Source organism: Aulonocara stuartgranti (genome assembly GCF_965226115.1).
Source record: "Aulonocara stuartgranti genome assembly, chromosome: 3".
Taxonomy (NCBI): Eukaryota; Metazoa; Chordata; class Actinopteri; order Cichliformes; family Cichlidae; genus Aulonocara; species Aulonocara stuartgranti.
Genome location: NC_138941.1, coordinates 20,397,389 through 20,541,567, shown reverse-complemented (window position 1 = coordinate 20,541,567; position 144,179 = coordinate 20,397,389). Strand labels below are relative to the sequence as shown.

At 42.1% G+C, this 144,179-nt stretch overlaps 2 protein-coding genes, 4 long non-coding RNA genes and 1 pseudogene across 8 annotated transcripts; 4 read left to right on the top strand and 3 right to left on the bottom strand.

Moving 5' to 3' along the window:
- The first annotated feature begins 2,275 nt into the window (after positions 1–2,275).
- On the top strand, positions 2,276–5,560 carry LOC309701487. Of its 2 annotated transcripts, XR_014275008.1 has the most exons (4): positions 2,276–2,894; positions 2,974–3,112; positions 3,909–3,981; positions 4,468–5,560. It is a non-coding gene; the product is annotated as an uncharacterized lncRNA (long non-coding RNA). The 2 variants fall into 2 exon arrangements; XR_014275009.1 differs by lacking the exon at positions 3,909–3,981 and having other exon boundaries at positions 2,278–2,894.
- An 18,846-nt stretch (positions 5,561–24,406) lies between these two features.
- Positions 24,407–114,415, top strand: LOC309700530 (NACHT, LRR and PYD domains-containing protein 12-like). The gene is made up of 15 exons (XM_082524117.1): positions 24,407–24,428; positions 25,551–25,686; positions 27,499–27,575; positions 27,692–29,519; positions 31,030–31,206; positions 32,954–33,127; positions 41,422–41,598; positions 44,788–44,964; positions 48,155–48,331; positions 51,523–51,699; positions 56,240–56,416; positions 96,026–96,202; positions 98,358–98,534; positions 113,076–113,249; positions 113,925–114,415. Exons 2-15 carry the CDS (start codon positions 25,577–25,579, stop codon positions 113,932–113,934), a joined length of 3,789 nt encoding a protein of 1,262 aa, XP_082380243.1. The 5' UTR covers positions 24,407–24,428; positions 25,551–25,576; the 3' UTR covers positions 113,935–114,415.
- Positions 73,052–74,645, top strand: LOC309701629. The gene is made up of 3 exons (XR_014275189.1): positions 73,052–73,261; positions 73,860–74,022; positions 74,353–74,645. It is a non-coding gene; the product is annotated as an uncharacterized lncRNA (long non-coding RNA).
- On the bottom strand, positions 78,100–82,006 carry LOC309698098 (uncharacterized protein; the record flags this gene model as incomplete). Its single annotated transcript, XM_082520387.1, has 12 exons — positions 81,572–82,006; positions 81,348–81,447; positions 80,893–81,124; positions 80,617–80,795; positions 80,427–80,520; positions 80,000–80,117; positions 79,834–79,925; positions 79,640–79,733; positions 79,209–79,279; positions 78,814–78,979; positions 78,533–78,688; positions 78,100–78,215 (listed from the first exon to the last, which is right to left on the bottom strand). Exons 3-12 carry the CDS (start codon positions 80,947–80,949, stop codon positions 78,100–78,102), a joined length of 1,143 nt encoding a protein of 380 aa, XP_082376513.1. The 5' UTR covers positions 80,950–81,124; positions 81,348–81,447; positions 81,572–82,006.
- LOC309701524 lies at positions 83,633–85,879 on the bottom strand. The gene is made up of 2 exons (XR_014275031.1): positions 85,089–85,879; positions 83,633–84,198 (listed from the first exon to the last, which is right to left on the bottom strand). It is a non-coding gene; the product is annotated as an uncharacterized lncRNA (long non-coding RNA).
- A 102-nt stretch (positions 114,416–114,517) lies between the features above and the next one.
- On the bottom strand, positions 114,518–116,407 carry LOC309701441. Its single transcript, XR_014274989.1, has 3 exons — positions 116,320–116,407; positions 115,922–115,963; positions 114,518–115,608 (listed from the first exon to the last, which is right to left on the bottom strand). It is a non-coding gene; the product is annotated as an uncharacterized lncRNA (long non-coding RNA).
- A 16,473-nt stretch (positions 116,408–132,880) lies between these two features.
- LOC309703024 (carboxy-terminal kinesin 2-like) lies at positions 132,881–136,368 on the top strand (annotated as a pseudogene). The gene is made up of 6 exons: positions 132,881–133,063; positions 133,195–133,333; positions 133,572–133,711; positions 133,803–133,877; positions 134,029–134,104; positions 135,794–136,368. The product of its transcript is annotated as a carboxy-terminal kinesin 2-like (transcript).
- The last annotated feature ends 7,811 nt before the right edge of the window (positions 136,369–144,179 follow it).

Below are 144,179 nucleotides of genomic sequence, written 5' to 3'. Positions count from 1 at the left end.
AGGACTACTGAGGACTTAACCAAGACAGAACCAGAATCAGAACTAGATGATAGTAGCACTAAAAATCATCATAGACCTGCACTACACTTATTTTTTTAAATCTACCAAAGTACAATATTTAGATTGAGAAAGGTTTATATAATTATTTAGCCTTGTTGTGCAAACAAGCTGCATAACTTAATAAATATAGAATTTGAAAAATAACAAACCTAAAAAGAAACACTAGGTACGAGATACATGAGTACCTATGATACGGTGATACTTTTGGCAAACGACCATTTGACTAACATGTGTGTCTCACCTGCTCTTGTTCATCTCTGTTCTGTCCTCATTCTCCATCTCAATCTCTGTTCCTCTCTCTCCCTCTTTGTGCTGACAATCATCAAATATACAGTTGAAACCAGATATTTACAAACTCTTCAGATCAAAACAAACACTTTTTTAATTGTAACATCAAATCAGACTAAATGTTTATTTTTTTAGATTGATAAATATAAAAAACGTATTTGTTAACTTTAAGAGTAAAGAGAGAAACTGTCTGTGTTTTTTAATTGCAAATGGCACCAAATTGTATTCAAACTGAGCCACACTTATGGAGCTCCACAGTTCTTTTCCTGGTGTTTTGGTTGATATCTCTTGATTTTCCCATGTCAAAGAAACAGGCTCTGTGTTTTGCCTTATATGCATCCACAGCTGTGCCACCAGTTTACTCACATGGACTCTACTAACCTATCAGAAGCTTCTTCAGCTCAGAATGGAATCGTCTGGAGTTTTCTTATTATTTAACAATAAACTTAGTGTACATGTACTCCTAAATTTGATGAAAGTGATAATAAATAGACAGATCTCTCTCTCTTTATTCTGACATTTAACTAATTCAAAAGATATTTCAATATTTATCTAAAACAAAAGTTTATCTAAATTGATGTTGTACAGTAAAAATGTTTTATGTTTTCTCCCTAAAGTGTATGTAAATATCTGGTTACAAATGTGAATATCCTGCTGTGTACTGAAATCCCTCTTGTTTTGCATAGAAATATACTGAACAACATACAAAGCACAATATATAAAATAACATTTACCTGAGTTTTTTCTTTGAAAGAAGCCTCTAATGTCCATTCTTATATTTCAGTACATAACTGAAACCGATTTAGTCGGGGAGGGTAAGAACTGAAAATATGAAATAAACACACGTAAGCTAAGACTCTAAAAAATAGCATTTGTTCGGCTTTTCATTTCGCCATTTGTTGATTCACTTGAAGAGCAAGTAACGTAATATTGGTCAAGTGATCAGTTTGATATCAATCTTTCGTGATGCACCGTCATATTTACATTATTTGTACGGTACGAATGATTTGCTTTGGTACCTGGTCAAACTTAAGCTCTCCTTAGTATAGCTGGCTCCGTCTCTCCAACAGCGCACTAACAGGTAGCAGCTGCCCCGCCCCCTCGCTCAGTCGCTTAGTGCCTGAGCTCGGATCATACCAATATCAGGGGGGGATTCACGCACAGTCGTAAATTCCCACAGTGTGCACTATGTGCTTCGAATATTGTGTGTACTTTTTGTTTTATACAGTTGTCAGCCAGGCATCTAACTATGAAAAAATTACACTCCAAAATACCCCGGGCTTCTGACAAAACAACCCGGGCTTAAGCCCCGTAAGCCACCCCCACGCTCCGCCCCTGATCTGCCCGCCACTTTCGTGCGCCTTTTTCCCTCGCGGTGCAGGTGTGTATTTCCGAATGAGGCTCATAGTTATGGGTGTCTTTGTGCTGTTTTTTCTATTGGACGTGATGGTTATCAAAACCAAACGTGATAAATTTGGCAAGCGCAGGAGACACGACACGGAGCAGATTTGGCAATCAGGCTGCAGAATGCAATGCTGTACGGTGCAAAAAAAAATCAGCGAAAAAGCGAAGCAGTGACGGATGAACAGCGGGACCACTGTGTGCTGTTTATTAATAAAAAATAAAATATATTCCTAAATGACAACATGCATGAAAGCAGAACGGTATTTGTACGTCAGTGGGAAAATAGCGGTGGCTTGCTAGCTTTTGTGAGGCTTCCCCGGGTCAGTAAAGACTTTCAAAAGAGAAATGAATGAACTTACCAGGTTGCCCGATCTCTTCACATATCTTCCTCCTTTTTATTCCTGTCTCGGTACAGAAAGCAGCTGGTGTCGTACAGCTCCGGGTTGTTTGCTACCGCATTGATTAGCCTTCCCCTCCATCGAAGTATGAAGGGCTTTGGCTGGATCTGCCCCTTTGACCTAGGTCCTGATTGGTTGTCGCGGCGCGATTTGACGCTTGAGTTCAGATTTTTCCAACTCAAGCGGTAGACGCGAAACGCGCGTATGCACAAAATGCAACACAAAAACTCACGCGCGTGGTTTTATTCGCGAGTCAAATGCCTGAAACGCGCTACACTGACGCGCGTTTCAGGCGTTTTCGCGACGCAAATCTGCTTCCGAATTTTCGCGGGAGCCGCAATCGCGGGTCATCGCGCCTTTCCATTGACTTTACATGTAAACCTGACGCTCTGCCCGCCTCTATCGTGTTCGGTGTGAACACACCGTTACGGGCGCGAGTGAGCGTCCGGGTGATGTAGACGTCGTAGGAAACTCTCGCTCGCACCCGAGCATTTTGTGGCATGTTTTGACCTATTTCGGGCCATTTTCGTGTTGCTGGGGGGTGAACTCTGAATGACCTATTAAATAAAAGTGTAATATCTTTGACACCTAGCCATACAAACGATGATTTTACCAGCACAAACCGACACAAACGGAGCACTAACCACCCAGTATTTTTTCTGTTTTTCTTTTTCTCTCAGGTTGCTGGTTGTGGAATTTGGAGCTGCAGAGATTTGAGCTGTGCTCCAAAAGTGCATGTTGAAGGTACCTAATGCTTGCATATTATTTACTTTTTCCTTAATACGCAATTTTACATTTTCAATTCTCTTATTTGGTCTTTTAGGTTATCACCACAGTTCCACTGCTGTCCACATTCATGAGCAGTCTTGACCAGTACTCTGACCAGTTGATGAAGATTCTACGAAAAAACAGGAGGGGAAACAGCGCGGCGGATCACAGCAGCATTGTCTACAATTTCACAGGTATTCTGTCTTGTTATAATGTTCTGTAACTAATAGATTAGTTGCAGGTTGATCTCAGGTCTGGTTATTAACCTGTATTTTTAACTTTCTTGGGTCATTTTATGCTTGTTCTGTCCTGCGTTATACTTCTCATCTCGCTTTTGGCTTATATTCTGGACTTGGTCCTGACACAAAGCAGAACTAAGTAACTCATGCCCCTAGAGGCCATAAGTGCCGCTGTTGGCATTGTAGCTTTTTTCTTTTCTTTTTTTTGTTACTCATTAATTGTCCAAAGGAATAATTAGCTACACTGAGAAAAGACAAAGGCAGACAACATTTCACATTTCGCCACAACTCAGTAACACAATAGATTATTATTTTTCACTCAAACTTGGTATAAATACTGCAAATGTGGTGGTAGCCCGCATACCTCATATTAACGTGACAGTGTGTAGTTTTTGTCATTAATTTTTGGAAATCTCTATCAAAATGTTTTTGATTCCTTTGAACAGCACTCCTATGCAACAACACTTTTCTTCCTTCTTTCGGGTGGTACACCACGCTAAAGCTGCATTTTCCACGACCCAATGTATTGCAATCAATGTAATTGGACTCATAACTTATAATCTTTATGGGAGTGAATTGGTAAGCTTCTCATTCTCTAACACAAAATACTACTTGCTTGCAAAAAGCATGTTTAAAATTACTTAGAAACAATTATGAATTGGTTAAACAACAATAAAAATTGACTTAAGTTCTGTGGGGGTCTCTAAAAACTTCAAAAAAGTAATTGCGCTGCATGTGTTGTTTTGTTTAGAGTTCCAGAATCGAAGTGAAGCGTGAATATATACCTGAATGAGAACCCTGAAAATCTCATCAAAGAGTACATGGTAAGTTTATTTTTAAAGGGATATTCCACCCCTCAGTAAAATTTTGACTGTCATAATTCCCAGAGTTTTGTAAGTTGAAAAATGTATTTTCTAAACAAGCCCAGGCATTCTCCTGTTCTGGCAGCAATCAGTTTTCTTTAAATTAGCTTACAACAATAAAGTGCATGGGAAATACTAGGATTTTGTTTCCATTCACTTACATTGTTTTATGCGAAACTAAAGAAAATAACCCTGGTCAGCAGAATATTGATAATATTATTAATGCATACTCCTTCTGCCCTCTGTCCATGTTTCATGTATCTTCTTCTTGGTCTTTATTTGGTGATAGTCTTAAATCCACATTTTTCTTTGGTCTGTTCTCCTCAGTCTCATTCAGGGATATGTGTAATTAGGATAGTGTGGACCATTTTAACTAAAATGGAGTGAATAGATAGATGATGCGATGACCAAAATACAACGGATTTAAAATATTTCTGTCCTTTTCAGGATTTCAACGTGATGGAAGCTGAAGAGCTTGAGAGGATGGATTTGGCGTGTTTATAAAATAATCCATGAAGGAGCACAGCCTGATGACTCCCTTGAAGATGTTGGCATCATTATCGAGAGATGCACCGTCTTGCAGGATCTTCACGATGTGGCGAGCGGGTGTGCACTTTTGTTTGGGCTAATTTACTGCCTCAATCTGAGTTACCCAAAGCCACTTCGCTACACATTTGAGCTCTTCCAGAAGGTGCTCATGGGACTGGAAGACAAAAAACTGTCTAACAAAATACAAGTGCTGAAGAACAAACTCTGCCAAAAGGAGACGCAATGACTCTTTTTTTTTTTTTTGTATTTACACTTCATATTAGTTCTCGTGTACCAGGTTTCCATTGTAGGTCAAGGATCTTGAGTGTTATAAATGTTAAAGTGTATGTGCAAACAAATGTGAAAAGGTTCTAAGGTTGTCACCTGTACTCAAGTTAAGTACTGGATTTTTGGTCTTAGCATTTAATTAAGAATATTTTGAGATTTTTGATGCATTTTTTTTATTGTAAAATGTATTATATAATAGAAAACTTATAATTCTGAATCAGATTTTTGTAACTGGGGACTAAATCGTTTTTACCTTTTTGTGTCACTTAAGTATTTTCTGTAATTGCATTATACAGTGATTTTTAAGTAGCTGTGGTAAATCTGCAGATCTGACTATAATCACAAGTTGTATTGAATTTGACATCTTACGGCACACTACAATGTCACTTTGTTGAAACTCGGAAAGTTGTTTCCAATGTTTAAATTTTGGTCATGCACTTTAAGCATTTAATGTTGCCTTATGCAGTGTTGTTCCCTGTTGAAGCTTTGCCTTGTCAAGGCTCACCGTAAATAAAGTTGTTGATGCAGCACCCTTTTTTTGCATTTACACTTTATGTAAGCTTTGGTGTAAGAGTTTTCTATTGAAGTGCAAGGATCTTGAATGTTATAAATGGTAACGTGTGAGCAAGTGTAAAAAGGTTTTTGAGTTGTCACCTGTACTCTGTAGTTAAGTGTTAGACCTTTGCTGAAGACCTCTGAAAGGTCCAAACACCTAATTACAATGTATAGATGACAACTCAGGAACCTTTCTAGACTTGTTTTGTTGATGCCTAAACATTTAGCATATAGATGAAACTATTAATTAAATCATAATTAATCAAATTAATTAGGTCCAAAACACAATCTAAATGGTGCCATTAAATTCAAATTAATATTGTCAATTGAACCTAAAGCAATACAGTTAATAAAATGAACAAAGTGTTTAAATTCTAATTAATGGTGTTAAATAGTAACAGTGAAAGGAAAGCTGTTGCTTTTATAGAACAATTTTGTCACGACGGGGTGCGCCGATGTGTGCGGAAACAGGACCCAAAAGCAGATGATGACGAGGAATAGTAATGATTAACAGAAAAGTGAACCTTTATTGCGATGACGGCAGGAAATGAACCAAGAGACCAAAGCAAACAGGCAAAACACTAAGAAACAAAACACTGAACTGACAAAACACTAAGAAACAAAACACTAAAGGTACTAAGACCAAAAACTATAACTATGACCGAGGTGGAAAATAAACAGGCTATGACCATGACTCTGGTGAGAATAAACAGACGAACTGACAATGGCATGAAGAAAACAAAAGGCTTAAATACAGACATGAGGTGATCAGGGGAAGTGGCGACACATGGGGGAAAACAGCTGACAGACATAAACCTAATGACAGGACCAGGAGAGGAAAGCTAAATACAATGAACAAAGAACACATGACATTGTCAGAATAAAACAGGAAATGACAACACAACTTAACAGACCTAATACGTGATGAAATAAATAGAAAACCCCAAAACATAGAAAACCCAGGAACAATAACTGCCTAAACTAAAGGCAAATAGGAAATAACACAAACTAATAACATATCAAAAAATACAAAGAAAACTCAGAGTGCTGGGTCGGAGACCCAGCCTGTGACAGAGCCCCCCCCTTAAGGGCGGATTCCAGACGCCCTAAAACCTCGAAAAACAAAACCAAAAACAACCCACCAAGGGCGGGCGGTGGGGGTCCAGGACGGAGGGCCAGAAACAAGGCCAAAAAAACCCAAAAACAAAACGTCCATCAAAATCACAGGAGCACAGGGAACAGTTCATGACTCCTCAGGGGGCCGACCCGGAGGGTGACGGTCCAGAAAATCATAGTTCATGTGATCAGGAGGCCGGCCCGGAGGCCGACGGCACAGAAGTCCATGGTCGAACAGTTCCAGGGGCCGTCCGTGCGGACGGCAATGGCGGCGCCCAAGTGTCAGGCGTACCGGCCGAGGCTTGGAGGGCACAGGACCAGGTGACGCTGAAGCACAGGCAGAGGCCGGACCAGGCGTAGCAGAAGCACAGGCAGAGGCCGGACCAGGCGAGGCTGAAGACTCTGACGAAGCCGGACCAGGCGAGGACGAAGACTCTGAGGCTGAAGCCGAGGCCGGACCAGGCGAGGACGAAGACTGAGGCTGAAGCCGGAGCCGGACCAGGTGGAGCAGGAGCAGCTGATGCAGAAGCCGGACAGGCGAGGACGAAGGCTCTGAGGCTGCGGCTGACGAAGCACAGGCTGGAGCTGCGGCTGTCGAAGCACAGGCTGGAGCTGCGGCTGTCGAAGCACAGGCTGGAGCTGCGGCTGACGAAGCACAGGCTGGAGCTGCGGCTGACGAAGCACAGGCTGGAGCTGCGGCTGACGAAGCACAGGCTGGAGCTGCGGCTGACGAAGCACAGGCTGGAGCTGCGGCTGACGAAGCACAGGCTGGAGCTGGTCCTGGCGTAGCAGAGGCAGAACCAGGTGACAGTGAGGCAGCCACAGGTGGTGAAGCAGAAGGTGGCCATACGGGCTCCTCGGGCCCGCCAGCAGACGTGGCGTGAGGCTGGACGGGCTCCTCGGGCCCGCCAGCTGACGTGGCGTGGTGCTGGACGGGCTCCTCGGGCCCCCCAGCAGACGTGGCTTGAGGCCGGACATGGCGAGGCTGATGTGGTTCTCCTGAACCTCCAGCAGACGAGACATGAAGCTGGCTGGGTTCTCCCGAACCTCCAGCAGACGAGACATGAAGCTGGCTGGGTTCTCCCGAACCTCCAGCAGACGAGACATGAGGCTGGCTGGGTTCTCCTGAACCTCCAGCAGATGAAGCATGAAGCTGGCTGGGTTCTCCTGAACCTCCAGCAGACGAAGCATGAAGCTGGCTGGGTTCTCCTGAACCTCCAGCAGACGAAACATGAGGCCGGACCGGCTCCCCGGGCCCTCCGGCTGACACTGAAATTGGCTGCACCAGCTGTACCTCCGTCTCCGGCTCCAAACCGGCCTGGATAGCAGTCCCACAGCAGCTTAGCTGAGCCTGATGGCTAGCTTTTCCAGGGCAAACAGTCTCTGTATAGCCGGGTTGCGTTTGTGATACGGAGCGTCGGTGGCGCGCACGCCGCTTTTTCTTAGGAGTGGAAGACGGCGGAGCGATGGGTGGAAGTCCCTGGTAACTCCGAGGTCCCCCGAGAGCCAGTCGAGTTCCCCGGAAAGAGTGCTCGTGCTCCGGAATGAGCCACGGCTTCCACCGGAGCTCCTCCTCCAAGAGAGCGCAGAATATAGACTGGCGCTCGTCGTCGTCCAAGTCTATGGTGTGCGGCGCTTCCTCGCGCTGAACTGTGACAGGAATATGGCGAGACTGTGATGAGGGCGTGGAAACTGGTGAGCTGAGAGGTGGTGACGCTGCGGCGAATCTCAGCGAACCGACACGAACACACTCAGGTTCCGGAGGCAGCAATGGAGATGACTGATTGTGGGGTTGTTGTGACTGGTGGGTGCTGGAAGCCATTTCCTGACTCGACAGTCCCTGGGCCTGCAGCATCTCCTTTATCCTCGTAAAGGCATCAACTATGGCAGGTGAGTCCGGGAGCTGGAGAAGGCGGGGATCCCTCTCCATAATAGCTTCAGCAGCGTTAATCATTACCAGCTTGCTCTTCAAATCGGGCGCTGTGAGGACGCGGTTGAGGATCGCTTGGATCTGAGCCATCTCCTCCAGACACTCGGTGAGAGCAGAGTCTGCTGGGTCCATGACTGGTCAGTTCGTTCTGTCACGACGGGGTGCGCCGATGTGTGCGGAAACAGGACCCAAAAGCAGATGATGACGAGGAATAGTAATGATTAACAGAAAAGTGAACCTTTATTGCGATGACGGCAGGAAATGAACCAAGAGACCAAAGCAAACAGGCAAAACACTAAGAAACAAAACACTGAACTGACAAAACACTAAGAAACAAAACACTAAAGGTACTAAGACCAAAAACTATAACTATGACCGAGGTGGAAAATAAACAGGCTATGACCATGACTCTGGTGAGAATAAACAGACGAACTGACAATGGCATGAAGAAAACAAAAGGCTTAAATACAGACATGAGGTGATCAGGGGAAGTGGCGACACATGGGGGAAAACAGCTGACAGACATAAACCTAATGACAGGACCAGGGCCCTGTTTCAGGAAGCCGGTTTAGTGGAAAAACTGAGTAAGTATACCCTGAGTTAACGAAAACTCTGGGTTTTCGGTTTCACAAAGCGAGTTCAGCTGCAGCCTGAGTGAGTCACTATGACGACACACTCCGTGAAGCTAACCTGCCCCCTAGCAGGTTTACTACAACTAACCCTGACTGTCTCCGCCCCTTTGTCGGAAACCTGACAGTAGGAAGTGTCGGACATGGCGTGCCACTTCCTTGAAGAGCCAGTAGATTGTGAAGCCCAAATTCTCCGCAGAGCTCTCCGCCGGGAGAGAGTGATCAGAGCGCGTTTGGACATTTTATCATTTCCTGATGATTTTCTGTGCGAACGTTACCGTTTCTCAGCACAATCTATAATTTATTTGGATAACATCCTCAGGCCATATATTACGCATGTGACACATCGCGGACATGCTCTCAGTTCATTGCATATTATTTGTATTGCACTTTGGTTTCTTGCAAACGGGAGCTTTCTGTATAATATTGGTGACGCTGAGCACGTTTCCAAGGCTACCGTCTGTCGGGCAGTCAGGAATGTTACAGTAGCACTGAAACGTCTCCTGTACTCGTCTGTGGTGTTCCCCGGTCATAGACCCACAAGATTTATCAAAGAGGGATGCCACAAAATTGCAGGTATCAGGATGACCAAAACTTAATGTATGATGTGGTGATACTTGGACTACTACTTAAATTTTACATTTATTTTCAGGGTTCCCAGGCGTGATTGGCTGTACAGATGGCACTCACATTCCAATCATTGTTCCTTCACTAAATGAAGGAGACTATGTGAACAGGAAGTCTTTCCACAGCATTAATGTACAGGTACATAGTTCCCTGTAGCATGTCAAACTAACAAATTATTTCATTATAGTAATGGATGCTAATTTGTGTTCTCTGCACTGTGAAGATCATATGTGATGCTGCCAACATTATCACAAATGTGGAAGCCAAGTGGCCAGGCTCTGTCCATGACTCACAAATATTCCGTGAATGTACACTGAGCACAAAATTTGGACATGGTGAGTTGAGAATACTGTAAAATATATAAAGACCAATTGCTTCAGGGACATTTGAACTGAAGTGTATCCTTCTGTCTTAGGAGAGTTCACTGGCTACTTGCTTGGTGATAGGGGGTATCCATGTTTACCCTATTTGCTTACCCCTTACCCTGACCCTGAACCGGGCCCACAGCAGCGATATAATCTGGCTAATTGCAGGACAAGAGCCAGAATTGAAATGACTATCGGAATGCTTAAGGCCCGGTTCCAGTGCCTGCAAAGACTCAGGGTCACCCCAGAAAGGGCATGTGACATTATTGTGGCATGTGTGATTCTTCACAACATTGCCACAATTAGAGGAGAACACTGTCCTTCTGAACCAAACATCAGCAGTGATCCAAACCATGAACATCCTGACCCTCCCACGGACATACAAGATGGAAGCGCAGTCAGAGACACCATATGTCACAATCATTTCCTTTGACCCATCACCTCAACATGTTGAAAGAAGAATAAACAGATTTTTTGTTCAACTGGCTTTATTGGTCGCCTGTATTTCCTGTACACAAAGTATTAAAAGATGTAAACCTCATAAAGTGTCTCTGTTGCTTCCTCCTCTGTAACAGCTGTCAATGTTTCTTCATTATTTTCCTGTAGTAAAGAAATAGACAACATTGCTGTTCTACTGTAAACTCATATAATCTGTGGAGTATTACTCACAACTGCATGTTGGTCTGGCTCAACAGGAGGCTGCACCAGATGCAGTACACCATCACCATCAACTGATAGAATATGAGGTTTATACAGGTCACTTATAACTTACAAGGGACCAAATGGCAATTAACAAACATACCAAGCACCTTACACTTCATTGTCATTATGCTCTCAAAGACAACCAAGACTGAGGGAAGGCAAAATCAGTAGGAAAATAACTTCACTACAAAATAACAACACCACAGCACTGGCCAAGAAATCACAGCAGCGTCTCTTCTTTCTCCGCAAACTAAGAAGAGCAGGAGCACCAGCCCCCATCATGTACACTTTCTACAGAGGCACCATCGAGAGCATCCTGTCGAGCTGCATCACTGTGTGGTTTGGAGCCTGCAATGCGTCCTGTCATAGAACCCTCCAACGCATAGTGAGAGCTGCAGAGAGGATCATTGGTGTCTCTCTCCCCTCCCTCCAGGACATTTACAGCACCCGTCTCACTAAAAAAGCCCTTTGCATAGCGGCTGATCCCACACACCCAATGCAAAGCTTCTTCAAGCTGCTGCCGTCGGGGAGGAGACTGCGGAGTCTCCAGGCCAGGACCAGCAGGCTGAAAGACAGCTTCATCCATCAGGCTGTCAGGAAGCTTAACTCCCTCCCGATTCTGCCCCCTCTCCCCTCTCTCCTCCACGGTCTCACTGAACTCTGTCACACACACACAAACACACACACTCTCTGACTCACTCACTGGCCTGCACCAGTTACCAGTCACTTTGTGGAGCATTGGACTGCCATTACCTCATAAGACTTTGTTGTTACACTTTCTCTTACCATACATTACCAAATCTCCATTTGCACTATTTGCCATTTGCACTACTCTGCCTGGTTTACACTCAATGTCACTTACCCATTATATTGTATATTATATAGCTTTCTTGTTATATGTAAAATTGTATTTATTTAAATTTTTACTTTTTAATTATTTTACTTGCATTTTTTAATCACTTTTATATTTAAATATATTTAAATGTTCATTTGCTATTTATCTAGGGAGTGAAGAGTAACGCAATTTCTATTCTCCGTATGTCCTGTACATGTGGCAGAATCGACAAATAAAGTTGACTTTGACTTTGACTTTGATAATCCATTATGGTAAAGAGTTTATCAAATGAATGAGTCGCACTGCAAAGGTGACTGTGAAGAAAGGATGTATGGACATCATGTATTATTTTGAATTTACCCCCTATGTAGGCACTTGTGTCTTGCGGGGTTATTGACTCAGAGGATGTCCCCGCAGAGATGCCTTCGGCCACAGGGCGCCCACTGTTTTGGCTGAGGGCCAACTGCTCAGCCTCTGTGAGTGGTGGTGGTGGAGGACCCCCACCTGTTTTTCGGGCCTCCGCTTTTTTTCTGTTGGCTATAACGGGCCACATTTGAGCATACAGAGTAAGCAAATATGTACTTGTAATGTGCTCAGATAATTTCAATAAGTGCTTACAGAAAGAAAATTAATGTAGCCTCTAACTGAAATTGATTTACATGGGACAAACAGACCAAGCACTATGGCTCATAATACAATTACACCTTACCTGTTTGGACTATATTTTTATATTTCATTTTTACTTGCTGCCAGGCACGTTTGGGGCCTGTTGGGTTGCACCTGCGCTCACATCACATCACAAAATAAAATGTATAAAATAACAAATAAAATAACATATGATAAAATAACGTGTTAAATGGGTGGAAATCCCTCGATCAATGTTTAAATTAACACTCACGCATTGACTCTGTCGGCTATGTTTTGCCATGCATGCTCCCTTTCTTTTGCAGCTGTGGCTGTGTTACTTTTTTCCGCGGAATTTGCATGTTATCGGCATATGCTGCCATCAGAATTTCGGCCTCAAGCGCTGTGAAATACATTGACCGCGCCTTCTTTCCCTCCGTCTCCATGGTGACTCGCTTAATCTGTGCTCCGCTTATCAGGGCTTTATGTATCCTCGTCCGCGCGCTTCACTTGGGGTTAAAGCAACTCCGCGTTGACTGAACTAATTGTTATCAGCCTTTCTGAAACCGAATATTCCGAGTTGGACAGTTCGGGGTTACTCAACCGTGAGTGTCGTTTTTCACTCTGAGTTTTCCAAACCGGCTTCCTGAAACAGGGCCCAGGAGAGGAAAGCTAAATACAATGAACAAAGAACACATGACATTGTCAGAATAAAACAGGAAATGACAACACAACTTAACAGACCTAATACGTGATGAAATAAATAGAAAACCCCAAAACATAGAAAACCCAGGAACAATAACTGCCTAAACTAAAGGCAAATAGGAAATAACACAAACTAATAACATATCAAAAAATACAAAGAAAACTCAGAGTGCTGGGTCGGAGACCCAGCCTGTGACAAATTTCACTTCTGATATACATCACCATTGAAATTGCAGATAACAACCATATTGATTTATGTTTAATTGACCAGGTTTTGTGGAAAAGATTGCCTTAACTTTGTCAATTAAATCCAACGTTTTATTTCTTAGAGTGTTGGTTTAAATGGACTCACTGTATTGGTGCATGGGTGTGGGGCGTGTCTCATGGGTGTGGTATAAGATAAATGTGGTTGCACTCACTTGTTCACAGCACCTGATGTGATGAGCAGAAGCTAGGGTGAGCACGAGGCAAAACTTTCTGTTGACCGCAACATGATCGTAATATTATCGCAATATGAATGCAAATTTAACACAATGTGATTGCAATTGATAGCAGCAGCTTGAATGATTGTGATATATTTGGACTGTAACTTGATGGTATTTGTATATTTGTGCACCAATTGATGCCATAGATCAGTTTGTAATTTTGACATAGTAGCTATTGCAGTTATTCGTAAGTTGCAGTTATTTGTTTGTGCAGTCTGTGCGTTTGTTTGATAGTTAATCCCATATGCTGATTTGTGGTTTGGACAGTGGCATGCGGAAATAAAGAAGCAAATGATACAGAAGTGTATTTTGTGCGTTAATTGTTGCGCGTCATCGGTGTCCTCATGTTTAGCCTGCCGCGGCCATTGGCTGGAAGAGCCGCAACAAATTGTCAACAGAAAGGTTTTAGGTTTTATTGGATTATTTATAAATAGATGAGTTTTATTGATGATAGTTTTGTAGTTTGCTGTTGCCTTTTACAACCCGCTTTTTGATTAAGCCTTTGGCTACACAAAATAGATTTCGTTCAGGAGTCTTATTCCTCTGTTAGGTTTTAGCAGTACAGCTGCATTAGGCGTTGTACTGATTTGCTTTCTAGTTATTGTGCATCAGGCGGCTGAAGCCATTGGCTTGGGAGTACCGCCGCAGTTTGTGTTTAAGACAGTTTGTCTTTCTCACAGCTGACGGTATGGAGGTACATAAATACCCACCGCTAGTATGTACGGAAGACTAGGTTAAGTTAGTTAGGTTTAATAGGCAGTTAGTGGGGGATATTGCTCCTGTCAATTGTGTGTGTCCAGGGTTTATGAAGTGAATGTCATCAAGTTGATGCGTTGGAATGAAGCTGTGTGGCATAGGTGCAGTTCAGCGTTTGGATTTTTGTAATATTTTGAAGAAAAATGGAGACACACCAATTAATACAATGTGGTGATGTGGATGGAAAGAAAAGACAGCCGAAACAGACTGCTAAGGCTTTGGAGAATCAGATTGAAAGGCTTCAGACAGAACGTCACACTAAGATTAATAACATTAAAAAGGTCATAAAGATTATTAAAGAGTTAAAGCAATCTGAGGATAATGTTTCAACTGTTCAGGCTCAGTTAGAGAATTTGTCTGTGTTGCTTAATGAGGCGACTCAACTGCAGGAAACCTTGCTTCCTTTGTTTCCTCAAGAAGAGCAAGAAAAACAGACTGCTTGATTTATAAGTGTGCGAGCACATAATACTGAGTTTATGGAAGCGGTAAAGAAATGGCTTCATGTTGCAAAGGGAAACCCTCAGAGCAAAAATCAGGTGTCTGAGCTTGATTTGCCACATTTAAATCCACCTGGTGTTGATTCCTTTGATGTATTACCTGCTGGAAATGGTTCTGCTGTTTCTATGTACACCGGGAATGTTAGTAAAGGTGCTGCGATAGATGATGTTAATCCAAGTGATAGCGTCTCTAATGTTGGAAACAAAAGTTGTAGGAAAAGTAAATCATCACTCAGTGGCTCAATGGTTTCATCTGCCTTGTCAGCACGGATAACGGCAGAGGCTGACATGGCTGCCCTTCTTGTTCGACAGAGGTTGTTGAAAGAAAAGCATGCTCTGGAAGAACAAGAAATACAGCTTAAGAAAAGAAAGGAGCTGCTTGACTTGGAAACTGAAATAGCAGCCTCAGCAGCAAAGGTGAATGTTTTAAAAACTTCTGAAATGTCCCGAGTCTCAAGTGCTGTTAAGGTTAAATCAGATGGAATGAATTCGTATTTAGAACGAGAGCGGGGGCGTTTAGGTGTTTTAAATCTTAATGCTCCAATGTTCAAACCTGTGTTACCAGAGCAACCATATCAGGGTGTTGATGCAGGTGATCATCAAGCGCAGGTATTGGATGTTAGGCCCAAGGTTAAAAATACTTTTCAGCCTAAGGTCGTTTCATTGGAAAGGTCAGAGACGAAGTTACATCAAGTACTTCCAGGTGCAGTTTCAACTACTCAGATGATGTCGCAGTCTCACACACAATCAAAACCTCTTACACATACAGTGCAAGGTGGTGAGGGTCATGATCATTTAGTCACAGTTTTGAAGAAACAAAATGAAATTACAACTTTATTGGCTGAGCAGCAGTCTGTTTTTGTTACCAAGACGTGACATTCAGTTATTTGATGGCGATCCTTTGCAATATCAAACATTTATGAGAGCTTTTGAGCACATGGTGGAGAGTCAAGCTCACAGTGCTAAGGATTGTTTATATTTTCTCGAGCAATACACTAGAGGCCATCCCAGAGAAATGGTCCGAAGCTGTCAGTATATGCCTGTTGAGTATGGATATGTGTCGCGGCCTTTTACTTTCCAAACACCAAAAAAGTCCAAGAAAAGGCCATGGGTGGCAACGGGAGGTTTGTTTTAGAACGCACTTCTGATTCCATTGTTTAAAAATCATATGCCGTTTATTTCGTGAAAAATTACAAACAGAAATCAGCCAAATAACTTCTTAAAACTTAAAATTAAACGAAAGTTAACTTAATTTGCTTTAACAACTTCAAAAGTGGTCAAAAAATCATTTTCTAACCCTCCCGTCTTCCCATCTGACATTTGGCAAACAAAAAACCTCTCTACCACACCCATCCAGGGTGCTCTTAATCTCTTGATTAATGGGAGGGTCCATAAGCTAATAAACCAATCACTTTCCAAAAGCTTCTCCAATAAAATTAATTACAAATTTACATAACAAAACCAGGTCAGTATATTCTTACACCTTTAAAGAAAAAACAAAAAAGAATACAAATTGCATTTTATAAACATTCAACAAAAATGGCCACAACATTCCGGCCCCTAATTCCTGTGTAACATGAATTATATCTGTCTAAGTGGCCATCACCAAAAGCAATGCCAATAATTTTCTTCAGTAGTCCGTCCGTATAGGTCTTCTTAAAAACCAAACAAAAGGAAAGGTCAATGTTCTATGATTTCAAGTCTCTGATGTTCATGTGTTTGCTTTGTGTGTATTCAGAAAAGGTGTATGTTGCATAATGGAGTGTAGAGCAAAGTGAGTGTCAGTGTAAATGTAGAGCCAGAGGTTCCAGAACTTGGCTCAGTTGGAGGCCAACATTCATTGTTTCCTCTAGATGACCTCCACCAGGAGACATATTTTGTTGATTGGCCTCTCCAGCTCATTTGTTCGTGTCTTAACTCTAACACGGCGAACTACTCCGTGTGCATCGGCCATGGTTTCAGTGATGCGGCCAATTTCTTGGTGCAGCTCCATCAACAACAAGCACAACATCACCAATGCAAAAGTTCCTACGAATCTTGTTCCATTTCTGTCGTTCCTGCAACATAGGAAGGTATTCTTTCACCCACCTTTTCCAGAATAGATCCACAATATACTGGGCTTGTTTCCATCGTCTTCGCAGATACAGATCCTTTTTTTAAATAAACCTGGTGGCAGCACAGGTTTGCCTTTTAACTGTCCATCCATCTTCATCCGCTTTATCCGGGGCTGGGTCGCGGGGGCAGCAGCCTAAGCAAAGAGGCCCAGACCTCCCTCTCCCCAGCCACCTCCTCCAGCTTATCCGGGGGAACACCAAGGCGTTCCCAGGCCAGCCGAGAGATATAATCTCTCCAGCGTGTCCTGGGTCTGCCCCGGGGCCTCCTCCCGGTGGGACACGCCTGGAACACCTCACCCAGGAGGCGCCCAGGGGGCATCCTTGTCAGATGCCCGAACCACCTCAGCTGGCTCCTTTCGATGTGGAGCAGCAGCTGCTCTACTCTGAGCCCCTCCCGGATGGCCGAACTTCTCACCCTATCTCTAAGGGAGAGGCCAGCCACCCTTCGGAGGAAGCTCATTTCTGCCGCTTGTATCCGCGATCTCGTTCTTTCGGTCACTACCCACAGCTCGTGGCCATAGGTGAGGGTAGGGACGTAGATCGACCGGTAAATTGAGAGCTTCGCTTTTACACTCAGCTCCCTCTTCACCACGACGGACCGGTGCAGCGTCCGCATTACTGCAGCTGCAGCCCCAATCCGTCTGTCGATCTCCGGCTCCCTTCTCCCATCACTCGCGAACAAGACCCCGAGATACTTGAACTCCTCCACTTGGGGCAGGAACTCATCCCCGACCCGGAGTGGGCACTCCACCCTTTTCCGGCTGAGAACCATGGCCTCAGATTTGGAGGTGCTGATCCTCATTCCCGCTGCTTCACACTCGGCTGCGAACAGTTCCAGTGCGAGCTGGAGGCCCTCACCCGATGAAGCCAACAGAACCACATCATCCGCAAAAATCAGAGATGAGATTCTGAGGCCACCAAAGCGAAAGCCCTCCGCCACTTGGCTGCGCCTAGAAATCCTGTCCATAAAAATTATGAACAGAACCGGAGACAAAGGGCAGCCCTGGCGGAGCCCATCACCCACCGGGAACAAGTCCGACTTATTGCCGGCAATGCGAACCAAGCTCTTGCAACGGTTGTATAGGGATCGAATGGCCCATAGCAATGGGCCAGACACTCTAAATACATGTACTGAAATACACAAATAAAATTGCCATAACTTGACCTCATGTTGCTTGCTTCTTTTCTTGTGTGTCTGTGGATGTAAAACAGTAACACACTTTCTGCTCTGTGTGTCTTTAACTGTAAATAAATGCAATATGTTTTCATTTTAAAATGCAGTGCAAAAAACTTCTGCTCTAAATCTTTTTTTTAGCAAAAAGCTTCTTTTTTTTTTTTGCCTGTTGTGGAAGTTTTCCATTTAAATAAAGCCTGCAGACGAGCGGTGAGCGGTAGCTAACATTCTTTAATCAAAACACACGAAGAACAGACAAGCAAGCTTGATGAAGTCCCTGCATGACCGCGGGACAGACGGTCAGCAGAGTCTCCCTGAGCCTAGCATGGCTCTCAGTTAATACTTGACAAAAGAAATCTGCCACCACAATTGTTAATGTTTACCTAACTGGGCTAAGACAAGTAAGACAATGACAGATAATTGCCATTACTGATCCCTTTATCTGTTTGCTTTAAACACAATTCATTTCTTTTACTGAATAGACATGTATATGAGATTCCTTTTGTCAGGTAATCCTATCTTTGTTGTAGATGACTCAGTCTGCATTATTTTAATTAAACAGAAAATTTCAAAGAAAAACTACTAGCAACAGCCAGTAGTGTCCCTCAGCCTCCCAGCAGATGTACCTATGTAATGAATTTCTATATCCTAACTTCTCAAGTTATCAACTTACAAGATTTTCATAAAGATTTGACCTCAAGGTCAAGGTTACTGATTTTAAACCAATTATAGATACACCTGTGGTATCAGTTTGAAACTCCTACGTCCCTTCGTTTTCATGTTATTGCATTCACAACTTGGGTGGACAAGTTGCTGTTTATGTTTAAGGGTTATTGATATAAATTCTGTGTTTCTGTGAGAAATCTGATGTTAAATATTTATATTTCCATTTTTTAAAAGAGTGTATGATAACTAGTTTTTAGTTAACTATCTGTTACACTCAAATGTAAAGGGTAATTAATCAAATTAAAAAAATAAAAAAAAAGTTGTGAATCTACTTCATGTTTCATGCTGCTGACTTCTTAGTGACAAAAAATACAGAGAAATTCAGGAAAACAAATTAAGGGAAACTACACCTCCTGCTGTCCAAATTTCTTTGTCAGCATCAAATATCTGCCTCCAGAATACACAGAGTTTAGGGCAGAGCCACAATATATGAGTATGGTTGGCAGAGTGTGTCCCACAGTTACTCCAGCATGAACTCAGATGTGTTGGACCCATCTTAGCAGTTATTTCTGGTGTTCTGTAGAATCTGGTACATTAATTCCCCCTTTATTTTGGGCAACTTCAGGGTTTTGAGTCTATTTCTAGGCCGCTGTTTAGTCTACATGAAGTTAGAAATTCATCAATACAGCAATACAGATGTGTTGGACCCATCTTAGCAGTTATTTCTGGTGTTCTGTAGAATCTGGTGATATTGTTCCATTTAAACTCTCCATGTGTTTGAACTTGTGCTTCAGTACATATCCGATTGTTCAGTCTAACGTCACTAGCTGTGTCTGGGCCTAAACTCCGCTGCAGGTCCATATATCAAACGATCACTATGGCATTACTGAGAGTTGAAAAACTGTCTAAAGTCTTTCATCTTTAATAAAATGATCAGCGTTCTGCTCTACCAGGTGTAACAATTGAGTTTAACATCCAGGCAGAAATGGACGCGTTACTGTAATCCGATTACTTTTTTCGAGTAACGAGTAAAGTAAGGGATTACTATTGCAAAAACGGTAATTAGATTACCGTTACTTTCCCGTAGGAACGCTGCGTTACTGCGTTACTAAAACCGTGATTTTTTTTTTTTTTTTTTTTTTTTTTTTTTGCGAGAATGTCTCATGACAGTGAGGTAAGCAAGGGCGACGTTTGTGACAACAGCTGTGTGCAGATCAACAGTGGATCATATATCGAGTACTGGAGAGAGTATGAGCGTGCAGCGTTTAAAGCGTGGAAGTACTGACCTTTGAGTTTGATTCCATAAAAAGTGACAAAAACATTAGTGTCCGTTGTGCGTGGGAGGAAAACTTCTTTTTACAGCGAAAAAAACCCCTAAACTTCCAAGCAAGCACCGAGTGCACAACGATGTAATGGGAAATTCACAGAGCTGCCATATCCTTCCACTGACCGCTGCGGCACACCTGCACCAGGGTAAACCTCCGCCTACCCTGCTCCTGCTTTACAGGTGAAAATAGAGCAAAAGGACCGCTAGTCTTTGACTTTATTTATTTTCTGCTGTGTTTTACTTGCATCTATTTGAAAGACTGAGTGTAAACACACAAAAAAAAAAAATTTATGTGCTGGAAAAATAGGTTTAAATATTAAACAAATTTCTTCCAGTCAGTGAATGTTGCATATAATTAAATTTTTGCTTGATGCATAAAGTTAAAAGATTAAAACTAATAAAACAAGTTTTAAAAAGGGACTTTTCCATTTGATTACATTTTGTATGATGGATTATGCAGAAAAAGTAGAATTGGGCTGAGAGATCTATCGCTTTATCACCTATTCAGGTTGTAAATCGTGTTTTTAAAAAGTAACTAAGTAACTAAGTAATTACTTTTGAAAAATAAGTAATCAGTAAAGTAACGGGATTACTTTTTGGGGAAGTAATCAGTAATTAGTTACTGATTACTTTTTTCAAGTAACTTGACCAACACTGAATCCAGGCATCCATGAAAACGGAATTTATGACATTTAACGGAGTTAGAAGTTAGCAGGGAGTTAGCTCGCTAGCTTCTATCTAAATACAATATAGCATGTCCTGACTGCGGGGTTTTGGAAACAAATTAAAACGTACAGCTCTGTTATGACTTCCAACATAAATGAAGACAGAAAACTAAACAGCAGTGACATTTGTAGGGTTACTGAAGTTTGGCTAGCTGGTATATAATGATGTGCTACGTGACCGCTAGCGACACAGCTATGTTAGCATAATATAAACAAGCTAACCTTTTTTCCACTCGATAAAAGTTAGCGTGAGTGTTCTCGGTGGTCAGGAACAAATGTAATCGCATGGCAGGATGCTGTAAAAGGACCAAACTTCAGCCAGGAGAACAACTGAGATAATCCATCCACAATACGAGGTTAGTCATTCATATACTGCTGCATGGGCTGGGCTGTAGTTACATCCTAAGGTTTTAAAAACTGAGCTTAAATAAATGATTAGCGGTAATAAAAGCCGAGGGAGGTCAACAGTGATCACTGACTGTTTTAGGAGCTTTTTGAGATCAAATATAAGAAAATACATAACATTAAACATGTTAACAACACAAAAGCCATATTAAACGCAGACTACTTTAGGCCCGGAAGTAGGATTCGTCGCGTCATCACTGAACAACCGGATTTCCCACCAGGTGTCATCAGGTATTTTTTTCATTTATTTCTGCCTCCACCTTTCCCTCATCCTCAGGGAATTATGCTTAATCATTGATGAGACTGCGTTATAGTTTTTACTAATAGTCTTCTTGTCTCTGTTTCTGATTTGTTTACTTTTTAGAAATTCTTTATTTGGTGTGGGTTTGGCAATGTTTCCCCAGCTTTTGAGTACCATCAAGAAGGACCTTAGTTGAAGAGATCTATAAAAATCTGTCCTGAGGAGATCAAATTCATTCTTCAGATGTTTTGTTCAGAGTTTTTAATGTATTTTTGTCCAGGTTGCCATTTCTTTTATGGGTTTTTCTAAGAAAGGTAGTGTTTCCAGTATTTTGGGACATTTACTGTTTTCTATTTCGAGCCTGTATGTATATCATTTTGCAACCATGTCAGCAAAGGTTTTATTTGTGCAGCCCAGTAGTAATATTTCAAATTAGGTACATTAATGCCCCCCTTAATTTTGGGCAACTTCAGGGTTTTGAGTCTAATTCTAGGCCGCTGTTTAGTCTACCTGAAGCTCGAAACTCTTTCATTCAGCTTATCAAACATTGTCTTTGGGATTTCAACTGGTATCATCTGAAATAAATAGGGTAGGGTTAGACCAGCATTCATACGGATATATTCAACTCGACCTAACAGAGACAGGGGGAGAATAGACCACTGCTCTAAATCACTGCTGATACGCTGAATAATTTTTATTATAATTTTTGCCAAACAAGTGGTCCAAATGTATGGGAATGAAAGTTCCTAAATATTTAATACCCTCCTTAGACCATTTGAATTCACACACTCTTTTTTTTAGGTATGATATTGTAGAATTGGGTTTTGTTATATATAATATTATATCATCAGTGTAGAGGGATATTTTATTTCATTGTTCCTCTGGATAGCAGCATGACTGGCAATTCCTAAAATGGTCTGTCTGGTTTATAGTGAAAAAAATGCATTGAGCATTTCTCAAACAACCAATGAACAGACAGGACAACTGCTCAATTACATTGAAAAATACATATTATTAGACTAAACAGCTATTTGAGCAACAACAATCACAGACAAATGGTAGGATGTGTGATGTGTGTGACCCAGTGAAGTAAAATTTGTAGCTGAGCATCAAATATAAAATAATTAGGTCAGTGGCCGAGAATATGAAAGACAGTCACTTGTTTTATAAAAATGAGTGGAGATGTAATGAATTGTGTTTAGACATCAGCACTTATGTGTCACAAAATTTGTTCTTCATGCACTACGTTACTTTGTTTTTTCACAGAATTTCACAAGTTTCAAAATGTTTGTTTGCAAATAAATAAAAGTTTAGTGTTGCAAGTGGTGCCACTGTTAAAACTGTTGACTATAACTGTACTACCTGGCTAACTGGAGGAAATTACTAATAACAACCCCGGTGTATGAAAGTGTTTCTATTTTGCAAAATCAAGCAGGACAATAGGAGTTAAAGCTATCACACTAACCGCAAAAGATTACATTTTTCCCCCAGCATAGTTTTACTGTATGGTTTAGTAGCAAATTCGATAAAAATAAAAAGCATCTCATTTCTTCCTTCATTCATATTTCTAATGATGATTGGTCTAATGAACTTGCAGTAAATTTCATGTGCTCTGCACAAAGGGAAGATTTTTTTTTTTTTCAAGTATCAGTGTCCAAAAATGTACAGACCCAGCTGTTCCATAGCGTTGAGTCACCTCCCAAAAGGAGGAGAGCTTGTTTATTTCACAGGTTCAGTGCTTTTTTACCTCGAGTGCACTTGTGAGGACACTTCTCCACACTGTGTTCTGATGATGGGAACTTGTGGTAACATTTAATCTTAACTGACATAACATATTGCATCTATAAATGTGATTAAAATGTTTACCAAAGACTAACGTTTTTCATTCAGAACAAACAGCATATTTCAGGTTAGGGCTGCACAACTAGTTTGTCCAATATTAAAATGACAGTTGTTTGTCACAATTATTCACAGATTGTAGTGGCAAAATGTGTTTTGATTGCACTGTCGTGTCAGAATACTGCTTTCACCTTTACTTTGTGCTACACTCATGTTAATTAATCTTCATAAATTAATGTTTGCAAACACAAAATATGAAGTTTTCCACTCTGTTATTTGTACCTGCACAATGGATGTGAATAAAACTCAAACCTATATGAGCTCCTTCTCTGTTTCCCTGCAACATTTTGTATAGATCTAACTTTTTGCCACATGAATAACCTTCTGATGTGTTTACAGTAAATGTATTTGATGTTAGCTTATTTTGTTACTTTTATTGTGCCTAACTGTACCCAGTTATTAAAATGTTAAGTGTAAATCATCCCCAGCCAGTGTTGGGAAGGTCACTTTTAAAATGTATTCCATTACAGAATACAGAATACATGCCCCAAAATGTATTCTGTAATGTATTCCGTTACGCTACACAATGACAGTAACGTATTCTGAATACTTTGGATTACTCCCTTTTGCTCATCACTGCTACGTCCATTGCTACGTAGTCATGATCCGTTCCTTCTCTGCTGTCTTCCTTTCCATCACATGGCGATGTTGTTTCTTGTTTTTTGAGGTCGAGTTTGAATTTAGCAGGTTTAACTATACTTGGGGCAGTCATTTTACTACTTTCGAGTGGAAACAATAACGAACACAAAGTAAATTCTGGGACAAGTTCAACGAGCTCCTAATTCGTGCGACTGCTCAACTCGCCATCTTGCGCCACCGTCTCACTACTAGATGAACTTGTGACACACATCTGCAGCAGAGGCTGAGTGGCTGCTCTCACACCTGGAGCATCCAAATCGACCCACAAACACGTTGAAAGATGCAATGCCATCAATGTGGATTGTCAAGACTGAGAGACCTCTTCCCTCTGACCCCTCCCCAAACCCTCAAACCCTCCTACCCACCTCGACATACAAACTCTGTGTGGCTTCACGTGTTCCTCTTGATGTTTACATGATCGAAATAACTTGAACACAAACACAAACAAACAAAGAGGAAGACCGCACCGGAAGTAAAAAACTACAAGTCCCAGCATCCTCTGTGTTTAGGGAGCAGCAGTGAAAGTGAAGATCCTCTGTTCAGAGCAGCAGGAGGAGGAAGGTGGAGCTGAGGCAGGTGAGTGTTTACATGAATATGTTTCTTCTTATGACATAAAATAATTCCACGCTGTTCGTGTCTGTGGGTGAAATGTGAGGCCGGTCGGCTCCTCTGAGCGCTGGTTTCCTGTAAGTAGAGAGGAAGTGAGTTTAGCTGAGCCTCCGTTTAGTGTGAGAGAGCAGGAGGAGAGTGAGAGCTGTGCTGAGGCAGGGTGAGTGTTAACACCGCTCTGACATTACTGTGTCTCTGTGACGGGAACAACAGGCTCCGTCAGTGGAGGCAAAAATAATCAGACTTTGGTTTTTCAAAGGAAACAACTTTATGTCGGAAGTTCCCGCACGCTCATTGGATAACAATGTGTCAATCTCGAGCTATTAGCCAATGAGCGTGCGGATTCACAGAAAGACCCGCCTTTATCACGGGACTTTAAAAACTACAATGGCGACAGAAACTCCGTGAGTGGAGTTCAGGGTGACGTTATGAAACTGTGACGTTTGAGCCACTTCCTGTTCTCAGTCCCAGCGTCCTGATCACCGAGGTTTCTGTTGCTCTGATATCTGATATTGATTATATTGGTAAACAGGCTGTAGCATAAACATCAGGTCTGTTCTGAAAACTGTCTTTATTTTTTCAAAGTAAGGGAATATCTGTGGTCTGATACCGCGGGCTCATGGGCTAAGGACTTGGATTGACAAGTCAAGCGCAGATGATTGTGTTGTTTCTTATAAAGGCTTGTGTGTGTGTGCCTTCCTGTGTGTGTCCTTGTGTCAGTGGAACTGAATCAGTGTGTTAGAGAAAGTGCTCCTCTGCTGTGCCGTCATCGTGTGGATGCTTCTTTTAAAGTTGGAACTCATGTCTTTATGATCTGCTTCATTTCATTGAACCTTTATTTCTAACCATGAAGTCCCTTTGAGGTTACAGCCTCCTGGTTAGGTTTAGGCTGTTATTGTGCTTCAGGCTGAAATATGAGGAGGAAGGAGTGGGGCTGGTTAGCCCTCATGACCCTCACCATAACACATACGTCACAGGACAGTGTTTACCACAGAAACTCCATGAAATGATCAATGAGAACTTTAGAAACCCGTCAGTGTGATGCTTCCAGTACAACAGCACCTCTGAGTGTGTGTGTTTGCCTCTCAGACTAACTCCACCCTGACATCAAGAAGATGGAGGAAAAGGATGGAGCAGGATCTGCAGCATCCAGCTGTTTGTCTGTGAGGAGTGACTGGTCCAAAGGAGAAACTCCAGACTTCAGTAATGAACCTGCAGCAACAATGTAAGAGAGCTGCTGACTCATTTATTCAGTGTAAATAATGATTTTTGATGCAATGGGAGAAGAAAAATGACAAAAACAGTTTTAAAAATAAGGATTAAAATATTAAAAACTATGTTTTTGAGTTTCCTGATGTAGTACAAAAATATATGAACATAACTGTATACAGGACAGATATTTTACGGTTCTTTTAGGCAGCACCAAAAAACAAAAAGACTATTTTAAGCTGTCTGAGGTAGTGAGTCAACATGTCACACTGGGTCAAAGGTCAGGGAGTAAAAGTGTGTTTTAAAGGAGGTTTAAAAGCAGCGAGTGAAGGAGCCTGTCGAGGTAAATCGTTCCATAACTGATCAAATTCAGTTGGTGGACCTCTGTGTGAAATCAAGCATCTGGTTCACAGAGAGGATAACCCTCACATGGGCTGTACAACATTATATAGGGAGACAAAAACAGAGATTATCGTAGCCATCGCTCTCTCACATGGACGTGGCAGTCTTGCTGTCTGCTGCGAATCCTCCCCGTACCTCCGTGACCTCGTCTGGTATCTGCTCCCTCCTCTGTAAGAGACAGTAAAGGAAAACACGTCTCTGCCTAGTCTTGAAAATCTAATCTTATCATCCATTGTTCTTCTAGGGCCTCTTCTTCTTGTGGCCTCAGCTAACTGCTAATATTTAAATGGCTAACATTAACATGTGTGCCAGCCAGGTTAACATTTATGATGAACTATGATTAATTAACTGATGTTGAAACTGGAGCTTTACTGACCTCTGAAATTCCTCCTAAAGTGTTATTCAGTGTTGTGACAGTCAGCTGCTTCAGCTGCTGCTGGGATGGGCTGTGGCAAAGAGAACAGAGAAAATCCAAATCAGAGTTTTTCTCTGAATTAAAAGGAAACAACAATATATTCTACATGGTGAAACTGATGGTTTCTGGTGTTTGGGTCTGTTTTTCTGTATTTATGCAGATAAAGTGTAAACTCAGATGAATTATACCATCAAATGTTAAAGGAAAATATCAGGATGAGTGTCTGTGAGCTGAGAAGGACGTGAAGCGAGCAGTTTATCCCAGAGCTGAAGCTGCTCTGTGTGCAGAGATGAGCTCAGATTCCTGCTGTGATTGATCAACAGTCACAGAAATGTAGACTTGTAGTTATTACTGCAGTATGGTCACAGCAGATACTGATAAACATGTATTATGAGGATGGATGATCAAGTTTCTCACTCTCTCCTTTAAATCTCAGTTTTTTTCTTCTTCACAGTTTATCTGTTAATTTATTAATGAATAACACTGAAAGAGTTTCTGTTATATTTCCCCTTGAACATCAGCTTATTAGGGCGGCATTAGGAAATAGCCCCCCTCCAAAGAATGAATAAATGAATGATGATAATAATAAAATGATTCAAAAGCAGAGCTCAGAGTGGTAGAATGGTCAAACATGGATCCACGGGTGGTTCAACTGCATTTGGTGACGTGACTAAAGCAAATCTTTCAAATAATCCCACCATCAACGGGATGTTGTCTCCTTTACTACGGTTACTTTACTTGATCACCGTGTGAATTTCTTTGAAATGAACCAAATTCTTTTATTTGTTGGTTGTTGCATATTTAACCTCTACAGTCAGGAAAGGAGGAGATGAGGCCTCAACAATGTTGGGTTGTAGCTGTGCTTCAGGTTAGAGTGAGTGTCCATGGAATAAATGTAAGTCAGTGAACTGGAAACATGACTGTGTTCAAACTTTGTTTTCCTTTTTATAATGAGTCTAATCAAAGGTGGACAGAAGTATCTCCACTGTGACTTTTCTGTGTCACCATCAGAGCTTCTGCACAGTGTGGAGAAAGATCCAGAAGCAGAGCTGGACTGCAGACAGCCAGTCAGAGCAGCTGTGTACAAAGTAAGACTGAACATCTGTCTGCTGATGGACTCATTTCTGAAAACTGGACTTCTTGTGTTGTTCAGACATTGAAGAGTTTTCTTTCTCTTTAGTCTCATTGTTTTTCTTTCTTTCAGCAGATGTTGGTCTGCAGGAGGTTTTAGATGAACATAAGATCAGTCTGAGGAGGAGATGTGAACGTGTGACTGAAGGAAGTGATGAAACAGGAAGTAGAACCCTCCTCAACACCATCTACACTGAGCTCTACATCACAGAGGGACAGAGTGAAGAGGTTCATACCCAACATGAGGTGAGGCAGCTGGAGACAGCTTCCAAGATGGACGCCCTCCATGACGCTCCAATCAGGTGCCAGGACATCTTTAAAGCCTTACCTGACCAACAGAGACCCGTCAGAGTGGTTCTGACCAACGGCGTGGCTGGTGTTGGAAAAACCTTCTCAGTGCAGAAGTTCACTCTGGACTGGGCAGAGGGCTTGGAGAACCAACATGTCAGTGTGGTGGTTCTGCTTTCATTCAGGGAGCTGAACCTGATCAGAGATGAGCAGTACAGTCTTCTGGAGCTGCTCCATGTTTTCCATCCAACATTACAGAAGGTCACAGCAGAGAAGCTGGCTGTCTCTCAGCTTTTGTTCATCTTTGACGGCCTGGATGAAAGCAGACTTTCATTGGATTTCACCAACAGGAAGCTGCTGTCTGATGTCACACAGAAGTCATCAGTCAGCCAGCTGCTGACAAACCTCATCCAGGGGAATCTGCTTCCCTCGGCTCTCGTCTGGATAACTTCCCGACCCGCAGCGGCCAATCAGATCCCTCCTACATGTGTTGACAGGCTAACAGAAGTACGAGGCTTCACTGACGCCCAGAAGGAGGAGTACTTCAGGAGGAGATTCAGTGATGAAGAGCTGTCCAGCAGAATCATCTCCCACATGAAGACATCCAGGAGCCTCCACATCATGTGTAGTATCCCAGTCTTCTGCTGGATCACTGCTACAGTTCTGGAGCACATGTTGACTACAGAGCAGAGAGGAGAGCTGCCCAAGACCCTGACTGACATGTACTCACACTTCCTGCTGGTTCAGACAAAGAGGAAGAAGAACAAGTACCACGAGGGACATGAGACGAGTCCACAGGAGCTGACGGAGGCTGACAGGGAAGTTCTTCTGAAGCTGGGGAGGCTGGCGTTTGAACATCTGGAGAAAGGAAACATCATGTTCTACCAAGAAGACCTGGAGCAGTGTGGTCTGGATGTGACAGAGGCCTCGGTGTACTCAGGAGTTTGTACAGAGATCTTCAAAAGAGAGTGTGTGATCTTCCAGAAACCAGTCTACTGCTTTGTTCATCTGAGCATTCAGGAGTTTCTGGCTGCAGTCTACATGTTCCAATGTCACACCAACAGGAAGACAAAGGTGCTGAAGAACTTCCTTAAACCAAAATCTTTAATCAAGATGATTTCCAGTCTTTTTGATGACGATGATCTCCAATCACTTGATGTATTTCTGAGGAGAGCCATGGAGAAATCCCTCCAGAGTAAAAATGGCCACCTGGACCTATTTGTTCGCTTCCTTCATGGCCTCTGTCTGGAGTCCAACCAGAGACTCTTAGTAGGTCTGCTGGGTCAGACAGAGATCAGTCCAGGAACCATCCAGAGAGTCATCAACAACCTGAAGAAGATGAACAGTGATGGAATCTCTCCTGACAGAAGCATCAACATCTTCCACTGTCTGATGGAGATGAACCACCTCTCAGTACATCAGGAGATCCAAGAGTTCCTGAAGTCAGAGAACAGATCAAAGAAGAAACTCTCTGAGATCCAGTGCTCAGCTCTGTCCTTCTTGCTGCAGATGTCAGAGGAGGTTCTGGATGAGTTGGACCTGCAGAAGTACAACACATCAGAGCAGGGACGACAGAGACTGATTCCAGCTGTGAGGAACTGCAGAAAGGCTGGGTGAGTCCAGATGTGATCATTAACATCATTGATCAGTGTAGGTTAGTAGTTTAATTTTGAAAATAAAATCAGATTGTAACCACAAAGTGTTTGTGTCCGTACGCTGCAACCTTCCACACCATTCCTTTATTGTACAGACTCAGCAGCAGCTCCATGGATCCCAAATCCAAGAGTGGAGAACAGATTTGAAGTGTGTCACATCCATGCAGTCACAGCTGTGTCCACCATGTTTCCACTGATATTAATCCTGTTCAATGACACGTTTCATATCAGTGAATATGTTCTTTAGGACGTCCACTGACATGTTTAAGTGTCCTGCTGGAAATCACTCAAATCATCCATGAAATCCATGAAAAATCCTTTTAGTGTTTCTAACTTCACCCTCTGTCCTCTCTCTCTCTCCATCCTCCTCACTGCTTCTTTCACTGATAATCACACAAACATCGTATTCAGCTACAAAATAACACAATAATATCATCTGATGATCATTATTATAAGAGCAGGATCCATATTTGATATCAGAGTAACACACTGCTTGGTTATGTGCAGTCATCATCAGTGACTGTGGGTCAAACAGAAGCTCTCTGATTGGTTGCTGACCTTGGTCACCTGTCCACTCTCACCTGTTTGTGTTTGCTCTCTCTTTGCTGTCTCCATCCTCTCTCTCCTTTCTCTCCCTCTCTGTCTTTGTACGTCACTCAGGTCCAATGGAAACAGTGACCTTTACAAACCAATCAAAGACAAACTGATCCATGTCAGGTTATAACAATATTCAAAGTGAATACAGGCTGCTGCTGGACACAGACAGGTAACATCATTTTGACTTGCTGTCACCTGGATCTGGACTCATAAACACTGAAGCTCTGAACAGGAATACAAATCATTTTCTGCCAACTAGCGACACACCAGCAGATAATGGCTCAGAAAGCTAAAATGAGCCAATCATTTCTGTGTTTAGTTCCCCTGAGATCAGATCTGATATCAGCAGCTCTGAGTTCATTCATCATTATTGTCCAGTGATGAGATTTCTGCTCCGTTTGGTAACAGTCAGCAGGTTTTTCCTGCGTGTGGACGTGAACAGTCGTACCTGACAGCAGGTAGCAAACAGAGATCATCTTTCCAGCTGGAACTCTTCACTGAGCTGAACTCATTCAAAATGTTCTGGAGTCAAAACAGGAAACAGTCCAAATGTGTGTCTTCACTCTGACTCTGGATCAGATCTCAGTGACAGACTGTGGACATTATGGAAGCCTAAATGTGACACCATCTTCCTCCTTCATCTGCAGATTAAAGCCAAACAAAGATTCTCATTAAAAGTCTGCAGGTCTGAGAGAGACTCAATCGTTGTGTCATGTCAAACACAGTAAGAGGAGCTGAAGCACAGATGTGAAGAGCAGATTCATCAGATTATGACCTCACTCTGTTTTGTCTTCATATACATTCAGTCTGTGTTTATAATGCAGATTTTCTGCTTTTATAATAACACATTTTATATTTTCTATCATCACAGACTGACTCGGTGTCGGCTCTCAGAGTCTCACTGTGAAGTTGTGGCCTCAGCTCTGAAGTCCAACCCCTCCCATCTGACAGAGCTGGACATGAGTGGAAATGATGGCCTCCAGGATTCAGGTGTGAAGCTTCTGTGTGCTGGACTGCAGAGTCCAAACTGTGGACTGGAGACTCTGAGGTGAGTTCACTGACTGCGGCTGTTGTTGTTGTTTTTCTATATTTCAGGTCTTTGATTGATGTTTGAAACTTTCTTCAGTTCCTAAATGTTCAGGATGTGTCTGAAGACAAATGTGAAGAAGTTTGAGTGCTTTCAGAAATGTTGTCTTTCCAAACGACTGAACAACAGTTTTTCCTTTTGGCTCCAAACAGAAGTGACAGACTTGAGCAGGGTTCATTTAAAGGCTGACAGAAGTGGAGTGGTGACGGGGAGATGTTTGACAGGACAGTGTTTCAGCCTCCACAGGTTCATGTTGTGCTCCATCAGTCAGTGAAGATGAAGTCAGTGCTGATGAGGCTGTAGAGTGTGTGAGGGATGTGAATGAGGATGATGAAGATCTGATGATAGCAGATAAAAACAGGCTGCAGAGACTTTGAGCCATACAGGGCACACAGTGTGTGTACAGAACAGCTGAAATCATTATGGAGGCCTCACTGGGATATGGAAGCATCACAGTACAGCTTCAGTGAAGCATTAAAGTCTCTGATATGAGATGAGAAATGAAGCAGCCAGAGCTTTTTCATGAGTGGAAACCCACTGTGACTGTGAGCTGCTGCTACAGCCTCCAGATTAGCCAGCAGCTCATCCTGCTCAACATTTTCTCACCAACTTTAAAGGAAGTGTGATGTTTTCAGCTGGAGTGATGGTCAGGGTGGCCTCCCTCTCCTCTTCTTCTCCTCTTCCTCTTTCATTTGTAAAGCCACTTCTGCTGCTTTCATTCATTTGGAAGTCCTGTAGCTGAGTTTGGGAGAGACTAACAGCCTCGGCAGCAGAGGGGAGAAAGGCTGTAACACCACCACTTTACTCTGTTCTACATGTCACATCGTTTTATCAGGAAACAAATATGCTCATGTTTTTACTATGTTTGTCTTGAAGATGTAAGAAGATCACATGGTGCTTTTTATTATTGTGTTGGTTTGTTTCCTGTCTCTTGGATGGAGCCCAGCTGTGCGTGGCCCCTGGGCCTGTGGTCAGAGTGTGTGCTGGATAATCCGGCCCAGGATGAGGCCAAACTGACATGGGATGAAATGTTGGTCACATAATTGAGCTTAGTGTAGTTTCATTTCTGCACAATTTAAAAACAACCAAAACTTTGTTCTGTGTTTTCTATGTTATACTGTAGACTTTCTTCGATACTGTGTCCAAAAGGAGCAGCTTTTACTTTGAAGGGGAGCAGTCTCTGTTTCCTCTTCAGGTTGGATGATGGAAGCAAATGAGTGTGTGATGTTCTTTCAGTGTTGCACTTTGTAGACGCTCCCTGAGCACTGGTCTCACAGCCAGCTGCACATAGAGACCAGTGTTGTTAGTCCAGGTCAGAAGATGACTTGTTGGAATGAAAATGAGCTTGTAGTTTGTCTGCTTTAATAATGTGACTGGAAAAAGGTGTTGGACTTCAAATATGTCCATTTCTTTCACACTTCACCTTTAAAAGTGAAGCCTTGTGGTTCCTGGAAGGAAAAACACGACTTTTTCAAGTCTTTGTCCTGTTTTTATGATAAATGTACGACTTTAATGTGAAACATTCAGAGTTTTTTGTCTTGTTGTGTTTGTTTGAAGCTGCTTCCTGTTGGCTTCAGCTGTTTGGAGTTTCCATTTTCTAAACTTCTACATTCTGAACCTTCTTCAGCTCTGAACAGATGATGAAACACTGAATGATTTCAAGCTCACACTTTGTCTAATAAACTTACATCTTTCATTCTTTATACAGATTGATGGACTGTGGTTTGTCAAAGATCAGCTGTGATTATCTGGCAGCAGCGCTGAAGTCCAACCCCTCCCATCTGAGAGAGCTGGACCTGAGCTCCAACAAGCTGCAGGATTCAGGAGTGAAGCATCTGTGTGGTTTCCTGGAGAGTCCAGGATGTGGACTTGAAACTCTGAGGTCAGTCAGCATGTTTTAGTTGTGCTGAGATGAATATGATGTGAAAGTTGTGCTGACACTAAACTGCAGACATCAGGCTGATATTATACTGATCCACACTGAGGATCTTCATGGTAAAGTCTGTTTTCTTCTTCTCTGGTTTAGTCCATTGACTGCAGCAGAACAATGTTCACATTTCAAACCTTCAAAGAAGAAGAAAAATCCTCCACTGGATAATTCACTGTGAAACTCTCCAACTCTTCATTCCACCTTAAAGTCTGTCTGACACTGAAATCCAAAGCAAAATGTGCGTTTGCTTTACAGACAGCAGTCCAACACAAACATACACACATCATCCAAAACACAGTCCAACATCCAAATCTCCTCCACTGCCAGCATGAATGATGGGAAAGAGAAGGAGGAACACTCTGACATTCAGGGTTAGAATGAGTTTCATGAAGCAGACTGTGAAGATCAAAGCTGCATTAGAAAGCTTACATGAATGAATGAGTGGACAGAAGTGGACAGAGATCATCCGAAGCACTTCAAAGGCTTTAAATCAGCACATTTCTCTTTATTCTTTATCAACTCTGTTAGTTTCTCTCAGTTTTCTGTGGAATGAAGCTAACAGCAGGCTAATAAGATGCTGACCAATAGGTTTCTATTAAAGGTTGTAATTTGTATATGAAAAAGTGCTTTGGCTCAGCAGGGATCAGCTTACAGGTAGAATACAGCTGCTGGATGGGATTAGCATGTCATAGCTATCTACCAAACTGCTAACTGGGGGATTTCAGGCCATCTATGGATCATTTTTGCTAACTGTTTATTCAGCTTAGGCTCACAGGGCTGCAGCCTGTGCCCTAGCTGTCATAGGGCAAGAGGCGTGGTCCACCTGCACAGGTGAGCAGTCCATCACAGGGCCAACAGAGAGAGACAGAGAAGCACTCTCTCACATCCACACCTACAGCCAATTTAGAAGCACCAATGAACCTAAGCAGCATTTCATTGGACTGTGGGAGAACATCCAACCTCCAGAGAAAGGCCAACAAGCTTCAACCTACAACCTTCTTGCTTTAAGGCACTAGTGCGAACCACTTTCCCCCATTTCAGCCCAAATCCTGCATCTTCCTGTTTCTGACTCCAGGCCAGCTCCACTAACACTTTCTCATCAGACACTGCCACCTAGTGGAGGAAGTCTTAGTTCCATTTGAAGCTTCAGATTACAGTTAGTTCCTTTACAAAGAGGTGGAGGTGGTGGGGCCACAGCACCATCATCACTGAGTGCCATAGGACACTTAACCTTTGTTTCCATATGCTGGGAACTTCCTGTTGTTCCAAGGAGGACTGGAAAATGTGTGAAAATCTCCCAGTCAGTTCCTCACAGCACACTTCAATCATTTCCCTCCCACAGCATCAGGACCAGGGCTTTTTCTCTCTTTGGTCCCACTAAGAGATTTCCACACAAACACCTCATCAGTGGGACTCTCAGAGCTACCAGCCCTTTGCTACAATCACAAAGCTCTTCATTGAAATCAATGATATCAAAGCTGGAATCAAATGAGTCCAAGTCTTCTGCTGATTCAGCATCACATTCATCTTTGCTCCTTGTTCTGCATCCCCACCATGGACTTCATTCCTTTCCAAGCCAGCCTTGAGTGTCCTTTATTCAGCTCATCCTCTGCTTTACTTTTACACCTGATTTTAGCTGCTTTATCTCTCTTTCAACAAGTTTCTGTGCCTCAATCTTTTTCTTCTCTCCCTCATAACAAGACAGCTTCTTCTGCCTGAGAACATGTTGGAGTGATTTACTAATCCAGGGCTGCTTATTGGGGAAAATACTTCCTGTTTCCAAAGTAATCCCCATTTTTCCCAGAAAGAAATGTAAGTAGAAATCGATGATCTAAGTGAGAACATGAGCCTTTAACAATAGCAGCAAAATATCTCTCCAATCTCAATACTCCCTCTCTCGACCTCTGGAACACCAGAGGTCACAATACATTGTGTTGGGTCACTCCTCGGCCCACTCAGCTGCTTCCATGTCCATCCATGACATCATGGACATCGGGGTCACCACTCCCGCTCTGACCCTCTCTAGCCGTCCTCTGGCTCAGCAAATCAGACAACCTCATGTCATCTAAGTGGTCCAGTAATAAACACCAGCTCCCCCTCGAGAACACTCCATGCGCAAGATTAGGTTTTTTCTGCGTCCCTCTCTTGTGGTCCATCATGCCTCGGGCCTCCAGGATCCTCACCCCCCTGTGGTCACCGAGATCTTCTGCAAAGCAAACAAAACACCTTTTCCTGCACCTCCCTAACTTATCATCTTTGGGACTCTTTAATCAAAAGCCTGATCCTAATTATCTTCTTGACTTATTGACTTGTATTTATATATATTCTTCAACGTTACTCATCATTTTAAAACTCTTAAAACGCTGCTTTCACGTCCCTGCATGCGTTTCCTGTCGCTTGCCTTATCTAATCATCAACATCCTGTACACAGAAGTCTCGCTGCTGCAAGGCCTCCACTCTGACCTAGAATCTCCTTTCACAAGAAAATCATTATAAGCGCCTATTCTACTAAAAGATCCCAAAAAAAACAACCACTTTAATCAATTAAGTTTAAGCATATAAGCAATTACTCCTGCATACATTTTATCATAGCTAAACGCTGCCTTGAAACAACTCCTGTGTGTTAACACTAACTTCATTTTAAAACTCACATTTCCTATGTTATAGCCTGTTTTTGGTACAGCCTTTTTATTTCATCTTGCTCCTTTGATGTAACAATACCTTCTCATTCTAGTTTATCAGACTTAACCAAAATATATGCTTTCCTTCCTTTGGTCCTTCTCTAAAGCAAGAAACTCCTATTCAGTTCCTCTTTTCTGTCACTTGTTACAGGGCCAGCTCAAGTTCAGTTAAACGCTAAATTAATTTGAGGCCTTTTGCCTGGAATCAATACTGTCATGTGTGTTTATGGACTCTATATGTCTGTAAGCGTGTGCAATCCTTCAATAACTCATATCATCCTCACAGTAGATTGGCTAATCATAGCGCTAGCCAAAGGCTCGTGACCCACAAGAGACGAATTGAGCCACAACTCCCTTAAAGGCACAAAATGCAATATGTGTATAAAAAATCATTTCTACGTATAAGCTCTCCCCTTTATCCTAAAAATAAATCTATGTAATATCTGTATGTGTGTCTTCTATTCATTAATGTAATTGTCAGTTATTTTCTCTCTTTATTTTACCTTCTTTTTGTTTACCTCTTTGTTTGTGACGTGGACATCCCTAAACCATCCTGAGTTCCGGCTTCAATTTCAACCCAATTGTACCCTCTATTCTCGCAGTCGAACTCGTCTGGGCTTCACCTTCCCACTGGCCCCTGTGCCCTTCTCTTAGTGTCCTTTGTTGTCTTGTGATCCCCAGCAAACACAGTCTGTTTCTTCTCTGTTTCTTCTCCGTTGCTCTTTTCAGTATTTTCCTTTTAGATTAAATCCCAGCCTGGCAAAATATCCCATTCAGTGTCTTTAAACAGTTATGTCACACTGTTCTTACCAGCCTGCAGTTCACCGTGCATTTTCCATCACGTGCTTTTCTTCCATGCTGCTGCTGGTATCGTCAGTGTAGTTTCAGTTGCACTGTCTTTTGCCTGCTGTTAATTCTTGAAGTCCACGATGTTCTGTCGGTCTTCATCAGGAGATTAACTGTCCTATGAGCTTCTTCTCAGGATCGGGACAAGTGGGAGGTCAAGCTGTAAAATTTTAAGCCAAAATCTGGCCTGTTTTCCTCCCAATTCTGTTAATCAATGGTTTTGTACTCAAGATTCTAGGTTGAAAGAAGTCCACCTGTATTGACACACTAAAGCATACAATTAATATCCTTTTCATTTCTTTTCTTAAAACCTCCATTTGCTTCATCTGCCTGGAGTTTAACTCGTATGTTTCTCTCTCTGTGTGCTCACTTGTCACAGTCAGTTCCTTTTATGGGCATGCAAAGTTCCTGTCACACACACCATTTCCTGTCAACCTTGCAGCTGCTCAGAACCATATTTTCTGTTTCTATCTCTCCTGTTTTGTTTTTTTTACAGGCTAATAAAACTCTTGTTTTACTAAGTCTTGATCTAAAACAATTCACCCTTATTTCACGCACACACTTCTAAATATACTAAATTCTTTGCGTTTGTCAGATCGTCTCACACACACACCGCCTTTTCTCTCACACTTCCACTTCTGCACTCACTCTACTATCAACTTTCATAGTGTTATTATTATTTATTATTTTGTACAAATCACACCCAATCACTCAAAACCTGCTACTCACAGCATTCACACACTTAAACTGTGACAAGAGTTGAGGAATATACTCACAACACGCTTTCCTAAGAGTATTTCAGACATGCCTTTCATAATCAGAAAGAGCAAGTCAAAGAAAACAATTGAAACCTCTATTAATTCTCACAGCACACACATAGAATAGAAAAAATAAAACACACCAGCATTTATTGCTGATGAGAGGTTACTCCTAAAAGTAATATGTTAGTCTTAAATATATACAGTGCACTCACTATATTTATATATCAAAACTCAGTCAATTACTATACATCCACTACGGCAACTCAAAACTTTATTTATAGCCCTCTAATGAACATAAATGGCGTCTTAAACACACACTCAACAATGTTTGCAGCAGTATTTGTAAAACCAACTGTGGTTTAAACAGTTCACTGCTGACTAATTTGCATTTTCACACTCACACACACACAGTCTAAAAATAGCTCCAGCACTGCCTCAGACTCCTTTCACACAGAGATCTCTTATTTTATATTACAAAGACGTCTTATATTTACAACCACTGTCACATCTGTCAGCTTTAGCGCCTAAACAATTTCGACAAATTTGAGTTAACGGTCCAACCGATAAAGTCCAACTTTTTTGTGATCAATTAACCAGTATCTGTCCAACAGTTTCTGGCCTCATCTCTAAAATCCCTAACTCAATTTAAAAGCGTCAACCAACCCAAACTTTGCCTGAAGCTCTATTTTTGGCATTTCACAGCCAAGGCTTACCCCGAAGTTTTAAGTTAAAGTTACACGCCCGAAGTCCAACTTCTGCTGGCCAAAAAAGCGCAGACTACCGTTCCAAACGGTAAGGAGACTCTAACTCCTAGTTATTCTGGAGTGCCCCAAGCTCCACAGTGACCAACTGACTATCCCTCTTCGAGGACAATGCCTAAGCGTCCTTGGCATTGGCAAGCGTTACCTCTGAGCACTGCGCTTCCTATCAGTCCAACTGACGTTCTTGAATAATTTATAATACTTTGGAACAACAGTAAAACAGCCAAAAAAGTGTAAGACTGAAGCAGGTCCAACCTTATAACCAATACGGGCTCCACCCCAAACAATAACCAAATTCCCTAATATACTAAAATCACTCAGCAGTCCAACTGCTTTCCACGGTCCAACCGTATTAAATCCTTGAGCGGTCCAACCGTATTAAATCCTTTAGCGGTCCAACCGCATTCAATCATTTTTAGCAGTCCAACTGCATTAAATCCTCAGTACTGTCATGAGATTCTCATCAAAATCAAAGCAGACATTCCCCAGTAATTTCAGTGAGTAGACTTTAATTTGTAATGTCCAATTTGGCACACTTTGGAAATAATTCAACAGGTAGTGCCTTACCTTTGGATAAGCGGCTTAGAACAACAATGAGAAAAAGAGAGCTGATTATTAGCTCATCAAAACACAAAACAAAATCACAATGAATTATCAGTTAATTTCATTTAAAATAATTCATTAAGTATTTATGTACAATTCAAATTAGTTAATTACATATTTTGTTGGTTTGTTTTCTATTTTAATTATTTTACTGACACATTTAATGAATTATTTAATGATGTATTTATTTAATTCACGTTGCTACTCCTGGCCCTGCATTGCTGTTCATAAATACATTTTATTTGTCAGCTTCACCCATCAAAGTCAGGGGGCGGGGTTAATGCTGATCAAGTCAACACCATTGCTTTGGTCTGGTGGGCGTTCTTTTAGTGGGCTTTTCTCAATACTAAGTAGGCCTACACACCAGGGTTTGGACATGTGTGGACCCAAACTATACTTTTACCCTTTTTTGTGTGTCACCAAATACACTTTAATATTTTCTAGACAAGAATGTAGTGGCGTAATCTTTAACCTCTTTTGGCTCCAAACAGAAGTGACAGACTTGAGCAGGGTTCATTTAAAGGCTGACAGAAGTGGAGTGGTGACGGGGAGATGTTTGACAGGACAGTGTTTCAGCCTCCACAGGTTCATGTTGTGCTCCATCAGTCAGTGAAGATGAAGTCAGTGCTGATGAGGCTGTAGAGTGTGTGAGGGATGTGAATGAGGATGATGAAGATCTGATGATAGCAGATAAAAACAGGCTGCAGAGACTTTGAGCCATACAGGGCACACAGTGTGTGTACAGAACAGCTGAAATCATTATGGAGGCCTCACTGGGATATGGAAGCATCACAGTACAGCTTCAGTGAAGCATTAAAGTCTCTGATATGAGATGAGAAATGAAGCAGCCAGAGCTTTTTCATGAGTGGAAATCCACTGTGACTGTGAGCTGCTGCTACAGCCTCCAGATTAGCCAGCAGCTCATCCTGCTCAACATGGACCTGTGGTCAGAGTGTGTGCTGGATAATCCGGCCCAGGATGAGGCCAAACTGACATGGGATGAAATGTCTGTCACATAATTGAGCTTAGTGTAGTTTCATTTCTGCACAATTTAAAAACAACCAAAACTTTGTTCTGTCTTTTCTATGTTATACTGTAGACTTTCTTTGATACTGTGTCCAAAAGGAGCAGCTTTTACTTTGAAGGGGAGGCGTCTCTGTTTCCTCTTCAGGTTGGATGATGGAAGCAAATTAGTAGCTGTGTCCCAAAACGTCGGCTGCATCCTCCAGAGGCTGCATTTGAAGGCCGATTACGTCACAGCCAGGCGATGAAGGCTGTCCGTATTTGTCGACTCCTTCAAATGTGCCCGACAAATGCGTCCTTCATTTCCCCGAATTTGAAGGATTCGTCGGGTGTGTCCTTCGTGGCCCACCATATCCCAGAATTCATAGCGCGGCCCAGCCAAATTTCAGCTGCCAACAATGGCGGCAGCTACCAAGTTTTCAAATTACTCTTATTAATCTTTCTGGGTCACAAAGTAAACTTTTAACATATTTTCAGGCGAGAAAGTAGCTGTGTAAACTTCAAATATCTGCTTGGTTTATCAAGACATCGCATATTTGCAAAAGTGTGCCGACGTTTTCGGAGACGTCTGTTCCCCACCCGCTCGCTAGCAAGCCAGGGGGTTCAATGGTCACTCCAGCCGGCGAGAGCAACGGACGCCCGGCTTCATCGTTTTCAGACCCCGCTCTTTCACTACTCAGGTTAAACATGATATATAAGTCACTCGGATAACTTAAAAATGTAATTGTTTGCCTTTTTTCTGTGTTTTATTTGTTCCGGAGTAAATCGGTTTGGCTGAGATCAAAGTTCCTCCGGGATTTTCACACAGCTGAATAAACGTTAAACAGGAAACTGATTAAACAGAAGTGTGAGACGGTCGAGAGTTTACGCCAGTGTCCTGTTATATTTTAGATAGCAAGGAGCAGACGGCCGAGTTTATTAAACTCCACCAACACAGCGGTGACGCAAATCTGAAGGCTAGACCGTCCCATTTCACAGCCTCGCACTTCCAGCCTTTTCGGTCTTTGAAGGACCCGGCCCACGTAGACCGCGAATACTGGGTCCTCCGAAGGATGCAGCCGACGTTTTGGGACACAGCTAGTGTGCGATGTTCTTTCAGTGTTGCACTTTGTAGACGCTCCCTGAGCACTGGTCTCACAGCCAGCTGCACATAGAGACCAGTGTTGTTAGTCCAGGTCAGAAGATGACTTGTTGGAATGAAAATGAGCTTGTAGTTTGTCTGCTTTAATAATGTGACTGGAAAAAGGTGTTGGACTTCAAATATGTCCATTTCTTTCACACTTCACCTTTAAAAGTGAAGCCTTGTGGTTCCTGGAAGGAAAAACACGACTTTTTCAAGTCTTTGTCCTGTTTTTATGATAAATGTACGACTTTAATGTGAAACATTCAGAGTTTTTTCTCTTGTTGTGTTTGTTTGAAGCTGCTTCCTGTTGGCTTCAGCTGTTTGGAGTTTCCATTTTCTAAACTTCTACATTCTGAACCTTCTTCAGCTCTGAACAGATGATGAAACACTGAATGATTTCAAGCTCACACTTTGTCTAATAAACTTACATCTTTCATTCTTTATACAGATTGAGGGGCTGTGGTTTGTCAGAGATCAGCTGTGATTATCTGGCAGCAGCACTGAAGTCCAACCCCTCCCATCTGAGAGAGCTGGACCTGAGCAGGAACAACAAGCTGCAGGATTCAGGAGTGAAGCATCTGTGTGGTTTCCTGGAGAGTCCAGGATGTGGACTTGAAACTCTGGGGTCAGTCAGCATGTTTTAGTTGTGCTGAGATGAATATGATGTGAAAGTTGTGCTGACACTAAACTGCAGACATCAGGCTGATATTATACTGATCCACACTGAGGATCTTCATGGTAAAGTCTGTTTTCTTCTTCTCTGGTTTAGTCCATTGACTGCAGCAGAACAATGTTCACATTTCAAACAGTGAGACTCAACGTATGGCCCGCGGCCCACACGCGGCCTGCCCACCTTTCCTGATTCAGAGAGAGGGGACCCTGATTAACTGTGTAGTGTTCTTCCTCACAGTTCTAAGTATCAGACACAACAATGAATAATCCACAGCTGACTGTCTTTAGCAGGTCAAAGGTCACGGCACACAGCAGGCAGTGGGAAATATTATAACTCTGATCATTTATCAGCACATATCCATATGTATAAAAACAAAGCTGACACTGTGAGACTTGATCAGAGGTGTGATCATCACAGCAGAGGCCTTTGTGTCAAAGTCACTGAGGATCAAACAGAAACACATGAAGCAGATTTTCCTGTTCTGGCTTTTTATAGCAGATAACCTTCAAAATATTCTGCAGTCCATCAAAAACTGAAGCAAACCATGAATCAACATGTGAACATGAGCTGATGCTGCTGAAGTGAAGCAAAGTTACAGAGGTTTGATTACAGACACAGCTGAGAGTTTGTAATCTGTCATCATTTTAAAAGGTTTACATTTCTTCAGTATATCCACATTTGCAGCTGGTACCTCAACCTCCACTTGTCCAACACAACTGCTGTCCACTGCCTCCATGACATTGTGATTTTGCTGTTGGTCTTCTGTCAGATCTTCATCAATCACTTCTGCACGGGGCACACCTTCAGACTCTGCAGCTGCATAACGAAAGCCTGTAAGATAAAATTAGACATAAGGTAAATATACACCAATATTCCAATGACAGGTGTGTGATTCATCTGGAAGTTATGTGCGGATTAGTGTACAGTGATAGCAATTTAGTATGTTTTTAGAGGGGGGGTTGTTTACCTCCGATGGGTGCTCTTTTTCGCTTCCGTTGCGTACGCCTTGAGTGCCGGTCCGAGTCTGAGACAGGTATGTCGTCATGCCCCATGTGCAGTGTTGGTGCCCAGTCTGGATTTGTTACATCCATTTCATATGCTGGTTTGCCTGCAATAATGCCAAATCATAAGCTACTCAGTCGACATGATGTGGTTCTGCAGCATCACACATTAGCATGTTTTATCTCATTATCTATGACCTCAGCACGTTGAAAATAACACTAAAAGCCTTTCAAGAGTGATATGAATTAATTTAGAACTCACCGGAAAGAAAATGCCGTGAGCAAACCAACAAAAAGCTGGGGATTGCAGAGAACTCGATATCCGCTCGTCTCACCGCTGCAATCCAAGCCTGGCGTCTTTGTTTAGTAATATCGGATACATGGGATCCCTCACGTTGCCTCCAGGACGGAAAACGATGAAAAGAGAGCCCGTTATCCAGCTTCTTGCCTTCACGATCGTGTGATCTAACGTTGCAACCGACAACACAACACGTACGATCCATAGCTGAAATGGTATCCTTTGGCTGGCCTACTGTCATGGCGGAAGGGGGCATGGCCCATCTCCCGTGACATCACGCTCCAAAGCCCTATAGGTGGGAAAATGTACCATGTCGACCAATCAAAAATGATATGGAAACATGACATTTGGTTGTTTAGCAAAAGGGGGAAGTTTTAGGAGTGACCGGCAAGAGAGAGCGAGTGAGCGAAAGAGAGAGAGAGTTTTGATACGTGAGAGATTTGTGACGTTTACCGTGTTTGGTCTCAAGTTAGTTTGTTGTCTTGTGTATTTAGTGTGTAGCTGTTGTTTTGTTTTGTGTGTCAGTTCTACTAGTGATCGTCACAGTTGCTGCCTTAAAGCCAACAAAGGCAGATTGCAGTGTAAACGCTGAGTGACACACCTGCTGTCAGACCTGCAGGTTTATCCCTGTGCTGTTCTCATATGTGTTAGAGTGACACAAACTATTGTTTGACACCTGATTGTTCTGTAAATAGTTTGAAATGATTATATGAAAAACGTCTGAGCCTTGGCTGCATTTTTTGGTAAATAGTACCATATAACTTTGTTGTTTGCAAAACGTGTGTGTATTTTTAAAAATGTACAATCTCTATTTGCATTTCAAGTTATGAAGATGATTCGTTAAACATGTGTGTGGTTTTTACAGTCAAAATATCACTTTCTACTTGTATTTTAAATTTTGTCTGAATTTAGATAAATTGTGCTGATACAGTTGGTCAAAATGAGAAAATAACAGATTGGCAAGATAAACTGTTTTTAAAGGTAAAATATAGAGGCCACATCAAAAGTAGTCAAGAAGGGTTAAAGGCTAAAAGCAAAGTTGTCACCAAGTACTGTTTATATTTGTGTGTATTGCTGCAGCTTTTTTGAGTATTAATTTGGTGCCTTTGTGTGAAATAATGGTATTGTGAGTGATCCATATAGTCACAAAGAATAGCCACTTGTTTCTGTGCTACCAAAGTTCCCCGGCTTTCATTCAAAATGTGTTTATCGTCAGCACCTGCACATTAAACTACTTAAACATTATAAATGTCTTCAAGCTCACACTGAGGCCTGTGGGGTACTATCAGCCACTGAGACAGTACACACATTTATATGTGTTTGTATATGAATATTTCATACTTTAAGACTGCCTGTTTATTTAAGGGAGATGAACAAAATACATTGGAATTGTACAAAATAATATCATGGATGATAAATTAAATAGATTTTAAGTAGATGCTTGTGCATTCTTAAAGTCTTATATGTTGAACTGAACTATGTGATCTGTTCAAAGCCTTAATCTTAATTTGAAGTGAAATGTGCATTTTGAGTTTATACACTATGTATATAAGGCGACCGTTTCCTTTTGCAGTATTTTTGTGTGGTGTACTTTTCTATGTCTTAACAAAAGGGGAACAAAGGTGTTTAAGTTCACCTAGGATGATGTGTTTTAATTTTCACATGGTCTTGCTTGAATTTGACCCTGACAAAGGCGTATGAACTCTGTCAGCTGTTTGGAGTTTCCATTTTCTAAACTTCTACATTCTGAACCTTCTTCAGCTCTGAACAGATGATGAAACACTGAATGATTTCAAGCTCACACTTTGTCTAATAAACTTACATCTTTCATTCTTTATACAGATTGGAGAGCTGTGGTTTGTCAGAGATCAGCTGTGATTATCTGGCAGCAGCACTGAAGTCCAACCCCTCCCATCTGAGACAGCTGGACCTGAGCTCCAACTACAAGCTGCAGGATTCAGGAGTGAAGCATCTGTGTGGTTTCCTGGAGAGTCCAGGATGTGGACTTGAAACTCTGAGGTCAGTCAGCATGTTTTAGTTGTGCTGAGATGAATATGATGTGAAAGTTGTGCTGACACTAAACTGCAGACATCAGGCTGATATTATACTGATCCACACTGAGGATCTTCATGGTAAAGTCTGTTTTCTTCTTCTCTGGTTTAGTCCATTGACTGCAGCAGAACAATGTTCACATTTCAAACAGTGAGACTCAACGTATGGCCCGCGGCCCACACGCGGCCTGCCCACCTTCCCTGATTCAGAGAGAGGGGACCCTGATTAACTGTGTAGTGTTCTTCCTCACAGTTCTAAGTATCAGACACAACAATGAATAATCCACAGCTGACTGTCTTTAGCAGGTCAAAGGTCACGGCACACAGCAGACAGTGGGAAATATTATAATTCTGATCATTTATCAGCACATATCCATATGTATAAAAACAAAGCTGACACTGTGAGACTTGATCAGAGGTGTGATCATCACAGCAGAGGCCTTTGTGTCAAAGTCACTGAGGATCAAACAGAAACACATGAAGCAGATTTTCCTGTTCTGGCTTTTTATAGCAGATAACCTTCAAAATATTCTGCAGTCCATCAAAAACTGAAGCAAACCATGAATCAACATGTGAACATGAGCTGATGCTGCTGAAGTGAAGCAAAGTTACAGAGGTTTGATTACAGACACAGCTGAGAGTTTGTAATCTGTCATCATTTTAAAAGGTTTACATTTCTTCAGTATATCCACATTTGCAGCTGCTAACTCAACCTCCACTTGTCCAACACAACTGCTGTCCACTGCCTCCATGACATTGTGATTTTGCTGTTGGTCTTCTGTCAGATCTTCATCAATCACTTCTGCACGGGGCACACCTTCAGACTCTGCAGCTGCATAACGAAAGCCTGTAAGATAAAATTAGACATAAGGTAAATGTACACCAATATTCCAATGACAGGTGTGTGATTCATCTGGAAGTTATGTGCGGATTAGTGTACAGTGATAGCAATTTAGTATGTTTTTAGAGGGGGGGGTTGTTTACCTCCGATGGGTGCTCTTTTTCGCTTCCGTTGCGTACGCCTTGAGTGCCGGTCCGAGTCTGATACAGGTATGTCGTCATGCCCCATGTGCAGTGTTGGTGCCCAGTCTGGATTTGTTACATCCATTTCATATGCTGGTTTGCCTGCAATAATGCCAAATCATAAGCTACTCAGTCGACATGATGTGGTTCTGCAGCATCACACATTAGCATGTTTTATCTCATTATCTATGACCTCAGCACGTTGAAAATAACACTAAAAGCCTTTCAAGAGTGATATGAATTAATTTAGAACTCACCGGAAAGAAAATGCCGTGAGCAAACCAACAAAAAGCTGGGGATTGCAGAGAACTCGATATCCGCTCGTCTCACCGCTGCAATCCAAGCCTGACGTCTTTGTTTAGTAATATCGGATACATGGGATCCCTCACGTTGCCTCCAGGATGGAAAACGATGAAAAGAGAGCCCGTTATCCAGCTTCTTGCCTTCACGATCGTGTGATCTAACGTTGCAACCGACAACACAACACGTACGATCCATAGCTGAAATGGTATCCTTTGGCTGGCCTACTGTCATGGCGGAAGGGGGCGTGGCCCATCTCCCGTGACATCACGCTCCAAAGCCCTATAGGTGGGAAAATGTACCATGTCGACCAATCAAAAATGATATGGAAACATGACATTTGGTTGTTTAGCAAAAGGGGGAAGTTTTAGGAGTGACCGGCAAGAGAGAGCGAGTGAGCGAAAGAGAGAGAGAGTTTTGATACGTGAGAGATTTGTGACGTTTACCGTGTTTGGTCTCAAGTTAGTTTGTTGTCTTGTGTATTTAGTGTGTAGCTGTTGTTTTGTTTTGTGTGTCAGTTCTACTAGTGATCGTCACAGTTGCTGCCTTAAAGCCAACAAAGGCAGATTGCAGTGTAAACGCTGAGTGACACACCTGCTGTCAGACCTGCAGGTTTATCCCTGTGCTGTTCTCATATGTGTTAGAGTGACACAAACTATTGTTTGACACCTGATTGTTCTGTAAATAGTTTGAAATGATTATATGAAAAACGTCTGAGCCTTGGCTGCATTTTTTGGTAAATAGTACCATATAACTTTGTTGTTTGCAAAACGTGTGCGTATTTTTAAAAATGTACAATCTCTATTTGCATTTCAAGTTATGAAGATGATTCGTTAAACATGCGTGTGGTTTTTACAGTCAAAATATCACTTTCTACTTGTATTTTAAATTTTGTCTGAATTTAGATAAATTGTGCTGATACAGTTGGTCAAAATGAGAAAATAACAGATTGGCAAGATGAACTGTTTTTAAAGGTAAAATATAGAGGCCACATCAAAAGTAGTCAAGAAGGGTTAAAGGCTAAAAGCAAAGTTGTCACCAAGTACTGTTTATATTTGTGTGTATTGCTGCAGCTTTTTTGAGTATTAATTTGGTGCCTTTGTGTGAAATAATGGTATTGTGAGTGATCCATATAGTCACAAAGAATAGCCACTTGTTTCTGTGCTACCAAAGTTCCCCGGCTTTCATTCAAAATGTGTTTATCGTCAGCACCTGCACATTAAACTACTTAAACATTATAAATGTCTTCAAGCTCACACTGAGGCCTGTGGGGTACTATCAGCCACTGAGACAGTACACACATTTATATGTGTTTGTATATGAATATTTCATACTTTAAGACTGCCTGTTTATTTAAGGGAGATGAACAAAATACATTGGAATTGTACAAAATAATATCATGGATGATAAATTAAATAGATTTTAAGTAGATGCTTGTGCATTCTTAAAGTCTTATATGTTGAACTGAACTATGTGATCTGTTCAAAGCCTTAATCTTAATTTGAAGTGAAATGTGCATTTTGAGTTTATACACTATGTATATAAGGCGACCGTTTCCTTTTGCAGTATTTTTGTGTGGTGTACTTTTCTATGTCTTAACAAAAGGGGAACAAAGGTGTTTAAGTTCACCTAGGATGATGTGTTTTAATTTTCACATGGTCTTGCTTGAATTTGACCCTGACAAAGGCGTATGAACTCTGTCAGCTGTTTGGAGTTTCCATTTTCTAAACTTCTACATTCTGAACCTTCTTCAGCTCTGAACAGATGATGAAACACTGAATGATTTCAAGCTCACACTTTGTCTAATAAACTTACATCTTTCATTCTTTATACAGATTGATCGACTGTGGTTTGTCAGAGATCAGCTGTGATTATCTGGCAGCAGCACTGAAGTCCAACCCCTCCCATCTGAGACAGCTGGACCTGAGCTGGAACAACAAGCTGCAGGATTCAGGAGTGAAGCATCTGTGTGGTTTCCTGGAGAGTCCAGGATGTGGACTTGAAACTCTGAGGTCAGTCAGCATGTTTTAGTTGTGCTGAGATGAATATGATGTGAAAGTTGTGCTGACACTAAACTGCAGACATCAGGCTGATATTATACTGATCCACACTGAGGATCTTCATGGTAAAGTCTGTTTTCTTCTTCTCTGGTTTAGTCCATTGACTGCAGCAGAACAATGTTCACATTTCAAACAGTGAGACTCAACGTATGGCCCGCGGCCCACACGCGGCCTGCCCACCTTCCCTGATTCAGAGAGAGGGGACCCTGATTAACTGTGTAGTGTTCTTCCTCACAGTTCTAAGTATCAGACACAACAATGAATAATCCACAGCTGACTGTCTTTAGCAGGTCAAAGGTCACGGCACACAGCAGACAGTGGGGAATATTATAACTCTGATCATTTATCAGCACATATCCATATGTATAAAAACAAAGCTGACACTGTGAGACTTGATCAGAGGTGTGATCATGACAGCAGAGGCCTTTGTGTCAAAGTCACTGAGGATCAAACAGAAACACATGAAGCAGATTTTCCTGTTCTGGCTTTTTATAGCAGATAACCTTCAAAATATTCTGCAGTCCATCAAAAACTGAAGCAAACCATGAATCAACATGTGAACATGAGCTGATGCTGCTGAAGTGAAGCAAAGTTACAGAGGTTTGATTACAGACACAGCTGAGAGTTTGTAATCTGTCATCATTTTAAAAGGTTTACATTTCTTCAGTATATCCACATTTGCAGCTGCTACCTCAACCTCCACTTGTCCAACACAACTGCTGTCCACTGCCTCCATGACATTGTGATTTTGCTGTTGGTCTTCTGTCAGATCTTCATCAATCACTTCTGCACGGGGCACACCTTCAGACTCTGCAGCTGCATAACGAAAGCCTGTAAGATAAAATTAGACATAAGGTAAATGTACACCAATATTCCAATGACAGGTGTGTGATTCATCTGGAAGTTATGTGCGGATTAGTGTACAGTGATAGCAATTTAGTATGTTTTTAGAGGGGGGGGGTTGTTTACCTCCGATGGGTGCTCTTTTTCGCTTCCGTTGCGTACGCCTTGAGTGCCGGTCCGAGTCTGATACAGGTATGTCGTCATGCCCCATGTGCAGTGTTGGTGCCCAGTCTGGATTTGTTACATCCATTTCATATGCTGGTTTGCCTGCAATAATGCCAAATCACAAGCTACTCAGTCGACATGATGTGGTTCTGCAGCATCACACATTAGCATGTTTTATCTCATTATCTATGACCTCAGCACATTGAAAATCACACTAAAAGCCTTTCAAGAGTGATATGAATTAATTTAGAACTCACCGGAAAGAAAATGCCGTGAGCAAACCAACAAAAAGCTGGGGATTGCAGAGAACTCGATATCCGCTCGTCTCACCGCTGCAATCCAAGCCTGACGTCTTTGTTTAGTAATATCGGATACATGGGATCCCTCACGTTGCCTCCAGGATGGAAAACGATGAAAAGAGAGCCCGTTATCCAGCTTCTTGCCTTCACGATCGTGTGATCTAACGTTGCAACCGACAACACAACACGTACGATCCATAGCTGAAATGGTATCCTTTGGCTGGCCTACTGTCATGGCGGAAGGGGGCATGGCCCATCTCCCGTGACATCACGCTCCAAAGCCCTATAGGTGGGAAAATGTACCATGTCGACCAATCAAAAATGATATGGAAACATGACATTTGGTTGTTTAGCAAAAGGGGGAAGTTTTAGGAGTGACCGGCAAGAGAGAGCGAGTGAGCGAAAGAGAGAGAGAGTTTTGATACGTGAGAGATTTGTGACGTTTACCGTGTTTGGTCTCAAGTTAGTTTGTTGTCTTGTGTATTTAGTGTGTAGCTGTTGTTTTGTTTTGTGTGTCAGTTCTACTAGTGATCGTCACAGTTGCTGCCTTAAAGCCAACAAAGGCAGATTGCAGTGTAAACGCTGAGTGACACACCTGCTGTCAGACCTGCAGGTTTATCCCTGTGCTGTTCTCATATGTGTTAGAGTGACACAAACTATTGTTTGACACCTGATTGTTCTGTAAATAGTTTGAAATGATTATATGAAAAACGTCTGAGCCTTGGCTGCATTTTTTGGTAAATAGTACCATATAACTTTGTTGTTTGCAAAACGTGTGCGTATTTTTAAAAATGTACAATCTCTATTTGCATTTCAAGTTATGAAGATGATTCGTTAAACATGTGTGTGGTTTTTACAGTCAAAATATCACTTTCTACTTGTATTTTAAATTTTGTCTGAATTTAGATAAATTGTGCTGATACAGTTGGTCAAAATGAGAAAATAACAGATTGGCAAGATAAACTGTTTTTAAAGGTAAAATATAGAGGCCACATCAAAAGTAGTCAAGAAGGGTTAAAGGCTAAAAGCAAAGTTGTCACCAAGTACTGTTTATATTTGTGTGTATTGCTGCAGCTTTTTTGAGTATTAATTTGGTGCCTTTGTGTGAAATAATGGTATTGTGAGTGATCCATATAGTCACAAAGAATAGCCACTTGTTTCTGTGCTACCAAAGTTCCCCGGCTTTCATTCAAAATGTGTTTATCGTCAGCACCTGCACATTAAACTACTTAAACATTATAAATGTCTTCAAGCTCACACTGAGGCCTGTGGGGTACTATCAGCCACTGAGACAGTACACACATTTATATGTGTTTGTATATGAATATTTCATACTTTAAGACTGCCTGTTTATTTAAGGGAGATGAACAAAATACATTGGAATTGTACAAAATAATATCATGGATGATAAATTAAATAGATTTTAAGTAGATGCTTGTGCATTCTTAAAGTCTTATATGTTGAACTGAACTATGTGATCTGTTCAAAGCCTTAATCTTAATTTGAAGTGAAATGTGCATTTTGAGTTTATACACTATGTATATAAGGCGACCGTTTCCTTTTGCAGTATTTTTGTGTGGTGTACTTTTCTATGTCTTAACAAAAGGGGAACAAAGGTGTTTAAGTTCACCTAGGATGATGTGTTTTAATTTTCACATGGTCTTGCTTGAATTTGACCCTGACAAAGGCGTATGAACTCTGTCAGCTGTTTGGAGTTTCCATTTTCTAAACTTCTACATTCTGAACCTTCTTCAGCTCTGAACAGATGATGAAACACTGAATGATTTCAAGCTCACACTTTGTCTAATAAACTTACATCTTTCATTCTTTATACAGATTGATGGACTGTGGTTTGTCAGAGATCAGCTGTGATTATCTGGCAGCAGCACTGAAGTCCAACCCCTCCCATCTGAGACAGCTGGACCTGAGCTCCAACTACAAGCTGCAGGATTCAGGAGTGAAGCATCTGTGTGGTTTCCTGGAGAGTCCAGGATGTGGACTTGAAACTCTGAGGTCAGTCAGCATGTTTTAGTTGTGCTGAGATGAATATGATGTGAAAGTTGTGCTGACACTAAACTGCAGACATCAGGCTGATATTATACTGATCCACACTGAGGATCTTCATGGTAAAGTCTGTTTTCTTCTTCTCTGGTTTAGTCCATTGACTGCAGCAGAACAATGTTCACATTTCAAACAGTGAGACTCAACGTATGGCCCGCGGCCCACACGCGGCCTGCCCACCTTCCCTGATTCAGAGAGAGGGGACCCTGATTAACTGTGTAGTGTTCTTCCTCACAGTTCTAAGTATCAGACACAACAATGAATAATCCACAGCTGACTGTCTTTAGCAGGTCAAAGGTCACGGCACACAGCAGACAGTGGGAAATATTATAACTCTGATCATTTATCAGCACATATCCATATGTATAAAAACAAAGCTGACACTGTGAGACTTGATCAGAGGTGTGATCATCACAGCAGAGGCCTTTGTGTCAAAGTCACTGAGGATCAAACAGAAACACATGAAGCAGATTTTCCTGTTCTGGCTTTTTATAGCAGATAACCTTCAAAATATTCTGCAGTCCATCAAAAACTGAAGCAAACCATGAATCAACATGTGAACATGAGCTGATGCTGCTGAAGTGAAGCAAAGTTACAGAGGTTTGATTACAGACACAGCTGAGAGTTTGTAATCTGTCATCATTTTAAAAGGTTTAAGATAAGATAAGATAGAACTTTATTAATCCCTCAGGTGGGTTCCTCTGGGAAATTCGACTTCCAAAAAGCACAGCAACGACCGAAGTTACAGTTACAGAATTGTTATATATATATATATATATATATATATATATATATATATATATACACACACACACACACACATATATATAAATACAGAGACAAATATAAATAAAATATACAAAGGGGATAAATAGAATAAATAGGAATAAAAAATAAAAATACAAGTGAATTGCACATTTCAAGTATTGAGTCTATTGCACTGTTGACTATTTACAAAAAGTATTGCACAAGGTATTGTACAGTGAGGTGAAGAGGCACTACAGCTTAGTTGTTCCCCCCTCCTTTGTCCTCCTGTTTCCCCTCCCTCTCCCCTCCAGAGAGGAGTTAAACAGTTTGATGGCGTGTGGGACAAAGGAGTTTTTAAGTCTGTTAGTTCTTGTCTTGGGGAGAAGCAACCTGTCACTGAACAGACTCTTCTGATTGTTTATGGCCGTGTGCAGAGGATGCCCAGCATTGTTCATAATGTCCATCAGTTTCTTTAATGTCCTTTTCTCTGCCACTGTCACCAGAGTGTCCAGCTTCATGCCGACCACAGAGCTAGCCTTCCTGATCAGTTTCTCCAGCCTGGATGAGTCCCTCTTTGCTGTGCTGCTCCCCCAGCACACCACAGCATAGAAAAGTACTCCAGCAACCACCGACTGGTAAAACATCCTCAGGAGCTTCCTGCAGATGTTAAAAGACCTCAGCCTCCTGAGGAAGTACAGTCGGCTTTGGGCTTTTTTTATTACATTTCTTCAGTATATCCACATTTGCAGCTGGTACCTCAACCTCCACTTGTCCAACACAACTGCTGTCCACTGCCTCCATGACATTGTGATTTTGCTGTTGGTCTTCTGTCAGATCTTCATCAATCACTTCTGCACGGGGCACACCTTCAGACTCTGCAGCTGCATAACGAAAGCCTGTAAGATAAAATTAGACATAAGGTAAATGTACACCAATATTCCAATGACAGGTGTGTGATTCATCTGGAAGTTATGTGCGGATTAGTGTACAGTGATAGCAATTTAGTATGTTTTTAGAGGGGGGGGGTTGTTTACCTCCGATGGGTGCTCTTTTTCGCTTCCGTTGCGTACGCCTTGAGTGCCGGTCCGAGTCTGATACAGGTATGTCGTCATGCCCCATGTGCAGTGTTGGTTCCCAGTCTGGATTTGTTACATCCATTTCATATGCTGGTTTGCCTGCAATAATGCCAAATCATAAGCTACTCAGTCGACATGACGTGGTTCTGCAGCATCACACATTAGCATGTTTTATCTCATTATCTATGACCTCAGCACATTGAAAATCACACTAAAAGCCTTTAAAGAGTGATATGAATTAATTTAGAACTCACCGGAAAGAAAATGCCGTGAGCAAACCAACAAAAAGCTGGGGATTGCAGAGAACTCGATATCCGCTCGTCTCACCGCTGCAATCCAAGCCTGACGTCTTTGTTTAGTAATATCGGATACATGGGATCCCTCACGTTGCCTCCAGGATGGAAAACGATGAAAAGAGAGCCCGTTATCCAGCTTCTTGCCTTCACGATCGTGTGATCTAACGTTGCAACCGACAACACAACACGTACGATCCATAGCTGAAATGGTATCCTCTGGCTGGCCTACTGTCATGGCGGAAGGGGGCATGGCCCATCTCCCGTGACATCACGCTCCAAAGCCCTATAGGTGGGAAAATGTACCATGTCGACCAATCAAAAATGATATGGAAACATGACATTTGGTTGTTTAGCAAAAGGGGGAAGTTTTAGGAGTGACCGGCAAGAGAGAGCGAGTGAGCGAAAGAGAGAGAGAGTTTTGATACGTGAGAGATTTGTGACGTTTACCGTGTTTGGTCTCAAGTTAGTTTGTTGTCTTGTGTATTTAGTGTGTAGCTGTTGTTTTGTTTTGTGTGTCAGTTCTACTAGTGATCGTCACAGTTGCTGCCTTAAAGCCAACAAAGGCAGATTGCAGTGTAAACGCCGAGTGACACACCTGCTGTCAGACCTGCAGGTTTATCCCTGTGCTGTTCTCATATGTGTTAGAGTGACACAAACTATTGTTTGACACCTGATTGTTCTGTAAATAGTTTGAAATGATTATATGAAAAACGTCTGAGCCTTGGCTGCATTTTTTGGTAAATAGTACCATATAACTTTGTTGTTTGCAAAACGTGTGCGTATTTTTAAAAATGTACAATCTCTATTTGCATTTCAAGTTATGAAGATGATTCGTTAAACATGTGTGTGGTTTTTACAGTCAAAATATCACTTTCTACTTGTATTTTAAATTTTGTCTGAATTTAGATAAATTGTGCTGATACAGTTGGTCAAAATGAGAAAATAACAGATTGGCAAGATAAACTGTTTTTAAAGGTAAAATATAGAGGCCACATCAAAAGTAGTCAAGAAGGGTTAAAGGCTAAAAGCAAAGTTGTCACTGTTGGGTCTGTGTTTCCACAAGCCCCGCTAATTCTAGAGACTTATTCATCATGAAGAAAACAAGACAGTCGATCGATCAATTATTTGCGAAAGGGAGGCCTCGTCTGTGTCCACCACGAAAATGACCACAGATCTGACCTCCTCCTGCTACCTTTTATTGGGAGACAGTTCACACAAAACACATCAGAACAAAGCCACGCCCCCTTTGTTCTAAGACAAAGCATTTTATGTATATGTGTGAACTTCTGTAAGAGTGTGTGTGTGTGTGTGTGTGTGTGTGTGTGTGTGTGTGTGTGTGTGTGTGTGTGTGTGTGTCAGACCTCCTGCTGACCAAAGGGTCGTAAACCCAGGAAGTTTACATCAAAAGAAACAGATCTTCCAGATAGGATGTATCTACAATAAAACCTCCCCCAGCACAGAGTGGTTGGAGAGGTGGCCAGGATCAAAGGAATGGCTTTGATCCTACTGCTTGAACTAAGACTGTACAAATTTAAGAAACACAATGGCAACATTCAACAATTAGACTTAACAGTCACCAAGTACTGTTTATATTTGTGTGTATTGCTGCAGCTTTTTTGAGTATTAATTTGGTGCCTTTGTGTGAAATAATGGTATTGTGAGTGATCCATATAGTCACAAAGAATAGCCACTTGTTTCTGTGCTACCAAAGTTCCCCGGCTTTCATTCAAAATGTGTTTATCGTCAGCACCTGCACATTAAACTACTTAAACATTATAAATGTCTTCAAGCTCACACTGAGGCCTGTGGGGTACTATCAGCCACTGAGACAGTACACACATTTATATGTGTTTGTATATGAATATTTCATACTTTAAGACTGCCTGTTTATTTAAGGGAGATGAACAAAATACATTGGAATTGTACAAAATAATATCATGGATGATAAATTAAATAGATTTTAAGTAGATGCTTGTGCATTCTTAAAGTCTTATATGTTGAACTGAACTATGTGATCTGTTCAAAGCCTTAATCTTAATTTGAAGTGAAATGTGCATTTTGAGTTTATACACTATGTATATAAGGCGACCGTTTCCTTTTGCAGTATTTTTGTGTGGTGTACTTTTCTATGTCTTAACAAAAGGGGAACAAAGGTGTTTAAGTTCACCTAGGATGATGTGTTTTAATTTTCACATGGTCTTGCTTGAATTTGACCCTGACAAAGGCGTATGAACTCTGTCAGCTGTTTGGAGTTTCCATTTTCTAAACTTCTACATTCTGAACCTTCTTCAGCTCTGAACAGATGATGAAACACTGAATGATTTCAAGCTCACACTTTGTCTAATAAACTTACATCTTTCATTCTTTATACAGATTGGAGAGCTGTGGTTTGTCAGAGATCAGCTGTGATTATCTGGCAGCAGCACTGAAGTCCAACCCCTCCCATCTGAGACAGCTGGACCTGAGCTCCAACTACAAGCTGCAGGATTCAGGAGTGAAGCATCTGTGTGGTTTCCTGGAGAGTCCAGGATGTGGACTTGAAACTCTGAGGTCAGTCAGCATGTTTTAGTTGTGCTGAGATGAATATGATGTGAAAGTTGTGCTGACACTAAACTGCAGACATCAGGCTGATATTATACTGATCCACACTGAGGATCTTCATGGTAAAGTCTGTTTTCTTCTTCTCTGGTTTAGTCCATTGACTGCAGCAGAACAATGTTCACATTTCAAACCTTCAAAGAAGAAGAAAAATCCTCCACTGGATAATTCACTGTGAAACTCTCCAAGTCTTCATTCCACCTTAAAGTCTGTCTGACACTGAAATCCAAAGCAAAATGTGCGTTTGCTTTACAGACAGCAGTCCAACACAAACATACACACATCATCCAAAACACAGTCCAACATCCAAATCTCCTCCACTGCCAGCATGAATGATGGGAAAGAGAAGGAGGAACACTCTGACATTCAGGGTTAGAATGAGTTTCATGAAGCAGACTGTGAAGATCAAAGCTGCATTAGAAAGCTTACATGAATGAATGAGTGGACAGAAGTGGACAGAGATCATCTGAAGCACTTCAAAGGCTTTAAATCAGCACATTTCTCTTTATTCTTTATCAACTCTGTTAGTTTCTCTCAGTTTTCTGTGGAATGAAGCTAACAGCAGGCTAATAAGATGCTGACCAATAGGTTTCTATTAAAGGTTGTAATTTGTATATGAAAAAGTGCTTTGGCTCAGCAGGGATCAGCTTACAGGTAGAATACAGCTGCTGGATGGGATTAGCATGTCATAGCTATCTACCAAACTGCTAACTGGGGGATTTCAGGCCATCTATGGATCATTTTTGCTAACTGTTTATTCAGCTTAGGCTCACAGGGCTGCAGCCTGTGCCCTAGCTGTCATAGGGCAAGAGGCGTGGTCCACCTGCACAGGTGAGCAGTCCATCACAGGGCCAACAGAGAGAGACAGAGAAGCACTCTCTCACATCCACACCTACAGCCAATTTAGAAGCACCAATGAACCTAAGCAGCATTTCATTGGACTGTGGGAGAACATCCAACCTCCACAGAAAGGCCAACAAGCTTCAACCTACAACCTTCTTGCTTTAAGGCACTAGTGCGAACCACTTTTCCCCATTTCAGCCCAAATCCTGCATCTTCCTGTTTCTGACTCCAGGCCAGCTCCACTAACACTTTCTCATCAGACACTGCCACCTAGTGGAGGAAGTCTTAGTTCCATTTGAAGCTTCAGATGACAGTTAGTTCCTTTACAAAGAGGTGGAGGTGGTGGGGCCACAGCACCATCATCACTGAGTGCCATAGGACACTTAACCTTTGTTTCCATATGCTGGGAACTTCCTGTTGTTCCAAGGAGGACTGGAAAATGTGTGAAAACCTCCCAGTCAGTTCCTCACAGCACACTTCAATCATTTCCCTCCCACAGCATCAGGACCAGGGCTTTTTCTCTCTTTGGTCCCACTAAGAGATTTCCACACAAACACCTCATCAGTGGGACTCTCAGAGCTACCAGCCCTTTGCTACAATCACAAAGCTCTTCATTGAAATCAATGATATCAAAGCTGGAATCAAATGAGTCCAAGTCTTCTGCTGATTCAGCATCACATTCATCTTTGCTCCTTGTTCTGCATCCCCACCATGGACTTCATTCCTTTCCAAGCCAGCCTTGAGTGTCCTTTATTCAGCTCATCCTCTGCTTTACTTTTACACCTGATTTTAGCTGCTTTATCTCTCTTTCAACAAGTTTCTGTGCCTCAATCTTTTTCTTCTCTCCCTCATAACAAGACAGCTTCTTCTGCCTGAGAACATGTTGGAGTGATTTACTAATCCAGGGCTGCTTATTGGGGAAAATACTTCCTGTTTCCAAAGTAATCCCCATTTTTCCCAGAAAGAAATGTAAGTAGAAATCGATGATCTAAGTGAGAACATGAGCTGTTAAAACGTCCCAGTGGGTGCAGTCAAAGCAGTCCCTCAGTCCCAGTATAGAGTCTTTGGTCCAGACTGGAACAACTGTGTGCCCAGTTTGAGCTCTCTCCAGTGCTGTGACCTGACAGACCCAGAGGGGCCATCACATCACATTTAGAAGCTCCCCTAATGGAGCCACAACACATGTCCAACACTTAGTCTGTCTTGTTGGACCAACTGGAAGAAATGATTCAAGGACTTAGTCACAGAACAGAGATTCAAATCTCCAAAATCCAACTGGCTGCATCAGGACATATAGTCTGAAACTCTGCACAGTTTCCTGTTTGAAGCTGCTTCCTGTTGGCTTCAGCTGTTTGGAGTTTCCATTTTCTAAACTTCTACATTCTGAACCTTCTTCAGCTCTGAACAGATGATGAAACACTGAATGATTTCAAGCTCACACTTTGTCTAATAAACTTACATCTTTCATTCTTTATACAGATTGAGTGTCTGTGGTTTGTCAGAGATCAGCTGTGATTATCTGGCAGCAGCACTGAAGTCCAACCCCTCCCATCTGAGACAGCTGGAGCTACAACTTAACAACCTGAAGTATCCAGATGTGAAGCAGCTGTCTGATCTTCAGCAGAGTCCAGACTACAGACTGGAGACTCTGAGGTCAGTAGAGTGATGGAGTGAGTGGGTGGTGCTGTCAGCAATATTGTACTAAACACAGTCAGTATGAAACAAAGATCCAGTGTTTCCTGTAAAGCTGCAGCTTCTCAGTGAAGCTGTGAGAGGAGAATGGTGACAGGCTTCAGGATTGGACACAAACACTTCCTGTTTCTGACCTTTATGGTCACCATGGTAACAGCTGACACGCTCTGATCAAACGCTGTCAACAGCCAATCAGCTCTCTGAACAAAGCAGCACGCAGACCAATGACTGCATTCATTTCCAAGTTTAAAGCAGTGAAGAACACAGTCTGTAGGTGAGGAAGAATTTAGTGAGAGCAGATGTTTGGATGGAATTCCTCCAGTTAACAGCTGGAACCGTCCATCTGGATTGTTGGGCTTGTTGTTGGGGTTCCTACAGAGCTCAGAGTGGACACACCAAGGTTCTTCTAATGAATGAAAGTCCAAACTCAAACTAGGAGGGAAAAACATTTTCATCAACTTCAATAAAAATCCAAAGATTAGAAAAAGTGAAGCAACAATGAGTCCTAGTACAGTCCCAGCACTGAAGTCCCTGCTGCTCTTTATACTGGATGTGCTGCATCACTGACTGACAGCTGATGAAGAGTCTCTGGAAACACTCGTTTATCTCCTCTGCTCTTCCTTCTTCTCTCTGCAGGTGGTGATGATGGTAAACAGGACGGTGTGTGTGCTGAGAGAGGAGGAGCTGTGTCCTGATGATCCAGAGAGGTTGAAGCAGCAGCAGCTTGTGTGTAGAGACGCTCTGACTGGGCCATGTTACTGGGAGGTGGAGAGGAGAGCTTCATCCAGCAGTGACTGACAGAGGAATGAGAAGAAGTGCAGATGACTGTCAGTGCTGCAGAGTGAACTGCTCTGAGAACAGCTCCACTGTCAGACACAATGTAGAGTCCAGCATCATCCCTGTGTGTCCCTCTGGATCTGACAGAGGATCATCAGTGTATCTGGACTGCTCTGCTGCTGCTCTGTCCTTCTACAGTCTCTGCACAGTCTCTGCACAGTCTCTGTCTGACTCTGGCTACATTTTTGGCATTTATATTCTTGGTTGCTCTCTTTATATTTTTCACATGCAAAATGTGCCCATCTTTGGCAAGATTCACACTGCACCTGGAAAGGAAAAATAAATGGCTCATATTCTGTTTGGTGAATACTATTACTCAACATTTTAATTATGATTGGCAAGTAATGATACTAAGACTTATGTGTTTTTTTTGTTTTGTTTTGTTTTACCATTTCAATCATGCTGCGGTCAGCGTTAGCATCTAACATGGAGAAAACAATGCAGTAGTCCTCAGCGTTCCCTGAAACACAATCATAGTTAGGTTTTAATCAAACATTATTTATTGAATAATTAAAAAATAATAGTACATTTTTTCCAAATATACTTCCTGGAAAATTAGTCTAAATTAGACTTTGAGAAGGGTCTTATCTGAAAGTGTTTGAAGAGCACTATTTGTACTGTGCTGTTTGAAAAGCACTATTTAAATTGGAAGTACGCACTAACGTGATAAGGACTTTACTGGACTTACCTCGATTTTCAAGTAGGGTGCAAGCTATCTGCATTCGCTCCAGCACAACTGGCTCTGTAGTGGTTGACACCTCACTGACCTCTCCAAAATCAAGGTAGTGTTCTGCAAACTGTGAGATTGATCATAATTAGAATGTAAAGTCTTAATTAGGTAAAGGATAGGATAATTATAAGCCACAAGGCTTCAGCCTATTCCTTTTTCAGTTACTGTATGATTAAGTACTTCTATGTAAAATGATCATCTTTGTTGTTGTTGACCGAAATAACTTTCACTTCACTTAAATTCACTTAAAGTCTTAATTCTAGCTAACAAGAAACTGAATCATTTGAATAAGGGTTTACCTTTAACAGTAAAACTCCACAACTGTTGGAATCCTGTCGCTTGTTGTGTTGCATAGTCTGTAACTGCCACTCCATGGTGTCTTCATGCCCTCTCATCCTCAGAAAATTCCTAGTTGAACAAAAGTGTTTGTAATGAAACAAGATTTTTTTTTTTTTTAATCTAAGAATAACACCTCAGTATCATACATACCTCCAGTTGCGCAGAATTTTCCTGTCATAAACACCTTCATTCCCATGGGGTCTATGAGCAGTATTTTCTGTGCAGAAATGTTGACAATCTAAAGAAAAAGTTAAATTAAAAATTACAATTGTTTGTGCCACTGAAAACTTATTTAAAAATAACACTTTGTGCAAGAAACTGCTTCACAACAAATTATGCAAATTAATAACAAAATGAACACATACCACAAGAATCCAGTGTGTACCAAAGTTCACAGGGCACAGCCACGTCTTCAACTGGGAACTTCATCTGTGGGATTGGAAGTGCAGAGTAATTTGGATTTACTTAGGTACCATGCGTCTCAGGGTGTTTTCAAATATAGTCTTCTTTAAAGGAACCGAACTCTTTCCTCAGCAACAGAAAGGAGTCAACTGTTTGGACCACTTCTGAGCTTTCAACATACCAATTGAGGCATCTGAACTGCCCAGAAAACAACGAGCTTGCAACTACTGAACAGAGCAGGTGTGCAGCATTCTGCACAAGTATAGAAAAATGTTATAGAACAGTAAATAGGGTTTTTTTTTTTTCAAAATTAGTAGGTAAATGACATTTCTTACTTTCCTTTCGTCTGTCAATAACACGGTGCAGATATGCATCAATGACCTGTTTTGAAAAATCTGAGTTTATACAACAACAGCAACAATTTTTGAAGTAACTGCTTGAGTGCTGTACACAAAAACATCTAAAGGAATATAATTGCTGATAAAGGTTCTTTCTGCATATACTGAAACTGGGTATTATGATCTCACAGATGTCACAACATCTGTGTTGTGGTTGATAACATTTTTTCCTGTTGAAGTGAATGGGTGAAACCTTATCAGAGTTTTGCTATATAAACCCCCCGACCTACCCGCACATTTTAAACTATTAATGGTCTCTGCACTGCAAATGCTTCAGAAGGAGCAGAACCTCGAAATCAGACTCAATAATGATAAGTTCTCTTACCTCATCAGAAAGCCACCGTGACCCCTGCAGTGTTCGAAAAGAGGAATCCAATAACTTGTATGGTCCAACAGCTGCCTCCAAGCGCCCAGTATCCTTTGCACGCCATAGCCTCTTTACTAAAAGAAAAATATGATAAGTTAGCTCAGGCATGCATGAGATTTGTAGTGGATAAGCTTGGTAAAGGCCAACGGGCCACAACAGGAAAAAAGTCAATACAATAGGCATGCATTTACACGCAGAGAAATAGGAAAGGTACAGCGGGTGGGCAAAATAGAAAATTACTGACAGGCAGATCCATTTCCAGACTTCCACAAGCTCAGTGCACGTTGCATGTTTCTTTATATCCAATATGAGTTGAAGACTTCAAAATGCAAACAAAGTCATGCAACAGTCAATTAAGTTGCAACGCCAAACTGGCAACAAATGACCAACTGGTCAAAAAGAGTTGTTCACTATGTCACCTTCATTTTCTAAGCTTTGTTTCCGGGAGGGAAGTTCTTGTTCACGCGTTTCTGGTCCTGGAACACAATTAAACTCCTTGTGTCAGCCGTTTTGGGTGCATAATGAATCCTCTGGACTTTGCTGGCACTGAGGGTTAGCAGTAGGATGGCAGGGAGGCATCTTCAGGTCTGTGCTGCTGTTCACCGTCTGACTGCGAGTTGGGTATTTTTAATTGTCACTGATATTTACATGGTGGCTTCTTCTGTATGGCTTGATATGGTCAATGCTGTAGTGATTTCTTAAAGTTGCTCCTTCCGTGTTTTTTTAATCTCACACATTTGCCAGCGATGTCTTGAATGGTGTAGGGTCCTGAAAAATCTGGATCAAGTCTTCCTCCCTTCCTTCCACGTTTCATGTTCAAGAGAAGAACTTCATCTCCAACGCTGTACACAAGGTTTCTGTACTTCTGGACTCGTCTAGCATAAGCTTATGCATAAGCATAAGATTGTACTTAAACTGAAATATGACACCTACTCAGTGATTTACAACATAGAGGTAGGTTGTTTCCTCTTAAACATTTTAACCGCTTTCCTTACAAAATGAACTGGAAACCTATAAGTTCAGTCTCTGAGGTGCTCTGCGATTTCTCTCAGGGTAATGTCTTCCTGTTTGGTCAGAGTCCATAGTGCTCTGTGTGGAAAGTTCAGGTGTTTGAACATTGGTGGTTTCACGTAAACCCTGAACCTCAGGTGGTGAAGCGAGGGCAAACTCTTCTGAATCTTGAAGTGTAGATGTGTCCTCTCAGGTTGCTCTGGAACTACGTGACATTCTGCATCTAGAATCTGATCAACATGTCTACGCCAGACTAAGTTGGCTCCAACATTTATGGTGTATATCAGCGGTCCGGTCCGTGAACGAATCGTGCCAGAATGCCATTTCTGACTTGTGTCTCTGTAGTCTCTGGCGAGAACTCTTTGTCCAACATTGAAGAACCTGGTTTTGTTTCTTGTTGCTTCCACCATGGAAGACTGTTTATCTTGGACATCCTTGCGAATGTCTGGTTTCAGCAAATCTAGATGTGATCTCAGATCTCATCCCATGAAGAGCATTGCAGGTGTGTGTCCAGTTGTTGCATGAGTGGTAAGACAGTAAAAAAATTGTCAATTTTCTGTTGTAGCGGTTTCCCCTCTGTGCGACTGGCTGGTTCAGCTTTGTTGCAGGATGATGGGGAGCTGAAGTGATATGTCGTATGCCGTTGCTCCTAAGGAAACACTGGAACTCCTCTCCAGTAAACTGATGACCATTGTCACTTACGAGCTGTTGTGGCGGACCTGTGCGTGCAAACGGTGACCAAAGACTATTGATCGTGCTGGCAGCTGTTGCTTGCTTTACGGGGAAGATTTCTGGCCACTTTGAGTGGGCATCAACCACAACCAGGAACATTTGGTCCATAAATGGGCCAGCATAGTCTATATGAATGCGTTGCCATGGAGCAGATGGCCACTCCCACGCGTGTACAGGTGCTGTTTGAGGCTGGCGCAGCGTCTGCTGGCAAACAATGCAGGATTTAGCCATATTCTCCATTTCACAATCAGTGCCTGGCCACCAAACATAGCTTCTAGCAAGACCTTTCATCTTAACACCCAAATGTCCATCGTGCAGTGAGTCCAGTACCTTTGTACGTAGTTTGGGTGGCAGATGACACGAGTTCCCCACATCCTTGGCAAACGGATAGTTGGTCTTTGTGGGTGGAGTACGCAGAGAACTGAGTGTCACTACAGGACGGCCAACCATTCACAGTAAGATCGTTTGACAAGATTGTGTTTTGGCTCGTTTCTCTTTTCACCTGAGCACTTGTGACAGGTAGGGGTTCCATTTGTGTAACATGAAACACAGTAGCTGGAGCAGTCATTTCTTCGGTGGGTTGCATGTGTGGAAGACGTGAAAGTCCATCTGCATTTCCATGTAGCTTTGTCCCTTTGAACTCAATGGTGTAGGTGTGTGCACCCAGGAACAAAGCCCAAGCAAGCGTGCCGCAGCCATGGTTGGAATACCTTTCTGAGGGTTAAAGATGGACACCAGCGGTCGGTGGTCTGTGATCAGGGTGAAGTGTCGTCCATATAAATACTGATTAAACTTCTTCACTCCCCACACTAGACTGAGTGTTTCTCTGTCTATCTGCGTATAGTTGTGCTCGGCTGCATTTAGGGACCTTGAGGCAAAGGCAAGTAGTCGTTCGGATCTATCAGGCATTTTGTGAGATAGCACAGCACCAATGCCATATGGTGAGGCATCACAGGCGAGGCGAAGTGGTAGATTGGGGTCAAAGTGTGTCAGAACCTCCTCTGATGTAATGAGCTGCTTAACTTAACTAAATTAAATGCCTCTTCATAGTTTGTCCATTTCCATTTGACATTTTGTTGCAGCAGAGAGTTCAGCGGGTGCAGGACTGTTGAAAGGTTTGGTAGAAACTTGTGGTAATAATTAATTAAGCCCAAGAATGAACGTAGCTGACTCACATTTTTAGTGTCTGGTGCCTTCAGGACTGCTTCAACTTTGTCCTCGGTTTTGTGGAGCCCATGTCTGTCGATCTTGTGTCCACAATACTCAATGGCATCCTTGAAGAACTCACATTTGTTTTTGTTTGCTCTCAATCCATATTTTTCTAGCCTGGCCAGGACTGCTGTTAGGTTAGCCAGATGAGTCTGACCGGCTGGAGCAGCATCTAATAACCAACTCACAAAATAAAGAAAAATAAAAACAAACCAACAAACACAAAAACACCAGGCATCATGATACAGACTTATAATTTGCACCAATGTTTTTTCGAAATTCTATACACGAAAGTGAGCGCGAGAGCCCTCGGTGCGCCTGCTCGCTGCCAAAGTCAAAGTAAACTTTATTGTCATCTCCGCTACAGACAGTCCAGTATACAGAGATATGAGATGACGAGGCTCCAGTTACAGCAGTGCAAGTAAACAAACAATAAGAAGAGTAAGAAAATAAATATACACTTTAGGACCAGGGGTAAAGGATCAATAACAATTTAAATTTACAGTTTGAGGGGAGGGGGCCCCTGCTGCTTCCAAAAAGAGCACATTTCATTTATAATGTTGTAAATCCAAGTCCATTATGTATTCATGATTTGAATCCTTGGTTGTGTGAAATCTCAGAAATGCACCCTAGATGAAGTGAATCTGTGAACTAAGGTGTCGGTCTATTAGATCATGTTGTGGTGATCCTTGTGTTGGGGGATTTGTGTTCATACTGGAGTGCAAAATTAAAACCAATGGAAGATGGACAAGAAAAGTTCAAAGCCATCATGGTGCTCAACTTAGAAAAAATAGAAAAGAAGAGGAGGAGAAACGAGCAAAAGATGCAGGTAAGCAGATGTGTGATTGGATAATGGCAGGTCATCCTGAAACTATCAGAATCAGAGTGAGTCAGAAATTATGTGGGTTACAGTTGCTCCAAGAAGAAATGGTAAAAAAACAAACAGTAACAGACTAAACTCCAAACAATACATTATGTTACAGATTTAAATATTAATTAGTCCTTGTCAATTGTTGATTTGTCCTGTTCTCATTGTATGACGAATTATGATGGCTGTTTGGTAGCCGTGTGTGTAAGGATTTGTGTCTGTGTGTGTGTGTGTGTGTGTGTGTGTGTGGGGGGGGCGCCAGAGGGATTGTTCGCCCAGGGTGCCAAACAGGCTAGGACCGCCACTGCCTGCAAATAAACAACATTGACATCAAAAGTTTTACATTTCCTAAATGTATCCCACAATCTGAATATAACACCCACTTCCCCACGTTTGATCCGCTGTGTTAAATATGATTAAGAACAGAATGCAATCATTTGCAAATCCTGTAAACCAGTATTTTAAACAAAGTGAGAAAATGAAACATTTAAAGAAAAATATTAGCCCATTTTGAATTTGATGGCAGCATCCTCTCTCCAAAAACTAAAGGCGTTACGATGTTTAGTGCTGGACCATGTTGGTTAATGTGTAAACTCAACAGTTTCCATTTTGATTAACCTGACCAACATCTAACATAGAACACCTTTGAAGTGGACCTCGCACCCTGTGGATAACTTCAAACACGTCGAGGTCTTCAGAGGCTGAACTTTGACCCAGCATCACAACGAGCGCCATAAACACTTGTTACGGTTATTAGAAGGAAGCCAGCCTTTAGACATCCCCACAATGACATCGTGACCAAGGGTCTGTTGCATGATTTTTAACATGGCTACAATGTGTCGTCTGCTGAGTCATCGTTTAATACAACAACGTACTGAAAGAGAGCATTCAGCATCTGACTGAGCTGGACTAACCTTCCCTTTCAAAAGTGAAAACTGCAACATAAAACTGGAATACAACCAACTTCTAATGAAATGTAACATTTTATAACATGAACACAGATTCCAGGTGAGCTGTGTCTTCCAGGACTGGATTTACCAGAACAGGTATGAGGACGGTGCCTGACGGGCATGTACGAGCTGGAGTGGATCCCAGCTAACACAGGGTGAGGAGACAGACGACCGTTCACGCTCACACTTATTCACCAGTTAACCTAACCCCACTACCTGAATGTCTGTGAACTGTGGGAGGAAGCCAGAGTCCCCTGAGAGGACCCACACAAACACGGGGAGAACATCCAACCTCCACAGAGACTCTCTCTGCACTAAAAGCACAAAATAAAAACCACACCGTCATGTAATTCAAGAAACTGGTCTTAGAAAACAGTTAATCTAATATGTCCACATGGAGCCCGTGTTAAGGTCCGTACTGGGCTTCAGAACATCAAGTGAACAATGTCAGATGGGACCTGGGTGCGTTGTCTCCTGATAGAAAGTGCTGAGGATCAGAAGGACTCAGGGACAACACGATATCTGTCCAGCAGAGGGCGGCATTATTCCAAACGGCTCATCGAACTATTAAACAAATGCACAGACTGCACAAACACAATGACTGCAACTCACAACGAATTACACCAATTACTACACCAAACTACAACATCGGCCTATGGCATCAATTAGTGCATAAAGCATACATCAAGTTACAGCCAAAAATGCATCAAAATGACTCAAGCTGGGGTCAACAGGTTTCCCCTCATGCTCACCCGACCTTTCTGCTCATCAGGTGCAGTGAACAGATGAGTGCAACCACATTTATCGCCTAACACGCCCACGAGTCACGCCTCACACCCGTGCACCAATACAAGGTGTGCATTTAAACCAACCCTCTTAATCCAAAAGGAGGAGTGGAGGACGCGCTTTTGATTCTACTTCACCTGATTGTCAAACATGTAGAGAGTAAAGGACTTCAGTTCATCGATTTCTCTGCTGCTTTCAATAACACAGCCCCAGATTTGAATCAAAAGACTTTTAGAACAGTTTGAAATCCGGACAAACCTGAGCAAGTGCAGTCATATAAATATCTTGGGGCCATTGAGTCTGTTTTATCATGAGAATGATGCAGGACAAAGTCTTATGAAAGCAGCTTTGTCCCTGCTGCCGTCACTAAACTTAATAACTAATAACTGTTTTTCTGATTTGATTAATCGCGTCTACTTTCCAAATATGTGTCTGTCAGGTTTAAATCGATGTGTGTGTTTGTGAAGGGATGACAAATGCTATTATTTTTCTGTAAAGCAAATTTACGTAAAAGTAAAGTAACCTTGATATGTCAGGATGTAGATGTCCCACCCAAAAACGTCATCAGCCCTGAAACATCGGTACTGTTCCAGGCAGCATTGCTGTCCACACGTCCATCAGAGTGTTAGAGGCGGCTGTCACGGATGTTGCAGTCTGCTCTCTGTTTCCATGAAACAACCACACTTGAAATGATCATTAAAGCTACCTGTACTAAAGGAAGCTGAGAACATGGCAGACGTGGGACTGACTGTGATCAGACTGTGACGATTGTTCTTGAGCAGATCTACAGGTCAGCTGTTCCACATCATGTTTCTAGGATGGAGCCGTTTGGAATAATGCCGCCCTCTGCTGGACAGATATCGTGTTGTCCCTGAGTCCTTCTGATCCTCAGCACTTTCTATCAGGAGACAACGCACCCAGGTCCCATCTGACGTTGTTCACTTGATGTTCTGAAGCCCAGTACGGACCTTAACACGGGCTCCATGTGGACATATTAGATTAACTGTTTTTAAGACCAGTTTCTTGAATTACGTGACGGTGTGATTTTTATTTTGTGCTTTTAGTGCAGAGAGAGTCTCTGTGGAGGTTGGATGTTCTCCCCGTGTTTGTGTGGGTCCTCTCAGGGGACTCTGGCTTCCTCCCACAGTTCACACACATTCAGGTAGTGGGGTTAGGTTAACTGGTGAATAAGTGTGAGCGTGAACGGTGGTCTGTCTCCTCACCCTGTGTTAGCTGGGATCCACTCCAGCTCGTACATGCCCGTCAGGCACCGTCCTCATACCTGTTCTGGTAAATCCAGTCCTGGAAGACACAGCTCACCTGGAATCTGTGTTCATGTTATAAAATGTTACATTTCATTAGAAGTTGGTTGTATTCCAGTTTTATGTTGCAGTTTTCACTTTTGAAAGGGAAGGTTAGTCCAGCTCAGTCAGATGCTGAATGCTCTCTTTCAGTACGTTGTTGTATTAAACGATGACGCAGCAGACGACACATTGTAGCCATGTTAAAAATCATGCAACAGACCCTTGGTCACGATGTCGTTGTGGGGATGTCTAAAGGCTGGCTTCCTTCTAATAACCGTAACAAGTGTTTATGGCGCTCGTTGTGATGCTGGGTCAAAGTTCAGCCTCTGAAGACCTCGACGTGTTTGAAGTTATCCACAGGGTGCGAGGTCCACTTCAAAGGTGTTCTATGTTAGATGTTGGTCAGGTTAATCAAAATGGAAACTGTTGAGTTTACACATTAACCAACATGGTCCAGCACTAAACATCGTAAAGCCTTTAGTTTTTGGAGAGAGGATGCTGCCATCAAATTCAAAATGGGCTAATATTTTTCTTTAAATGTTTCATTTTCTCACTTTGTTTAAAATACTGGTTTACAGGATTTGCAAATGATTGCATTCTGTTCTTAATCATATTTAACACAGCGGATCAAACGTGGGGAAGTGGGTGTTATATTCAGATTGTGGGATACATTTAGGAAATGTAAAACTTTTGATGTCAATGTTGTTTATTTGCAGGGTTTAAAAATAAATGTGTTTATTGTTTGAAACTCATACTTGGCCTTCTACTCTTCATGGCTGCTTAACGAAGCTAACAGGGTGGACAGTCTGAGGAGCTGGGAAAGAAAAGCGTCTGAACTGCTTTAAATTTCTTGAAGACATTTTATCCAAGAAGTTTCTTCAGTTCTGAGAGAACGGCGCGGCGGTGGGTGTGGATAATTTTGCCGAAAGAAAACGGCGGAAGAGGGGCGGCTGAAGAGTAAACTTTCAGAAGTAAGTACTGAATATTATGTCACTTATTTATGTGCAGATGTTTAATAATGAAGAACATTAAAACATTCCTGTTGGCCACATGTCGGCAAAGTTATGTGACATTAGTGATGTTTGTACTTTCAGCGTTTACTTGGTTTTAAAGCCTTTACTTTAAAATATACGCTGTTCAATAGTCGACCTTAATCCTACAGAGAATGTGATGATTTTGTGGATAATTAAAGTCAGTCATTTATCCACAAACACAACAAGCTGAAAGTCAGTGATGCTGCTCGGTTTGCAGTCCTGAATATCACGGCACAAGCAGGATTCACTGCACTGTTAATGTTAGCTATGTTATATTGCTGCCTCTGTTCGGTGGTGTCGAGCCAAACGGACTTTAACGTGTGTTTGAACGAGCTGACGGTTCACTCGTTAAGCTGAAAGAAAGATGCTTTAATCACAGCAGTCACACATGTGTCCACTGCACCATCTGGGAACTCTTCTTGTTTGCACTCGTAATACCATACCATACCAACTTTATTTCTAAAGCACTTTAACATAAAACCAGAGTTTCACAAAGTGCTGTACATGTTAATAGCATACGTAAAGAAAATTAAAATGAGATATGATAAAATAAATAGATACAATAAATTGAAACATGTTAAAACAAATTGAGTCAACCCCTCTAATCAATGCCAAAGGCTTCAGCGAATAAATATGTTTTAAGAAGACTTTTAAATTCAGAGAGAGAAGAGGCCTGCCTAACATGCAAGGGCAGATCATTCCACAACTTTGGAGCAGCTACAGCAAAAGCACGATCACCTTTAAATTTATACTTAGTTTTCGGTACCTTAAGGAGCTGCTGATTGGCGGACCTAAGGGAACGGGCAGGTGTATATGGTTGTAGTAGCTCCGAGAGGTAGGGGGGGGCCAGGCCATTAAGAGATTTAAAAGCAAATAAGAGAATTTTAAAAACAATCCTAAAATAACACAAACACTAAATCCTCCTTCTCTGGTGCTGTTGTGTAGCAGTGTGTACACCTGAGACTGTCACCTGTCTGTCTGTCCTGCACAGGGCTGAACTGGGACAAAAAATCGGCCTGGGCATTTTGACTAGAGACCGGCCCACCAAAAATGTGACGTCATTCAGGGGTAAAAACCGCAAAGGATTCTGGGAACTTGTGGCAAGAGGTACTAGCGCATGCAGGCTTTCAATTGAACTCAGTTACAGAGCGATAAAAAGAAACACAAAAAATAGCCGGTGTTGTGCCAAAAAGTGATTGTCTGCCAAAAAGTGATTGCTCGTATTTAAATTGCTATAAGTAACTTGTTGGGCTATAATATGTGAAACATATGTCAAATGCATCCCTCATGGATGACATAAAGTCATCTCTCCATCTTCATCTCCTGCTCTTTTATTTCTCTCTCTTGCTCCATCTCTCTCTGCTGCTCTTCTGTCTCCTCTGTCACAGACTTCTCCACTTTTGATGATAAATCAGCCTGGTGCAACATGTAAGGATTGGCACAATTTGTTAAGATTTTGAGGAGTTTGAGAAACTAACCTTAAGCATAAAATAAAATTTACTATCAGTAACTTCATAGCACCCGCCCAGGAGTATATAAACTCCGTCATGCTAGCTAGTACCAGTTATTCTAAGCGACTGTAAAAAGTCAGCACAACGAAAACAAACTACAACTAAACTTGGTTTATATCTGACACAGATAGACAGCAGGTCATAACTTCTTACCTGAAGTTCAGTTCCTCTGCCACTATGACCGGTGGCGGCCTCGGGTCTCTCCTCCTCTTGCCTCCCCTTTCCCTTATCCACCTGCTGGCCTCCACCACTTGCTGATGTTGCTAAATCTGTGGAAGCTATGCCACAGCTACCGCCAAACAATTCAGTTATTTTTACACATTTGGCAGCGTCTGCCTGAAGGGCTTGTTTCTTTTTGGCCCTAATTTTTTCTGCACCTTCTTTCCTTTTTTTGTTCTCCATTTTCTTTAGTTCATCTATAAGATTGCTAAACAAGGGGGAGGGTGCATCCGACCTCCTCGGCTGTAATTGGTCCAGCCCAGAGTCGATCATGACCAATTGGCCAATCCAACACCTTTCATTATTTATACCCTTCCAAAAAAAAAAAAAAATCGATCGGCCCATAAAAGCAAAAAATCGCCAGTGGCCCACCGGGCAAATGCCCGGTATGCCCGATGGCGAGTCCAGCTATGGTCCTGCACTCTCTCTCTGTTTCTTTGTCTCTGATTGTGTAATAAAAGTATGAACATGTGTTTATAAGTTACACTTGTGTTTGAATCCTGCACCTTATCACACATTTGATTTCCATGTGTGACGACTGCAAGTGTCCAGAGTGAGGACAGACTGAGGGACCCACTGCTGCACATCATCTGTGAGGCTTTGCAGCCCTGATGATCCACCAGGACAAACTCAGCAGTGTGTGAGGAAGAGGAGGAGGAAGAGCCAGCAGCAGCTGACAGATGGAGAGAATAGACAGACTGTTCCCTGTTTGTGAAGGACTGCTAGGAAAGTTTAACATAACTGTCTGTGCTGAATCAGTCTTATTAGGTAATGTCCAAATAATGTTATCCTCCCAGTGTTTTCAGTGTGGGAGAAAGTACTCAGGGCCTTCAAGTTACACACTATGAAAGGCAGCAACAAGTTTAATGTTCAGAAACCTAAAGTCTGTATCAGCAGCAGAATGGAGCTAAAAATAAATGTTTGTTTCAGTTCTATGAAGCTTTGAGTATTTTGGATCAGTAGCACTGCTGTGTTTGTTGCATCATATTGCTGTGATTGTTTATTTGCTTTATATATTCTGAGCTAAGTTGATCTATAGTGTTACATCATATTCTATAAGGATGTTATGTGTTTGTAGACTTTCTGCCCAGTTTGACCCATTTAGCAGAAGTCAGCCTGTTTAAGGCTCTGATGTCTATTCTGTATGACTTAAAGCAGTTATGACATGGTCTGATTTTCTCACCCAATAAAGGAATATTTCATTTATCAGTCTACTCTTCATTCTATCAGACACAGTTATCACAGCTCGTACATTTGCTTTTTACACATATATGTAAGCACTGAGCCACATTTAGTAATGCCAACATATTAAAAGAACAATATTTCTCTCTTATATATGATACATCTATATACACACTGTCACAGATACTTGAGTGTCTTTGAGTGAAGATTTAAGGTGATAGGAAATATAAATAACTGCAACTTGAATCTTTGACACAGAGTTCATGCTTCAGAGTTCAGATGTTCAGAGTTCATGGACCGTTGAGGCTGCGAACTTTAAGGCTGCAGACCCTGAATTGGGATACAGCCATCGACTGTGGAAACCTTGCAAGTGGATCGTAAAGGTTGTTACAGAGTCTTTCATGTCTAAATTTGCCGTTAATAATTATATAATTGTAGGAATCATCTAGTTTGCTTACACTGATTACGTTGGCACTTTGTTAGCGCTACAACAACGGTCAGACCCCCGAGGCATCTAAACTTTAGTAAGAATGTGCACTTTTGACACCTCTGGTTAGCATTTAGTGGTCAGTTTCAAACGTATTTGATTTTTGCTTGTTATGAACAAATTCACTTCACTACTTTTCACGATCTGTAACATCAATGCACATTGTTCCATTTACTGCATATTGCACTTTATTCATATCTCTCATTCCACCTGCAAAAACATTGTAAAGGTCGTCACAGAGAGTTTTATATATGTATAAATACTAATATTCTCTATTTATTCTGTTTTATTGCCAAGATGTTAGTTAGCCTTTGTTCAATTGTCTTTTATATGTCAATAGATACGTATGTCACAAATAAAAGTTTCTTGTAAATTATGTTTTTGTAAAGAATTTTCTCCCAAATCTCTTACATGCTAACTGTAACGTGTTATTTCTGCTAAAACCTGAACTTAAATGTGTATATGGTGTTTATCTGTTTTTCTCTCTGTTTTAGATGCAAATATCAAATTGGAGTTCTGCCTCCAGGCCAGAATTGCAGGAATGCACCACGTGTTGGCTGTTTCACTGCCCTCTGTGCCCCACTCTCAGCCCTGCTGTCAGGGCAAAGATTGAGCAGCATATAAATGGACACATTCAAAGTGCTTTGCCTTTCAAAGGTATGTTGGTATTAAATATACCTCATAGTTAAAGTCATAAATATGCACTTCTTTTCAGCACCTCTGCAGGTCTTTGTTGACTTTAAAGTTATTTTTCACATTGTACAGTTCAGTTCATTCATCAGCGAGAGAAAAAAGTGTTTTCATTAAATATTTTTCCTGTTCACCACATTTCCTGACAGCTCTTGTGATCCACACCATTTTGCTTTCATTATTGAGGACGGCTTGGATATTTTTGTTAATATGTACAATCTGATTGTTAGATAAACTGACTGCATTCTATACAACTACATTTAAATTACATGTTTTTTCTTTTTTTCTCTCTTACAGACAAAATGATGTGCCGGTGCACTTTCACTGCCCTTCTGTAACATGACAGTCATACAGCGTGGGGATATGGCAAGGCAATTATTGTCATGTCAGCATTCAGGACTGCTCCCCACTGAACTCTCCGTGGAGCCTCGTCTCCCTCTCCATGTCTCGTCTCCAGCATCTAAACCATTTCCTGAATCTTGGGTAGAACATTCATGTGCTCCACCCTCTGTGCTAAATGAAACTGGGGCTTGTGGAAAGTCCATGAAAATGAAACGTCCTCACTGTGGTCTTAGTCTTCTTACAAAAAAACTTCAAGGCTCACATAATGAGGAGGCATTCAAACAGGTCAATAGATGTTTGCCTGGCCTGTCATCCACAGTGTTTTTGTGTAGAGGGACTTCTTCCTCTTTGTTTTTCAGTTTGCAGAGGACATGGAGCTCTTTTTAAAAGCATGTGCTGACGAGCAGAGACTACAGGTCAAAGCGATGTTTGACATTTAATGGACAGATGAAGGCACTGGCTGTTTGTTTGTGTTTTTTATCTGTTGTTTGTTTTTCAGTGTACAGAATTCCAGTTAAACTTATTATAAAATGCTGTTCACTTGTTTCCATACTTATAGTAAAAAATGTAAGTGTAAATGCAACAGCATTGTTTATACTTGTAACTTCAGAGTAAAAAGCTTATTGTTGATATTAACATTAATGTATTATCCTGTAATCAATAATATTTTTATGCATTTTACGCATTAACCCTCTGATCTCTATCCTGGCCATTTGGGGCCACTTCACTTCTCCTTGTTTGACTGCTACACTGCAGTGGACCAAAAGAATGACGCAGGTTTGATCTTAAGGCTCTAATAGTTGTGTGTGTTGTGCATGACATTGCAACGCAAACATGTATTTGCAAGATAGACTGGAATAAATTATGATGCATCAAATATTACACAGGCTGCAGTGAATTGTTGTTGATACAGGTTATTGAGCTTTGAGTTTCCCAGTCAAACGTAGCTTTGACACACATGCTAACACTCTTACTCTTGTACATTTCATAACAAGACACCAAAGCCAAAATATTAGCTCTCAAAACAAATTCAAAGCTGCAGCTGCAGCACACACAGCAACAAACACTGTTAGTAAATGTGTCCTGGAGTTTCTGCAGGTGCAGAAAGTGCTGCTGCTGTAAGTCAGCCTAACAGCTTCCAGATCACTGATATTTCTGGAAAGATGGCAAGAAGGGCATCACAGCTCATTTCTACAATCTCCCAGATCTTGGAATACAAGCCCCTGTCCCATGAAAACCACTTCACAGTAGTAGGAGTCCACTAAAACCTACAAATGAAGAGTGATCCTGGAAGAAATAGGGCGCACACTAGTGACCTCAACAGTTGCAAGACAGCCTTGTCCCCGATGCTTATATGAAAAAAAATATGAAGATTTATGAAACCATTAGGACTTTATTACTGTTTTATCTGAAAAGCTACTGGTAATATTTAACCTAACTGGGATTTAAAGTGTAAAAAACAGAATGTAGATAAAATTTTGGTTTTGATGAAAAGGAGTGGAGCTTGTGAGCCACAATGTAAGCAGTGTTGCTTTGCTGACATGCACTCGATGCTGGCAGTACAAGCATTGTAGTGGTTCTTATATTTTTGTAAACTAACTGTATAATATATTGAGCCATTCAACAGTACACAAATGTTTGTAGGCTCCTTTTTGTATGCAACCTGCATGTCTTTCTGAATTAATTGTTTGTTTATATCATGTTTTTCAGGAAAAAGAAGAAGTTAAAGTCAAGTGGAAGCCCTGCTCAACATGGTATGTAGTAACAACTTTGTTGGACGGGAACAGACATTCATACTGTTGATAAATAGTTATCACCTCAATTTGAATTCATGTATTTGGACTAAACTAAATTGGGAGCTGTTAGCTGTCAAGCTGCTCCTCTGTGAGGAGCTTGATAGCTGTCCACCTCCAAAGTCCATTATGAGTTTTGGAGGTGGACATGGTCAAGACTTTTAAGAGTTGGCATAAGACTTTACTTCTTTATAGAGCTTATAGTTGGGGCTGGTTCAGGTCAGCCCTTAGTTATGCTGTCATAGCACCAGACTGCTGGGTGTTAGTGTCTACTCGTGTCATTGTATATATCCAGGAATATGTGCCTGAGGATAGTTGTCATGAAATCAATATTAAATCAAAGTTTTCCTTAATGACCACAGCTGGCATGAGTTCTCCAAAGCTGCCTGCTGTCTCAGGATCTGTCTCCAAAAAGAACCAGGGAGCGCTAACATGTTATGTTCTAGACTGATGAAGAAAATGCACATTAAACATAGTATAAACTCACTATGTTAAGTAATGTGAAGAGGATGCCTTTAGCTCCTATTGGGTTGGTTCCTTGATCAGTGCAATACAGAATCATTCATCTGGTTTGATGTAATGTCCTTCAAACACGTCAAAATGAGGCTCTGTAGTCTGTGTGGCCTCCACATGCCTGTATGACCTCACTACAACACCTGGGCATGCTCCTGATGAAGTGGCAGATGGTCTCCTGATGGATCTCCTCCCAGACTCCAGGACTAGAGCATCTGCCAACTCCTGGACAGTCTGTGGTGCAGTTGGTGGATGGAGTGAGACGTGATGTCCCAGATGTCCTCAAATGGATTCAGATCTGGGGAATGGGCGGGCCAGTCCACAGCATCAATGCCTTCGTCTTGCAGGAACTGCTGACACACTCCAGCCACATGAGGTCTAGCGCTGTCTTGCATTAGGAGGAACCCGGGGCCACCCGCACCAGCATATAGTCTCACAAGGGGTCTGAGGATCTAATTTCAGCACCTAATGGCAGTCAGGCTACCTCTGCCGAGCACACGGGGGGCTGTGCGGTCCCCCAAAGAAATGCCACCCACACCATTAGTGACCCACTGCCCAACCATCATGCTGGTGGATGTTTCAGGCAGCAGAAGGTTCTCCAATATGTCTCCAGACTCTGTCACAAGTACTTAGTGTGAACTTGCTTTCATCTGTGAAGAGCACAGGGCGCCAGTGGCAAAGTTGCCAAGCTTGGTGTTCTCTGGCAAATGCCAAACATCCTGCACGGTGTTGGGCTGTAAGCACAACCCCCACCTGTGGACGTCGAGCCCTCATACCACCCTCATGGAGTCAGTATCTGACCGTTTGAGCAGACGTGCATATTTGTGGCCTGCTGGAGGTCATTTTGCACAGCTCTGGCCTTTCTTTCCTACCCCACAGTACCTTTCCTTATCTTTTGTTTCCTACTCTTTTACTTAGTCTTTGATCACGGTTGTCTTTCTAGATAATTAATGTCATTTGTTCTGGGGCGAGTCACTGGCTCGGGTGCATTCTGGGACTGTCAGTTCACCAGTGTGCTGGCATGCTTCTTAACAAACACACCACTACAGCAAACATCTCAGTTGTACTTGTTGATTTCTTCAACAAAACACTGAACAAAACATGTCCTTGTGAGTGTGCTGCCTGGTGCTTTTACATTTTGTGGTAATTTGAGCAGCCCAGAAAGCATCCCATGAATTCAATTATGTTATTGTATCTGAACATGTACACGAGTCATTAAATTAGATGGGAAAGAATGATTCAGGGTAAACAACTGCACCAAGGGAATTACATTTTTCTTCTCAACATGTAAAATGTCTGTTGATAAGCAATTTCTGAAACAGACATTATAAAAATCACATTAAACAGATGTGATTAACTTTTTATTCTAGCAAACATAACATCAATGATGACACAATCAGTCTTCATCAGAAGTGCTCAAATCACTCTCATCGTCTGAAACGTCCTCCTCCTCCTCCGAGTCCATTTCCAGGAGTGGTTGGTGGCTGAGGATTCTCTTGTACACGTCCTTTACTTTGAGCGTTTCAGCTTTCAGTTCACTTTGTTTTTAAACCAGGCTATGGAGTCCTTTCTGTGCATCCTCCGACATGCCAACAAGGGAGGCTGTAAAAACAACAAAACTATTAAATATAAGTAAAACAAACAAACAAAAAACCTCACCTCATAAACACAAGGAGTTAGGATCATGTAATTAAACTTTTTTTTAAGGGAGAAGGCAGTGTTAGCTAGCAACCCAAATATAGGTAAAAGATCCAGTAAGACTTTAGCATCTGCTCTTATTTTCAATCAATTCATCACCAAATGTATAAATAAATAAAAGATGTGCTTACAGTCTGAGGAGATTGTCCCCAACACCACAGATCGCATTCGCAACACTGTCCAGTGATGCTGCATCTCCCTGCAAAGGATCATCTCCTCCTCTCTCAGGCGCCTCACAGCCATCACCTTCTCAAAGACCTTTCTCTTTGTCCGGAGGTCAGCAGCAGCTGCAGTTTAACAACATCAGATGGGAAAACATAGCAGCATATTATGATTCAAGAACAAAACATTCAACTGCTGCTCAGATACTGGGAGTTTGTTTAAAAAGGATATTTAGAAATCAAGAGCTTACGTTCACTTGTGCTCTGCCAGGGCCAAACGTCGGTCTGCATGAGGGCATCACTGGATACGATTTGCTTTGTTGCTTGTTTCCTTGTTGTAGTCGTCAACAGCAGCCGCCAAGCGTTTCTTCTCATGTAAGATGACCTTGTGAATTCTGTGTCGCCTCTTGTTGCTATCTGTAAATAATCATAAAAAGGAACACCTTCACATAATGCATATATTTACATTTTAATCTACACTCATCAATTCGTTTGCTAGAACAAATCACATCCAGCTTAAACAAACCTGGATCTGATTTTATTCTGTTTACAAAGTAGCTGTACAAGCTGTACAAACTGAGCATCAAACGGTCCGTTTCAAAGAAACTGTGACACCATTTTGTCTGTAAAGACTTTGTGTTCGCACTCTGATGATGACGACAAGCTCCTCTACTCGTGCCTGCAACGCTCCAAGGCTGCCATCAGTTTGATCCGTTTCTAAGTGAGAGGAATATTAATCAGAACACAGGATGAGTAACAGTCACCAAACTACAGTGGACTCTGTAATCACTGACTTGATGATATTCATTATAAGACATCTGGAGCCTTCATGTGCTGCATTATCATGAGATAACAAGTATGTTGGTGTTCAGCTTTATAAACCAACTAGTACGACATCACTTCAACCCAGGTCCAATCCAATTTGATCAAACGCAACAACTCTGCCATCAATTCTGCTTTTACAAGCTTATTTTTCATTGTTTGTTGACACTGTCAGAAAGATCTTAACTCTAAGTTCTTTAATGAGGCCATGGTGGGTCCTGTTGTTATACACGAGTGCATTATATTGAGACTCACCTTCAGCCCATTGCTGCAGTGTGTCGTCATCCACACCCAGCTCATTTCTGCTCGCATTCAGGCTCTCCACTTGTTCTCTAAGGATCCTTATGATCTAAGAATACATTAATAAATGTCATTCATATGGACATTTTTAGAGTACTGGTGTTTTCCCCCATTACCACACACATTAAAATGGGTGTTGAAAAAATGACCTTTAGATATCTCTGGCTCAAAGTGCGGCCCAGTTGTTCCACTTTCCTTTTGTTCCAGCCCAAAGCCAGGAGGCTCAGCATGTCTGTTCGCCCTGCATTTCAGTTAGTATACAAATAAGAATGAATGAGCAGGAGACTGAGTGGAATCTCACACACAGACACACACCTGCTTTAGACATGTACTTCGTTGTGATGGCCGCCCTAGACAGGAAACTGTTTACTTGCTCCACCTCTTCTCCAACTGTAGAACCGGCCCCATCCTGAAACGCACCTCCCCATTTGATCTATAGAAAGGAGGTCACAATACATGACTGCTGAATTCATTCAACCTTATAACAAAATGTCTTAAACGTATCCAAGACTACAAGCTGCAGTATACCTCGCACATCCAAGTGTGAGCTACTCAAAATGAAGTACACATTAAGATAAAGTCAAGTAAATAGTATTACGACAACACCAAGAGAAAAACAAAATAAATATCCACCCATCCAAATATGTATCCACACACACACACGTATGAGTATATGGTTATGGCGTTAACGTCATTTTAACAAGATTAACGCTGACAGCACTGATATATATGTGTATCTTACATCATTTGTGTGTCTCTGGATGTATTTCACAAACTCAGCAACTTCCTCATCTTTCTCAATGAAGACACCTTCAAAGTTCCCCTGCTCTGAAGTGCTGAACGAACACGGTGACAGTTGTTTGAAAAGAAACATCAAAATACAATTTTTGTACAAATCCATATTTGATTTATGTACACAATGCATAACGTACCTTGCATTTGATTGAAAGCGATAAAGCTTGCAGTTTCCATCAACTGAGACGGCGAGCATGTCTGGAGTGCAGGCAGGGCAGCTAAAGCATGGCTCCTTGCACATCCTGTCCACCTCAAACTTTACAGCACTCCACTCCAAGAAACCTTTACTGAAGGCATCAGCTGATATTCGGCCAGTCTTTTAAGTAGAGGACAAACAACAGAATATTCACGGACAGTCATCATAAACATTGATTTGCACAATTTCCTTAAACTTGACAAATTTAGAAACTCACCCTTCCAAAATGGGCTGTTCGTTCATCCAGCACTTTGACAAAGGCCTTAAGTGACATCCCTGCTGCAGCTTCTTAATGTCATAGAAAGACTGAAAGACATCCATTGAAAACAGGGTGCAGAAATTTAAGGTGCCAGGCCAATATCCACCACCCTGGAAGTCCTTAACTGAGGGGGACCACATTAGGCCACAGCTGGTGCAGCTCACCACTGGCAGTGCAAGGTTATAACGGCCTTTAGGAAGGATAAGGAGAAATCCAGTCATGGCTCAACAAAGACATTCATTTTTTCCCATGTTGTTTTCAAAGCGGTCTGGTAAATCCAAATGACCTTTGACAGGTGCCCACATATACTGCGGGCCGAGGGTAATTCAAAACAATGTAGCAATGTACAATTTGCAATAAAACCTGCAAACACATCTATTGTGTATGTAGTGTGTGACAAAAGAGCAACTTACCATTTATGGTTACAAGAGCCACAATTGCACCGGGTGAAACCTCAACGTTACCTGCTGGGCAGTCACACACAGTCTGGTCTTTGCACAGGCAACAGCCGAACTAACATTAAAAACACACAATATATATAAAAAGAATTGGAAATTAAATGATACACAATAAATATACAATAACAGCACACACTCATAGTACATAGCAATAAATGCATAAGACTTAAAAACCGTACATATTGGATTGTGAAACTCTGATGAAGGCTGCAAAAACCCTCCTGTTACTGCCTCTCTGCTGTGCAGGACAAAGCGTGTGTGAACTGCAATATCACAGTCAGCACAAAGGAATGGAAGAGGCAGGCAGTCCAGACACCTCACAACTACTTGTTTGCCACACTGACACACACGGTGTGACTGTGGATCCAGAGTAGCTAACATATTGTCTATAAGACAAGGCCTGGCCTCTTTCCACTTTAGCAAGGACACCATGTTTCTGATCGCCCAGTGAGTAGCAGCTGACTCAGACAACGTCTCACAAGTCATGGCTGCGTCCTCTTCTCCATCCTCCAACAACTGAAGGAGCTCCTGACGAAGCACCTCAGTTCCACACACTAACAGAAAAAAAATAAAGAAACTCTTCCACAAAGTGAAAAACACTCTAGGCAGTATGTTTCTTACGGTGTGTTCACACCGAACGCGATGGACGCGAATCGAGCGTCAGGTTTACATGTAAAGTCAATGGAAAGGCGCGATGACGCGCGATTGCGGGTCCCGCGAAAATTCGGAAGCAGATTTGCGTCGCGAAAACGCCAAAACGCGTGAAACGCGCGTCAGTGTAGCGCGTCTGGCGCGTTTGACTCGCGAATAAAACCACGCGCGTGAGTTTTTGTGTTGCATTTTGTGCATACGCGCGTTTCGCGTCTACCGCTCGAGTTGGAAAAATCTGAACTCCAGCGTCAAATCGCGCCGCGACAACCAATCAGGAGCCTGGTGACGTGGCTGTTACCTAGGTCAAAGGGGCAGATCCAGCCAAAGCCCTTCATACTTCGATGGAGGGGAAGGCTAATCAATGCGGTAGCAAACAACTCGGAGCTGTACAACACCAGCTGCTTTCAGTACCGAGACAGGAATAAAAAGGACCGAGCTTGGAGGAAGATATGTGAAGAGATCGGGCAACCTGGTAAGTTCATTCATTTCTCTTTTGAAAGTTTTCACTGACCCGGGGAAGCCGCACAAAAGCTAGCAAGCCACCGCTATTTTCCCACTGACGTACAAATACCGTTCTGCTTTTATGCATGTTGTCATTTAGGAATATATTTTATTGTTTATTAATAAACAGCACACAGTGGTCCCGCTGTTCATCCGTCACTGCTTTGCTTTTTCGCTGATTTTTTATTGCACAGTACAGCATTGCATTCTGCAGCCTGATTGACAAATCTCCTGCGCTTGCCAAATTTATCACGTTTGGTTTTGATAACCATCGCGTCCAATAGAAAAAACAGCACAAAAACACCCATAACTATGAGCCTCATTCGGAAATAGACACCTGCACCGTGAGGGAAAAAGGCGCACGAAAGTGGCGGGCAGATGAAGACAAACGGCGGCATAATAATACTTTTACGTTTTGCAATCTACAAAGGTTTGCACTTTGAGAATCAATTGTGAGAACTGTGACCAGGGGCTAGTTATTCTGAGAACCCCTGCAATAAATGAGGGACCACTGTCTACTCTACGATTATTATATCCAACCTGTTAACATTTAATACTGTATTGATAGAACCAACTGATTCTGCAGCAGAGCATCCCCAGTCCCTGAGCTCCTGCTGCTGCACCCACAGATATGTACAGCAAGCACTGATACCTTTTTAGTCGGTGGGATTGCCTTGTGATCACCTTTACTAAATATCTACAACCAATCTGATTATGTCCTGTTTTTTTTTTTTTTTCAATGTTGAAATTAAAATCTTGTCGCAGCCTTCTCATTTCTTTGTGTTTTGTGCTGTTTTACAGGCCCACAGAGGAGGACGGCTCCGAGGCAGATGAGGGACGTGTCCCAGGACGGTCCATCGGTGGTGGAGCTGGAGCCACACCAGTCTCCAATGGAGCATTTCCTCCTCAGCCTGGTTCCTGCTCTGGAGAGCAGCTGGTCCTTTTTATTCCTGTCTCTCTGTAAATTCTTATATTTTATATATTTATGTTTAATGTTTTTCTGTTTGAGACTTTTAATATTATTTCAAATAAATTTTTATAATGACTAATGTCTCAGTTCTACTACACAGCAAATGTTGGCACACGACTTGACACATGTAGAATTTATTTCATATTATACTAATGACAAAATATACTGATACAGTGGGATGCAGAAGTTTGGGCAACCTTGTTAATAGACATCATTTTCCTGTATAAATCGTTGGTTGTTACAATAAAAAATGTCAGTTAAATATCATACAGGAGACACACACAGTGATATTTGAGAAGTGAAAAGAAGTTTACTGGATTTACAGAAAGTGTGCAATAATTGTTTAAACAAAATGAAGCAGGTGCATCAATTTGGGCACCACAAAAAAGAAATGAAATGAATATTTAGTGTATATCAATGTGTGTGTCTCCTATATGATATATGGGGTGCCTTTGTCTGGACGTGCTTCCCATCCAGAGCTGCACAGCACAGAGGAAAGTTCCAGCGCTCCTGGAATCCCTCTGTGATGGACCGCCAGTCTCCAGGTGAAGGCACAGCCATGAAGTCGTCCACTAGACAGTCCCAGATGGCTGTCACTGCCTGGGGGGTGATCTGGCTCACCGTGGACACACCGACTCTGTAACTGAATGCTTGGTCGTGAAGGAGTCCCCGGTGACAAGGAACCTGGACAAAATTGTTCAAAATCAGTATTATGTGTACTGCAGTTACAAAATACATTATTCAAATTCCAAAATACTTTTGTGATGTCAGATTTAAATCACAAAACTTAAATCTTACATAAAACATTTTGTAATTATAAGGATAATTACAAAATGTATATTAGATAATATCTAAAACAGTTGTGTTTTGTTTTAACTTTAACATATCATAATTTGATTGGTAGCAACTTTCACAACTACAGTGAGCCAATCACTCATAATTCCTAAACATGTCAATCAGGTAGGAATGAAGTAAGACATTAATAGAAATAAAGAGTTGTGTGTTGACATGTAGCCCTTTCCTTGCTTAAATCATTAATATTTTTGAAAAATTAATCTGTGATAAGACAGCTTATCAAGATAGAACCATGTAACTAGAGATGAACCAAACTGTTCACAGTTTTATCTAACTCTGTTTTAATAAAGGCTGTGACCCCTGCTATAGAGTCTGACAGCTGCAGGGATTATATACAAATATTCAACTATCCCAGAATTAAACCAGGTTTAAATAAAAAGGAGTGAGTATCACTACAAAGGTTAACTCAGTGGTCCTAATGCTACAGTTTGATATCAGCAAACACCGAGCGCATACATTGATAGGACACCACAGCCATGCTATCATTCAAACACTGATAACAGCATAAATCGAATTAAATCGGGACTTGATGAGACCTTCTGAGTATCACTAGAAATATTATAAAGAGTCGTCTCTGTACCACAGTTTGCTATCAGTAAACACCGACAGCATTCACTGTTAGCATAGCACATCCATGTTAGCAGTGTATAACTGGATGGTTTAGCATATATTAGCACAGGTATCAATAAAGGACTACCGTATTAAACACTTTTACTAACCTCAAGCAGACGGACAGGCGCTCTGCAGGTGGGATTGAGCGCCTGTAGTTGGTGTCTAGGCGGGCGATGCTGGGACCGACGAGGGAAAGCAGGTCCTCAAACTGGCCGGCGGTGATAGCGCTGGAATCGGCCGTCATCCAGGCGCAGCTCCTGGAGCAAGTGGTGAAACTCACCAAACTGCTCATGCCTCTGGAGGACCTGATGGACCCAGGTACGGCGAGGACGTCTTTTACGCTGCTGCTCTGCTCTCCACAGTACATAGAGAAGGGAGACTCTCTCTTCAAGCGCTAGCTCGACAGCTGCCATCTTGCAAAGATACCAGTCTGGCACAACTTCCTCCCACATCCCTCCCACATTTCCGGTTCACGCGCGTTAAAATATGATATTTTGGGGCGCGTTGGATTTTTCTTGGACACGCGTATGAGGTGCGAATGTGCACGCGTCAAGTTAGGGGCGTTTTGGGCTTTTTTCTCGCGTCCATGGCGTTCGGTGTGAACACCTGGAGCATCCAAATCGACCCACAAACACGTTGAAAGATGCAATGCCATCAATGTGGATTGTCAAGACTGAGAGACCTCTTCCCTCTGACCCCTCCCCAAACCCTCAAACCCTCCTACCCACCTCGACATACAAACTCTGTGTGGCTTCACGTGTTCTGTTGATGTTTACATGATCGAAATAACTTGAACACAAACACAAACAAACAAAGAGGAAGACCGCACCGGAAGGAAACAACTACAAGTCCCAGCATCCTCTGTGTTTAGGGAGCAGCAGTGAAAGTGAAAGTATTGAGCCTCCGTTCAGAGCAGCAGCAGGAGGAAGGTGGAGCTGAGGCAGGTGAGTGTTAACATGAATATGTTTCTTCTTATGACATAAAATAATTCCACGCTGTTCGTGTCTGTGGGTGAAATGTGAGGCCGGTCGGCTCCTCTGAGCGCTGGTTTCCTGTAAGTAGAGAGGAAGTGAGTTTAGCTGAGCCTCCGTTTAGTGTGAGAGAGCAGGAGGAGAGTGAGAGCTGTGCTGAGGCAGGGTGAGTGTTAACACCGCTCTGACATTACTGTGTCTCTGTGGCGGGAACAACAGGCTCCGTCAGTGGAGGCAAAAATAATCAGACTTTGGTTTTTCAAAGGAAACAACTTTATGTCGGAAGTTCCCGCACGCTCATTGGATAACGATGTGTCAATCTCGAGCTATTAGCCAATGAGCGTGCGGATTCACAGAAAGACCCGCCTTTATCACGGGACTTTAAAAAACTACAATGGCGACAGAAACTCCGTGAGTGGAGTTCAGGGTGACGTTATGAAACTGTGACGTTTGAGCCACTTCCTGTTCTCAGTCCCAGCGTCCTGATCACCGAGGTTTCTGTTGCTCTGATATCTGATATTGATTATATTGGTAAACAGGCTGTAGCATAAACATCAGGTCTGTTCTGAAAACTGTCTTTATTTTTTCAAAGTAAGGGAATATCTGTGGTCTGATACCGCGGGCTCATGGGCTAAGGACTTGGATTGACAAGTCAAGCGCAGATGATTGTGTTGTTTCTTATAAAGGCTTGTGTGTGTGTGCCTTCCTGTGTGTGTCCTTGTGTCAGTGGAACTGAATCAGTGTGTTAGAGAAAGTGCTCCTCTGCTGTGCCGTCATCGTGTGGATGCTTCTTTTAAAGTTGGAACTCATGTTTTTATGATCTGCTTCATTTCATTGAACCTTTATTTCTAACCATGAAGTCCCTTTGAGGTTACAGCCTCCTGGTTAGGTTTAGGCTGTTATTGTGCTTCAGGCTGAAATATGAGGAGTAAGGAGTGGGGCTGGTTAGCCCTCATGACCCTCACCATAACACATACGTCACAGGACAGTGTTTACCACAGAAACTCCATGAAATGATCAATGAGAACTTTAGAAACCCGTCAGTGTGATGCTTCCAGTACAACAGCACCTCTGAGTGTGTGTGTTTGCCTCTCAGACTAACTCCACCCTGACATCAAGAAGATGGAGGAAGAGGATGGAGCAGGATCTGCAGCATCCAGCTGTGTGTCTGTGAGGAGTGACTGGTCCAAAGGAAAACCTCCAGTGTTCACTAATGAACCTGCAGCAACAATGTAAGAGAGCTGCTGACTCATTTATTCAGTGTAAATAATGATTTTTGATGCAATGGGAGAAGAAAAATGACAAAAACAGTTTTAAAAATAAGGATTAAAATGTTACAAACTATGTTTTTGAGTTTCCTGATGTAGCACAAAAATATATGAACATAACTGTATATAGGCTCTCAGTTAATACTTGACAAAAGAAATCTGCCACCACAATTGTTAATGTTTACCTAACTGGACTAAGACAAGTAAGACAATGACAGATAATTGCCATTACTGATCCCTTTATCTGTTTGCTTTAAACACAATTCATTTCTTTTACTGAATAGACATGTATATGACATTCCTTTTGTCAGGTAATCATATCTGTAGAGGCTAAGCCTACGCTTGAAGCCACTGAGGTGGTCGTTAACGGGGGTGACGCGATGTCACTGGTATGCATGAATTAAGTTCACAGTCCAATAAATCCAGCAGTATGTATCTTGTCCTTTTTGGTCTTTATTCCGTATCGATATTTTACGGTTCTTTTAGGCAGCACCAAAAAACAAAAAGACTATTTTTAAGCTGTCTGAGGTAGTGAGTCAACATGTCACACTGGGTCAAAGGTCAGGGAGTAAAAGTGTGTTTTAAAGGAGGTTTAAAAGCAGCGAGTGAAGGAGCCTGTCGAGGTAAATCGTTCCATAACTGATCAAATTCAGTTGGTGGACCTCTGTGTGAAATCAATCATCTGGTTCACAGAGAGGATAACCCTCACACAGTACAACATTATATAGGGAGACAAAAACAGAGATTATCAATCAATCAATCAAAGCTTTATTCGTCACATGCAGGTTGCCCTGCAGTGAAATAGGACCCCCCCCCCCCCCCCCCCCGACCTTACACATATAGCACAAACATTACATGGGGATACAGGTCGGAGATTGGTAGAATCAGAGAAAAACATTGAAATGTACACTACACTGGGGAAAGTACAAGAGGAAAAAAAGAGACCCCTACTCATGCTGTGCTTCCATGGTAGGACAGCATGAGAACAGGAAACAAAAAAACTCCTCTGCACAAGAAGCACATAAATGTCCACAGCACAACATTGTGAAGACATGACAAGCCACAGGGGTGGGTGGGGGTTGAGGAGTAATCCGAAGCGAACACAGCAGCCACCCTGCACAGCGCTACCGTTCCAGCGCGGCACACAGACCCGCCGTGCTGCCCCTTCAGGAAACAAGCATCGAAGGCGTTTGGAAGGGAGGGGGGATGAGTGTGTGCTTATCAGTGTAAGTGTATGTGTGTGCGTGTCCAGAGTTCAGCGGAGACAGTGTCCTTCGCTCTATCAGGCTAAGTAAACAGTCTGCCAGCCAACCCAGGTGGCCTTCATGGGACGGGAAGAACAGTCATCACACAGTCGTTATCAGGGAGTTGTTTTGGTGGGCTCCAGCCTTGGGCCTGCAGCTGGCGCCGTGGTGTCCGAATGTTGAATATTGTTGATTTCTGTTGTGAGCAGCTCGAATTTTAGCACTCTGAGACAGGTCCCTCAACCTCCTGTTGGAGAGCTGCGAGCCTCCCCATGATGGTAGCAAACTTCAGTTCCAAGGTGTTGTCAGTCTTTTGATTCTGAGACTTCACAACTGCAGTGATCCGTTCCGCGATGTTTTCCAACTGTCGCTCAAGGGTGTCATTTTGAGCAGGCCTCTCTCTGATGTTTCCCCTCATACGCTCAATGGTGTTGTTTTGAGCCTTCACAGCAGCTGTAAGCGTCTCCAAGGTGTTGACCATATTACGTTCGTTGTGAGAGGTCGCACCTCGTCCCGGCGCTTCGAATCCAGCGGGCAGCCATGTGGGGGTTTGAACAGCCGGTTCCGCTCTCTTATTTCTCCGATAAAGCAGGGCTAGGCCAACGCCGATCAGCATGGACCCTGTTATCATGGTTCCGAATAGGTAGATATCTTCAGCGTCCTCGATCGACAGTCCCGCCAGGCACACGGTCCTCCAGTTCTGCCATCCGTCCATCGTGTAACCGGCAGGGAAAGTCCCTCCAGGGCACTCAGGCTCTCCCGAGCCCCGACTTCTCGTTGAGAAAAGGGTGTCAATAGCACTCAGGGACCAGTTGATCAAATCCATAATTCTCTTTAGGTTTAGAGAACGACAGTGAGAGACTGTTCCAGGGAAAAGTAAATTCACACAAGACAAGACAAGGACATAGAGGCGAAGCAGGGAAGATAAGGGTGAGGAGGAGAGGAGAAAAGTGCGACCGCCTTCGCTGAGAGCTGAGAGAGGAAAATCGATTATCGTAGCCATCGCTCTCTCGCATGGACGTGGCAGTCTTGCTGTCTGCTGCGAATCCTCCCCGTACCTCCGTGACCTCGTCTGGTATCTGCTCCTTCCTCTGTAAGAGACAGTAAAGGAAAACACGTCTCTGCCTAGTCTTGAAAATCGAATCCTATCATCCATTGTTCTTCTAGGGCCTCTTCTTCTTGTGGCCTCAGCTAACTGCTAATATTTAAATGGCTAACATTAACATGTGTGCCAGCCAGGTTCACATTTATGATGAACTATGATTAATTAACTGATGTTGAACCTGGAGGTTTACTGACCTCTGAAATTCCTCCTAAAGTGTTATTCAGTGTTGTGACAGTCAGCTGCTTCAGCTGCTGCTGGGATGGGCTGTGGCAAAGAGAACAGAGAAAATCCAAATCAGAGTTTTTCTCTGAATTAAAAGCAAGGAAACAACAATATATTCTACATGGTGAAACTGATGGTTTATGGTGTTTGGGTCTGTTTTTCTGTATTTATGCAGATAAAGTGTAAACTCAGATGAATTATACCATCAAATGTTAAAGGAAAATATGAGGATGAGTGTCTGTGAGCTGAGAAGGACGTGAAGCGAGCAGTTTATCCCAGAGCTGAAGCTGCTCTGTGTGCAGAGATGAGCTCAGATTCGTGCTGTGATTGATCAACAGTCACAGAAATGTAGACTTGTAGTTATTACTGCAGTATGGTCACAGCAGATACTGATAAACATGTATTATGAGGATGGATGATCAAGTTTCTCACTCTCTCCTTTAAATCTCAGTTTTTTCTTCTTCACAGTTTATCTGTTAATTTATTAATGAATAACACTGAAAGAGTTTCTGTTATATTTCCCCTTGAACATCAGCTTATTAGGGCGGCATTAGGAAATAGCCCCCCTCCAAAGAATGAATAAATGAATGATGATAATAATAAAATGATTCAAAAGCAGAGCTCAGAGTGGTAGAATGGTCAAACATGGATCCACGGGTGGTTCAACTGCATTTGGTGACGTGACTAAAGCAAATCTTTCAAATAATCCCACCATCAACGGGATGTTGTCTCCTTTACTACGGTTACTTTACTTGGTCACCGTGTGAATTTCTTTGAAATGAACCAAATTCTTTTATTTGTTGGTTGTTGCATATTTAACCTCTACAGTCAGGAAAGGAGGAGATGAGGCCTCAACAATGTTGGGTTGTAGCTGTGGTTCAGGTTAGAGTGAGTGTCCATGGAATAAATGTAAGTCAGTGAACTGGAAACATGACTGTGTTCAAACTTTGTTTCCTTTTTATAATGAGTCTAATCAAAGGTGGACAGAAGTATCTCCACTGTGACTTTTCTGTGTCACCATCAGAGCTTCTGCACAGTGTGGAGAAAGATCCAGAAGCAGAGCTGGACTGCAGACAGCCAGTCAGAGCAGCTGTGTACAAAGTAAGACTGAACATCTGTCTGCTGATGGACTCATTTCTGAAAACTGGACTTCTTGTGTTGTTCAGACATTGAAGAGTTTTCTTTCTCTTTAGTCTCATTGTTTGTCTTTCTTTCAGCAGATGTTGGTCTGCAGGAGGTTTTAGATGAACATAAGATCAGTCTGAGGAGGAGATGTGAAAGTGTGACTGAAGGAAGTGATGAAACAGGAAGTAGAACCCTCCTCAACAGGATCTACACTGAGCTCTACATCACAGAGGGAGAGAGTGAAGAGGTTCATACCCAACATGAGGTGAGGCAGCTGGAGACAGCTTCCAAGATGGATGCCCTCCATGACGCTCCAATCAGGTGCCAGGACATCTTTAAAGCCTTACCTGACCAACAGAGACCCATCAGAGTGGTTCTGACCAACGGCGTGGCTGGTGTTGGAAAAACCTTCTCAGTGCAGAAGTTCACTCTGGACTGGGCAGAGGGCTTGGAGAACCAACATGTCAGTGTGGTGGTTCTGCTTTCATTCAGGGAGCTGAACCTGATCAGAGGTGAGCAGTACAGTCTTCTGGAGCTGCTCCATGTTTTCCATCCAACATTACAGAAGGTCACAGCAGAGAAGCTGGCTGTCTCTCAGCTTTTGTTCATCTTTGACGGCCTGGATGAAAGCAGACTTTCATTGGATTTCACCAACAGGAAGCTGCTGTCTGATGTCACACAGAAGTCATCAGTCAGCCAGCTGCTGACAAACCTCATCCAGGGGAATCTGCTTCCCTCGGCTCTCGTCTGGATAACTTCCCGACCCGCAGCAGCCAATCAGATCCCTCCTACATGTGTTGACAGGCTAACAGAAGTACGAGGCTTCACTGACGCCCAGAAGGAGGAGTACTTCAGGAGGAGATTCAGTGATGAAGAGCTGTCCAGCAGAATCATCTCCCACATGAAGACATCCAGGAGCCTCCACATCATGTGTAGTATCCCAGTCTTCTGCTGGATCACTGCTACAGTTCTGGAGCACATGTTGACTACAGAGCAGAGAGGAGAGCTGCCCAAGACCCTGACTGACATGTACTCACACTTCCTGCTGGTTCAGACAAAGAGGAAGAAGAACAAGTACCATGAGGGACGTGAGACGAGTCCACAGGAGCTGACGGAGGCTGACAGGGAAGTTCTTCTGAAGCTGGGGAGGCTGGCATTTGAACATCTGGAGAAAGGAAACATCATGTTCTACCAAGAAGACCTGGAGCAGTGTGGTCTGCATGTGACAGAGGCCTCTGTGTACTCAGGAGTTTGTACAGAGATCTTCAAAAGAGAGTGTGTGATCTTCCAGAAACCAGTCTACTGCTTTGTTCATCTGAGCATTCAGGAGTTTCTGGCTGCTGTCTACATGTTCCACTGTCACACCAACAGGAAGACAAAGGTGGTAGAAGGTTTTCTAGGGAATTTCCGAGAAGAATACAAAAACAGATCTTTTTTTAAGAACAAGTTCAAGTCTTATAGCTTCACATCACTGGATGTCTTTTTGACTAAAGTCATGGAGAAATCCCTCCAGAGTAAAAATGGCCACCTGGACCTGTTTGTTCGCTTCCTTCATGGCCTCTGTCTGGAGTCCAACCAGAGACTCTTAGTAGGTCTGCTGGGTCAGACAGAGATCAGTCCAGGAACCATCCAGAGAGTCATCAACAACCTGAAGAAGATGAACAGTGATGGAATCTCTCCTGACAGAAGCATCAACATCTTCCACTGTCTGATGGAGATGAACGACCTCTCAGTACATCAGGAGATCCAAGAGTTCCTGAAGTCAGAGAACAGATCAGAGAAGAAACTCTCTGAGATCCAGTGCTCAGCTCTGGCCTTCATGCTGCAGATGTCAGAGGAGGTTCTGGATGAGTTGGACCTGCAGAAGTACAACACATCAGAGTGGGGACGACAGAGACTGATTCCAGCTGTGAGGACCTGCAGAAAGGCTGGGTGAGTCCAGATGTGATCATTAACATCATTGATCAGTGTAGGTTAGTAGTTTAATTTTGAAAATAAAATCAGATTGTAACCACAAAGTGTTTGTGTCCGTACGCTGCAACCTTCCACACCATTCCTTTATTGTACAGACTCAGCAGCAGCTTGTGGAGCAGGGAAATTATTTTACTGCTATTGTTGAATAATTGTCATCAGTACCATTGCATTAATAATATAATCTGGAGTTTATATTGCATTCAGGGGTTAAACAGTGTCTCTTTCAGAAAGACTGAGTTGCAGGCTGACAGGAAGTTGTATGCAGAAGTGAAAGCAGATAGTTATTTTGAGGAGCAGGCCAGACGAGGCCATTTGAATTACTAGGTTATTCAAAATGATCATTGCTTTAACAATGTAACAGATAGCTTTAAGAAGGCCTTAAGCAGTTATGACTATTTTATACACAATGCATATCTGTGCTTATTAAAGAGTTGGAGCTCGGTCAATTAATTGGGGGTCGGAAGCTTTGTTCGGCTCGATGTTCGGACAATCTATTGTGCAAGTGACTTGGAGCCATAGAAGGAATTGCAATACATGCTTACAAAACACTTATATATCAGATCATTTCATATTAAGGTTTTAGTAGAGGTTCTTGGTTAAAACATTTATTTAGTAGAAGACATACACATAGTCTCAGTGAGCCTCTGTCCTGGTGAAAGGTCAGAAGTGCAACAGGTGAATTGAGAAAGAGCATTTGAGGACGAGACACAGACAGTTAAGAGGTGACACAAAGAGCATGTGAGGTCAACACATACACACACATTAGTTAGATTTATTTAGAGGAGAGATTAGTTATGTCTCGACAAGAAAGAGGAACAATTCACTTTAAGATAACGGAAAGTACCAGCCATGAAAATAGAAGATGATCTTCTAGGTGAAAAGTCATTCTGGTGTTGATCTGATCTATGTATAAAATGTATCTGTGACGCATGAAGGGGCGTCAGTAAATCAAACCCTGATGCTATAAAATATCTGTTCATGCTTTGATTAAGTCGAGGACTACTGGCTGTCTGCGTACAGAGTGTCTTCCCACACGTGTGTTCATTAAAATCATTGTTTGACCAAAGAGCTTCTGGACCAAGAGTGGTTTGTACTCTCCCTCCTCAATTGTGAACCTTAACAAGCTCCATGGATCCCAAATCCAAGAGTGGAGAACAGATTTGAAGTGTGTCACATCCATGCAGTCACAGCTGTTTCCACCATGTTTCCACTGATATTAATCCTGTTCAATGACACGTTTCATATCAGTGAATATGTTCTTTAGGACGTCCACTGACATGTTTAAGTGTCCTGCTGGAAATCACTCAAATCATCCATGAAAGCCAAAAGCAGATTAAAGCCAAACAAAGATTCTCATTAAAAGTCTGCAGGTCTGAGAGAGACTCAATCGTTGTGTCATGTCAAACACAGTAAGAGGAGCTGAAGCACAGATGTGAAGAGCAGATTCATCAGATTATGACCTCACTCTGTTTTGTCTTCATATACATTCAGTCTGTGTTTATAATGCAGATTTTCTGCTTTTATAATAACACATTTTATATTTTCTATCATCACAGACTGACTCAGTGTCGACTCTCAGAGTCTCACTGTGAAGTTGTGGCCTCAGCTCTGAAGTCCAACCCCTCCCATCTGACAGAGCTGGACATGAGTGGAAATAAAGACCTCCAGGATTCAGGTGTGAAGCTTCTGTGTGCTGGACTGGAGAGTCCAAACTGTCGACTGGAGACTCTGAGGTGAGTTCACTGACTGCGGCTGTTGTAGTTGTTTTTCTATATTTCAGGTCTTTGATGGATGTTTGAAACTTTCTTCAGTTCCTAAATGTTCAGGATGTGTCTGAAGACAAATGTGAAGAAGTTTGAGTGCTTTCAGAAATGTTCAGTCGTTTGGTGTTTGAAACGTTCTTTAGTTCCTAAATGTTCAGGATGTGTCTGAAGACAAATGTGAAGAAGTTTGAGTGCTTTCAGAAATGTTGTCTTTCCAAACGACTGAACAACAGTTTTTCCTTTTGGCTCCAAACAGAAGTGACAGACTTGAGCAGGGTTCATTTAAAGGCTGACAGAAGTGGAGTGGTGACGGGGAGATGTTTGACAGGACAGTGTTTCAGCCTCCACAGGTTCATGTTGTGCTCCATCAGTCAGTGAAGATGAAGTCGGTGCTGATGAGGCTGTAGAGTGTGTGAGGGATGTGAATGAGGATGATGAAGATCTGATGATAGCAGATAAAAACAGGCTGCAGAGACTTTGAGCCATACAGGGCACACAGTGTGTGTACAGAACAGCTGAAATCATTATGGAGGCCTCACTGGGATATGGAAGCATCACAGTACAGCTTCAGTGAAGCATTAAAGTCTCTGATATGAAATGAGAAATGAAGCAGCCAGAGCTTTTTCATGAGTGGAAACCCACTGTGACTGTGAGCTGCTGCTACAGCCTCCAGATTAGCCAGCAGCTCATCCTGCTCAACATTTCCTCACCAACTTTAATGGAAGTGTGATGTTTTCAGCTGGAGTGATGGTCAGGGTGGCCTCCCTCTCCTCTTCTTCTCCTCTTCCTCTTTCATTTGTAAAGCCACTTCTGCTGCTTTCATTCATTTGGAAGTCCTGTAGCTGAGTTTGGGAGAGACTAACAGCCTCGGCAGCAGAGGGGAGAAAGGCTGTAACACCACCACTTTACTCTGTTCTACCTGTCACATCATTTTATCAGGAAACAAATATGCTCATGTTTTTACTATGTTTGTCTTGAAGATGTAAGAAGATCACATGGTGCTTTTTATTATTGTGTTGGTTTGTTTGCTGTCTCTTGGATGGAGCCCAGCTGTGCGTGGCCCCTGGGCCTGTGGTCAGAGTGTGTGCTGGATAATCCGGCCCAGGATGAGGCCAAACTGACATGGGATGAAATGTCTGTCACATAATTGAGCTTTGTGAGAAATGTACGACTTTAATGTGAAACATTCAGAGTTTTTTCTCTTCTTGTGTTTGTTTGAAGCTGCTTCCTGTTGGCTTCAGCTGTTTGGAGTTTCCATTTTCTAAACTTCTACATTCTGAACCTTCTTCAGCTCTGAACAGATGATGAAACACTGAATGATTTCAAGCTCACACTTTGTCTAATAAACTTACATCTTTCATTCTTTGTACAGATTGAGTGGCTGTGGTTTGTCAGAGATCAGCTGTGATTATCTGGCAGCAGCACTGAAGTCCAACCCCTCCCATCTGAGACAGCTGGACCTGAGCTGCAACAACAAGCTGCAGGATTCAGGAGTGAAGCATCTGTGTGGTTTCCTGGAGAGTCCAGGATGTGGACTTGAAACTCTGAGGTCAGTCAGCATGTTTTAGTTGTGCTGAGATGAATATGATGTGAAAGTTGTGCTGACACTAAACTGCAGACATCAGGCTGATATTATACTGATCCACACTGAGGATCTTCATGGTAAAGTCTGTTTTCTTCTTCTCTGGTTTAGTCCATTGACTGCAGCAGAACAATGTTCACATTTCAAACAGTGAGACTCAACGTATGGCCCGCGGCCCACACGCGGCCTGCCCACCTTCCCTGATTCAGAGAGAGGGGACCCTGATTAACTGTGTAGTGTTCTTCCTCACAGTTCTAAGTATCAGACACAACAATGAATAATCCACAGCTGACTGTCTTTAGCAGGTCAAAGGTCACGGCACACAGCAGGCAGTGGGAAATATTATAACTCTGATCATTTATCAGCACATATCCATATGTATAAAAACAAAGCTGACACTGTGAGACTTGATCAGAGGTGTGATCATCACAGCAGAGGCCTTTGTGTCAAAGTCACTGAGGATCAAACAGAAACACATGAAGCAGATTTTCCTGTTCTGGCTTTTTATAGCAGATAACCTTCAAAATATTCTGCAGTCCATCAAAAACTGAAGCAAACCATGAATCAACATGTGAACATGAGCTGATGCTGCTGAAGTGAAGCAAAGTTACAGAGGTTTGATTACAGACACAGCTGAGAGTTTGTAATCTGTCATCATTTTAAAAGGTTTACATTTCTTCAGTATTGAACAGCAGAAATGAGGCTTTGTTTTGGGAGGCCGACAGCAGTGAACACAACAGCAGACTGGTGCGTAATAAGCAGTGAATAATGCAGGAAACAGATTTTTGAAGGTAAACTGTTCTTGAAGTACACTGAGAGAGAGAGAGCTGTGCAGGAAGTAAACGTCAAAGTCAGAGAGAATTCATGACGATGTTCATCAAACGTAAAGCGTAGTTTGGATCTTCTTCTGCTGCTGGTTCAGTCAGTTTTGGTTGGAGGCAGATGAAACCTGCAGCTTCAGGATCTGTGAGCTGTCCACTTTCAGCCCCGACGGCGTGTCCGTGTACGTGCCGTCGAGTGAACGATCCGCGCTCTGTGTTTCCATCTTTGTGTGTTTAGCTGCTCTCATTTACTGTTTTATCTGTTTGCTTGTTGTTGAAATACTTTTGGGAGCTTTAACCTGAGATTCTGGCAAAATACATTTATATTAAAAATCGATTCAGGATTGAATGAATCAACATCGCTTTATTCAAATTAAAACCATTTAAATAGGAAAATCCATTTTTTACACCCGCCTCTAATGCTGGGTAATGTCAGCTGGTCCATGTGCAGCTGGCTGTGAGGCTCAGGGAGCGTCTACAAAGTGCAACACTGAAAGAACATCATCCATAAATATTGAGTAATAACTGGACTCTCATATAGCGAGACTCAAATGCCTTTAAACATCAGCTTATCCTGCTGATCCAAGTCCAACACTGAGTTTGTAAAAACATGTTTGTCAATCATTTTGTTTGGTTTCTGAGGAAAATGATTCAATAACTTGCTGCTAATACACAACATTTCATCATATTTCCTCATAACCCTCTTTTGTCTGACCATTTGATCCCATTTGAATTTGCAATAAAGGATCCACAGAGTTTGGTGACAATAATGACAGTAGATGTTTGTGTGAAAGTGCTGGAAGCAAATGAGTGTGTGATGTTCTTTCAGTGTTGCACTTTGTAGACGCTCCCTGAGCACTGGTCTCACAGCCAGCTGCACATAGAGACCAGTGTTGTTAGTCCAGGTCAGAAGATGACTTGTTGGAATGAAAATGAGCTTGTAGTTTGTCTGCTTTAATAATGTGACTGGAAAAAGGTGTTGGACTTCAAATATGTCCATTTCTTTCACACTTCACCTTTAAAAGTGAAGCCTTGTGGTTCCTGGAAGGAAAAACACGACTTTTTCAAGTCTTTGTCCTGTTTTTATGAGAAATGTACGACTTTAATGTGAAACATTCAGAGTTTTTTCTCTTGTTGTGTTTGTTTGAAGCTGCTTCCTGTTGGCTTCAGCTGTTTGGAGTTTCCATTTTCTAAACTTCTACATTCTGAACCTTCTTCAGCTCTGAACAGATGATGAAACACTGAATGATTTCAAGCTCACACTTTGTCTAATAAACTTACATCTTTCATTCTTTGTACAGATTGAGTCTCTGTGGTTTGTCAGAGATCAGCTGTGATTATCTGGCAGCAGCACTGAAGTCCAACCCCTCCCATCTGAGAGAGCTGGACCTGAGCTCCAACTACAACCTGCAGGATTCAGGAGTGAAGCATCTGTGTGGTTTCCTGGAGAGTCCAGGATGTGGACTTGAAACTCTGAGGTCAGTCAGCATGTTTTAGTTGTGCTGAGATGAATATGATGTGAAAGTTGTGCTGACACTAAACTGCAGACATCAGGCTGATATTATACTGATCCACACTGAGGATCTTCATGGTAAAGTCTGTTTTCTTCTTCTCTGGTTTAGTCCATTGACTGCAGCAGAACAATGTTCACATTTCAAACCTTCAAAGAAGAAGAAAAATCCTCCACTGGATAATTCACTGTGAAACTCTCCAACTCTTCATTGCACCTTAAAGTCTGTCTGACACTGAAATCCAAAGCAAAATGTGCATTTGCTTTACAGACAGCAGTCCAACACAAACATACACACATCATCCAAAACACAGTCCAACATCCAAATCTCCTCCACTGCCAGCATGAATGATGGGAAAGAGAAGGAGGAACACTCTGACATTCAGGGTTAGAATGAGTTTCATGAAGCAGACTGTGAAGATCAAAGCTGCATTAGAAAGCTTACATGAATGAATGAGTGGACAGAAGTGGACAGAGATCATCTGAAGCACTTCAAAGGCTTTAAATCAGCACATTTCTCTTTATTCTTTATCAACTCTGTTAGTTTCTCTCAGTTTTCTGTGGAATGAAGCTAACAGCAGGCTAATAAGATGCTGACCAATAGGTTTCTATTAAAGGTTGTAATTTGTATATGAAAAAGTGCTTTGGCTCAGCAGGGATCAGCTTACAGGTAGAATACAGCTGCTGGATGGGATTAGCATGTCATAGCTATCTACCAAACTGCTAACTGGGGGATTTCAGGCCATCTATGGATCATTTTTGCTAACTGTTTATTCAGCTTAGGCTCACAGGGCTGCAGCCTGTGCCCTAGCTGTCATAGGGCAAGAGGCGTGGTCCACCTGCACAGGTGAGCAGTCCATCACAGGGCCAACAGAGAGAGACAGAGAAGCACTCTCTCACATCCACACCTACAGCCAATTTAGAAGCACCAATGAACCTAAGCAGCATTTCATTGGACTGTGGGAGAACATCCAACCTCCACAGAAAGGCCAACAAGCTTCAACCTACAACCTTCTTGCTTTAAGGCACTAGTGCGAACCACGTTTCCCCATTTCAGTCCAAATCCTGCATCTTCCTGTTTCTGACTCCAGGCCAGCTCCACTAACACTTTCTCATCAGACACTGCCACCTAGTGGAGGAAGTCTTAGTCCCATTTGAAGCTTCAGATGACAGTTAGTTCCTTTACAAAGAGGTGGAGGTGGTGGGGCCACAGCACCATCATCACTGAGTGCCATAGGACACTTAACCTTTGTTTCCATATGCTGGGAACTTCCTGTTGTTCCAAGGAGGACTGGAAAATGTGTGAAAACCTCCCAGTCAGTTCCTCACAGCACACTTCAATCATTTCCCTCCCACAGCATCAGGACCAGGGCTTTTTCTCTCTTTGGTCCCACTAAGAGATTTCCACACAAACACCTCATCAGTGGGACTCTCAGAGCTACCAGCCCTTTGCTACAATCACAAAGCTCTTCATTGAAATCAATGATATCAAAGCTGGAATCAAATGAGTCCAAGTCTTCTGCTGATTCAGCATCACATTCATCTTTGCTCCTTGTTCTGCATCCCCACCATGGACTTCATTCCTTTCCAAGCCAGCCTTGAGTGTCCTTTATTCAGCTCATCCTCTGCTTTACTTTTACACCTGATTTTAGCTGCTTTATCTCTCTTTCAACAAGTTTCTGTGCCTCAATCTTTTTCTTCTCTTCCTCATAACAAGACAGCTTCTTCTGCCTGAGAACATGTTGGAGTGATTTACTAATCCAGGGCTGCTTATTGGGGAAAATACTTCCTGTTTCCAAAGTAATCGCCATTTTTCCCAGAAAGAAATGTAAGTAGAAATCGATGATCTAAGTGAGAACATGAGCCTTTAACAATAGCAGCAAAATATCTCTCCAATCTCAATACTCCCTCTCTCGACCTCTGGAACACCAGAGGTCACAATACATTGTGTTGGGTCACTCCTCGGCCCACTCAGCTGCTTCCATGTCCATCCATGGCATCATGGACATCGGGGTCACCACTCCCGCTCTGACCCTCTCTAGCCGTCCTCTGGCTCAGCAAATCAGACAACCTCATGTCATCTAAGTGGCCCAGTAATAAACACCAGCTCCCCCTCGAGAACACTCCATGCGTAAGATTAGGTTTTTTCTGCGTCCCTCTCTTGTGGTCCATCATGCCTCGGGCCTCCAGGATCCTCACCCCCCTGTGGTCGCCGAGATCTTGTGTAAAGCAAACCAAACACCTTTTCCTGCACCTCCCTAACTTATCATCTTTGGGACTCTTTAATCAAAAGCCTGATCCTAATTATCTTCTTGACTTATTGACTTGTATTTATATATATTCTTCAACGTTACTCATCATTTTAAAACTCTTAAAACGCTGCTTTCACGTCCCTGCATGCGTTTCCTGTCGCTTGCCTTATCTAATCATCAACATCCTGTACACAGAACTCTCGCTGCTGCAAGGCCTCCACTCTGACCTAGAATTTCCTTTCACAAGAAAATCATTATAAGCGCCTATTCTACTAAAAGATCCAAAAAAACAACCACTTTAATCAATTAAGTTTAAGCATATAAGCAATTACTCCTGCATACATTTTATCATAGCTAAACGCTGCCTTGAAACAACTCCTGTGTGTTAACACTAACTTCATTTTAAAACTCACATTTCCTATGTTATAGCCTGTTTTTGGTACAGCCTTTTTATTTCATCTTGCTCCTTTGATGTAACAATACCTTCTCATTCTAGTTTATCAGACTTAACCAAAATATATGCTTTCCTTCCTTTGGTCCTTCTCTAAAGCAAGAAACTCCTATTCAGTTCCTCTTTTCTGTCACTTATTACAGGGCCAGCTCAAGTTCAGTTAAACGCTAAATTAATTTGAGGCCTTTTGCCTGGAATCAATACTGTCATGTGTGTTTATGGACTCTATATGTCTGTAAGCGTGTGCAATCCTTCAATAACTCATATCATCCTCACAGTAGATTGGCTAATCATAGCGCTAGCCAAAGGCTCGTGACCCACAAGAGACGAATTGAGCCACAACTCCCTTAAAGGCACAAAATGCAATATGTATAAAAAGTCATTTCTACGTATAAGCTCTCCCCTTTATCCTAAAAATAAATCTATGTAATATCTGTATGTGTGTCTTCTATTCATTAATGTAATTGTCAGTTATTTTCTCTCTTTATTTTACCTTCTTCTTGTTTACCTCTTTGTTTGTGACGTGGACATCCCTAAACCATCCTGAGTTCCGGCTTCAATTTCAACCCAATTGTACCCTCTATTCTCGCAGTCGAACTCGTCTGGGCTTCACCTTCCCACTGGCCCCTGTGCCCTTCTCTTAGTGTCCTTTGTTGTCTTGTGATCCCCAGCAAACACAGTCTGTTTCTTCTCTGTTTCTTCTCCGTTGCTCTTTTCAGTATTTTCCTTTTAGATTAAATCCCAGCCTGGCAAAATATCCCATTCAGTGTCTTTAAACAGTTATGTCACACTGTTCTTACCAGCCTGCAGTTCACCGTGCATTTTCCATCACGTGCTTTTCTTCCATGCTGCTGCTGGTATCGTCAGTGTAGTTTCAGTTGCACTGTCTTTTGCCTGCTGTTAATTCTTGAAGTCCACGATGTTCTGTCGGTCTTCATCAGGAGATTAACTGTCCTATGAGCTTCTTCTCAGGATCGGGACAAGTGGGAGGTCAAGCTGTAAAATTTTAAGCCAAAATCTGGCCTGTTTTCCTCCCAATTCTGTTAATCAATGGTTTTGTACTCAAGATTCTAGGTTGAAAGAAGTCCACCTGTATTGACACACTAAAGCATACAATTAATATCCTTTTCATTTCTTTTCTTAAAACCTCCATTTGCTTCATCTGCCTGGAGTTTAACTCGTATGTTTCTCTCTCTGTGTGCTCACTTGTCACAGTCAGTTCCTTTTATGGGCATGCAAAGTTCCTGTCACACACACCATTTCCTGTCAACCTTGCAGCTGCTCAGAACCATATTTTCTGTTTCTATCTCTCCTGTTTTGTTTTTTTTACAGGCTAATAAAACTCTTGTTTTACTAAGTCTTGATCTAAAACAATTCACCCTTATTTCACGCACACACTTCTAAATATACTAAATTCTTTGCGTTTGTCAGATCGTCTCACACACACACCGCCTTTTCTCTCACACTTCCACTTCTGCACTCACTCTACTATCAACTTTCATAGTGTTATTATTATTTATTATTTTGTACAAATCACACCCAATCACTCAAAACCTGCTACTCACAGCATTCACACACTTAAACTGTGACAAGAGTTGAGGAATATACTCACAACACGCTTTCCTAAGAGTATTTCAGACATGCCTTTCATAATCAGAAAGAGCAAGTCAAAGAAAACAATTGAAACCTCTATTAATTCTCACAGCACACACATAGAATAGAAAAAATAAAACACACCAGCATTTATTGCTGATGAGAGGTTACTCCTAAAAGTAATATGTTAGTCTTAAATATATACAGTGCACTCACTATATTTATATATCAAAACTCAGTCAATTACTATACATCCACTACGGCAACTCAAAACTTTATTTATAGCCCTCTAATGAACATAAATGGCTTCTTAAACACACACTCAACAATGTTTGCAGCAGTATTTGTAAAACCAACTGTGGTTTAAACAGTTCACTGCTGACTAATTTGCATTTTCACACTCACACACACACAGTCTAAAAATAGCTCCAGCACTGCCTCAGACTCCTTTCACACAGAGATCTCTTATTTTATATTACAAAGACGTCTTATATTTACAACCACTGTCACATCTGTCAGCTTTAGCGCCTAAACAATTTCGACAAATTTAAGTTAACGGTCCAACCGATAAAGTCCAACTTTTTTGTGATCAATTAACCAGTATCTGTCCAACAGTTTCTGGCCTCATCTCTAAAATCCCTAACTCAATTTAAAAGCGTCAACCAACCCAAACTTTGCCTGAAGCTCTATTTTTGGCATTTCACAGCCAAGGCTTACCCCGAAGTTTTAAGTTAAAGTTACACGCCCGAAGTCCAACTTCTGCTGGCCAAAAAAGCGCAGACTACCGTTCCAAACGGTAAGGAGACTCTAACTCCTAGTTATTCTGGAGTGCCCCAAGCTCCACAGTGACCAACTGACTATCCCTCTTCGAGGACAATGCCTAAGCGTCCTTGGCATTGGCAAGCGTTACCTCTGAGCACTGCGCTTCCTATCAGTCCAACTGACGTTCTTGAATAATTTATAATACTTTGGAACAACAGTAAAACAGCCAAAAAAGTGTAAGACTGAAGCAGGTCCAACCTTATAACCAATACGGGCTCCACCCCAAACAATAACCAAATTCCCTAATATACTAAAATCACTCAGCAGTCCAACTGCTTTCCACGGTCCAACCGTATTAAATCCTTTAGCGGTCCAACCGCATTCAATCATTTTTAGCAGTCCAACTGCATTCAATCCTCAGTACTGTCATGAGATTCTCATCAAAATCAAAGCAGACATTCCCCAGTAATTTCAGTGAGTAGACTTTAATTTGTAATGTCCAATTTGGCACACTTTGGAAATAATTCAACAGGTAGTGCCTTACCTTTGGATAAGCGGCTTAGAACAACAATGAGAAAAAGAGAGCTGATTATTAGCTCATCAAAACACAAAACAAAATCACAATGAATTATCGGTTAATTTCATTTAAAATAATTCATTAAGTATTTATGTACAATTCAAATTAGTTAATTACATATTTTGTTGGTTTGTTTTCTATTTTAATTATTTTACTGACACATTTAATGAATTATTTAATGATGTATTTATTTAATTCACGTTGCTACTCCTGGCCCTGCATCGCTGTTCATAAATACATTTTATTTGTCAGCTTCACCCATCAAAGTCAGGGGGCGGGGTTAATGCTGATCAAGTCAACACCATTGCTTTGGTCTGGTGGGCGTTCTTTTAGTGGGCTTTTCTCAATACTAAGTAGGCCTACACACCAGGGTTTGGACATGTGTGGACCCAAACTATACTTTTACCCTTTTTTGTGTGTCACCAAATACACTTTAATATTTTCTAGACAAGAATGTAGTGGCGTAATCTTTAACCTCTTTTGGCTCCAAACAGAAGTGACAGACTTGAGCAGGGTTCATTTAAAGGCTGACAGAAGTGGAGTGGTGACGGGGAGATGTTTGACAGGACAGTGTTTCAGCCTCCACAGGTTCATGTTGTGCTCCATCAGTCAGTGAAGATGAAGTCAGTGCTGATGAGGCTGTAGAGTGTGTGAGGGATGTGAATGAGGATGATGAAGATCTGATGATAGCAGATAAAAACAGGCTGCAGAGACTTTGAGCCATACAGGGCACACAGTGTGTGTACAGAACAGCTGAAATCATTATGGAGGCCTCACTGGAATATGGAAGCATCACAGTACAGCTTCAGTGAAGCATTAAAGTCTCTGATATGAGATGAGAAATGAAGCAGCCAGAGCTTTTTCATGAGTGGAAACCCACTGTGACTGTGAGCTGCTGCTACAGCCTCCAGATTAGCCAGCAGCTCATCCTGCTCAACATTTTCTCACCAACTTTAATGGAAGTGTGATGTTTTCAGCTGGAGTGATGGTCAGGGTGGCCTCCCTCTCCTCTTCTTCTCCTCTTCCTCTTTCATTTGTAAAGCCACTTCTGCTGCTTTCATTCATTTGGAAGTCCTGTAGCTGAGTTTGGGAGAGACTAACAGCCTCGGCAGCAGAGGGGAGAAAGGCTGTAACACCACCACTTTACTCTGTTCTACCTGTCACATCATTTTATCAGGAAACAAATATCATGTTTTTACTATGTTTGTCTTGAAGATGTAAGAAGATCACATGGTGCTTTTTTATTATTGTGTTGGTTTGTTTCCTGTCTCTTGGATGGAGCCCAGCTGTGCGTGGCCCCTGGGCCTGTGGTCAGAGTGTGTGCTGGATAATCCGGCCCAGGATGAGGCCAAACTGACATGGGATGAAATGTCTGTCACATAATTGAGCTTAGTGTAGTTTCATTTCTGCACAATTTAAAACAACCAAAACTTTGTTCTGTCTTTTCTATGTTATACTGTAGACTTTCTTTGATACTGTGTCCAAAAGGAGCAGCTTTTACTTTGAAGGGGAGCCGTCTCTGTTTCCTCTTCAAGTTGGATGATGGAAGCAAATTAGTAGCTGTGTCCCAAAACGTCGGCTGCATCCTCCAGAGGCTGCATTTGAAGGCCGATTACGTCACAGCCAGGCGATGAAGGCTGTCCGTATTTGTCGACTCCTTCAAATGTGCCCGACAAATGCGTCCTTCATTTCCCCGAATTTGAAGGATTCGTCGGGTGTGTCCTTCGTGGCCCACCATATCCCAGAATTCATAGCGCGGCCCAGCCAAATTTCAGCTGCCAACAATGGCGGCTGCTACTAAGTTTTCAAATTACTCTTATTAATCTTTCTGGGTCACAAAATAAACTTTTAACATATTTTCAGGCGAGAAAGTAGCTGTGTAAACTTCAAATATCTGCTTGGTTTATCAAGACATCACATATTTGCAAAAGTGTGCCGACGTTTTCGGAGACGTCTGTTCCCCACCCGCTCGCTAGCAAGCCGGGGGGTTCAATGGTCACTCCAGCCGGCGAGAGCAGCGGACGCCCGGCTTCATCGTTTTCAGACCCCGCTCTTTGGCTACTCAGGTGAAACACGATATATAAGTCACTCGGAGAACTTAAAAATGTAATTGTTTGCCTTTTTTCTGTGTTTTATTTGTTCCGGAGTAAATCGGTTTGGCTGAGATCAAAGTTCCTCCGGGATTTTCACACAGCTGAATAAACGTTAAACAGGAAACTGATTAAACAGAAGTGTGAGACGGTCGAGAGTTTACGCCAGTGTCCTGTTATATTTTAGATAGCAAGGAGCAGACGGCCGAGTTTATTAAACTCCACCAACACAGCGGTGACGCAAATCTGAAGGCTAGACCGTCCCATTTCACAGCCTCACACTTCCAGCCTTTTCGGTCTTTGAAGGACCCGGCCCACGTAGACCGCGAATACCGGGTCCTCCGAAGGATGCAGCCGACGTTTTGGGACACAGCTAGTGTGCGATGTTCTTTCAGTGTTGCACTTTGTAGACGCTCCCTGAGCACTGGTCTCACAGCCAGCTGCACATAGAGACCAGTGTTGTTAGTCCAGGTCAGAAGATGACTTGTTGGAATGAAAATGAGCTTGTAGTTTGTCTGCTTTAATAATGTGACTGGAAAAAGGTGTTGGACTTCAAATATGTCCATTTCTTTCACACTTCACCTTTAAAAGTGAAGCCTTGTGGTTCCTGGAAGGAAAAACACGACTTTTTCAAGTCTTTGTCCTGTTTTTATGAGAAATGTACGACTTTAATGTGAAATATTCAGAGTTTTTTCTCTTGTTGTGTTTGTTTGAAGCTGCTTCCTGTTGGCTTCAGCTGTTTGGAGTTTCCATTTTCTAAACTTCTACATTCTGAACCTTCTTCAGCTCTGAACAGATGATGAAACACTGAATGATTTCAAGCTCACACTTTGTCTAATAAACTTACATCTTTCATTCTTTATACAGATTGAGTTGCTGTGGTTTGTCAGAGATCAGCTGTGATTATCTGGCAGCAGCACTGAAGTCCAACCCCTCCCATCTGAGAGAGCTGGACCTGAGCTACAACAACAAGCTGCAGGATTCAGGAGTGAAGCATCTGTGTGGTTTCCTGGAGAGTCCAGGATGTGGACTTGAAACTCTGAGGTCAGTCAGCATGTTTTAGTTGTGCTGAGATGAATATGATGTGAAAGTTGTGCTGACACTAAACTGCAGACATCAGGCTGATATTATACTGATCCACACTGAGGATCTTCATGGTAAAGTCTGTTTTCTTCTTCTCTGGTTTAGTCCATTGACTGCAGCAGAACAATGTTCACATTTCAAACAGTGAGACTCAACGTATGGCCCGCGGCCCACACGCGGCCTGCCCACCTTTCCTGATTCAGAGAGAGGGGACCCTGATTAACTGTGTAGTGTTCTTCCTCACAGTTCTAAGTATCAGACACAACAATGAATAATCCACAGCTGACTGTCTTTAGCAGGTCAAAGGTCACGGCACACAGCAGACAGTGGGAAATATTATAATTCTGATCATTTATCAGCACATATCCATATGTATAAAAACAAAGCTGACACTGTGAGACTTGATCAGAGGTGTGATCATCACAGCAGAGGCCTTTGTGTCAAAGTCACTGAGGATCAAACAGAAACACATGAAGCAGATTTTCCTGTTCTGGCTTTTTATAGCAGATAACCTTCAAAATATTCTGCAGTCCATCAAAAACTGAAGCAAACCATGAATCAACATGTGAACATGAGCTGATGCTGCTGAAGTGAAGCAAAGTTACAGAGGTTTGATTACAGACACAGCTGAGAGTTTGTAATCTGTCATCATTTTAAAAGGTTTACATTTCTTCAGTATATCCACATTTGCAGCTGGTACCTCAACCTCCACTTGTCCAACACAACTGCTGTCCACTGCCTCCATGACATTGTGATTTTGCTGTTGGTCTTCTGTCAGATCTTCATCAATCACTTCTGCACGGGGCACACCTTCAGACTCTGCAGCTGCATAACGAAAGCCTGTAAGATAAAATTAGACATAAGGTAAATGTACACCAATATTCCAATGACAGGTGTGTGATTCATCTGGAAGTTATGTGTGGATTAGTGTACAGTGATAGCAATTTAGTATGTTTTTAGAGGGGGGGGGGGGTTGTTTACCTCCGATGGGTGCTCTTTTTCGCTTCCGTTGCGTACGCCTTGAGTGCCGGTCCGAGTCTGATACAGGTATGTCGTCATGCCCCATGTGCAGTGTTGGTGCCCAGTCTGGATTTGTTACATCCATTTCATATGCTGGTTTGCCTGCAATAATGCCAAATCATAAGCTACTCAGTCGACATGATGTGGTTCTGCAGCATCACACATTAGCATGTTTTATCTCATTATCTATGACCTCAGCACGTTGAAAATCACACTAAAAGCCTTTCAAGAGTGATATGAATTAATTTAGAACTCACCGGAAAGAAAATGCCGTGAGCAAACCAACAAAAAGCTGGGGATTGCAGAGAACTCGATATCCGCTCGTCTCACCGCTGCAATCCAAGCCTGACGTCTTTGTTTAGTAATATCGGATACATGGGATCCCTCACGTTGCCTCCAGGATGGAAAACGATGAAAAGAGAGCCCGTTATCCAGCTTCTTGCCTTCACGATCGTGTGATCTAACGTTGCAACCGACAACACAACACGTACGATCCATAGCTGAAATGGTATCCTTTGGCTGGCCTACTGTCATGGCGGAAGGGGGCATGGCCCATCTCCCGTGACATCACGCTCCAAAGCCCTATAGGTGGGAAAATGTACCATGTCGACCAATCAAAAATGATATGGAAACATGACATTTGGTTGTTTAGCAAAAGGGGGAAGTTTTAGGAGTGACCGGCAAGAGAGAGCGAGTGAGCGAAAGAGAGAGAGAGTTTTGATACGTGAGAGATTTGTGACGTTTACCGTGTTTGGTCTCAAGTTAGTTTGTTGTCTTGTGTATTTAGTGTGTAGCTGTTGTTTTGTTTTGTGTGTCAGTTCTACTAGTGATCGTCACAGTTGCTGCCTTAAAGCCAACAAAGGCAGATTGCAGTGTAAACGCTGAGTGACACACCTGCTGTCAGACCTGCAGGTTTATCCCTGTGCTGTTCTCATATGTGTTAGAGTGACACAAACTATTGTTTGACACCTGATTGTTCTGTAAATAGTTTGAAATGATTATATGAAAAACGTCTGAGCCTTGGCTGCATTTTTTGGTAAATAGTACCATATAACTTTGTTGTTTGCAAAACGTGTGCGTATTTTTAAAAATGTACAATCTCTATTTGCATTTCAAGTTATGAAGATGATTCGTTAAACATGTGTGTGGTTTTACAGTCAAAATATCACTTTCTACGTGTATTTTAAATTTTGTCTGAATTTAGATAAATTGTGCTGATACAGTTGGTCAAAATGAGAAAATAACAGATTGGCAAGATAAACTGTTTTTAAAGGTAAAATATAGAGGCCACATCAAAAGTAGTCAAGAAGGGTTAAAGGCTAAAAGCAAAGTTGTCACCAAGTACTGTTTATATTTGTGTGTATTGCTGCAGCTTTTTTGAGTATTAATTTGGTGCCTTTGTGTGAAATAATGGTATTGTGAGTGATCCATATAGTCACAAAGAATAGCCACTTGTTTCTGTGCTACCAAAGTTCCCCGGCTTTCATTCAAAATGTTTTTATCGTCAGCACCTGCACATTAAACTACTTAAACATTATAAATGTCTTCAAGCTCACACTGAGGCCTGTGGGGTACTATCAGCCACTGAGACAGTACACACATTTATATGTGTTTGTATATGAATATTTCATACTTTAAGACTGCCTGTTTATTTAAGGGAGATGAACAAAATACATTGGAATTGTACAAAATAATATCATGGATGATAAATTAAATAGATTTTAAGTAGATGCTTGTGCATTCTTAAAGTCTTATATGTTGAACTGAACTATGTGATCTGTTCAAAGCCTTAATCTTAATTTGAAGTGAAATGTGCATTTTGAGTTTATACACTATGTATATAAGGCGACCGTTTCCTTTTGCAGTATTTTTGTGTGGTGTACTTTTCTATGTCTTAACAAAAGGGGAACAAAGGTGTTTAAGTTCACCTAGGATGATGTGTTTTAATTTTCACATGGTCTTGCTTGAATTTGACCCTGACAAAGGCGTATGAACTCTGTCAGCTGTTTGGAGTTTCCATTTTCTAAACTTCTACATTCTGAACCTTCTTCAGCTCTGAACAGATGATGAAACACTGAATGATTTCAAGCTCACACTTTGTCTAATAAACTTACATCTTTCATTCTTTATACAGATTGTGGGGCTGTGGTTTGTCAGAGATCAGCTGTGATTATCTGGCAGCAGCACTGAAGTCCAACCCCTCCCATCTGAGAGAGCTGCACCTGAGCTCCAACAACAAGCTGCAGGATTCAGGAGTGAAGCATCTGTGTGGTTTCCTGGAGAGTCCAGGATGTGGACTTGAAACTCTGAGGTCAGTCAGCATGTTTTAGTTGTGCTGAGATGAATATGATGTGAAAGTTGTGCTGACACTAAACTGCAGACATCAGGCTGATATTATACTGATCCACACTGAGGATCTTCATGGTAAAGTCTGTTTTCTTCTTCTCTGGTTTAGTCCATTGACTGCAGCAGAACAATGTTCACATTTCAAACCTTCAAAGAAGAAGAAAAATCCTCCACTGGATAATTCACTGTGAAACTCTCCAACTCTTCATTCCACCTTAAAGTCTGTCTGACACTGAAATCCAAAGCAAAATGTGCGTTTGCTTTACAGACAGCAGTCCAACACAAACATACACACATCATCCAAAACACAGTCCAACATCCAAATCTCCTCCACTGCCAGCATGAATGATGGGAAAGAGAAGGAGGAACACTCTGACATTCAGGGTTAGAATGAGTTTCATGAAGCAGACTGTGAAGATCAAAGCTGCATTAGAAAGCTTACATGAATGAATGAGTGGACAGAAGTGGACAGAGATCATCTGAAGCACTTCAAAGGCTTTAAATCAGCACATTTCTCTTTATTCTTTATCAACTCTGTTAGTTTCTCTCAGTTTTCTGTGGAATGAAGCTAACAGCAGGCTAATAAGATGCTGACCAATAGGTTTCTATTAAAGGTTGTAATTTGTATATGAAAAAGTGCTTTGGCTCAGCAGGGATCAGTTTACAGGTAGAATACAGCTGCTGGATGGGATTAGCATGTCATAGCTATCTACCAAACTGCTAACTGGGGGATTTCAGGCCATCTATGGATCATTTTTGCTAACTGTTTATTCAGCTTAGGCTCACAGGGCTGCAGCCTGTGCCCTAGCTGTCATAGGGCAAGAGGCGTGGTCCACCTGCACAGGTGAGCAGTCCATCACAGGGCCAACAGAGAGAGACAGAGAAGCACTCTCTCACATCCACACCTACAGCCAATTTAGAAGCACCAATGAACCTAAGCAGCATTTCATTGGACTGTGGGAGAACATCCAACCTCCACAGAAAGGCCAACAAGCTTCAACCTACAACCTTCTTGCTTTAAGGCACTAGTGCGAACCACTTTTCCCCATTTCAGCCCAAATCCTGCATCTTCCTGTTTCTGACTCCAGGCCAGCTCCACTAACACTTTCTCATCAGACACTGCCACCTAGTGGAGGAAGTCTTAGTTCCATTTGAAGCTTCAGATTACAGTTAGTTCCTTTACAAAGAGGTGGAGGTGGTGGGGCCACAGCACCATCATCACTGAGTGCCATAGGACACTTAACCTTTGTTTCCATATGCTGGGAACTTCCTGTTGTTCCAAGGAGGACTGGAAAATGTGTGAAGATCTCCCAGTCAGTTCCTCACAGCACACTTCAATCATTTCCCTCCCACAGCATCAGGACCAGGGCTTTTTCTCTCTTTGGTCCCACTAAGAGATTTCCACACAAACACCTCATCAGTGGGACTCTCAGAGCTACCAGCCCTTTGCTACAATCACAAAGCTCTTCATTGAAATCAATGATATCAAAGCTGGAATCAAATGAGTCCAAGTCTTCTGCTGATTCAGCATCACATTCATCTTTGCTCCTTGTCCTGCATCCCCACCATGGACTTCATTCCTTTCCAAGCCAGCCTTGAGTGTCCTTTATTCAGCTCATCCTCTGCTTTACTTTTACACCTGATTTTAGCTGCTTTATCTCTCTTTCAACAAGTTTCTGTGCCTCCATCTTTTTCTTCTCTCCCTCATAACAAGACAGCTTCTTCTGCCTGAGAACATGTTGGAGTGATTTACTAATCCAGGGCTGCTTATTGGGGAAAATACTTCCTGTTTCCAAAGTAATCCCCATTTTTCCCAGAAAGAAATGTAAGTAGAAATCGATGATCTAAGTGAGAACATGAGCCTTTAAAAAGTCCCAGTGGGTGCAGTCAAAGCAGTCCCTCAGTCCCAGTATAGAGTCTTTGGTCCAGACTGGAACAAGTGTGTGCCCAGTTTGAGCTCTCTTCAGTCCTGTGACCTGACAGACCCAGAGGGGCCATCACATCACATTTAGAAGCTCCCCTAATGGAGCCACAACACATGTCCAACACTTAGTCTGTCTTGTTGGACCAACTGGAAGAAATGATTCAAGGACTTAGTCACAGAACAGAGATTCAAATCTCCAAAATCCAACTGGCTGCATCAGGACATATAGTCTGAAACTCTGCACAGTTTCCTGTTTGAAGCTGCTTCCTGTTGGCTTCAGCTGTTTGGAGTTTCCATTTTCTAAACTTCTACATTCTGAACCTTCTTCAGCTCTGAACAGATGATGAAACACTGAATGATTTCAAGCTCACACTTTGTCTAATAAACTTACATCTTTCATTCTTTATACAGATTGTGGGGCTGTGGTTTGTCAAAGATCAGCTGTGATTATCTGGCAGCAGCACTGAAGTCCAACCCCTCCCATCTGAGAGAGCTGGAGCTGCAAGGAAACAACCTGAAGCATCCAGATGTGAAGCAGCTGTCTGATCTTCAGCAGAGTCCAGACTACAGACTGGAGACTCTGGTGTAAGTAGAGTGATGGAGTGAGTGGGTGGTGCTGTCAGCAGTATTGTACTAAACACAGTCAGTATGAAACAAAGATCCAGTGTTTCCTGTAAAGCTGCAGCTTCTCAGTGAAGCTGTGAGAGGAGAATGGTGACAGGCTTCAGGATTGGACACAAACACTTCCTGTTTCTGACCTTTATGGTCACCATGGTAACGGCTGACACGCTCTGATCAAACACTGTCAACAGCCAATCAGCTCTCTGAACAAAGCAGCACGCAGACCAATGACTGCATTCGTTTCCAAGTTTAAAGCAGTGAAGAACACAGTCTGTAGGTGAGGAAGAATTTAGTGAGAGCAGATGTTTGGATGGAATTCCTCCAGTTAACAGCTGGAACCGTCCATCTGGATTGTTGGGCTTGTTGTTGGGGTTCCTACAGAGCTCAGAGTGGACACACCAAGGTTCTTCTAATGAATGAAAGTCCAAACTCAAACTAGGAGGGAAAAACATTTTCATCAACTTCAATAAAAATCCAAAGATTAGAAAAAGTGAAGCAACAATGAGTCCTAGTACAGTCCCAGCACTGAAGTCCCTGCTGCTCTTTATACTGGATGTGCTGCATCACTGACTGACAGCTGATGAAGAGTCTCTGGAAACACTCGTTTATCTCCTCTGCTCTTCCTTCTTCTCTCTGCAGGTGGAGGTGATGATGGTAAACAGGACGGTGTGTGTGCTGAGAGAGGAGGAGCTGTGTCCTGATGATCCAGAGAGGTTGAAGCAGCAGCAGCTTGTGTGTAGAGACGCTCTGACTGGGCCATGTTACTGGGAGGTGGAGAGGAGAGCTTCATCCAGCAGTGACTGACAGAGGAATGAGAAGAAGTGCAGATGACTGTCAGTGCTGCAGAGTGAACTGCTCTGAGAACAGCTCCACTGTCAGACACAATGTAGAGTCCAGCATCATCCCTGTGTGTCCCTCTGGATCTGACAGAGGATCATCAGTGTATCTGGACTGCTCTGCTGCTGCTCTGTCCTTCTACAGTCTCTGCACAGTCTCTGTCTGACTCTGGCTACATTTTTGGCATTTATATTCTTGGTTGCTCTCTTTATATTTTTCACATGCAAAATGTGCCCATCTTTGGCAAGATTCACACTGCACCTGGAAAGGAAAAATAAATGGCTCATATTCTGTTTGGTGAATACTATTACTCAACATTTTAATTATGATTGGCAAGTAATGATACTAAGACTTATGTGTTTCTTTTGTTTTGTTTTACCATTTCAATCATGCTGCGGTCAGCGTTAGCATCTAACATGGAGAAAACAATGCAGTAGTCCTCAGCGTTCCCTGAAACACAATCATAGTTAGGTTTTAATCAAACATTATTTATTGAATAATTAAAAAATAATAGTACATTTTTTCCAAATATACTTCCTGGAAAATTAGTCTAAATTAGACTTTGAGAAGGGTCTTATCTGAAAGTGTTTGAAGAGCACTATTTGTACTGTGCTGTTTGAAAAGCACTATTTAAATTGGAAGTACGCACTAACGTGATAAGGACTTTACTGGACTTACCTCGATTTTCAAGTAGGGTGCAAGCTATCTGCATTCGCTCCAGCACAACTGGCTCTGTAGTGGTTGACACCTCACTGACCTCTCCAAAATCAAGGTAGTGTTCTGCAAACTGTGAGATTGATCATAATTAGAATGTAAAGTCTTAATTAGGTAAAGGATAGGATAATTATAAGCCACAAGGCTTCAGCCTATTCCTTTTTCAGTTACTGTATGATTAAGTACTTCTATGTAAAATGATCATCTTTGTTGTTGTTGACCGAAATAACTTTCACTTCACTTAAATTCACTTAAAGTCTTAATTCTAGCTAACAAGAAACTGAATCATTTGAATAAGGGTTACCTTTAACAGTAAAACTCCACAACTGCTGGAATCCTGTTGCTTGTTGTGTTGCATAGTCTGTAACTGCCACTCCATGGTGTCTTCATGCCCTCTCATCCTCAGAAAATTCCTAGTTGAACAAAAGTGTTTGTAATGAAACAAGATTTTTTTTTTTTTAATCTAAGAATAACACCTCAGTATCATACATACCTCCAGTTGCGCAGAATTTTCCTGTCATAAACACCTTCATTCCCATGGGGTCTATGAGCAGTATTTTCTGTGCAGAAATGTTGACAATCTAAAGAAAAAGTTAAATTAAAAATTACAATTGTTTGTGCCACTGAAAACTTATTTAAAAATAACACTTTGTGCAAGAAACTGCTTCACAACAAATTATGCAAATTAATAACAAAATGAACACATACCACAAGAATCCAGTGTGTACCAAAGTTCACAGGGCACAGCCACGTCTTCAACTGGGAACTTCATCTGTGGGATTGGAAGTGCAGAGTAATTTGGATTTACTTAGGTACCATGCGTCTCAGGGTGTTTTCAAATATAGTCTTCTTTAAAGGAACCGAACTCTTTCCTCAGCAACAGAAAGGAGTCAACTGTTTGGACCACTTCTGAGCTTTCAACATACCAGTTGAGGCATCTGAACTGCCCAGAAAACAACGAGCTTGCAACTACTGAACAGAGCAGGTGTGCAGCATTCTGCACAAGTATAGAAAAATGTTATAGAACAGTAAATAGGGTTTTTTTTTATTTCAAAATTAGTAGGTAAATGACATTTCTTACTTACCTTTCGTCTGTCAATAACACGGTGCAGATATGCATCAATGACCTGTTTTGAAAAATCTGAGTTTATACAACAACAGCAACAATTTTTGAAGTAACTGCTTGAGTGCTGTACACAAAAACATCTAAAGGAATAGAATTGCTGATAAAGGTTCTTTCTGCATATACTGAAACTGGGTATTATGATGTCACAGATGTCACAACATCTGTGTTGTGGTTGATAACATTTTTTCCTGTTGAAGTGAATGGGTGAAACCTTATCAGAGTTTTGCAATATAACCCCCCCCCCCCCCCCCCCCCCACCTACCCGCACATTTTAAACTATTAATGGTCTCTGCACTGCAAATGCTTCAGAAGGAGCAGAACCTCGAAATCAGAATCAATAATGATAAGTTCTCTTACCTCATCAGAAACCACCGTGACCCCTGCAGTGTTCGAAAAGAGGAATCCAATAACTTGTATGGTCCAACAGCTGCCTCCAAGCGCCCAGTGTCCTTTGCACGCCATAGCCTCTTTACTAAAAGAAAAATATGATAAGTTAGCTCAGGCATGCATGAGATTTGTAGTGGATAAGCTTGGTAAAGGCCAACGGGCCACAACAGGAAAAAAGTCAATACAATAGGCATGCATTTACACGCAGAGAAATAGGAAAGGTACAGCGGGTGGGCAAAATAGAAAATTACTGACAGGCAGATCCATTTCCAGACTTCCACAAGCTCAGTGCACGTTGCATGTTTCTTTATATCCAATATGAGTTGAAGACTTCAAAATGCAAACAAAGTCATGCAACAGTCAATTAAGTTGCAACGCCAAACTGGCAACAAATGACCAACTGGTCAAAAAGAGTTGTTCACTATGTCACCTTCATTTTCTAAGCTTTGTTTCCGGGAGGGAAGTTCTTGTTCACGCGTTTCTGGTCCTGGAACACAATTAAACTCCTTGTGTCAGCCGTTTTGGGTGCATAATGAATCCTCTGGACTTTGCTGGCACTGAGGGTTAGCAGTAGGATGGCAGGGAGGCATCTTCAGGTCTGTGCTGCTGTTCACCGTCTGACTGCGAGTTGGGTATTTTTAATTGTCACTGATATTTACATGGTGGCTTCTTCTGTATGGCTTGATATGGTCAATGCTGTAGTGATTTCTTAAAGTTGCTCCTTCCGTGTTTTTTTAATCTCACACATTTGCCAGCGATGTCTTGAATGGTGTAGGGTCCTGAAAAATCTGGATCAAGTCTTCCTCCCTTCCTTCCACGTTTCATGTTCAAGAGAAGAACTTCATCTCCAACGCTGTACACAAGGTTTCTGTACTTCTGGACTCGTCTAGCATAAGCTTATGCATAAGCATAAGATTGTACTTAAACTGAAATATGACACCTACTCAGTGATTTACAACATAGAGGTAGGTTGTTTCCTCTTAAACATTTTAACTGCTTTCCTTACAAAATGAACTGGAAACCTATAAGTTCAGTCTCTGAGGTGCTCTGCGATTTCTCTCAGGGTAACGTCTGCCTGTTTGGTCAGAGTCCATAGTGCTCTGTGTGGAAAGTTCAGGTGTTTGAACATTGGTGGTTTCACGTAAACCCTGAACCTCAGGTGGTGAAGCGAGGGCAAACTCTTCTGAATCTTGAGGTGTAGATGTGTCCTCTCAGGTTGCTCTGGAACTACGTGACATTCTGCATCTAGAATCTGATCAACATGTCTACGCCAGACTAAGTTGGCTCCAACATTTATGGTGTATATCAGCGGTCCGGTCCGTGAACGAATCGTGCCAGAATGCCATTTCTGACTTGGGTCTCTGTAGTCTCTGGCGAGAACTCTTTGTCCAACATTGAAGAACCTGGTTTTGTTTCTTGTTGCTTCCACCATGGAAGACTGTTTATCTTGGACATCCTTGCGAATGTCTGGTTTCAGCAAATCTAGATGTGATCTCAGATCTCATCCCATGAAGAGCATTGCAGGTGTGTGTCCAGTTGTTGCATGAGTGGTAAGACAGTAAAAAAATTGTCAATTTTCTGTTGTAGCGGTTTCCCCTCTGTGCGACTGGCTGGTTCAGCTTTGTTGCAGGATGATGGGGAGCTGAAGTGATATGTCGTATGCCGTTACTCCCAAGGAAACACTGGAACTCCTCTCCAGTAAACTGATGACCATTGTCACTTACGAGCTGTTGTGGCAGACCTGTGCGAGCAAACGGTGACCAAAGACTATTGATCGTGCTGGCAGCTGTTGCTTGCTTTACGGGGAAGATTTCTGGCCACTTTGAGTGGGCATCAACCACAACCTGGAACATTTAGTCCATAAATGGGCCAGCATAGTCTATATGAATGCGTTGCCATGGAGCGGATGGCCACTCCCACGCGTGTACAGGTGCTGTTTGAGGCTGGCGCAGCGTCTGCTGGCAAACAATGCAGGATTTAGCCATATTCTCCATTTCACAATCAGTGCCTGGCCACCAAACATAGCTTCTAGCAAGACCTTTCATCTTAACACCCAAATGTCCATCGTGCAGTGAGTCCAGTACCTTTGTACGTAGTTTGGGTGGCAGATGACACGAGTTCCCCACATGACACATCCTTGGCAAACGGATAGTTGGTCTTTGCGGGTGGAGTACGCAGAGAACTGAGTGTCACTACAGGACGGCCAACCATTCACAGTAAGATCGTTTGACAAGATTGTGTTTTGGCTCGTTTCTCTTTTCACCTGAGCACTTGTGACAGGTAGGGGTTCCATTTGTGTAACATGAAACACAGTAGCTGGAGCAGTCATTTCTTCGGTGGGTTGCATGTGTGGAAGACGTGAAAGTCCATCTGCATTTCCATGTAGCTTTGTCCCTTTGAACTCAATGGTGTAGGTGTGTGCACCCAGGAACAAAGCCCAAGCAAGCGTGCCGCAGCCATGGTTGGAATACCTTTCTGAGGGTTAAAGATGGACACCAGCGGTCGGTGGTCTGTGATCAGGGTGAAGTGTCGTCCATATAAATACTGATTAAACTTCTTCACTCCCCACACTAGACTGAGTGTTTCTCTGTCTATCTGCGTATAGTTGTGCTCGGCTGCATTTAGGGACCTTGAGGCAAAGGCAAGTAGTCGTTCGGATCGATCAGGCATTTTGTGAGATAGCACGGCACCAATGCCATATGGTGAGGCATCACAAGCGAGGCGAAGTGGTAGCTTGGGGTCAAAGTGTGTCAGAACCTCCTCTGATGTAATGAGCTGTTTAACTTAACTAAATTAAATGCCTCTTCATAGTTTTTTGTCCATTTCCATTTGACATTTTGTTGCAGCAGAGAGTTCAGCGGGTGCAGGACTGTTGAAAGGTTTGGTAGAAACTTGTGGTAATAATTAATTAAGCCCAAGAATGAACGTAGCTGACTCACATTTTTAGTGTCTGGTGCCTTCAGGACTGCTTCAACTTTGTCCTCGGTTTTGTGGAGCCCATGTCTGTCGATCTTGTGTCCACAATACTCAATGGCATCCTTGAAGAACTCACATTTGTTTTTGTTTGCTCTCAATCCATATTTTTCTAGCCTGGCCAGGACTGCTGTTAGGTTAGCCAGATGAGTCTGACCGGCTGGAGCAGCATCTAATAACCAACTCACAAAATAAAGAAAAATAAAAACAAACCAACAAACACAAAAACACCAGGCATCATGATACAGACTTATAATTTGCACCAATGTTTTTTCAAAATTCTATACACGAAAGTGAGCGCGAGAGCCCTCGGTGCGCCTGCTCGCTGCCAAACTCAAAGTAAACTTTATTGTCATCTCCGCTACAGACAGTCCAGTATACAGAGATATGAGATGACGAGGCTCCAGTTACAGCAGTGCAAGTAAACAAACAATAAGAAGAGTAAGAAAATAAATATACACTTTAGGACCAGGGGTAAAGGATCAATAACAATTTAAATTTACAGTTTGAGGGGAGGGGGCCCCTGCTGCTTCCAAAAAGAGCACATTTCATTTATAATGTTGTAAATCCAAGTCCATTATGTATTCATGATTTGAATCCTGGGTTGTGTGAAATCTCAGAAATGCACCCTAGATGAAGTGAATCTGTGAACTAAGGTGTAGGTCTATTAGATCATGTTGTGGTGATCCTTGTGTTGGGGGATTTGTGTTCATACTGGAGTGCAAAATTAAAACCAATGGAAGATGGACAAGAAAAGTTCAAAGCCATCATGGTGCTCAACTTAGAAAAAATAGAAAAGAAGAGGAGGAGAAACGAGCAAAAGATGCAGGTAAGCAGATGTGTGATTGGATAATGGCAGGTCATCCTGAAACTATCAGAATCAGAGTGAGTCAGAAATTATGTGGGTTACAGTTGCTCCAAGAAGAAATGGTAAAAAAACAAACAGTAACAGACTAAACTCCAAACAATACATTATGTTACAGATTTAAATATTAATTAGTCCTTGTCAATTGTTGATTTGTCCTGTTCTCATTGTATGACGAATTATGATGGCTGTTTGGTAGCCGTCTGCATACAATGCATACTCTCTCTCTCTCTCTCTCTGTGTGTGTGTGTGTGTGTGTGTGTGTGTGTGTGTGTGTGTGTGTGTGTGTGTGTGTGTGCAGCAGCTTTATGTTAATGTGTGTAAGGATTTGTGTCTGTGTGTGTGTGTGTGTGTGTGGGGGGGGGGGGGCGCCAGAGGGATTGTTCGCCCAGGGTGCCAAACAGGCTAGGACCGCCACTGCCTGCAAATAAACAACATTAACATCAAAAGTTTTACATTTCCTAAATGTATCCCACAATCTGAATATAACACCCACTTCCCCACATTTGATCCTCTGTGTTAAATATGATTAAGAACAGAATGCAATCATTTGCAAATCCTGTAAACCAGTATTTTAAACAAAGTGAGAAAATGAAACATTTAAAGAAAAATATTAGCCCATTTTGAATTTGATGGCAGCATCCTCTCTCCAAAAACTAAAGGCTTTACGATGTTTAGTGCTGGACCATGTTGGTTAATGTGTAAACTCAACAGTTTCCATTTTGATTAACCTGACCAACATCTAACATAGAACACCTTTGAAGTGGACCTCGCAGCCTGTGGATAACTTCAAACACGTCGAGGTCTTCAGAGGCTGAACTTTGACCCAGCATCACAAGGAGCGCCATAAACACTTGTTACGGTTATTAGAAGGAACCCAGCCTTTAGACATCCCCACAACGACATCGTGACCAAGGGTCTGTTGCATGATTTTTAACATGGCTACAATGTGTCGTCTGCTGAGTCATCGTTTAATACAACAACGTACTGAAAGAGAGCATTCAGCATCTGACTGAGCTGGACTAACCTTCCCTTTCAAAAGTGAAAACTGCAACATAAAACTGGAATACAACCAACTTCTAATGAAATGTAACATTTTATAACATGAACACAGATTCCAGGTGAGCTGTGTCCTCCAGGACTGGATTTACCAGAACAGGTATGAGGACGGTGCCTGACGGGCATGTACGAGCTGGAGTGGATCCCAGCTAACACAGGGTGAGGAGACAGACGACCGTTCACGCTCACACTTATTCACCAGTTAACCTAACCCCACTACCTGAATGTGTGTGAACTGTGGGAGGAAGCCAGAGTCCCCTGAGAGGACCCACACAAACACGGGGAGAACATCCAACCTCCACAGAGACTCTCTCTGCACTAAAAGCACAAAATAAAAACCACACCGTCATGTAATTTAAGAAACTGGTCTTAAAAACAGTTAATCTAATGTGTCCACATGGAGCCCGTGTTAAGGTCCGTACTGGGCTTCAGAACATCAAGTGAACAACGTCAGATGGGACCTGAGTGCGTTGTCTCCTGATAGAAAGTGCTGAGGATCAGAAGGACTCAGGGACAACACGATATCTGTCCAGCAGAGGGCGGCATTATTCCAAACGGCTCATCGAACTATTAAACAAATGCACAGACTGCACAAACACAATGACTGCAACTCACAACGAATTACACCAATTACTACACCAAACTACAACATCGGCCTATGGCATCAATTAGTGCATAAAGCATACATCAAGTTACAGCCAAAAATGCATCAAAATGACTCAAGCTGGGGTCAACAGGTTTCCCCTCATGCTCACCCGACCTTTCTGCTCATCAGGTGCGGTGAACAGGTGAGTGCAACCACATTTATCACCTAACACGCCCACGAGTCACGCCTCACACCCGTGCACCAATACAAGGTGTGCATTTAAACCAACCCTCTTAATCCAAAACAAAAAGGAACAACTCATATGGCTCCTACACTTGTGCTCAAGAACTCAGTCCTATATTTTAGGTTATTCTGAATAAATCATTCATGCCCTCTCTTGGGAAAGAAGCTGTTGTGGTTCCTGGTCCTAAATCTAGTCGTCCAAAAGTTCTAAACGACTTCAGGCCTGCTGCCCTCACTTCAGTCTTTGAACAAATCATCAGAAATGTGATTATGGAAGACACTGAACTTCAGCTTGATTCAATGCAGATTGCACATAAGCCCAACAGAGGAGTGGAGGACGCGCTTTTGATTCTACTTCACCTGATTGTCAAACATGTAGAGAGTAAAGGACTTCAGTTCATCGATTTCTCTGCTGCTTTCAATAACACAGCCCCAGATTTGAATCAAAAGACTTTTAGAACAGTTTGAAATCCGGACAAACCTGAGCAAGTGCAGTCATATAAATATCTTGGGGCCATTGAGTCTGTTTTATCATGCAATGATGCAGGACAAAGTCTTATAAAAGCAGCTTTGTCCCTGCTGCCGTCACTAAACTTAATAACTAATAACTGTTTTTCTGATTTGATTCATCGCGTCTAATTTCCAAATATGTGTCTGTCAGGTTTAAATCGATGTGTGTGTTTGTGAAGGGATGACAAATGCTATTATTTTTCTGTAAAGCAAATTTACGTAAAAGTAAAGTAACCTTGATATGTCAGGATGTAGATGTCCCACCCAAAAACGTCATCAGCCCTGAAACATCGGTACTGTTCCAGGCAGCATTGCTGTCCACACGTCCATCAGAGTGTTAGAGGCGGCTGTCACAGATGTTGCAGTCTGCTCTCTGTTTCCATGAAACAACCACACTTGAAATGATCATTAAAGCTACCTGTACTAAAGGAAGCTGAGAACATGGCAGACGTGGGACTGACTGTGATCAGACTGTGACGATTGTTCTTGAGCAGATCTACAGGTCAGCTGTTCCACATCATGTTTCTAGGATGGAGCCGTTTGGAATAATGCCGCCTTCTGCTGGACAGATATCGTGTTGTCCCTGAGTCCTTCTGATCCTCAGCACTTTCTATCAGGAGACAACGCACCCAGGTCCCATCTGACGTTGTTCACTTGATGTTCTGAAGCCCAGTACGGACCTTAACACGGGCTCCATGTGGACATATTAGATTAAATGTTTTTTAAGACCAGTTTCTTGAATTACATGACGGTGTGATTTTTATTTTGTGCTTTTAGTGCAGAGAGAGTCTCTGTGGAGGTTGGATGTTCTCCCCGTGTTTGTGTGGGTCCTCTCAGGGGACTCTGGCTTCCTCCCACAGTTCACACACATTCAGGTAGTGGGGTTAGGTTAACTGGTGAATAAGTGTGAGCGTGAACGGTCGTCTGTCTCCTCACCCTGTGTCTGCTGGGATCCACTCCAGCTCGTACATGCCCGTCAGGCACCGTCCTCATACCTGTTCTGGTAAATCCAGTCCTGGAAGACACAGCTCACCTGGAATCTGTGTTCATGTTATAAAATGTTACATTTCATTAGAAGTTGGTTGTATTCCAGTTTTATGTTGCAGTTTTCACTTTTGAAAGGGAAGGTTAGTCCAGCTCAGTCAGATGCTGAATGCTCTCTTTCAGTACGTTGTTGTATTAAACGATGACTCAGCAGACGACACATTGTAGCCATGTTAAAAATCATGCAACAGACCCTTGGTCACGATGTCGTTGTGGGGATGTCTAAAGGCTGGGTTCCTTCTAATAACTGTAACAAGTGTTTATGGCGCTCCTTGTGATGCTGGGTCAAAGTTCAGCCTCTGAAGACCTCGACGTGTTTGAAGTTATCCACAGGCTGCGAGGTCCACTTCAAAGGTGTTCTATGTTAGATGTTGGTCAGGTTAATCAAAATGGAAACTGTTGAGTTTACACATTAACCAACATGGTCCAGCACTAAACATCGTAACGCCTTTAGTTTTTGGAGAGAGGATGCTGCCATCAAATTCAAAATGGGCTAATATTTTTCTTTAAATGTTTCATTTTCTCACTTTGTTTAAAATACTGGTTCACAGGATTTGCAAATGATTGCATTCTGTTCTTAATCATATTTAACACAGCGGATCAAACGTGGGGAAGTGGGTGTTATATTCAGATTGTGGGATACATTTAGGAAATGTAAAACTTTTGATGTTAATGTTGTTTATTTGCAGGGTTTAAAAATAAATGTGTTTACTGTTTGAAACTCATACTTGGCCTTCTACTCTTCATGGCTGCTTAACGAAGCTAACAGGGTGGACAGTCTGAGGAGCTGGGAAAGAAAAGCGTCTGAACTGCTTTAAATTTCTTGAAGACGTTTTATCCAAGAAGTTTCTTCAGTTCTGAGAGAACGGCGCGGCGGTGGGTGTGGATAATGTTGCCGAAAGAAAACGGCGGAAGAGGGGCGGCTGAAGAGTAAACTTTCAGAAGTAAGTACTGAATATTATGTCACTTATTTATGTGCAAATGTTTAATAATGAAGAACATTAAAACATTCCTGTTGGCCACATGTTGGCAAAGTTATGTGACATTAGTGATGTTTGTACTTTCAGCGTTTACTTGGTTTTAAAGCCTTTACTTTAAAATATACGCTGTTCAATAGTCGACCTTAATCCTACAGAGAATGTGATGATTTTGTGGATAATTAAAGTCAGTCATATATCCACAAACACAACAAGCTGAAAGTCAGTGATGCTGCTCGGTTTGCAGTCCTGAATATCACGGCACAAGCAGGATTCACTGCACTGTTAATGTTAGCTATGTTATATTGCTGCCTCTGTTCGGTGGTGTCGAGCCAAACGGACTTTAACGTGTGTTTGAACGAGCTGACGGTTCACTCGTTAAGCTGAAAGAAAGATGCTTTAATCACAGCAGTCACACATGTGTCCACTGCACCATCTGGAACTCTTCTTGTTTAGCACTCGTAATAACACAAACACTAAATCCTCCTTCTCTGGTGCTGTTGTGTAGCAGTGTGTACACCTGAGACTGTCACCTGTCTGTCTGTCCTGCACAGGGCTGAACTGGGACAAAAAATCGGCCTGGGCATTTTGACTAGAGACCGGCCCACCAAAAATGTGACGTCATTCAGGGGTAAAAACCGCAAAGGATTCTGGGAACTTGTGGCAAGAGGTACTAGCGCATGCAGGCTTTCAATTGAACTCAGCTACAGAGCGATAAAAAGAAACACAAAAAATAGCCGGTGTTGTGCCAAAAAGTGATTGTCTGCCAAAAAGTGATTGCTCGTATTTAAATTGCTATAAGTAACTTGTTGGGCTATAATATGTGAAACATATGTCAAATGCATCCCTCATGGATGACATAAAGTCATCTCTCCATCTCCATCTCCTGCTCTTTTATTTCTCTCTCTTGCTCCATCTCTCTCTGCTGCTCTTCTGTCTCCTCTGTCACAGACTTCTCCACTTTTGATGATAAATCAGCCTGGTGCAACATGTAAGGATTGGCACAATTTGTTAAGATTTTGAGGAGTTTGAGAAACTAACCTTAAGCATAAAATAAAATTTACTATCAGTAACTTCATAGCACCCGCCCAGCAGTATATAAACTCCGTCATGCTAGCTAGTACCAGTTATTCTAAGCGACTGTAAAAAGTCAGCACAACGAAAACAAACTACAACTAAACTTGGTTTATATCTGACACAGATAGACAGCAGGTCATAACTTCTTACCTGAAGTTCAGTTCCTCTGCCACTATGACCGGTGGCGGCCTCGGGTCTCTCCTCCTCTTGCCTCCCCTTTCCCTTATCCACCTGCTGGCCTCCACCACTTGCTGATGTTGCTAAATCTGTGGAAGCTATGCCACAGCTACCGCCAAACAATTCAGTTATTTTTACACATTTGGCAGCGTCTGCCTGAAGGGCTTGTTTCTTTTTGGCCCTAATTTTTTCTGCACCTCCTTTCCTTTTTTTGTTCTCCATTTTCTTTAGTTCATCTATAAGATTGCTAAACAAGGGGGAGGGTGCATCCGACCTCCTCGGCTGTAATTGGTCCAGCCCAGAGTCGATCATGACCAATTGGCCAATCCAACACCTTTCATTATTTATACCCTTCCAAAAAAAAAAAAAAATCGATCGGCCCATAAAAGCAAAAAATCGCCAGCGGCCCACCGGGCAAATGCCCGGTATGCCCGATGGCGAGTCCAGCTATGGTCCTGCACTCTCTCTCTGTTTCTTTCTCTCTGATTGTGGAATAAAAGTATGAACATGTGTTTATAAGTCACACTTGTGTTTGAATCCTGCACCTTATCACACATTTGATTTCCATGTGTGACGACTGCAAGTGTCCAGAGTGAGGACAGACTGAGGGAGCCACTGCTGCACATCATCTGTGAGGCTTTACAGCCCTGATGATCCACCAGGACAAACTCAGCAGTGTGTGAGGAAGAGGAGGAGGAAGAGCCAGCAGCAGCTGACAGATGGAGAGAATAGACAGACTGTTCCCTGTTTGTGAAGGACTGCTAGGAAAGTTTAACATAACTGTCTGTCCTGAATCAGTCTTATTAGGTAATGTTCAAATAATGTGATCATCCCAGTGTTTTCAGTGTGAGAGAAAGTACTCAGGGCCTTCAAGTTACACACTATGAAAGGCAGCAACAAGTTTAATGTTCAGAAACCTAAAGTCTGTATCAGCAGCAGAATGGAGCTAAAAATAAATGTTTGTTTCAGTTCTATGAAGCTTTGAGTATTGTTGCATCATATTGCTATAATTGTTTATTTGCTTTATATATTCTGAGCTAAGTTGTATGGAACGCCAGGACTGCCATAATGAATTAATTAAATACACCATTAAATAATTAATTAAATGTGTCAATAATTAATTAAAATTGGAATTAATTAATTAAATAAATAGTTATGACACATGTAATTAATTAATTATTGACACATTTAATTAATTATTTATGTATTTCACATTTTAATTAATTATTGACACATTTAATTAATTAATTATTGACACATTTAATTAATTATTTATGTATTTCACGTTTTAATTAATTATTGACACATTTAATTAATTAATTATTGACACATTTAATTAATTATTTATGTATTTCACATTTTAATTAATTATTGACACATTTAATTAATTATTTAATGATATATTTATTTATTTCATTTTGGCAGTCCTGACGCCTGGCTCTCGTCATGAAATAATTTTATCTGTCAGCCTCACCCATCAAACTCAGGGGGCGGGGTTAACGCTGCCCATGCAGCTTCTCTAACATTTGATTGGTTGCCATGCAAAGTAAGTCAAAACAGGTCGATCCTAGAAAATCGATTGCTTGTGTAGACTTGGGGCAGCCAGTTATCCCAGAATGCAGATCAAATCACAAGCAGCAATGGTGGTGGTGTAGTTTTAAAATACCCCGTTTTTCTGTCACCAGCTACACTTTTAACAGTGTTTTAGCCGCGAATGTCGCGACGTATGTCTGGTCAGGTTGTCAACATAGAACATGTTTGCAAAAGTGCTCAGATGTTTTCAGAGATTTCACTAGCTCTGCTAACAGTTAGCATGCAGAGCGCACCGAGGGGGTACATTAACCGGTTTGTTTACATATTCCACTCTCCGTGTTCCACATGTTGCATTCGCAGATTCTCATTTTCACCGAACGATCGTCTCTTTCCGCCTGGTCTTGTGTCTCTGTGCTTCTGTAACATAAAGAACGAGCTGACATTTTTCTCACGAAACCAGCGATCAGCTCAACAGACCCTCAGTTTACCTGCATGCATCCTCCTCCTCATCTGTCAGCTGTTTAACACCTGCTGCTAATTCAAGAAACACGCCTATTTACCTGGTGATAGTCACAGTTTAACTGGGCAGCCGGTGCTCGATATAACGCAATGTCAGCGCATTTTTCTGCACAAGATAAGTAAATATAGTGTTTTCCCCGAGCGCAGAGCTGCTGGAGCTTGTTTCCTTACAGAGCACTTTATAGGCGAACAGCTTTATCAGCGGCTGATGTCCAATCACCGGCACACAGCTTTGAACCTCAGCTGAGTTTTAGCTCTCAGTGGTTAAACGCTGGACTTCATTCACTCAGGTTCTGTCTGTCGGGTCACGTTTACTTCGCTGTTTTATTTACAACTGAGCAAATCGGTTTGGCTGAGGTTAAAGTTACGTTTCATAACTGCATAGTTTCACAGACGTTTAATGGTTCACTGGCACATGTGTTAGACTGAACTATCATCTAAATATCATCTGTTTTTTAATAGTTATTCAACTGTATTCTAAGCACCAGCTGTCTGTTAGAATGTGATTTTTTTTTCTCTCTCTGTTGGCAGAGGTATAAAAATGCGCAGGAAAATCTGACATGCATGGCGAACTTCACCGACGATATTTAGGGAGGAATAAACACACATCAAACATAAATGAACCATTTGTCTGTCTCCATAATTGAGAGAATTTTCTCTTCTTATGTCAACACTCTCTCTCTTTTTTTTTTCTTTTTTTTTTGCTTTTTCGGTCATGTTATGTTTACCTGTCAAAGGCTTGTTACAAACTATGAAACACATTGTGCAGACTTCTGGATGTTAGAAGAAAACTAATACTGCTCATGAATGAGACTAAAGGCAGGAAGGTGTCCTTTAAAACTAAACATGTTAATAGGACCTCCCTGTTTATATCATAGTTTATGATATAGCACGTGTATTTCAGTAATAGCCTGCTGAGGCCACTATATGTGCTGGCCTCATATCAAATGTGAAGGCAGACTGAGTCTATGTTTGACGTTTTTTATATCTAATCTTCCTTTTCAAACATTTAAACAGCAGCGAGTCTGCAGCTGAGGGAATACAAATTCAAATTGTCGGAACAGGTTTGCTCGTTTCTTGGATTCATTTGGTGATTTATTAAATGTATAACTGTTATTCTAATCTGCTGCTGAGTCTCTTACACTTTTCTTTATGCTATATATTTTCACGTCTCTGGAATAGTTGGCAGTTAGATAGTCAGCTGGGAAACTTTGTGTTAACTCATGGAGCTGAGGATATCGTGGATATGCTGACCTCGCTGCGTGGTGTACAGAGCGAGGTCAGCATGATTAATATTCACAATAAAAATATTAGCCGAACATCATGAAGTCTGTATGTGTTTCATAGTGTCGAACAACCTTTGTACAGTTAAAGCCAGCAGTTACTACATGACGGAAACACCAACGTTATCTCTTTTATGTGTTTATACACAGGTCACGCTGATTACTGAACAAAAACCCAAAGATCAGATGTTAAACAGATTTATTTGCTCTCTCTCCTCCTTAAACATGTTTTTAATGTTAGTTATAATTCAGAATTGGCGACTGAAACACGTAGGACACATAAGAACATCAGGAAATAAAACACCGATAAATATAACCTCAGTAAAAGAAGTCAGCGGGGGTTACTACAGCTGTGTACCGGGGCCTGCGCTTTGTCGGTGGGATTGCTTGCGAGGCGAGCGGGTCTATCCCACGCTTTGCCGTGAGACTGGGCAGACATCTCCGAAATCATCGAAGCACTTTTGCAAAGAGGCTGTATCTTGACAAACCGACCAGACACATGAAGATTAAACCACTACATTCTCGGCTAAAAAAATATTAAAACGGTATTTGGTAACACACAAACAGGGTTTTTCAAAGCTCAGTTCTGTTAGCTTCCACATGCCGGTTGTTGTGTGCTAGAAACAATGGCCACCAGGCCAAAGCAATGGTTTTGACTCGATCAGCGTTAACCCCGCCCCCTGAGTTTGATGGGTGAGGCTGACAGATAAAATTATTTCATGATGAGAGCGAGGCGCCAGGACTGCCAAAATGAAATAAATAAATATATCATTAAATAATTAATTAAATGTGTCAATAATTAATGAAATGTGTCAATAATTAATTAAAATGTGAAATACATAAATAATTAATTAAATGTGTCAATAATTAATTAATTACATGTGTCATAACTATTTATTTAATTAATTAATTCCAATTTTAATTAATTATTGCCACATTTAATTAATTATTTAATGGTGTATTTAATTAATTCATTATGGCAGTCCTGGCGTTCCATATAAAACAAGACCTGATAGGGTTAAGGTTAAAGTTATGGTTAGAGTTAATGTTAGGGATAGGGCTGGAATGGACGGCTGGAGCCTCTCCTCCAAGTGTGTGTTACTGCCGCCATCAGCATTCTGTTGTATTCTGTTGTCTGCTTTTCTCTGTAAGCGCTTCGAGCCTGTACTTTTTTGCTTTAGCTGAGTAATGAAGTTGAATCAGTACTTTAACTTTCACTGGAACAATAGTATTTTTACTTCTACTTAAGTGGAGAATGTCTGATCTTTTGCCAACTCTGGCTGTCTCTCAGTCTTGGAATACCCACTTGTTGTCCAGCGGTGTCCTGGGAATATGGGAACTAGACAGACTGGGGAAACAATGGGAGGAGACACAAAGATGGAATCACTTTTACCATCTTTTATGTATTTGCTGGTCGTCTTATTTCTTCTATTTTGCAAGCACAGTGTTGCAATCATTGTCTTTGTGGTACAATGACACAGGTAGAATGCAGGTGTTTTCATGTAACACGATGCCAGAAAGATGAGTAATGTGTTTTGAAGAGAAGATAAAACATCATGTTTGAACAAAGATAAGCAGCAGACACGTCTGTGTGTGAGTTGTTCAGGTTCAGTAAGAAGGTAATATGTCTGCAGAATTTGTAATTCTTATGAAGATATTGCTTGTACAATAAATAAAATCCCTTTAACTTCTTCTGGAGAGTGTCTTTATATATTTAGTCATTTTGGGGCGATCCTTTATTTAGTAGTAACTCTAGTCGGGGATATATATCAGAGTTTACTTTCAGATATGAGCATTGTGTTTCCTGTGGATGAATGAATGAATTATTTATTTATGTAATTTTTGAAAGACTGGCTCATGTAAAATCTCTGAAAGTATGACAAAGCTCTCCTGTTACACTTTATGGACACCTGAGCGTCACCATGAGGGCCTGTCTTTATTCACTTTATTCACTGAAATCCACTTTTATAATGAATTCACAGTAATCACTGACACCTTCAGAGCATTACATTCATTAAAGACGTCTTCTACACCTACTCTTCCAGACGACCGACACATGCTTCAACCACTGCAGGTTAACCAGCCACTCATCAGTAAAGCAAAAACTAAATGTAAATGTCCTCATGTGGAAAAGACTGAAACACAACTCCCATATATCACTAATGTAACAGATCCATTTAGGGAGAGTGAGAACACTAGGCTGGATGTGTTTTAATGCAGGAACATTCATCATGTCTTCAGTTCAACAAATCATTTACATTGAATATGTGAGCTGGATGGTTACACGACACAATGTGATTGTCAACAATAATTGCAATGAACGCTGGTTTGAGGGCGGAGTCAAGGAGGCCATTTACGTGAAAAGGGAAAGACCCTCTCTGAATCAAGGAGGGGGCCTAAGGGTACATCTGTCACCATCTTACAATGCTGTGATTGCAGCCGTTCTCCAACTCTCTGTGAATGGTACTCAAGACCATTGATCAGTGGTTGTTGATCAATGGTCATGAGAATTTGCATAATCATGATTAAGGAACTGACCTCCCAGCCCATTGTTCCTTCAGTCGGCTGGTTTCTCTGACTGAAAACGCTACGTCCAGAAGAACAGAATCAACTTTTGGAGATTTACTTCCCTGATGATTGAGCACGCATCAAGACCTTTCAATCAGGCCAACAAATATCTTGTACTCAATTTTAGCAGCAGCCATTGTGACACTGATGATAAAACTTGTGTAAAAGTGCGAAGCTGTAAAAAAGTAATTATAAAAAAGCGTTTTTGTAGCTGAATGTTACTGGATAGCTGTTTCATCTGTAACACATCAAAATAACCTGCTAAGGTTTAATAGGCTATAAGGAACACACTCACTTCCTGAGCCCTGGGCAATAAGAGACGTTTTGTGTTTTATAATTTATTGATATGTTTGATCCTTTCTGACCTGCGTTAATGAAGCAGTCATTAGAGCACCATGTCCGCTAGAATAGTTCTGTAGTTTGATGCTTGAGTCGTTGCAGACTTGTTGAAACTCCCTCACCCGTCAAAGCAGCGTCTTTGTTATTCGAGTCCAGCAGATGGCAGTGTTTCACTGTCTGACGGCTGTCTGAAGCTTCAGCTGGATTATCCGTTTTCATGTTTGATTAGAGGTTTGTGTGTGTGTGTGTGTGGGTTTTTAGCCACGAGTTGTCCACGATAAAGCATATTGAATGGCCTGTCTAATATTGTTAGAATTCTCCTTTGGGTTAGTTTCATTACTCAATCGGGACATTTATTTGGAAAAAGAAAAAAAGAGGGGAAAAAAAGAAAAAAAAAGAAAAGAATTAAAAATAAATAAATCCTCATAGTTTACATTTACAAATATCAATACTGAATGTTACGTCCCTCTGCAGCTTCTAATCGTCTCAGTGTTTTCAGCTGGTGCTAATTGGCCACACCTAGTCAGGTGTGGATAAAAGCATACCTGAGGCAAGCTTCCCGGCAGTGCACTAGTCTTTGCCTTGGTGGCACCAGCCATTTTAGCCAACCTGGTTTTCCATTTTAGGATGAAACCTCTTCTCACCCACACTCTGCTATTCATCTCTGTTTTTATGTTGCGGCTTTTGAGCCGGGTCGTAACACTGAAGATTACAAAGATCAACATTAAGACCAGTCTGTGCATTCAAAGCAGTGACAGAAAAGAGTGTGGGGCATTAACCCCCACTCACTTCACAGTTCACGTTCACAGCGAGCTTCGTCGAAATTTACAATGAGACCCTGAGGGACCTTGTGTTCACCGGCAAGTCCAGCAAGAGACCTGAGCATGAGATCCGCAAGACAGCCAGCAACGAATTGACAATCACTAATCTCACCTATGAGCGGGTCTCCAATGAGGATCAGGTACAGCAGACAGACATCTGTAGCTCAGAACAAATTAATTTCAAATCTGCTGACAAATTGTTACCAAACTTTGAAAATACATCAAACTTTATCGATGCTCTATGTTTTAAAACGTTCCCTCGTCCTCTCAGGTTCTCCGTCTGATTGCTTTGGCCAATCAGAATCGCTCCACTGCCCAGACAGCCCAGAATGACCGCTCGTCTCGCTCCCACTCAGTCTTCCAGCTGGATATTGAGGGAGTTAATGCCGGCAGGGATGTCAAGTGCAAATGTATCACACTGGAAGTACCAGCATCAGGAATGTGGTTTCTTCTTTTTGGATCTATAATATTTAGTCTGGTTAGTTATTGTTACTGTAACCAGTGCAAAATCTGCTCTGATGACTCAACGTTAATGTTTGAGCCCCTGAGTGCTAAAAGAAGTGTTTTGTAAAGTATTAAAACTACCTTTAATGGAAGGAAAAACGGATCACTGCTTCCTATAAGAGTTGGTTTTCTCTGTGTGTGTAGCCACTCTGTGCCTGGTGGACTTGGCTGGCAGTGAGCGAATGGTGAAGAGCCAGTCTCAGGGTGACCGTTTCAAAGAGATGACCGCCATCAACAGCTCACTGTCCAACCTGGGCGTCGTTATCGCCGCTCTGGCCAAAAAGGTCTGCAGCTGCAGTTTCTGTAGTCTTAGATGTCACACCTGCTTTCTTTACATTTACAGTATTAATGATTTTTTTGGCCTTTGTGTTCCAGGAGACTTGCGTAGCTTACAGGAACTCGAAGCTCACGTACCTCCTTCAGGGATGTTTGGGGGGGAAACGGCAAAACGTGAGTTTGTTGACATCACAAATCTTTATAATGACGACACATAAAACTGAAGGAATTTATCCCCAAAAAATATTTAACAGCGTTTGATCTCACCACTTCAGATTGTGACTGTTTATTCTTTGGCACTAATTTTGGATGTCTTTATTTGCAGCTTGATGTTTGTTAACATTGCTCCGGAGCCCGACAGCTTTGGGGAAACTCTGAACTCATTGAGGTTTGCCAGCAAGGTCAGTGCAGTCTTGTTTCCAGTGTTCATTGGACAGAGTACAGTAATGATGTCCTTACATCAGCTGTTTATGGTAAACCAAAGCCATACTCCATATCCATTTTAATACCTTGGTGTGTAATTCATACTCACATTTTGTCTGAAGAGTAGGGATGTTCCTGGCGTCTTATTTACTAGTCGACTAATCGAGGAGGAAATAATTAGACTAACCAACTAATGTAAAACTAAGGAACATTCAGATATTGAGTTGATTTTCAGAACTGATTAATAGAAACTGTCAAACTAGACGCAGAGGTATCTTAAACCATTTATCACATTCTGTTAAATACAAATGAAAATGCATTACTACAAAAGATGTTCTATTAAAATATGACAATCATTTGAGAATCTAAAAGTACGTCTAAGTGTGGCGAGAATGATTCAGGTAATACATTATACAGCCGTTTTCTAGTCAGGTTGTGGGGGCAGCAGGAAGGACTACTCCTGACCACAGCTGATAGATGTAAACTGGCTAGCATGACCAAGGATGCTGGGGCCTCCTACTGGTAGGACGTGCCCAGCTGGAACAGCCTCCTGGCCAAGGTGGCTGTCACCTTTTGATGTGAAGGAGTAGTGACTCTACTCTGAGCCCCTCCCCCATTGACTTAACTGCTCTCCTAAAGGAGAGGTTTTCCACCTCTCAGGAAACTAATTTCCTCTGCGTGTATCTGCGATCTCAGTGTTAACAAGAAGATCAGGGTAGATTAATAGATTTATGGTGTTTCTCAACAACAGTGCACCATCTGGTGGTAGATCGCTGCCTAACATTTAGAACACAATGTACCAGCATTGGGCATCAATTGAAATTTTAACAATTAGATTGAACGACTGGTAAGTCTGATACAGACTAGTGACAATTAGTCGACTAGTCACATAAATCCCTGATAGAGCCCACAGAAGTGGCCTGCACCATGTGCGTGGCTTGCTTTGCAGTTTAACCCTCAGTAGGACCTACAGCCATTTTTCATCCCCAGCGTTTTTTAATATTAGGCCATTTTCACTGTGTTGAATAGAATATAGCCAAACCTTCCGACCCTTTTTTTTTTTCTTTTTTCTTTAGAATTGCAGTCTCCGTTTATTAGATTAGCTTAAAGTGGCTAAGCTACAAACCGCCATCCACATGAGGTCCTAGAGCCATAAATCGCCCCATTGAAACCCATTATAAACGCTATTTTTCACTGCAGAATTATTACCATTAACGTATGGGTGATGGCTTCTGTTTCGGTTCCGTGTTGGACAAGGGGCCTTAGAATTGTAATTTTTTTTATTTGGCCACCGGGTGGCGCCCTTGTTCCGCATGTGACGCCTGCTGGAACATAGACCTTTTCCAGCGGGCTGCTCGAGACATACACCCGGGAAAGGCAGACTCATTCCCCGAGTGCAGCAGCAGCTTGGCCCGCTGCTCGTTCGGGACCATTTTCTGCCCTTAGGGCTGTTAGAGGGTGCATTTTGACCTTTATATTTAAAAATAAATAAAATAAAGGTCTCTCTGCCTAAAAGAAAAAAAATTTGTGTCTGTCTCATTCTAAGTTTAGATAAAAGCCTTCCCTCTTTGAAGTACACCCTGCAATGCAAACAAATCTAACATGAAAACAAGAATAAAAAACAAATTAGACTTTATTTTGTCGCCAACCTCAGCTTGTTTATGCAGGTGCAGGCAGGAGAGGTTATAAGAATAAGCCGTAGCGCGGGAGTAGGCATTTTCACGATGGCACGGTACCGAGGAAGTAGTGGACATCCTGATGCGCTCTGACAGCGAGGATCTCTCCTCTTCATCTGCCGAGAGTGACTCTGATTCCGGGGGTGACACGGATGATTCGTCTCTCGACACTGATCACCAGGAGTCGTCCTCTGATTTTTCTTCTGAAGATGAGAACGAGGGGAGGACGCCGGAGGAAGCAGCGGCGTGGACCTCCAAAGATGGGAAGAAATGGTCCGCAACAAACGCCGAGACGCTGCGCTACGTCGCAGCACCCACGGGGCTTATTCCGGGACCGACCCACTACGCCGTAGCCCGAATTACGGACCCACTCTCCAGCTTCAGGTTGTACATAACTGATGGGATTATACAGCATATAGTTGCAATGACAAACCTTCAGGGCAGACGCTACATCTCATTCTGGAGAGATTTAGATAGCAACGAAATGCTCGCTTATGTGGGGCTGCTAATTTTGTCCGGTGTATACCGGTCAAAGCACGAGGCCATCGCCAGCCTTTGGAGTGAGAAAACGGGAAGGAAGATTTTCCATGCCTCAGTGGCTGAGAAAAGATTTTGTCACATAACCAGAGCGCTCCGATTTGATGACAAACTCACCCGACCTGCACGACGTGCGGACAAATTGGCTCCCATTCGGCAGATATGGGACATGTGGGCACACCGCCTGGGGATGTTGTTTAGTCCAGACCGGGACCTTACGGTGGATGAGCAGCTGGTACCGTTCAAGGGAAGGTGCAGTTTCCGCCAGTATATCCCCAAAAAGCCTGCGAAATGCGGCATAAAGGTCTGGGCAGCATGCGATGTCAAGACATCATACGCCTGGCGGCTGCAGGTTTACACCGGGAGAGCAGCGGGCGAACCGGCCGAGGTAAACCAGGGGATGAGGGTCGTCCAGCAGATGACTGACGGGCTCCATGGGCATGTCGTCACAGTCGACAATTTTTTTTTCACCTCATCTGAACTGGCAGAGGAACTCCTCAAAAATAAAATGGCTCTGGTCGGCACAATCCGCCAGAACAAAAAAGGAATCCCACCCGTTTTGCGCCAGATGAGAGGGAGAGCCGTCTACTCCTCGATCTTTGCCTTTTCAGCGAAACAGACCCTAGTGTCGTACATTCCCCGACAGGGCAGGAATGTGCTTTTATTGAGCACGAAACATCGCAGGCCGGAGGTCAGCGATGACGAGAGAAAAAAGCCAGCGATCATCACAGACTACAATCGATGCAAAGGAGGTGTCGACAACCTTGATAAGGTGGGTGTCATTACGCATCAGTTACGCACACCTTTATTCATTTTTCTTCATATATTCTTGTGTAAAATATACAGAGGTTTTATGTTGTTTTTTTTTTTTGTTATGTTTATTTTTTGTTAGGTTGTCGGCACCTACTCCTGCAGGAGACGGACCAATCGATGGCCAATGGCCCTTTTTCATCACATCATAGACGTCTCCCTCTACAACGCCTTCATGCTGTGGACCTCCGTGGATCAGGCCTGGCATCAGCAGAAGCCACACAGGAGGAGGATGTTCATTGAAGAGGTGGGAGAAGGCCTGATCACGCCCCATTTGTCACAAAGACAGCGTCTTCCCCGCTCATCAGCCGCTGCTGAGTTAGTAAGAGATGCGCAGGATGGTGCTGCTGCAGGCCCCTCTGGAGTGACAAATCCCAAGGGCAGGAAGCTCTGTGAGCTCTGTGTTGGGAAAAGGAGGCGAGTGGGAAACACATGCAGCAAATGTGGAAAATTCAGCTGCCGAGCCCACAGCAAATTTGTCTGCAGCCACTGCTCTACCTGAGCAAGACATTTACCCCCCAGCCACACACACGCCCCCCACCCTCTCACTGCTTTCTCACTTTCTCACACTCTCTTTCTCTCTCATACATTTCCCCATTCCCAACAACAATATACATAATTACATTTACCATATACATGTTCTTGTTCATTGTTGAAAAATAAATGTTTATTTGGTTCAAACTGATCTTGTATTTTTATTTACATAATGCTTTTTATTTGATTTTAGATGGCAACAAGGTAATATGCATTTATTGGGGCAAGAGTGAAAAACGTTCTCCTGCAAAAAAAACTAACGGCCGATCAAAATGAAGGTCAGTAGTAATTTTTAGACCATCCAAAGGCCTAATTAAAAGTACAATAAAATCTAACTTTCAAATGTATTTTATGGAAAATATTTAATTTTTTCATTTTTTTTGCCAAAAAAGGCAGTGTGCTCATGTGACAAAACCGGGATATAAAAGGTTAAAATCGCGAAATATAATTAAAACTTTATATGAATATTTCAAGGAGAAGTAGGTCTAAAATATTGGCTAATTTAAAGTGGAAAAATATTAATGTATAATCTTTTTATAGCACTTTTTATGGCGTGGTCGATTTTTGGCTCTAGGTCTTCATAAGGGGTACTTTTTTTTTTTTTTTTTTTTTTAGGACTTACCAAGGGTTAACCACCAAAACACTCGTCTGCAGTGGAATTTCTTTGAGCTAATCGATTCATTTCATCTTCTAATTAATGTGGAAAATGGTGGCAAAGGTGGATGAAATGAGTGATTCCTAGAGTTACATTTTATTGCCTTTTTTCTTTCCTTTTCTTAAAGTTATGAAGGCATCTTGGATGCCATTTCAGTGAGTGGGGGTTAATGCCCCACACTCTTTTCTGTCACTGCTTTGAATGCACAGACTGGTCTTAATGTTGATCTTTGTAATCTTCAGTGTTACGACCCGGCTCAAAAGCCGCAACATAAAAACAGAGATGAATAGCAGAGTGTGGGTGAGAAGAGGTTTCATCCTAAAATGGAAAACCAGGTCGGCTCAAATGTTCTGTGAGTCATAGGAGTCTACTAACATTTCCATGATAGAACAAGGCTGCAACCTTTGTACACTATATAAGGCAAAGAACTAATTAGCCTCATTTTGTTTTCATTCTGAGGCTTGTTTTTTTTAGCACATACAAACAACTCTTCTTATGAGAATATTAGGACGCGTCTTGTATATATGATCGGCTCGCACATGGCCCGAAGATTGGTTTACCTTCTGCCATGTTGAGGCCAAAAACCCAATTCACTCTAACACCAGACCCCACCGACTCCGCCCCCCTCTCCAGGATGCTCACAGGACTCTGCAGGATCACACCCGTCTGAGGAAACGGAACTCAACATTAAACTCGCAACCTTCCACCTGCTGTCGACGGCACTGAATGAGTATGTGCAGGAGATATGTTATGGATGCCAATCCGGTCACCCCAGCCAGTTACACCACAGTTGCCTGTTTGAGCTGCCTGTGTTTTTCTTCGAGACCTGCTATGATGAGGTGATGGAAAAGCTCCGGACACCCCGATTCATCCCGGCCATCCGTCTGTTTGTTTGCTCATACAGTGTCAGTGAGGCTGAAGCACAAATCATCAGCACTGCAGAGCGTCTACTGTGTGAACTGAGATCAGTGCCGCACATTGTTTGCACCACTGATGAGAATGTCGGATACCTGCTAAATACCAATCATCACACCCGCGGAGTTAAATCAGCGCTGCTCCACATGATTGGAAACTACTGGTCTGGGAGACACAAGATTTAATGTACATCTGTTATAAAAACCTTACTGTGCACTACACAGAAAATGAAATAAAAACGTATGCTAACACTTTTTTCTGGTCATTTGTGTTTGTGTTTGGTCAGAGTGATTATGGAAAACACGCTGAGAAAAATATATCCCAACCCTGCACACCCAGGGGGTTTAGGAAGTGTAAAGAAGCTCCGTATCGCTGTCAGTGAGGCAACAGGCTTAAAGCCGTCATTACCTGACGTGGAGCGTTTTTAAAAGGAGATGACACATATACTCTTCATAAACCTGCAAGGATAGAGGACACAGAAATGCAAGGATACAGAAATGCAAGGATACAGAAATAGAGTTTTGGTTAACGGGACTGACAAACAGTTTCAAGCTGATTTGGTTGACATGCGTGAATATTCTGCGGATGATGATAATGTTAGGTACTTATTGACATGCATAGATGTGTTTTCTAAGTATGCATGGGTTAGGTGCCTTGAAACCAAGACAGGACAGGCTGTTGCTGAGGCTTTTGGTGATATTCTGAGAGAGGGCCGTGTGCCTGAAAAACTCCAAACAGATTTAGGGAAGGAATTTTATAATAAACATTTAAAAAACTAATGGAGCAGCATAACATCACACATTTTTCAACCTTTAGTGAAATGAAATCATGTGTGGTAGAGCGTTTTAACCGCACCTTAAAGGGGAAAATGTGGAAATACTTAACATCAGTTAACTCGCCAAGATATGTTAATGTGATCCAAGATCTTGTACAGTCCTATAACCTGTCTTATCACAGCTCTATCAAAATGACCCCCACCGAGGTGTGCAAAGATAATGAGAAAGCAGTCTTTAACACCCTGTACAAAATGAAACCCCAAAAACCGGTGACTTTTAAATTTAATGTGGGCGATACAGAGAGAATATCTAAACTACGAGGCATATTCTGAAAGGGTTACCATCAGACCTACACAGACCAGTACTTTACCATAAAGGAGCGTTTAGGAAGAGACCCTCCCGTATACAAACTGGAGGATCTCACAGGAGCTGCAGTGAAAGGTGTATTTTATGAATACACAGCAGGTGACTATTGACAAAAACAAAAGGTTTCAAATAGAGAAAATACTTGGCAGAAAAAAAGAGGCACTTGGCACTTGAGTTTCCGAGCATTTTTATCCTGAGGTTATAACACCTATTGTTTTAAATGAACCGTATGAGGTCGGTGTTATAGAATTTCAATACCCAAGACTATGGTTGTCTTTTCCACAATCAGATTCGCGAGTGGAAATTTATGATCCAGTCAAAGATGGAGCATTGTCCATAACCGTGATTGAGCTGTCTGTGGGGCATTATGCATCTGTGGCGCAGATAATAAAACATTAAAACATAACTCCGACATTAAAACACAATACAGTGAAGTTAGTAACTATGTTAGTGTTATGGGCCCTATAGGGGCACAGTTCTCACATTTAGAGGGAGACTGGCAGGAATCTTAGGATTCAAATCAGAAGACCCGTTTGTACTTCATTATAAAAACACATACGCACCACATCCTGCAGACGTATACGGCGGAAAATAGAACATTTTTATTTATGCAGATATTGTTGATTACCAGCTTGTGGGTGACGCCCATGCGCAGCTATTAAGAGCAATAAATATAACAGACGATGACCGTCGGGGAGCCATTCTTCAGTTTGACAGCCCACACTACACACCGGTCTCGAAATCCTTAATCGATGACATAGAAATTGATTTGATAGACGACCAAAATCAACACATACCCTTTTTATACGGGAAGGTGTTTGTCAAGCTCCACTTCCGACCCATAAGACACCATTTGTAAAAAATAAGGATGTCTGTCTACAACACAGATGAAGCAAAATCTGTAAGATATTATTTAAATCAGGCTGGTGGAGAATTGAATGGTTATATTGGGACCAGCACGCAATGTGGCGCAGGTCTGGGAGGTTTGTTCCGCAGCCTGTTTAGAATTGCTGTACCGTTGTTTAAAAAAGGAGTCAGCATAGTCAAACCCCACCTAAAAACAGCAGCATCAGGCATAGTGTCTGATGTGATATCCAACATAACCAAGCCAACATCTACTGAGCAGGATGGCAACAGCTTGTATGTGTATACACCCAAACCTTCTAAGACCCCTCCCACTGCACGCATGCGTGATACGCCGCCGCCTAAAAAGCGTAAAACGACAAAACCTGCCAGGAAAGCCACCAAACGGAGACAACCACGCGGAGTGAAAAGACCCAGAACCAGTCGTTCAAAAACTACAGCATGTGACATCTTCTAAATGGCTCTGTTACACAACCAATCAGAGAATGTCTAAAAACAGAGCTCGATCTTTTTACTGTCCCATACACACAAACGTCCATAGAGAAAACGACCTTTATTGAAATTCCACCAGTTTCTGCAATCACAGACGGAGGTCCAATCGAGTTTAAATCTCATCGTCCGGAGAGGATTACCTGGATCTAAACGATGCCTATATCTACACACGAGTAAGAATCACAGATGCTGACGGCAGAAACTTAGGCAGGGATGATTATGTAACGGAGCGGAAAGGCTGATTTTATTTCCACAGTGTTTTGTGTTTTTTTTTTTTTTTTTAAAGGAAGGAAACCTTCCTCAAAACGGGCAGAGCAGTGGAGCCGCCAAGGGAAAGCACACAATTTAAACTGTAAGATTAAAAATATAATTTATTATATTTAAATAGTTAAAAATGTAAAATGAATTAAAACAACCTTGGCCAAGGGGTAACACAGTAAAAATCAATAAAGCATAACATTAAAAGTCCTGTGGCCTGCGCCACGACCCAAAAGTCCCAGGGAGCTAAGAAATCCAGCAGGTGGTATAACCAAAGGAACCAGCGGAGTCCTCGCCTCCCTCTCGCACTCACGCCCCGATATGCCCGGGTGGGCAGAGCTCTCAACTCCGCCCGCCGCTTCTTTAAAACTGGAAATCGGCACAGCCGTCTCGTGGCTTCCGCTGGTGCTCTCTGCGCGCTGGTGCCTGCATTAGCCAACTCTAGCCGCCTTAGAAGAAGGGAAAACCCGGCGGCGTCTCGCCGCCCTATCGATGTTTCTGTTCCGGTTGCCACCGCTTTCCTGTGGCACACCAACCGGCACCAGCCCGTCTGGGCTTGTGGCACCGCCACCGCCTGATACCGTTCACTCTCTCAGTCCTCACTCCACCATCAATCTCCTCTCTCTCGTCTCCCATCACTCTTATTGGCCTCCGGGACCTCACAGGTGTGTCGGGTTCATAATCAAGGAGGGGCGGAGACTTTCCAGGACAAGTCACCGATGAATACCATAAAACATGCAATAAAACCAAGAATAGAACACTATTAAAATATTAAAGAAAGTAAAAACAAAACCAAACATGCACAATAAAAATATCTTAGGTAACTTGTCCCTCTCCACCCCGTGACACAAACGTGGGACTTGTTAATTATCCAGGTTGCACCTTATTTAGTCAGGTAGATGTAAATTTGGGGGATCGCTTGATCAGCCAATCATCCAACACGTATCCATACAGAGGCATAATAGAATGTCTTATCAATTATAATAAGCAGACTTTAGACACACAGTTCAGCAGCGCTTTATTCTGTACAGACACAGCCTCGCACATGAATGATACATGTATAGAAGGGGAGAGCCAGGGTCTGGTGACCAGAGGTACTTATACAGCGAATAGCAGTATTGTTGAATTGATTGCTCCAGCACACGCAGACCTGTTTTTTCAAGAAAAATTATTACTTAATGGAATCGATCTGTCGCTGAAATTTGTGCGCTCTAAAGACGAATTTGCTCTCATGACTGGAGCTAACACCGCGTATAAAGTTAAAATCGTCCCTGCCAGCTTATTTGTGAAAAGAATCAGTGTCTCACCAAGTGTCAGGCTGGCACACGGCAAGGCTCTGCATCATGCAAATGCAAAATATGCTGTAGGCAGAGTTTCTTTAAAGACCTTCTCCACACCTGCTGGGGCAAGAATATCAACTAATGACAATTTATGGGCAGGTTGCCTAAATTTGTCATCATCGCCTTCGTGGATAACGAAGCTTATCCTGGTTCTTTTACACGTAATCCATTTAATTTTAAAACTGTGATATAGAATTCATGTGTTTATACGCTGATGGACAGTCGTATCTGGCCAAACAATTCCAGCCAAATTTTCAGAGAAAACACTACACCAGAGAATTTTATCAGCTGATACAAACCACTGGAAGACATTTAAAGGATAGACCATTGGCCATAACACGTGAGGACTTTGGCTACACATTATTCTGTTTCAATCTGGAAGCTGATGAAGGACATTCAGGGAACGTATCGTTAGTTCAAACAGGGAACGTGAGGCTGGAAACCCGTTTCAGAAATCCGCTACCCCGAACAATGAACCTGGTGTGTTACTCTGTATTTGATTCAGTCATCCAAATATCTAATATGAGACAAGTGCTGCTGGACGACTACTAAAGATTCAAAATGAATACAATAGAACTAACCAGCATTGTTAAAAGGATTAGTAACAGGGCTCATCTTCTAGGCGTCTTAGCATGTGACCAGCTGCCAACAAAGCCCATCAGATATCCATGCATGGGCATTGTGAATACAGATCCATCAGACTTACCTGGGAAGCACTGGTTGGCGTTCAATATCACAAAAGACAAGCAAGGGTACTTTTTTGACAGCTTCGGTAACTCACCTGATACGTTTTCACCCGAGATAAAAGTTTTTCTTTTAAAAACACCGCT

What these genes read in the sequence shown, in the direction of transcription:
- LOC309700530 (XM_082524117.1), top strand. Translation starts at nt 25,577, where the DNA reads ATGGAGGAAAAGGATGGAGCAGGATCTGCAGCATCCAGCTGTTTGTCT. An exon ending in AGGAACTGCAGAAAGGCTGG is followed by an intron (nt 29,520 to 31,029) that starts GTGAGTCCAGAT and finishes CTATCATCACAG; the next exon opens with ACTGACTCGGTGTCGGCTCT. An exon ending in TGTGGACTTGAAACTCTGAG is followed by an intron (nt 51,700 to 56,239) that starts GTCAGTCAGCAT and finishes TTCTTTATACAG; the next exon opens with ATTGGAGAGCTGTGGTTTGT.